The sequence below is a fragment of the Notolepis coatsorum genome, assembly GCF_963971535.1.
Source record: "Notolepis coatsorum genome assembly, chromosome: 1".
Classification (NCBI taxonomy): domain Eukaryota; kingdom Metazoa; phylum Chordata; class Actinopteri; order Aulopiformes; family Paralepididae; genus Notolepis; species Notolepis coatsorum.
The window spans coordinates 289,610,404-289,754,582 of record NC_140165.1 but is presented as its reverse complement, the minus strand read 5'-3'; the positions used below and the strand labels follow the sequence as shown (position 1 = coordinate 289,754,582).

Genomic DNA, 144,179 nt, shown 5'->3' with positions numbered 1-144,179 from the left:
GGCACAAACCGAACTCTGACACCCCCCTTGTGATTCCTCCCATTTGCGCCTCATAATAATCCATAACCAATGAACATCATCGTTGCGCTCTAAGCTCCTCCAATGAACACTCGTTTTCTAGAAGATGCCGCCCATCTAGGGGAAGTGGATAGACCACTGCGTGCGGCCCTACAGACTCCTGTCACCGGCTTGACAACATAGACAAACTTAGACAAAAACACATCAGTGGATGAAAATAATTGCATGTAGAGTCGTCGCGTGGTCTGACATGGGGGCGAACAACAGCACGCAACGCGTCTCCTTCGAGTCGGATGAGAATGACAAGTGGACCTGAGGCTAACGATTCACCTCACTCAAGTCAACCAGCATTAGCCGGCTAGCTACCTAGCATGTAACAAGCTACCATAACGCGTGTTCAACATAGTGGACTATACTGAGCGGCTTTGCTTAAATGCAGCCGAGTGACATTTTATTATTACCGAATTATTACCGGGTTTCCCCCATATCACCACTCGCCCATATGCCCTTCACAACGGTGATGTTGTCATACTTGTCATTCAGAATACACCTGCTGAACCCCTAGCGTTGACATGAGATTAGATTCCAATGTATTGTCATCATACAGCACAAGTACAGTACAACCAGAATACGTTTGGCATCCAACCAGAGTGCAAATGTAACAAGTCAAGTTCAAGTTTTATTTCATGTAGCTATTACATTACAGTGAAATGCTTGGTTCTTTCACTGCCCAGCCCAGTCCAGCCCAACCCAGTCCAACCTAGACCAGCCCAACTTTCCCTGCCCAACCCAGTCCAGCCCAGCATCTTTCACAGCCCAGTTCAGCCCAACCCAGTCCAGAATAGTTCCCTCTTTCATGTTAATATGTGATATCCTCATATTTTGAAGAGTAGAGATGGTGTGATTAATATATGTTTTATGCTAATATTGTGAAGAGTAGAGACACTTATTACTGTTTTATGGTAATACATATTTTAAAGAGTAGAGACACGGTGTGATTATTACTATGATTGAAAATCAATTTAGACGAAGACATACAAAGAAGTATTTATCACAATTAGCGATTTATTTATGGCTGGTAAAAAATCTGTTTGGCTGGTAAAAAAAATAAACACACGTTTGAACGTTTTATTATAATAGTATTTACCGTCTTTCAAGTTTCAATGCATAATCCAGACATAGCTACAGTAGCATTTCATTCAAATTTAAGATTACGAAAAACGATGGCCACAAAACAGCTGCCAACAGGCCCGGACTGGCCATCGGGACATTCGGGACAAATCCCGATAGCCGGTACCAAAGTGGGCTGGTCCAAACAAAAAAGATGAATTTTTTAATTTTAGATTTTTTTATTTTGTGGATGGGGGGGTTTGACTGGCCCATTTAGTCCACTCCGATCGGCCCACTTTGGTAGGGTAGGGCTGAAAAAGTTAGATGTAAAAATGTACATTGCCACAGAAAGATGCTTAAAAATTATAAAAAAAAATAGCCTACTAGCTCTTTGTGGTGTTCTCCATTAAGCCTGTAGGCGGAGCTCTAACATAGAGTATGTCTTTCACCTGACTGGGTGTGTGCTCCTGCGAGACACACAAAGTAGAGTGCATGACTGAGCAATGCAGCTCTTGGTATGGATGTGAATAAAGTAAGACGCTAGTACTAAAGTGTCCATTCATCGTTCTTACTACGACATAACATATTGGCAACAAGTGAAGTCGATGTTGAACCTAAGCCAACCGGCACCTTTTCTTCAAAACGCCGAAGAGCCAGCCATTCCATTCAAGGCATGGATCTGCACGTTCGAAAATTACCTGCTAGCCATGTCTGAGAAGGAGCTACCTGACAAGCGAAAGCGTGCCCTGCTTGTCCATTGTTTGGGAGTGGAAGGATAGAGACTTTTCTATACAATGACGGTTGCAGATGATAAGTACACCACAGCTTTATCAGTTATTGGAAAGTTCTTGTAGTGGCGGAGCGCTACCGTTTTCGCCAACGTAGCCAACGCAATGGCGAGAGCACGGACCAGTACGTTGCCTCTCTAAAAGAGCTAGCTACAACTTGTGAGTTCGGGGGGATGGAAGAGGAAATGATCCGGGACCAGCTGGTCGAAAAAAACCACTCAGCACACATCAGGGAGCGAGTACTACTGGAAGTTCCACTGACACTGACCAAGGCTGTAATGATCGCTGGTCAGATTGAAACTGCGGTGTTGGAGGCAAAAGTCATGCTTCATGGACAGCCGGAGAGCACGGTAGAGGCGGTCCAGTTCTCCCGCTCGCGACAGTACAGGTCACAGCGGGGTAATTTGAACACATCACCGCAACCCTTGCCTACGCAGTCAATGCAGGGTAAGACATGTTACAGATGTGGCTCTCCTCAACACATCGCCAGCTTTGATGGATGCCCTGCTAGGGATGCACTGTGCAACACATGTAAAAAGAAGGGACATTTTTCAAAAGTTTGTCGGGGTTCTTCTAACAGAGTGAGTGAGATAACTGTCTGAGACTGAGACTGTACCTGAAGTGACTGTATTGTGCAATGTGCATGGTAGACGGGGCATGTTCTGTTGAAAAGATAGTGTGTACAGTTCAGGTTAGCACAAATGAACGAGACGGTCAGGACATTGAGCTCATACTAGATACAGGTTCAGCTGTGTCTATTTTGCCCAGAGCGAGTTACATGCAATTATTCCCTAATGCATCTCTTACAACACCAAAGCTAATTCTTGTCAGCTACGGAGGTAATGCAATCCAAATCCATGGATGCTTAAAGGCTAGCGTAGCTTTTGGTGACCGCTGCACTGACGCAGATATTTACATTGTGCAAAATGGGTCTCCAGTGTTAGGGAGGGACCTGTTTACTGCGTTACAGATGCAGGTACTAGATGGCAAGGCCATGTCAGCTCAGTGCAACCAGACAAATTCAGTTGCGACCAGTGTTGAGGAAAATACACTTGGGTGTGCAAAGGCATTCACACATCGGTTTGTGTGGGCCGGTGTGTGGGCCGGCAGTGGCAGGATTAAATTCCATAGTACGCATGCTCGCTCGCACAGAAACAGTCCGTCCACATGATGTAGCCTATACTGCGCTCTAATACAGATACACTACCCAGAGCGCAACGACACACATAGGTGACAATAGTGTGTGTGCGTGTGTGCACGCTGGCCGGAGCGACTCTGAACGTCTCAGGCTGAATTTGTGTCCCTAGCCTATCCGTGACATAGAACGAGAGAAACTCAATGCCATTTGGAGCATACCATAGCGTAGCCTAATTCTCCTAATTCTCTGACACCGTAGCCTATTCTCTGACAATATACGCCTTCAGAGACGTTTTTTGTTGTCCTTTTAATGAAGAAATACTCTCCAAATCAGATAACACGGACGATTGCTTCTACTGTGCGAGCTGCCTGCCATTGCTGTTTGAATGAAGATTCGCTTCTGTGTCGTCAATTGTTGTGAGGCTGACTGGAGATATAGCTCTAAGGTGGAAGAGCTGATCAGCAGAGCGAAGCAGTAATCTAACAACTGTGAGAATTTCAAACAGTAGGCTATCTTTCCTTCTTTCAGATTTTTGATACACTGTTTCTCCATCAAGAAAGCTTTTTCATAATTCGGATGTCAACCTCAGTGTCAACCAAGAATGATATGCAATTTGAAACTGGCCCCTGTAAATGTCCAAACCCAACCCCCTCCAATGTACAGTCCCCCCCCCCCCCACCTACCCAACCCCACCTACCCAACATGCTGGTGATGTAGAGTAGGACAGTTCAATTGGGGGAGAGACAAAGAGAGTGACAGACAATCAGACAGACAGACAGACAGACAGACAGACAGACAGACAGACAGACAGACAGACAGACAGACAGACAGACAGACAGACACAGACAGACAGAGAGAAGAGAGAGAGAGAGAGAGAGAGAGAGAGAGAGAGAGAGAGAGAGAGAGAGAGAGAGAGAGAGAGAGAGAGAGAGAGAGAGATTTTTTTTTTGATTTTAGAAAAAACATTTATTTACATAATTCTCATTACAATGTGTGTATCAATACAATTAGATAACTAACAACTACACATTATATCGGGCAACATGTGTCCCCATCACACTTAAAACCACATGAGATCTCACAATAAAAAAATGCTAAAAATACAACTGTCCTTCTGCAACACAACAAAAAAACATTGAAGCTCCACCCAAAAAAAAAAAAAGTGTCCATACTTCCATTCAACACATATATCTCAGCAAGAACAACATATGAGCAACCCAAGAAGGGTCCCGTCAGTCCATTTGTGTCCGTTTTTATATTCAGCGCATGAATCCCCTTCATCAGGACCCTCCGTTCCACTGAAATAATCCTGCAACAGGTATTGTCCCCTGATGCTCCGCGCTTCAGTCCAATCATCCAAACAGACTCTGTTGTGACAGGCTGTCCTCAGCCTCAATAAAGAAGCCACTTCCTCTGCGTGGCGAAAATCTGACCCGGCTACATCCACAACATCTTTCAGTTTCATTGTCCCAACTGATTGCAGACACTGTCCAAGCCCAGGTCTACTCCCTTCCTGAATGTCCAGCCAGGCTCCATACATCAGAGGCTCCATGATCTCCAGAAGGAGTGCACAACAGATTATCCATTTTGTTGAGCTTCTGTAAACATTTTCTCAATCTAAAAACTTCCTGGGAAGTGTATCCCCCATTGTTCTTCAACCTCATTTGAGTCCTTGCTGAAAAAATAAACATCTCCATATCTTCAAAAAAATCTCCAACTTTGACATTTAAAAAAAGATTTGTTGTGTGCAGGAACTGCTGTATCTGCCTGACTGCATAAAAACATTTCCGTTGTGAATCAGACACTTGAGAAGCATTTGGAAACTCATCTTCCTCAGAACTTGGAACCTCATCCTCGTCCATGCTGGACTGAGAGGAAACTGTGCCTTCTACATCCTCCTGACTCTCTTTGATCAAACTTGTCACTCCTTCTTTATCCTGAAGACCACTGTTGCCACTTTCTTTTTCCTTTCCAAATAATAAAAGTACATCTTCCCCCACCCCTCCATCACTTCCCACCACGTCATCCACTGTCTGACTGTTTACATTGTCCACCACATTCAGCTTTTTTCCTATTACTTCACTGTCACTTGTCATATTTTTCTTATCCCTTTTCTTTCTCTGACGCGGTGTTGGGCTTTGGGGGACCAAAAAAACTCTGCTCTCCCCTATTACCTCGCCACTTGTTGAAGGGGGGGCAGCATCTCTGACTCCCACCTCTGTACCTGCACTACCACTGGTTGAGGGGGGAACAGCGTCCTTCACAGACCCGGCGCCATGGGCGGGCATTAGGGGGCTGGGCCCGCCCACTGAGTCAGCTGTGCCCACCCTGGTAATTTTTTTTTTTTTTTTAATGATCAAAGTCGACTATCCAAATCCTTAGTCGGGGACAGCCCTAGTGGGCACTGATGTCAACAACAACACTACTGAAGCTAGCACGGCACTCTGTGCGAATTCGTTTTCTACCCTCAAGAACGTCGAACATCGCCTTAGTATGCTTCATCGACACAAGGCCAATTTAATTCAGTTGGCATTTGAGAAGGACTTAACAAAAAAGTTCAGGAATGAGTGGAGAGGGGCAGTGTTTTAAGAAGATTTCACTCTGTCCCCAAACGCCGCTTGCCGCTCTACTAATGATGGTGAGTAGCCTGTGGAGGAATTTTGTTTGCTTTTTTATGCACCTTATTTTTGTCAGTTCAGTTTGTCAGTGAATTCAGAAGTGTTGAATAAATGGAGACTTTTCAAAGATATAGAATAGAATAAAATAGAAATGTATTATCCTGAGGGAAATTTGACACTGCAAATCACTCAACATTAAACATTTAGACAGAACAAGTCACGAATAAGAATAACAAAACAAATGGCCTAAGAATAGAATAAAATGAAATAGAATAAAAATAGAATAAAAGATACAGTAAATAAATACAGTAAAAATATACTGAAGTCTACAGTAGGTGTAATATTGCACAGTGCTGTTTAAAAAGTAAGAGTCCAGGAAGATGGTAACTGCCACTCTGTGCTCAGTGATGCAGTGAGGCACAGTGATGCATTGTATAGTCTGATGGCTGTCGGAATGAAGGACTTCCTGTGCCGTTCAGTGCTGCATTTAGGTAGTGTGAGCCTATAACATGCTCCTCCTGTCAGCCAAGTCTGTGTATAGTGGGTGGGAGGGGTTTTCCCTGATGGCCTGGAGCTTAGCAAGGTTCCTCCTCTCCGCCACCCTCACTAGAGTCCAGCTCCACCCCAACCACCCTACTGGCCTTCCTGACCATCTTATCCAGCCTGTTTGTGTCCCCTGCTCTCAGTCCGCTGCCCCAGCAGGTCTGTTATATATATCCGTTCTGTCTGTTTTTGTATAAGTGAATGTTCTTAAGATAGAGAGAAATTTGATTTTTCAATTGCCTCTCTGCTGTTTAGTTCAGCACCGTGGGCAGCGCCAAGCAAGCCACAGTGCCGTTGTCCCAGCTGAAACGTATAAAAGGGAACCTGTGTTGAAAAACCATTGTGCCCCCCCGAGAAAATTGTATGCCCCCCCACTAATTTGTTTCTGCAGCCTGGTCTGGTCCCTCACCCCTCCCTCCTCTGTACCTGCACTACCCACAGCCTTGCGCTGCCGAGGCCTGTCTCTCACTCCCTCCTCTGTACCTGCACTACCACTGGTTGAGGGGGGAACAGCGGGTTCTGTGGTCCTGCAGCTGGATACTATTGGAACAGCGTCTCTCACCCCTCCTTTCTCTATACCTGCTGCACTGCGCGCAGCTCTGTGTCCCTCCCGGGGCTGAGATTGTGCGTCTCTCCCCTCTTCCCTCACACAATCGCGGACTAAATGTCCCTCTTCTCCGCACTTGAAACACTTTGAGTTTCCAGAGTTCACAAAAACGACGTAGTCAAAATCATCAACTCTTAATTTTAAAACCAAATCGAGCCCTTCTCCGTTCTCGAGAATCATTAAAACCTGTCGTCTATGTGAGACAACATGTTTTAACAGCGGAGATTTGCATCCAGACGACAGTTTCCTTATCGGGCAAATTATCCTCCCATATCGTGCAAGTTGACTTATCAGTACTTCGTCACTTATGAACGGCGGGATGTTATTTATATTAATCCTTCTGCCTGGTGTGGAGAGAGGCGCCACGGCAATAAAAACATCATCAATACTGACTCCGGATTCTACCACAGAGTGCACCTTCTCAAGACAGTCTAGGAAAATGACAACTCCACCGTTCATCCTCGCGGCTGATTTCACACTTTTATGCCCAACGACCTCATCTATTGCCAAGCTGCAGTCCTCTACGGACACATTAGAAGCATTCATCTTTACACCATGCTTCCTGCCGAGTTTGGCAAACTCCATACTGGCGTCTGACGTCAGCCAGCAGCACAACCTGGCCGACTGCCAAACAAACAAACTCTCCACTTAACCCTATACACGCCAAACACAGAGCAAACTAACACTACACTATAATTACAATATAGCATAAATAAATGTAAAGGATAAATAATGAAAACCGAAAAACTCACTCTACTTTCACGCAGCTCCACTCTCCAATCTCACTCCCAGCATGCACTGAGAGAGAGAGAGAGAGAGAGAGAGAGAGAGAGAGAGAGAGAGAGAGAGAGAGAGAGAGAGAGAGAGAGAGAGAGAGAGAGAGAGAGAGCGAGCAGGAGAGACACATAGTGAGAGAGAGGAGAGAGAGAGTGAGACACACGGAGAGAGAGATAGTGAGAGAGAGACACAAAGAGAGAGAGAGAGAGAGAGAGGAGCGAGAGAGAGAGCAGGAGAGACACAGAGAGATTATTATACACACGCGTCTAACCTGACTTGTTTGTTATTTTCTTTGAGTTTTCCCTATTGAATGAATTTACTTTCTTATGGCATTAGGTTGCAATAAATCCACGCGAACGAAATTCGAGAGAGAGAGACCTGGAAAGCGAACAGGCTATTGGAATGGGTGTGTGGGGGGTCTTTCGATGTTGATTAAACGGCAAGCAACTAATGTCATGAGTGCAAAATTAAAAGACAATAAATCGAATATAACTGAAATTGTGTAGCACAGACCTTTCTATGGATCAAAACCTCAATATTATTATGGTGTAGTTAATACTTCATGTATCCTTAATCCCTAGGCTAATGAGGCACTAAGATGTTAGTACAAAAAAGAAAACGTATGCCAATGACAGGAAGTAACGGTATATATGTGTGCGTGTGTGTGTGTGTGCACTGTGCACTAGTGTACATCTAGGGGTGGGTGTAGATTTGGTCTGCCTGATGTTGACTCCTTAGCCACAGCCTTGGGTTGTTTAATACTGGACGAGTGTTTCATAACGGCCGCTGTGTGGGCCGGTTTCGGGGCCGGTGCGTGGGCTGGTGCGTCTGAATGTCCCGGGCTAAATTTGTGTCCCAGTCCGCCCCTGGCTGCCAACAAATGTATTTTGATTTAACATAATAATAACTAGATATCACACACAAATACTGTAATTGTTGTGTCCTCTATCGACTCGGCCCACCATCTACAATGACTGGAGCCACTGTCTGTCTGCTTTGGTCCAATCACATTCCCCCACCCACCCACAGTCTGCGAATCAGAGGCAGAATAGGGCGGGTCTTCACAGCAAGCATGTTATCTCAACGTAAAAAGAATAAATAAAACTACATGATCAGCTGATCCATAAAAAACGCACGTTAATAAAAAATACCACACCATTACTGTACCAATAACAGTAAAATAATCAACAGAAACTCATTACATTACAAAATAATATAATAATAATATCATTGTAACGGAGAGATTAAAACGCGTGATGCCGTAATCAAATGGCTGAACGCGAAGTGGTTGAGCTATAACATCTGACGAGAAACATTGACGCTTGTACTGTATTTATCTGTCCATGTCTGTAGTGTACAATATATAACAGACAAATGAATTCAATGAAGTCAATCGCGAGACTATAATCACCAGCGTTATACTGTATGTGAAGCTATTAGGCCATTGATGATGCGACACACACACACACACACAGTGGTGCTCTCCATTCAAATATACTGTTCAGACAAATTTATTCAATGAAGTAAACCACAGCCGTATAGAATGTAGTATTTTTTATTTTCCATTTAAAATGTATTATGATATAGAACAATAGTTCACCTCATATCGAGCGGTGTAGTTCTCCCTATCTCCACCCGTGTAACTTGACTCTCCCTACTGGTTGAACCAGGCAGTGCTGCGTCAACCCGCGTCACATAAGCCTCACATAAGCCTCAACCAGCGTCACCCCAGCTGGGTCCCAGTGGCAGTGGTTTGATTTTTAACACATTGGCGACCACGGTTTGCAGTGTAATATGGTTCTGGACGACCAGGGTTTGTCAACAAACCGATGTACTTTCTAACAGCTATATATATACTTTATAGTATTGCTATCTGTCCATTATCATTGTCACTTGAGTGCATAAACCGTGCCTTCATAATGGCTTAAAGAAAATAAAAATCCATCGGTTGGTTGTCATTTTATAGCGTCGTGAATATAAGCTTTATCGCAGTTTTCGTCTCGTCTTTTTTCTGGGAAGCTAGATATGAGGCTAAAGGCTAGTCACGTTATATCAAACGCCATTTCTGTTGTATATATACGAATGAAATAAAACAAACTGCTTAGCATCCGGACTATTTCAGAGCATCTATGGATGAAATGGGGGCGGCGGGGGACGCCGATTAATATAATTGATTAGCAATACAGTGTGCGTTCAAGTAGCCACATTCAACTGATCGATCGCTTGCGTGTTACAACAATGTCCAATCCGGCTGTAATTTGGGTGAATAGTATCCTACCGTCAGCCCATGTGATCGCCGGCAGCATTTCGTCATTGATCATCGGAATCTGGTAGATCGATATGTCCATTGGCTGATCATAAATCCCATTATTCCAGGCTGAAATCTGCGTTCGGTAACGTGATCAAAGATGGAGGATGTTCGGCTGGGATCCAGGCTCCTATGAAACGCCCCCAGACAATACAAAAAATAATTTTCCCATTCGGCCTCAATGATACTGCAGTGGAGCGATGGCGCCCCTAAGAGGATCTGGCCGGTATTGCATGTTTCGGAAATCAAATATGCGGGTAGATCCTGCAAGTCGATCGGGGACGTTAATACCGTTATTAATATGGAATAAAACAATAACAACTTGCCACGAGTTAACTCTGGTCCTCAACGGGTGGAATCGAAACATGAGTTAACTCGTGGTTGGGCGGCAAAGTGTTAAGAGCTGGATCTGTACGCTCGGATCGCAATGAAAACATTCTTGGATCAACGCAAGATTGATACCATATAGCCCTTACCTCGACTAGGATGTACCCCGAAAAGAATATTCCAATTATCTGATCACCATTCCAAGTATTGATGTCCATCGTTTCGCCAACATAATCCACCACAGAACACGGATCAGGAGTAATTGTTTCTCCTCAATCCGAGCGTTATAACCGCTACACTTGTCCGACAAAGAAAAGTCCGCCCGGACCTATATAATCGACGCACAGCCCAAGACACAGCGTTTCAAATGGTGCTCGATACCGCCGCCTGGTAGGATGCGGCCGGTACTGCACCTTTGGAGTCCCATTATGCCTTTTCCATGCAAAATACAGCTCCCTGACATTAAATAGGGTATTAAAATCGACCCAGAAACAAGAATTCTCGTTTTTTGGCACTGAACGACTTAGGCCCAGAAACGAGAATCAAGGTGGTGAATAAAACTAACTAAACTAATTAAACAGATTGTGCAGGTGATATTAAAAACTCCTAGATATTTATAATGGTATCTCACCTAAATGAAACATTTTATTAGAATCATTATTATTATAGTCTTCATTTATCTGCAAAAATCAATACAATTGAACCAGTTACACACTGCTGTGCTTAACCTAAAGCACTTTTAGCAATTATACTTCTCAGTGATTAGAGTACTGTAAGTGAAGTACACAGATAATGTGCAAATAATCAATACATAAACCAAACATTACACAAGACCAATGCTGCAGACTGAAAATAAAATACCCGGAGCACTGCGGACTAGACAAGCGCCTAAGGGGTCTACTGTGAAAAGCACCCCGGCGGAAGGGGCGTTTGGTATGCTGTGCACCATGTCGCAGCCTCCACAAAACCCGACCCCCTAGAGAGGCCGAGGTAGAGAAGGCTGACACAATTGGCAGACATCATGAAAAGTGCGGGGGCACACTCGCAGGCAGACGGGGTTAAGCCCGGCCTAAACCCGAGAGTCGACTCCGCTACCAACACACCGGGGAATCAACCACCCCCCTATGTTTAGTTTAACAGGAGGCGGTTGTTCCCTTAACCCCCCCAAGAAAAACTCAGAAACACAACTGCGCGTATACACCGGCTATACAGGCAGTACAAGTGTTTCAGTTTTCAAGAAGGGGTTAACCCAGGCCAACAGGTCGACGAGAACGAGTCCGGACCTGGGCCCGGCGGACCGGGACGTACACAGGGATGCCAGAGGGGTACAATAGAACCACCTCGAGAGCCCCCTCCCAGCCCCGCCAAGCAGGGGAAGGGAGGAGCGAAAAAGAATGGAGAAGGACCAGGCCCCTTAGCACAGCGCAAGGTACAACACAATATGGACCAAGCAACTGCGAACGATAACTCGTAGTGACGTAATCACGACACACACCTCCATAACATCAAACCCCGCGACACCCGGGCCAACCCTGCATTTCCCCCCCCGAAATAGCACAAAGTCCTTCAGGGTACCAGAACAGCACAGGGTTAACTGACCTGGTCCGGCGCGACCAGAACCAGTCCTGTGTCCTAATCACGCCACCATCCTTAGTCCTAAGAGGGGGGTAGGTATGCGTGTCGATCTAAAACATTACAGAGGGCGCCACCACGACGGTCAGAACATGAAGGCACCGTGCCCGGTGGCCCACCCCATGGGCGTGAGACCCCTCCGCCAATGTTTGGATCTACTCCGTCATCTCCCCCCAGAGATGAGCAAGAATTTGTCAAGACTAACCTAGTGCACTGGCGCTCGGAAGAGATAAAATCTCCATCCCAGTTGCTCTACAAAAAACACTGTTTCTATAATGAGCAACCAAGGCGCGCCAGCCCATGCGTGGTTCCACACTGAAACACCCAGGGCCAGCGCTATGTACACGTCGAGACCCAAAAACACATCAATGGTAATTCTTACAAGAACCCAGATAACGTTCCATCCATGCCGCCTGGGACGAGCGGTAGGAAGCTGGCCAAAAGACACAGATATGGGCCCCATATGACGCGTCTGAGGGAAAGAAACCCTGCCAACACTGCTCCTTATAAAGAGAGGAGACAGGGAACCCCCAGAGAGACCTCCCACGTGAGTAATAATTGAAAAGATATATGTAAACATTGAGCCACGTGACCAAAGCTCAACACATATGCAATAGAGAGCAGAGCAGAGCAGAAAACATAGTTTTCTGCCCAAATATAGCGTGTCCCCACCCTGTGACGCGCTGACCCAACAGCGTGACAGGAAGACCGAAGAACAGGAGGTCCAACCCCCTGGCCAATCAGAAAAAGGGGGGAGGGGTTTTGAAAACAAACAAGCAGCGCATGATACCAGTTATCTAGCATGCTATGTGAAAAGCGTATATCCACTAGGATAAGCTCAACCATTTGCACGCCAGCCACAGACGATAACTCGTTTGTGAAAACTGGTTTTTATACAAGGCTTTAGGCTCATGTGCGAACACGTCACCCGTGTTTATATACTTCACCAAGTAAAGAGAAAACACAGACGTTTAAAGAGAGGGTCAAAAGACCTCGGTACAAGCTACATATGTGATTACTTCTGTAGGCTAACACTCTAACCTCGTTGTGGACTCGATGCCATGTTTCCCAAACGTAACAGAATACACACAACCCCCTCAGATAAAAAAGGTAAAGTTCACTCTTACTACTGCAAGAAGAACACAGTTTTCTTCATGATGAGGGAGACAAGTCTCTCGACCGAGTGCTAGCCACAGGCCTTGCTAAGCACATATATAGCGACCAGAATTTTCTTTTCAAGAAAACTGTCCTACTCCCTAAGCAAACACACAACCCCACAGCTAGGTGAGGGTTTATACATCGTATCCCCCATATATAGTGAATAAACACACATTTTGTAACAAAAAAACAGTCCCTCACCAGGAGTTAAGTTAAGTTACGAGTTAAGGCCAGGTCTTGCTCGAAAAAGAGATCTTTGATCTCAAGTGACTACCTGGTAAAATAAAGGTAAAATTTAATAACAAAATCATATGTTGGGGTTGGGGGGGGGGGGGGGGGGGGCAGGGTTAAACAGGGGAGTCACTAGCGGCGCCTGCCGCGTGCAGAGCGCTGCTTGCCCCCACGGGGAGCCGGCCCGGAGGAACGGTTCTGGGGAGCTTTGTCACGACGATCCCTACCCTGACCTCCGGGCGTGGGGCGGCTGGCTGCAGCGGACGAGGCACTCCCTCCACTCCTGGCCGAAGGTCCAGTAGCGGCGGCGGTGGTGGTGGAGGCAACGGTCGCGGTCCTCTGCCGGCGTTGCTTCTTCCGGACATCACCGGTGGCATCAGGTCGGGGGAAATGGGGTTGGAGCACAGAGCGCTCCTCCTCCATCTCTCTGCAGGCTGCCGTCATCTGCTGCATGGCCGACCCGAATAGCCCAGCATCGGAGAGGGGGGCCGTGAGCAGCGGAATCCTCTTCTGCTCCGGCACCCGCGCCTGCTCCAGCCAAAGGTGGCGCTGGGATAGAGTGGCCAGGGCGCGCTCCTTCCCCGCGGCTATCGCCTGCAGCTGGGTTAGATGCAGGATGGCTCCAGCCGCCTGGGAGTGAAGATATTGTTGATGGTCATCCAATACCGACCCGCCCGTCATCATCGCCGACATGTAGCGCGCTAGCTGCGCAATGTTGGAGGTCGCAGCTAGGCTCTGAGTCGTGGCGATGTACACCTGGTCACTCCAATTAGCCAACTGCCTAGCCGATTTTCCTTGGGGAACTGGCTTTCGCAACGGCTCCCACACCATTTCGGGACAAAGTATGGATGCCATCGGGTTATCAAGCCGAGGCACCCCGTCCTTTAGCCCCTGGACCAAACCCGCCACCCGCGTGACTGGCACGTAGGCGGGGGTAAGGCCAACAATGCGGGATATTACCTGTCCCAGTTTCACGTAGGCCTCCATCGATGGGAAGAATGGGCAGACAACGCCTGTCTCTCTCACAGGACGACGTTGCCAGAGATGACCTATCATGTCATCAGGAACAGGTGCTGGCAGTGGCTGCGGCAACGCCACGCCATTAGTGGCTGCGGCGGCCGCCATGAGCTCGGGGAACAAGGCAAGCAACTCCCCTTGCGTACCTCCCTCCACTTCACTCGCGTCCCTCACGTACGGGAGGCTGCCACGGGCGCCACCATCCGACGCGGCAGATAGCTGGGCATCTTGTCTCAGGGTCGGAGGTTGTAACCCAACCCTGGAGTATAAGGGACCCCAAGGAGACGCAACACTCCCTACCACTCCCCGAGGGGGAGAGTGATACGTCTCTACTGGGGCTTCAAACAAGAGAGCTCTCGCCCCCTCCATATAATCCTCAGTCTCCATCGGAAATGGAGACGAGGCAAGAGAACTCTCATCTGGCTCCAGCACAACATCAAAGCCTGGCCGTTTGGCCCTGCTGCTCGCCAACTTACGATGAGAGCGAGCAGAGGCGAAGAGTCTCCGTCGCAAATCCCCTGCCACCAGAGGAGCTGTCGGCCTGTCGGCCGACTGTCCACTGGCGGGGCAACCAGGGCCGGAACCAGGCCATCTCACGGGAGATGGAGGCTCAACGGCCCCTCGGAGAGGCAAATTCAACACCGGGCACCGCTTATTTACAGCTTATACAAATTTTTTGGGATATAAATTCTTTGGATATTGCAACTACTACAGAAAAACGTGAGTACACAAGTACATGATCTTCAAAAGTTTGCTACAGCGCCATTCCATTCATTCCATTGTTGTCACGTTGCTCTTGTGGAGCTAGTTATTTTGGGATTTCATAGCCTTCCTATACATATAATCAATATGTGGTTCCCAACAAGAGTTGATTATCATCTTGAACTCCCAAAAATTCGACAGTAGAAACTTGTTTAACCTGATTTTCATCTATATTTAAGGATGCATTTTCTACAGTGTTATATTTTCTCTTACCACTAAAGGTCCTGCCTATTATGCAGGTATTAGCGCTGACCCGGCTCGCTTAGACTCTGACAACCTCGACTCTCTTTCCCAGGGGCTTGCATGCAGTTCACCCGACACGGTTGTCATGCAGACCACGCCCACCGTTTCTGTCTTTCGCCACACAGCCAGTAGGCCTCAATCAGGTCCTCACTCCTGATAGTGGTGATAGCGTATAGCGATAGTGATAGTGATAGTGTTGAGCCTCGGCACCTCTGGTGACGTCATGAAAAGAAAGCCGACATGGCACAGTCTGGTTGTGAGCTCACACCGTCTGAGTGCTGGCAGAGCTGCTCTCTTTCCGTGGGGCTCTCATGCAGACCACGCTCACGGTTCCTGTCTCTCTCCACATGCAGCCAGCGGGTCTCAATCAGGTCCTCACCCTCGTTAATAGCAATAGAGCATTGACTATCACAACTCTGTCCACATTGACTGTCACTGTCCGCATTTACACTCGCTAGGAAGGGGTGCACTACTCCCATGTCTCATTCTTCTTCGGTGAAGATGCCTAGACAAATATGGCGCCTCCAACACAGCTCTGGGCCGTGAGAGGCCATAGTGATTACCTGAGGCAGCCGGAATTACCCCTGTGCTTCCTCAAAGTTATGTCACATCCAAACGCTGGCCACAATTGGTTGTGTCCTTTTCACAGGCGTCACGCCATCCCAGTGCAGGCAGAACTGCCCATAACACCAGTCACAGCATAAATCCTCTACCACAAGTGTACTTCCTGGCCGTCAAGTCCTAAACGCTTGTACAGTTCAAAGCACCGCTGCTGCTGGTTTTAAACTGCTTTCCCCACTGTTACCACAGTGGGGTCATAGCCTAGTAGCCATGTGCTCGCTGTGCAGAGACCTGCATTAAATTCCTGCTTGTGACATCTATATTGAACTATTACTACCACTCTCATCAGCTCAGGCTACTTCACACTCACACAAATGTACAATATATATATATATATATATATATATGGTATAAAGCCACTGCCGGCGGACATTGTCATTGGCGGACATTGTCATTGGCTGTTGGCCCATACATACATTTGGCTTCCTGCTGTGCAGGAAGCTCCTGCAACTAAGCTCCCGACCCCTCCTACCTACATAGGTGGATCAAATCAAATCAAATCAAATTTATTTGTAAGGCCTGACAACACACGTTAATGTCCCCATTGGCCGGACACGCCTTCTTTAAACAAGTCAAGAAGAAACATCACAATAAGTCAAGAACAAAACAAAAACACCATAAAGTCCAAACAATTTAAAATAAATGCAAAATAAATGCAACACTCCCAGACATAGCCTACCCCACACGAAGGTAAGGAAAAACTCACTAAAATCTAGCAATAGGAAAAAATGCACCACAGGCAAGGTGGAGGAGAGAAACCTTAGAAGGGCCATTCAAGGGGGGATCTCCCTTCTTAGATGTCGGTGATTGTAGTGTTGCAGTAAAACAGTCGAACAGTTGGTAAGTATGCACTCATATGTGTGGTGAAACACTGATAAGTGCATGCGATAGCAACTTACATTTTTTTTTGTTTTTATCTACTTTTTCTCCTCTTTTAAAAATGTTCTCCCATCCCAATTCCATTGTGCCAATTCTTCCCTTCCCTGTCTTGAATGTTGCTCGCATATGCCCCCCACTGGCCAGTTGTAGGGAGGATAGAAGCCTTGCATCACATGTCCCCTCCGGTACACGAGGAGGCAGCCTGTCACATATTTTCACCTGCCAGCGCGGACTCTCATTGGCGAGGTGTAACGTGTGGGAGGCTCACACTACCCCCGCCATTTCCTGTCTCTGCTGTGCAGGCGTCCCCAACTGACCTGTAGGAGTCGCTGTCCACAATGTACAGATTAACACCCATCGACTTCCACCCGCTAATTCTGCCAATTGAATTAGTATGACGGCCGGCCCAAGCCGGAGGCAGCGCCGACAGCCGGAGTCGAACCCGGTGTCTCTTGCATTGGTGACGAGCGCAATGTCCGCTGCGCCACCCAGCCGCCGCAACTGAACATTTTGAAAGATTAAAGATAGAGCTGATAGCGGATCTATTTAAGGCAAAGGGGCGGCACAGAGAGGGTCGCATCCTCCCGGTCATCATCACGGGACGTCCAGGTGGAGGTGCGTGTTGACTGTTGAGCACCAGAAATCAGGCATCCCTCGTTTTGACAGCACTGAGAGGCTAAAAGTGTCTACCTGAGCTGGGTTAACCCCGCACTACCACAAAGTTATGTTTCACTGTTCATGTTAGTCTTGGCAACTCAGGTGACATCACGGTATGCACCTACACTTCCAAGGAAGCGTCACTTTCCAAGGAAGCGGTGCGCTAGCCCCCATGTCTTGCTCTTCTGCCCTGATGCCATTTGGTACATGGAGAAGTAGCCTAGACCAATAGTAAGCTGCCGTGAGAGGCCATAGTTGAGGAAAACGCATCAGCGAGTACTGCTGATGTGCATTAAATAAGCCTTCATAAACAGACAGGACAGAGTTCGCTCCACCCTTTGGATTTGGGCCTCGGTCCAGTGTTTGGATGTCAAACAGATATGGAACCGGTTTGGGGAAGCTGTAGTGTAGATGATCTCTTTGCAAGCAACGAGAACAGTCACTGTCTCGTGTGGTTCCCCAACAAGCCGAGGAATGGGAATGGAATGGATGCATTCTCCCTGTTCCTGTGGCCGGACAGACTTCTTTTTGCGTTTCTCTCCATGCACCTGATGGATCAGTTGCTTGAGAGGGTGATACTAGAGCACCAGACTGGACTTCTAATAGCGCTGGACTGGGGGTCAGCACGCTGGTTCCCCTACCTGATGCAGATTCTGCCAGCTTCTCAATGGCCCATCCTATGGTCTCAGGAAGCCTATGTCCCAGGTTCACGGCAGCGTGTACCATCCGCACATCCTCGAACAGCATCTGATGGCCTGGTTTCTGAAAGGCTGAACCTCGAGAACACTGTCATCAAAAGCATTCAAAAAGCACATGCTTCTTCCACTACCTCTGTTTTTGCAGGGAAGATGCTTTTATTTGAATCTTGGTGTGAGGCCAGGTCTCTGGACCCGATTTCCTGTCCTCAGGATCCGGTCCTCTTTTTCCTTCCGTCTCTGTTGTTTATATCGCCTGTGAAGGTCTATGCGTCGGCTATCTCTGCCTGTCACCAAGGTTTTGATGATAAGATGCTTTTCAGCCATCATCTGGTTGAGATCTTTTTGCAAGGAGCAAGGCACCTTAAGCCAGTGAAACATAATCTGACCCCTCTCATTAGTACTCTAGTAGTCTAAGGAGACCCCCTTTTGAAGCCCTGGAACAGGCCTCAAAACTCTCTTGGCTATCACGTCGGCAAAGCGTGTCAGCAAGCTGTGTGCTCTGTTGGTCCCTCTGGAATGCCTGACTGTCAATGGAGCTGGCAGCAGTGGTATTCTGAGACCTAACCCTGCTTTTGTCCCTAAGAACATTAAGGGCTCTTTTTGTTCCAGGGACAGCACGGGACCCCCTCTTCATCTTCTAGTTCTAACTAGGTGTGGGGTTTTACAGGCTTCTTGCCCTTGGTACTGTAGGAGTTCTTCATTCTTAATTACTAGGCCTAAATAATTTTATTGCAATGAATCGTATGATTGTCCATAGTTAACTGTGACAAGTTCACTCTAAAGGCTCCAGAGTCAGTGCCTGGTCACATATTAACTGATATGGCTGAATATACCTGTACATCTTTACAATTAATTAAAAAACGTTTTTTTTAATTAAATGTGTGTTACGCGTCAAAAGAATTACTGGCGTTAATAAGCATTTGCGTTAATCACTTTTAACTTTGACAGCCCTAATAATTACGTACTGGAATGCCTGTTGCCTCCGTTCAGGTTACAATCTGTGACTCCTTCACTGAGCCTCCAGGCACTCTATTAATTTCCCTGTGTAATAGAGAACATTTCATTCAGGGTCAGTGCTGCATGTGTAAAGCGAGTCCCCTTTTGCACCCATTACAATTCGCAACCGGTCCTTTAGAATCAAGAATCAAGAGGTTTATTTGTCACCAGGGCATACAGTGAAATGCGGGTGGTCATGCCCGCATCGATTGTGCAATAATACAATAATAAAATAGACAGAAAAAAAATAGGTAAGACACAAGATGTGCATGATAAAAAAAGACATGCTAAGTTCCTGAGAAACTGGTTCCTATGTACACTATTATAAAATATACAGTTTACAATTTGTAAACTTAATGTCACTTAATGTATCTAAACTATACTATACAATACCTCCTTCCTTTAAACTTTGACCCGGCTTTCCTACCTACCACTTGGCTAGTCAGTGTTGGATGTTTGGCTGGTGCATTTTTACACACATCTGTTAATACAATTTGCATTCAATCAATCAATCTGCACAGTGATTGATTGAATGCAAACTTTATTAACAGATTGCAGAATTGGTACAAATGAATACAGTACGGCTCCATACACACAATTGTTAAGGGGATGCAGACCAGAGAAAGACTTTCGTCTTGTTTACATCAGGGTCCCCCATTTTCAATTCATAATGAATTGTAAGTAAGGGTGCAACTTGCTCCATGCAATCCATTCTTTGTGGATCTAGCTTCATCCCTCTGATTGTTTTTTTCAGCCAACAGGGTGTACTGATCAGGGCTAAACGCTGCCTTCACCCTAATGTCCAATAGGCAAAGCAAGACATGCATATAAATATAATGAAGGCTATGAAGTATAACCCTATAGTTATATGTATATGAATACTGCCGTAGCATCTTGCTTTCACTCCCTTCTTTTGTGTGAGAGGAACTATGGAAGGGTGAATACCGTTCATATAACTAGGGTTGTAATTCCTAACCTTCGTTATCTATTGTTTAGTCTACAAGCTGAATATATTTCCTACCTCATTATAACCTTTGCAAAGTCCATTTTCTGAGCTTTTTTTGCTGTCGCAATGTTTATATCCCATCTGTGTTAGGTTTCCATTTAGTTTTTTCGGCAAAGTTGTATTGAGTCTGACCTCCTAGGACTGATAGTTAGTTAATTAGTTAGTTTGTTAGATGTTGAGGAAGATTGTGTAAACAAATCAATTTGAAGAACGTGCCTCCAGTGCACTTGTGCTTGTGCGTCCTAATACACATGTGTGATACTGTGTGCTATAAGGCCACGTTTAGTCAGAAACTCCATTGAATACCTTTAATTTCCAGAAAACTCATTTGTTTGATCATGTGGCCAAAACCACCATTAGAATTATATTATCTTTATCCATATTTAATTAATAACGTAGCCTAATCATTTACCGCCTGTAGTGACAACCAGAATCAATGTAACTGTGTCGCTTGCTCTAGTGTCAGCGACCCACGGAGCTACAGAGAAGAGCCCGGAAAACCAGATAGCAGTCTGTGCTACAGTACCAGGGTTCGCACAGGCTTTCCTTTTGGATATTGAGCACATGGTGCCTTTGAGCCAATATTAAGTAAGAGATCAGATTATTTATTTTGTTAATGATTATTTTCTTTATTCTGTAAATGTGTATTTATATACATACATACATTGTATATAATATATAATATACGTAACTTTTCAATACAGATTATTTTTATATTTAAAGTTAACCTCTTAAGAGTGTCTGGTTGATCATTCATACGTGAAATGTATTGAGTTAACCATATAACCCAAACTGATATTATTATTATTAGATTGTATTAACCCCTGTGCGCTGCGTATTTATTTATCTTATTTTGGTGTTAACAAAAACTCTGGGTCCAAACTGAGTACTGAGTAACTGAGTACCTGAGTAACTGTGTACCAACCACCCCAAAAAATAAGGATTATTATCTAGTTTTGTACTTCATTACTAACTTATTACTGCAGCTCATCATAACCAGTCCCCATATCAAACATTATATACACATTATATACCTATTGTTTTACTCATGCTGTTCTTCCTCTCCACCTCCCTATCACTCTGTTCCTCCTCTCCCTCTCCATGTCCCTATCGCTCTGTTCCTCCTCTCCCTCTCCACGTCCCTATCGCTCTGTTCCACCTCTCCCTCTCCACCTCCCTATCACTCTGTTCCTCCTCTCTCTCTCCACCTCCCTATCACTCTGTTCCTCCTCTCCCTCTCCACATCCCTATTGCTCTCTTCCTCCTCTCCCTCTCCACCTCCCTGTCACTCTATTCCTCCTATTCCTCTCCACCTCCCTATCGCTCTGTTCCTCCTCCCCCTCTCCACCTCCCTATCGCTCTCTTCCTCCTCTCCCTCTCCACCTCCATATCGCTCTGTTCCTCCTCTCCACCTCCATATCGCTCTGTTCCTCCTCTCCACCTCCCAATCACTCTGTTCCTCCTCATGGGCGGAGTTTATGGGGGTGCAGGGGGTGCATTGCACCCCCTGGTGGCCGGGGGTGAAATAGCTTTAAAAAAAAAATTAAATAAAATAAAAATCAAGATTATTTTTATTTTAATAAAATTATAATAATTGTGAGAAACAAATCTGAATTCTATTATGTTTTGTTTTACAATACATTCATTTTATAGTAGTAATCATGTCACATTATAAGGCGAACCTTCTGTAGTGTGGCAGTGAAAGGGTTAACGCGCGGCCAAGCACCACCATTCGCAGCAGCAGCAGCAGAATGCCGTGCGATAGTACATTGTAACTCTTGTACAAAGCCACTTATTCTGAGATGATAATTAATGTATCTGGATAACCAATGCACGGATTTTGTCGAGGCAGGTAGCGTTATTTCGGGAAAATTGATATCTATAGTCTGGTATATTTTTCGTCCACGAAAAATGGAGGCTGTAATAATTATTATTGCTCGAGAGTCTCTATGAATAATAATAATTAGAGCCTCCATTTTTCATGGACGAAAAATATACCAGACTATAGATATCAATTTCCCCGAAATAACGCTACCTGCCCCGACAGAATCCGTTCATTGGTTATCCAGATACAGATGAATTAGCATCTTAGAATAACAAATAACAGTAAAAGACAAACGCAACATCTTTTTCTTTTCTTTTCTCCAGCGTGTAAGATTCTGATCAAACTGGCCAGTATCACGTCTTCGTCTGTTTGGCTCTCCATCCAATTCCTCTGCGTTGTGTACTTTTAATGGTCCTGACGTCTCCGATACTGGTAGATAAGATCCTTATCTCCCCCCCGTTAGTGCAATCCGTAAACCATAATACTTCCCCACCTCCGTAAGAATTCGACACTTCGACAACGTGAAATACCTTACAAGGAAAAGCATGGTTTTATTTCTCTAAACAGAAACCTCAGCTCAGATGTTAACAGATTGTATTGTCCTTGAAGAGTATATTTCTAATGATCTTTCGGTGTGTTCATATTATCGTCCTTTTGCTGTTCAGTCCAATAGTGTTCAGGCCTGTTCGTTAGCCTAAAACCATCCTCGTGGTAGCCGAAGCTACTGGTGATGTGCCATTCTCCCCCCCCCCCCCCCCTCTCTCTCGTCGAGAGGAGAGAGTCTCTTCTGGTTTCTTCCCTCTTAGTCTCAGTCAGATTTTAGTCTGAGTCAGATTCTAGTCTGAGTCAGATTCTAGTCTGCTCAACACCCGGAAACACCGTTCGACTTATAGATGTTCGTCGTCGCAACGACGGCCCCGCCTTCTGGTTGTCATGCGACGTGTTGTCATGACAACTGCATAACCTTTAACACTAATAAACTCACGTTTCATTAAGATGAACCTCTCTCCCTCCTGTCCTGGGAGACAGTACACTCTAATCTCAGATGTTCTTCTAAGGAATTCATAACAAAACCCTCGCTGACGCGGCCTGTGCCTGTGAAACCACTGGTTCCACCACCGTTCTATCACCGTCTCCTGCTTCCATGCACATTTCGATCTACCATTTTAGCTGTGGTCATCTCTCCCCAATCTATACATCACATACATTGAAAAAGCACCGTTTTCTCTCAATCCCCCCTTGATTCTTATCACCCCTCAGAATCATAAGACTACTTGGTTTTTCAATTAATTATACACAAAAATAGACTCATAACAATTAGGGCCCCGCCGTCTGCTGTTTTCCTTTTGTTTTCCATTACCCGCATCACACCCAAACCAGAAAGGATAAACAACGGTCATGGAGGAGAGAGAGAGAGAGAGACAGAGAAAAACACAGATTGCAACTTTTCAGACGACACACCTAAACCCTTCGGCCCCCCTATTCGGTACCCCACGTCCAAATCAGAGCGTTCCCTTCCCTCTCTTACAGTACACCTCCCATCTCGGGCCGGTCCCGTCTTCTAGGCAAGGGCCCCTTTCAGTGACGGCTCCTTTCCTGAGCTGGTCCCCCCTCCAGGGCGCGGTCCCCTAGGCAAAAATGTCCCCCCTGGTCTGCTACTGCTCAGTGTCTCTGGCTGTCCTCTCCACATCTGCTCCTCCACCGCCGCCGTCTCCTCCCTCTCGTCGTGGATCATCTGTGTACCAGGCTGCGGTGCCTGGCCCCTGCGGCTTCCTCCTCCTCCAGTCTGTCTCCTGGTCATCTCCATCGCTGTCGGTGTCATTCCCCCCTTGAAAGCAGAAACACAACACCGGCAGTCGTCTGTACATCGATTTCCCTTGTTTTGCTATTAGTCTACCGTGGCTTTGGGCCTGCAGCTCGTTCTCTATATATTTTTTTCCTCTGCAAGCCCCTATTTGTTCTCTATTAGTCCCCCACCTTCTCAACACCCATATCTAATCCTACAGGGCTGTTCCCTGTTTTGTTGTCTTCCGGCGTGACACCAGCAGCTAAACGATACCCACTCGGCGCTCTACGTTTGTCCCACGGTTGACCCCCAGCGCGCGCCAGTTCTTTCTGGTGACGTGTCCCCTCAAGACTCTGCCTATTTATTAGGTGTGAGAAGGCCCCACTGGAATTCAAACTCCCTCTTTATTCAATTATTAACCCATTCAAATAACTGCACCATCTTTCTGTGCAATTCTTATTTAATCTCATTAGATTCACTATTGAATCACTCCCCCACTCCGCCACTAGATGGTAGTACAGGCCTCTATCTAAATATTCCCCTATGGGTAATGAAAACTCCCCAGCACTACCCCCCCTCCGCCACTAGGTGGCGACCTACTCCTCCTCCATGGTGTTTTAGTTGACGTGTCACTTCCTGGTTCTTTATCTGTTGTTATCTCCTCGTGGTGCTCACGGCCATTTTGACTCGCTCATAATGGCTACTCTCTCAAACAAACAAACGCTGCCCTTCCTTCCACGGCCTAAAAACACAGCTGTTTTTCCTCTCTTTCCTATCCATTATCAGGGGACGCTTTCTCAGACTAATACTCTTGCCTGATCGGACATAATACACACTGGTACAATCTCCTTTCGACTTTCCTTCTGTTATGAAAACAGTCCCGCCATAACAATTTTTCGATCTGATTCAAGCGCCCCCCCCCCCCTTTCCTCATCTCGCATTTACCCTCCTTAAACCAAAACTGTGCAGCCTGCCTCGTTTGCTTTTCATTCTCTGTAGATAACACCCTCGATTTTCACCATGGCTCTCTGCTCATATTATTACAGTTGGCATTCTCTCTCTGTGTCAAACTAGAAATGTTTACGTTTACGGATTCACTATCTGTTCGTTTTTATTTGGCTTAAAATCAAAACAACCGTGTGCACAGTGAACTCACATTTTTGATCGGAGCGCTGTTTCCCCTACAGCGCTGGTTCGCCTCCTGACCGCTCGACTCGCCGCTCTCTCCCAGGGCTGACCGGCCTTGCTTCGATCATGATTCTCCCACACATTGATGACTGTTGTCCACTGTCGCCCCATTATTGAAAAAGTCTTTATCCGTTGTTCTTATCTCTTGCAAATCCGGCTGTCATCAACAACCAACTGTTCCCGTTGTTTTAATCTCTTGCAAATCCGGGTCACGGCACCAACTGTAAGATTCTGATCAAACTGGCCAGTATCACGTCTTCGTCTGTTTGGCTCTCCATCCAATTCCTCTGCGTTGTGTACTTTTAATGGTCCTGACGTCTCCGATACTGGTAGATAAGATCCTTATCTCCCCCCCGTTAGTGCAATCCGTAAACCATAATACTTCCCCACCTCCGTAAGAATTCGACACTTCGACAACGTGAAATACCTTACAAGGAAAAGCATGGTTTTATTTCTCTAAACAGAAACCTCAGCTCAGATGTTAACAGATTGTATTGTCCTTGAAGAGTATATTTCTAATGATCTTTCGGTGTGTTCATATTATCGTCCTTTTGCTGTTCAGTCCAATAGTGTTCAGGCCTGTTCGTTAGCCTAAAACCATCCTCGTGGTAGCCGAAGCTACTGGTGATGTGCCATTCTCCCCCCCCCCCCCCCCCTCTCTCTCGTCGAGAGGAGAGAGTCTCTTCTGGTTTCTTCCCTCTTAGTCTCAGTCAGATTTTAGTCTGAGTCAGATTCTAGTCTGAGTCAGATTCTAGTCTGCTCAACACCCGGAAACACCGTTCGACTTATAGATGTTCGTCGTCGCAACGACGGCCCCGCCTTCTGGTTGTCATGCGACGTGTTGTCATGACAACTGCATAACCTTTAACACTAATAAACTCACGTTTCATTAAGATGAACCTCTCTCCCTCCTGTCCTGGGAGACAGTACACTCTAATCTCAGATGTTCTTCTAAGGAATTCATAACAAAACCCTCGCTGACGCGGCCTGTGCCTGTGAAACCACTGGTTCCACCACCGTTCTATCACCGTCTCCTGCTTCCATGCACATTTCGATCTACCATTTTAGCTGTGGTCATCTCTCCCCAATCTATACATCACATACATTGAAAAAGCACCGTTTTCTCTCAAGCGCGACCAGCACATCTTTCGTTGGATTGGCATGTCTAATAATGCTGTTATTAGAAAATGTGAACTTTTGTTTGTACAGCCTTTGACAACCTACTGTATGCATACGTGTGCGCGGCTGTGCGCTTGGCAGAGTGTTGCACAGTATTTTGTTATTTTTGTATGTCATGTTTGATACAGTAAAGTGGTCTAGTGGAGCAGCAATATACTTGTTGTGGTCTTTTTATTTTAGTATTTCCTTCTTTATCTTTGTCACTTTGTCAATGATTAAGAGTAAGTCAGTTAAAAATGATCCCCCGTAGTGCTGTGTGTGTGAGTGTGTGTGTGTGCTGCTGTACTACCGAAATAAAATAAAAAGTTAGGGGTTAGGGCATTGTAAAAACGCTAAAATAATAAAATAAAGGTCAAAAAAATCGTGCGTGCGGGTATCGGTCGCCTAGCAGTCGCACCCCCTGGCGTCAAGTTCAAACTCCGCCTATGTTCCTCCTCTCCCTCTCCACCTCCCAATTACTCTGTTCCTCCTCTCCCTCTCCACCTACCTATCGCTCTGTTCCTCCTCTCCCTCTCCACCTCCCTATCACTCTGTTACTCCCAGTAGGTGGTGGTGAGGAATACTTGTGACGTCTGAAGCCGCTCTGCAGATCCTCCCAGCTTTCACTCCAGGTGGAAACGGAGAGAGAGAGAGAAATCCGAGTTAGCCCAGCGCACAACAGAAACAGAGAGGTGACTGATCCAAATAAATATCCAAGTGACTTGATCTTCGGTGTGATACACACAGTTAGCAGAGTCCAGAGAAAAAAACAATACGGTAATCCAAAGTGTAAATCCAACACAAAAAATAGGTGAGAACAGTATAACAAAAACGGGATCTCTTCGGTGTTTCACAAACACACAAAAAACTGGTGATCCAAAAAGAACTGTTTCCAAAAACTCACCAGAGCGCAACGCGTAAAGCGGGCAGATAAACGAGGCGCAGCTTCGTACGGGGAATCAGGTTCTCCACAGGGATTACTTCACGAAAGTCCTGGGGAGCAACAGACAGGGAACAGCGACGGGAAAGACAGGCAAATGCAGGAGTATATTCAAAACGATCCAACATCGATATTAGGGGGATCAGGGTATATAAAGCCACAGGGCGCTGATGACAAGCTGTGACAGCTGCGGGATGAAATTGATCATTGCTCCAGAAGCGTGTGGTGGGGAGAGCACCAATCAACACGGCACCTTACAGGAACGGAGCGTGTGGCGGGGAATGCAATTAATCAACAAAATACCTTAAAGGAACGGAGCGTGTGGGTGGGGAGCGGACCAAACCTTACAGCAATAAACAAAAACGGATACATTCACTGTGTTCTGCCTCATTTGTTGATGATTTGTTGATAATACAAAACTAACATCAACACAATTGACCACCAAGAGCGGAGTTTAGTCTCACAAAAATATAGCTGATTTTGTTAGCTTACGTGCTAACGTGATTGGGATATGCCATTATAAAAGTATAGCATTGCGGCTAGCAGCGTAGTACGTTAATGTTAGCAGAATGAATGGATGTAAACGTTTTTTAACAGATTGCAGAATGGATACAATACAATACGGCTCAATACACACAATTGTTAAGGGAATGCAGACTGTTGTAGTTTGGAGTACTGGGTTCCTTATAACAATAACTTGACAACACATGATCTTAGTTTAGCCGCAGCTACAGGCAATCTGAGGAGGACGCAGCTGATATCCTGTATAGTTCCAGCCAGGGGAGAATTTGGCGTCAGTGTTTACTACTGCGCATGGGCGTTCGGCAAGAAACGGCTCCGTATCCGGCTTGCGCAAATTACATGGCACCATTGTCGGCGAGTTTCTGCGAGTTTCCAAACGAAAACACCCTTTCAGCATTGCCACTAGGAAAACGCGTTTTCCTGCCAAAACGGCGTATCTTTTTAACTTGGACATGCAAACGTAATCATTCGAAAATACAACGCTGCTGTTTTACCCCAGTGTAACCATGGTCTAAAAGCTCAGGCATCTGTTTTCACTCGATTCAACTCGTGGTCAGTGCAGGGGCGGATTTAGGATTGTAGGAGATCCGGGGCTTAGCCCAGATGGCCCCCCCCCCCCATTTTTTTTTTGATTTTTTTTTTGATTTTTTTTTTTTTTTTTTTTTTTTTTTGGGGGGGCAGGCAATTTTTTTTTATTATTTAATGAACCTGTACGTGCAATTTCCTGCAATATAGAGCCTTCAATCTTGACCAATAAAGCTGCTCTTTTCACTATAAAACTCAGTTAACCATAACGTAGTTATGGTTGATTTATATATTGGGGGGGGGATATATCATATTTTTCATATAATCAAAAAGTGGTGGAGCAAGATCATACCTTTGCTCCCCCAAGTTCAATAGTGGGAGAGCAGAGCTGCTCCGAATGCTCTTATGGCCAGGCGTCTATGATTCACTGATACAAAGTAAAATAGTGCAGTGCAATAAAATAGTTAGTAAAATAGAATAAAATAATGCAATAGTGCATTGCAATAAAATAGTTATCATCGTATTTTTTTGGGAGGCCGGTAAGGAGTGCATTACAGTAGTCGAGTTGGCTTGAGATAAATGCATGGATCTGGTTTTCAGCGTCCTTTTGATTTATAAATGGCCGTACTTTAGCTATGTTTCTAAGGTGGAAGAATTAAGTTTTTGTCAACTTGTTGATTGTGATTTAAAGCTTGGGTCTGAGTCTACCATAACACCAAGACTTAACTCACTCAAATACAGTTAGCAGCTGGATAGACCACAGATGGAAATTAGCTTCTGCTAAATCTGGTGCAAACATATTTTCATGTAAAAAAAAAAAAAAAAAAAAAAAAAATTTTTTTTAAATAGATTCGGGGCTTTTCAGAATACATCCGGGGCTTGAGCCCAGGTAGCCACCCCCTAGCTCCGCCCCTGGGTCAGTGATGGGAATAACGGCACTATAAGTAACTTCGTTACTAACGGCGTTCGTTTTTTCAGTAACAAGTAATCATTACTCTTCCAATCTTAATAACGTCGTTACCGTTACTACAAAAAAATGCGGCGCGTTACTATGAATGAACCTGTTTCTTTCATCAGACATATCTCTGCGCCGAGAGGCAATAATATGTTCTTCCTTGTTTAGTGGACAGTGCGCGAGCCCAGCATACATGCTGACGATTGGCTGAGGTTGAATACAATGTCATGGTAAGCCAATCAGAGGTGGAGGTGGGCGGGTGTCTAAAGCATCCAGAGTCTGACACACAGCGCGACAAGACAAGCGATCACTGATCAGTCAGCATGAGACCGCGGTCCGTGTAGTGTACGTTTTGAGCTCAAAAACGAATCTAACGAACAACACAAGCGACTCAGTCAACATGAGACCGCGGGTCCATGAGCGTTTTGTGTTCACTCTTTGCAGCGCAGGGCACTGAGTGGCTCTACTGCAGTGCTGACAGCCTTATCAACAGTACTGCACTTCCTGGTTTAATAGCACAGGCTTCAGGTGCTCAGATATATATATATCTCTGTATGTCATGCATGTCTTAAATGTAATGATTAGATTCGTTTAGATGATTCGATTAGATTCTTATATCTGTATGTTGTGTATGTCATTGATTGATTGATTGAAACGTTTATTAACAGATTGCAGAATGGGTACAGTACAGTACAGCTCAATACATACAATTGTTAAGGGGATGCAGACCAGAGAAAGACTTTCGTCATAAATGTCATGAATTGAAAATGGGGGACCCTGATGTAAACAAGACGAAACTCTTTCTCTGGTCTGCATCCCCTTAACAATTGTGTGTATTGAGCCGTACTGTATTGTACCCATTCTGAAATCTGTTAATTAAAATGTTCAATCAATCAGTATATATTTGTTATTTATTTTTGGTATAGTGCTTAACAAGCATAATTTAATGTTGCCCAGTTGTGGCCTGTGGAGGGGCAATACATATCAAAAGTTCCAAAACATCTATTCTGTTTGTATTTGTATGATCCACTATATAAACATAGTAATTAAAATATCTACATTGCCTACATGGCATTTGATTGGAGGCTAGTCTCACTTTGTCCCACAGCAACATTAAAATAGTTTAGATTTGTGTATGTTGTTTATGTAAAAAAAAATCTTGAAAGTAACGCAATAGTTACTTTCTGAAGTAACTAGTTACTTTTATAATTTGTAACTGAGTAAGTAATTTAGTTACTTTTTGGAAGAAGTAACTAGTAACTGTAACTGGTTACTTTTTTAAAGTAACTTGCCCAACACTGCTCGTGGTATTATTCGGTTGAATCCAATTATTTATATTTATAATAATTTATCAAGTTATTTATCAAATATGTGGGAATTATTGGTTTTGTGAAAGCTACGGTAGAAAGGGATGCTGAGGTGAGATGCTGAGGTTATTAGCTTGCAAATTCATAATTATTTGAATGCATTTCACATACCTACTCTCTGTGGAAACAATTGTTTTGCGTGAGACCAGTGAAAGCGAGATGAGAGATGTTTTTTTTGCATGTAAGTGTTCAACAATCCAGGACCAGTTAGCCTAGAATTGCTAATCGTATAAACGCTTGTTGGTGAATAATTACCATAATTGAATCCTAATACAGTATATAATTTCAATCTGTTAAAAAAATCTATAATAAGCCAATTAACCATACATGATGCCTTTTAAACAGCTATCCTTGTATTCATTGAGGCACCTAATAAACATAAGTGCATATACAACATATTGAGCTGGTATGTACAAATAGATAAACAACATGACCAATTAAGCTAGTGACCTCAAATGAAATGGAAAATGCATTATGTGTCCGGCCCACAAAATCATCTGTATTTTTAATTTCGGCCTCCTTGGTAATTGAGTTTGACACCCCGGCCTAGAAGCTACTTACTGCCTCTTTTCATGGGCATATCTGGCACTCTTGATCTGTAAATCACATGAGCTTTAGTCCCACCAGGTTTTCAGTTATTTTGTGATTATTGAGACCCACAATGCTTGACATTTTCTCAAAGATTGCAATGCAATCTGGGATGTTTTCTACACAGTGAATCTTGCAGTGTCAAATTAACACTAGTGTATTTGTTCCCAACTACAATTAAGTTAAATTGACTCTTGCTCTCAATTAGAGTTAAATTAACTCTAAATATAGTAAAAACGTAAGGCTCGCTATAAACAAGTGTTAAGTTTTTACTCTATTTAGAGTTAATTTAACTCTTACACAAGAGCAAGAGTCAATTTAAAGGCAGGCCTGCTTGTGTCTAGCGGCAGCCTATGATTCTTGATATGAAGTATTGTAAAACTAAATAAAAGCCTAACAAATTTATTTGCAATTTTCACAGCAATACAACATACACAGTAAATCTTGCAGTGTCAAATTAACACTATTCCTGAGTGTATTTGTTCCCAACTACAATTAGTGTTAACCTTAACTCCCTCTGTCTCCACAGACACAGACATCTACCTCACACACACATGCAGGCCTTCCGCCTGCCCTGTGTCTCTCTTTCTCTCTCTGTCCCTCTCGCATTCACAAACTCTTTTCCATGACACATTTAAGCCAATGACTCACTTTGGTTGCTGCCACAAACTTCAAAGCAGTTCCCTCTTTGCAGTGATTTATTCTGTTGTAGTTTGGTAATTCCAGACTCCCGGTTGAAAAGTCACTGTCAAATGAAGATAGTTGCTGGGTATATTTAATCATGTTAGATATTAACAATAAGTTACTTTAAGTCATTTAGATTATGTCTTGTTGCTTGGAGACCTCGCTCCTGCGATATTGAAAGGTGACAAATTCCCACAGAAAGCATCAAGGTGTGAGTTTCCCACAGAAGGAAACTCAAGGTATCAACAGTATGTTCACATTAAAATCTTGCAGGTCCCAGCATAAGTCGTCTTTTGTCTTCCAGCAGATGGTCAGGAGCCAAAATGTGAAATCTATTGTTGATATTGTAAATGATTATCCTTTGAAGCTCTGGGAAAGAAATAAGTTAATGTAATTTCAAATGTAAACCACTAGAGAGCAATAAAGAGCATCACAGTGGAGAGGGGAGGGGCTAGTCTTAAATTTGAATTAATTGGCTTAAATGTGTGAATGGCCACTCCCTTTTCTTATGACATGACAAATTATAGGACCGTATGGGAGGGGTTATATTGGGGTATAAAGGATACAACTTTGAAGCTAAGAGTAGTATATTTCTTGGAGACCTGTTATAGTTTGTACAAACTAAACTGAATGAACCTCAGAAGACCCAGATCTCCTCTTTTTACATCGAATTATTTTGTCTTGTTTTTAATTTATTCACATTTCTTCAATAGTAACCTCAGTCACTACAATGTTGCATTGTCCACAAACCAGAACCAGCTAACTGCAAGCAGCTTGACCTTTTAATGCGGAAAATGGTCGCGAAAAGTGTGGAGGAGCGAGAAATTGTGAACTGTCATGGCAAATATTATCATGTCATTATAGATCTGTGTTGAAATATATATTCTATCATACATATTCGACTAGTTTAATATGGGTCAACTAAACAGCCCAGACACTAGGCTACAGAGTGACACTGTCTCTTTAACAACGACTGAGGTTAGGAGCATTTGGCCTCTGGTTTGAAAGACGTAACAATAACCTAGCCAAGGCTTGTTTATAAAATTCTCCCCTTTTGGGCATATTTTGGTTATCCTTTCTGTCATATCTGGATGTCTAATGTACCTCATTTCAATAATGTATTTAATCGTACGTCTGACCATGTCATAGTCACAGCACGAGCGTACTTCACTCCCCCTCCTTTTCCCCTCACGTTCACCACACACTCCTCTTCATCCCCCTCTCCTTCCACCACACACTCTTCCTCATCCTCTCTTTCTCCATTCACCCCTCCATTCACCCCTCCATTCATCCTTATACGGCCAGCATCACTTCACTTCCCGTCACCTAGCCCAGCTGCACCTCATCCCTCTGATTCACACGCTGTCAGGCACCTCACTCCTCACAGCTGTATCCTATCCTCCGTTGATGAGGATCCTACTTCTACCCCACAACGCTGACCAGAAGTCGTCATGGTGTTAAACACCACAACCCAGGTACGACGTCTCTGCCTAAAGCTCTGCTGAAACCTGCTGTTGTATTCCCTTGCTCTAACCTGTTTCTCCTGTGCCCCAGGATCCCCGTTCCAGTGCGCCGTTATGCCTGGACGTTCCATACAGACTAAGAGGACCACTTGCTCTCTCGCTGCCCGCAGCCGCAGCCCCAAGAACACTAACCCCGTTCTATTCCCCCAATTCCTGTTGAACTGCTGTGTGCAATTAAAACCCCTTGAAACGCTCCATTCTCCTCTCCTATGTGTTCAGCAATTAGGTTGTGTTCTAGACCAACTTCTCACAGACCAGGCCCTCATTTATCAAGTTTTCTTAGAAAACCTTCTATTTCCACACGTAAGCACAGATTTAGAATGTGTGCACGCACAAAAAAAACTGGATTTATCACACGTGCGTACACAGGTCCTACGCACAGTTGTCTTGATAAATATCACCTTGCTCCTAAGCTGGAGCTTGTGCACTGTTTTAAGTATTTGCATACCAGAACCGCCCCGATTAACCATATACGGTAATGGAACACCCCCATGAAATGTGGAAAAGTGGACTAAGCCGAGGGAAGCGTGTTGTACACGGTGATGTCGGATATTATATCTATTAACTTCCTAAAAGACCATTGCTGCCTGGACACCGCAAACACTAATAAAGACCATTAACCACTGTTTTGCCGTTGCCCGTTGGTGTCATTAATGCATGCTGGAATAAGAACGCCTTTCTTCATTTATTTTTAATATTAATAATTATTATAATACAATAAAAGACAGCTCCGTCTTTTAATACACATATATTGTACAGTAACGTCAAATAAATACTACAGTCCCCGCTGAAATAAAGGTTCTGCACGCACATACCAGCAGTGATATACAGCATAAAAGATAGCCACTTTATAATACTATTCTGAGTAGATAATTCATCTGTATCGCAACAGAGTCACGGATCTGGTCGGGGCAGGTAGCATTATGTCGGGAAAATCTTTATGAAATAAACAAATGTGAATTAAAGAATTTAAAAACAAAGTTTAGCATATTAAATCGTTTTATAAGCTTTCTGAGTAGATAATTCATCTGTATCGCAACAGAGTCACGGATCTGGTCGGGGCAGGTAGCATTATGTCGGGAAAATCTTTATAAAATAAACAAATGTGAATTAAAGAATTTAAAACAAAGTTTAGCATATTAAATCGTTTTATAAGCTTATAGCGTTTTTCGTGCTGACTTGAGAAGGGTCCAGCTGCAGAGCCGGAGAGCAACTCACAGGGCCAAGATAGCACTTATACTATTTTGAGAGAGACAGCAGAGAGACAGACAGCAGAGAGACAGACAGACAGACAGACAGACAGACAGACAGACAGACAGACAGACACTGTTCCACAGTGTGTGTGTGTGTATGTGTGTGTGTGTGTGTGTGTGTGTGCGTGCGTGCGTGCGTGCGTGCGTGTGTGTGACTACTAGTCTAATAGTAGAGACTCAGCCCCCCCCCCCCCCCCCCTCTGGACCACCTCCTAGTAGAGACTTCTCTAGGAAGAAGACGAAGATGAGGATTAAGGCGAGACACTGCAGGTGAATAGGCAAATATACTTTTTTTGTTGATTTTGAGATTTTGTTATATTTTGCTTCCTAAACATGTCTTCTATGAAACTAGTGACGATAAAACGTCAATAACACACATTTAGTTGTTTATTTTACTTCATTTTGCCTTATTGCATCCATAAATGTCCACATATTTAATGGGGAAGTGCCTCATTTGCATATATAAACATACATTTCAGAAAACTTGTCTCTACTAGGAGGTGGTCCAGAGGGGGGGGGGGGGTCTCTACTGGGAGGTGGTCCAGAGGGGGGGGGGATTCTACTAGGAGACTAGTGGTCACACACACACACACACACACACACACACACACACACACACACACACACACACACACACACACACACACACACACACACACACACACACACACACTGTGGAACAGTGTCTATCTGTCTGTCTGTCTGTCTCTCTGCTGTCTGTCTCTCCGGCTCTGCAGCTGGACCTTCTCAAATAAGCACGGAAAAGCTTTTAAGCTTATAGCTCCAATTTGGGTCCCAAATTGCGGTACAAATGAAGGAGGTGTCTCGGGTAGTGGACTCTAGTTAATATTATGTTCTCTCTGCAATTAGACTGCCCCTCATTCATTCATTCATCCCTATCTGATGCTATCTCTGAAAACAGTTCCTGCGAGCGCAGTCAGTGCACCCGATAGCGCTATATATATAAACCTGCATTCATTCGGAGAGAAAGACCTATTCCACATGCTATTTAGGGTTTGACAATAATTACACTAATATCGCTATTTCACAATGAACTATAATGAATTACGGGGGTCATACAGAACACGTCAGTCAAGCTTATTTCCGCGTTGAAACTAATGCATGCAACTGATCTATGCCGTCCGTCTGCAGTCCCCATATTCTACCACAGGGCGTCAGCTAAGCATGCTCTGGGCTGTGTGCAGACATACGCACAAAGTCAAGTTCATGTTCAAATTGATAAATCCCACACATTGCTTAGAAATGGTCGTACGCACGGGTTAAGCACATATCCGTGCGTACGTCACGTTGATAAATGAGGGCCCTGGGGTTCTGTCTCACTTCCTGGTCAGACACTTGTGTACACTCTGGTCTCTGATTAGTAACTGAGCACTTTCACTGTGATCACAATGAATAAATCTATGTTAATTTTTTAATTAACTCGACTCAGTCAGATTTACTCGGCTCATCCTTTGTTCTCTTAGTAATTTCCACGACAGAACATACAATTGTTTAAGTGAAAATATTGCAGGGATTGGTCAAATTTGCAAGCTGTTGTCATTCATTCGTTGTCATGTAATTCATGACAAGCGCGCTCTTAACAAGCGAGCAGTATAGTTCAATATTGATGTAATTTTGAAATGTAATGTGAGATGCTCAGTGTTTCTCAGGTAAAACTGTTCATTTACTCTATTGTTCATTTTGAGAGGAGGATGTTCTTTTATAATATTCATTGTTTATTCCAGCAGTGTAAGGGTAGTACCAGTATATTACCAGCAAGCAGTGTTCATTTTGTCAACGAAAATAATGATTAAATATGGTCGTCAACAAAGCTTTTCCCCCCGACGACAACGAGATGTGACGTCACGTTAATGTAGATCATGTGACACTAACGTGACAAATTATTTATGCATAATCGTTGACTACAGTACGCAAAAATTTACTTTACAAAAACCATGACGAATTCTCTCTTAATTTATGTTGACTAAAACAAAATGAGACAAAATAATTATAACTTTTAGAATAATTCACGTTATTATTTCAGCATTTCCCATCTCCGTTTCCGGCTAATCGATATGGCCCACTAAAAGCAAAGCCAAGCTACACAAGGCTAAAAAACCGCGTCCCAGGTCTCTCTTGACTACAGCTTATACCAATAACCATGAACGGAATCTGCTACTCTCTCAACACTCCTGCAGCAGCCGAAGAGTTCTACCACAAGAACATAGCATTTAATACGACGGAGGCTAAAGACGATGGCTAGGCTGCAATAAGAGCTAATAGCCTGGAACCTATATCCCAGACACAGACTTGCTTTCTTTCATCTGTGTACACCCACTACTATCAACATTACACATGGATACAAGACCACGTTCACTTAAAAAGGTAATGTTGGTATGAAAAGAAAAGAAACAGACGAGTACTAACACTGAGATTGACCCTGCTATAAGTTGTTGAATGAATGAATGAATGAATGAATGAATGAAAACTTTATTTAACAGATTGCAGAATGGGTACAATACAGTACGGCACAATACACACAATTGTTAACACTTTCAGTGCCACTCACGAGATTTCTCTGGTTTTTTTATAGGTGGTTGCATGCCACTCACGAGATTTCTCGGAATTATTATTATTATTTTTTTTTTGCGATCTGAAAAATTATTGCATCACCCGAGCCTACCCGAGTATAGCCGAGGGGCGCCGGCGATCACTGTGGAAAAAAACGCCCCCTGTCGTCTCCCAGATGACATAAGTGATTTTGGAATGGACTCAATGAAAATGAATGGGGAAAAAAATCCGGTACTCCACATTTTCCAGTTCACTGATCCAGCCGGGGTTACTAGAGTTCATTCTGGAGCCTCAGATCCCCGCGGATCATGGAGTTCTACTGTATCGCGTTGGATCCATACACGTATCGATTTTTTCGAATGGTGATCAGGAATTGGAATATACCAGTTGGATACCATCTATGTTATCAGTGGTAGGATAATCAGAGTAAGTTTGATGAAGTTATAAGCTGTTTTGTGAAATGTCTTCTTTCGGTTTCACTGTAAAAGTCTGTGAGGAAATCAACGGAGCGATTATCAGTGCGCGGCCGTAATGTGCGTGCGTGCACGTATAATATTGATCATCTAGCGTTTATTTGAAAACGATTAATAAAAAGGCAGACGAATATCAACGTTGTGGAATATTCCACTAAAAGACGATTTTCATAGAATGCTCCAGAATGAGCTGTTTTTTATATCAAAACGGGGGCTTTTCTAACTGCTCTGAAACGGCAACGACGCGATAAAAAAACAATCTGCCTTCACAGCACTGACTGGAAAATAGTCTTTGATAATGCGATGGGCAGATTAGACACATAGCCATAATTTAAAACATAGATTAGGCGATATTAACGTTAACATTGGCGCTGATGGTGGCATTCAAGCGGTAAAACGGAAAACCAGGCGTGGCGCTGAAAGTGTTAAGGGGATGCAGACCAGGGAAAGACTTTCGTCTTGTTTACATCAGGGTCCATAGCCGCTTTAGATATGTACAGTCTTTTACCAATGTGTGCACATGGGCAGTGTTTGTTTACTTTCTCAAAGCAAAGAGTGACACACTCCAGGCCACGGAGAAATTCCTGGCATTGATTGATTGATTGAAAACTTTATTAACAGATTGCAGAATGGGTACAGTACAGTACAGCTCAATACATACAATTGTTAAGGGGATGCAGACCAGAGAAAGACTTTCGTCTTGTTTACATCAGGGTCCCCCATTTTCAATTCATCGTAACATATATGACATACAGATAGACAGTACTGCTACATCTATACATTTATGACATACCAGATTTGCAAATACAGTACTGTTTGTGATACGAAAAGAGTCCAGAAAAGAAGTATATACATTTGACGTAGAAACTGTACATTGGAGGAGGTTGGTAGTAGTGGGGGGGGGGGGGGGGGGTGGGTAGGAGGGGTGGGTGGGGGACACTGTACAACTGTACAAGCAACACTGTACATTGGAAGACGTAGCCCCTTATGGTAACGTAAGATTCTTGAGGTCCGACAACGGAACTGAGTTCACAAACAGAGAGTTCCAATTACTGTTGAGAAGGTACAAGATAAGACACGAGACGTCACATCCATATCCCCCACACCAGAACGGAGTGGCATAGAGGGAATGGCGCACCCTTTTCGAAATGGCTAGGTGTAAGCTAGTAGATAGTAACTTACCTAAGAGCCTATGGCATTATGCGGTGCAAGAAGCCGCTTACACCAGAAACAGGTGCTTTAATAAGCACTAGGGCACCACCCCGTATACAGCACTGACAGGAAAGAAGTGTAATCTAGCCAGAATGCACCGATTTGGATCAGTGTGTTATGCGTACCTGCAGGACAGGGGAAAGCCCGAGTCCAGATTTGTAAAAGGACTTTTTGTAGGACACGACAAGGGAAGCCCTGCTTTCCTAGTTTATCATCCCGGTAAAGGGAGAGTGCAGAAACACATGCTAGTCAAGTTTGTCACAAAGGAAACATGTGAGAGCGAGACACAGACAGAGGAGCCAGAGCTGGACTCCAGAGTAAGGTGTGTAGAAACAGAGACACATCAGCCCAGTGTACTTAGTACGGTCGTGCAGGCAGACAGTCAGCCAATCCCAGAGGGCGATGACGAGGAGCACCCGAGGGTGACGTCAAATGCCCCAAGCAGTGGGAGGTATCCCTCAAGGGAACACAAACCCCCAAAGTATCTGACAGACTATGCCTGGAAAGGGAGTGACGAGGAGGACAGTACACCTACCCCCGTTGATTACTGCTACAGGGTAGTCAGTGGGGTAACCCCGACCTTTAAAGAGGTCACATTGTCCCCCGAATCAAGTAAATGGGGGAAAGCAAGGGATGAGGAGATGAGGTCCCTAGAGGACAACCACACCTTTGCTCCGGCCAAGTTACCAGAGGGCAGACAGACAGTGGGAGGGAAATGGGTGTATTCAACCAAGTTACCAGAGGGCAGACAGACAGTGGGAGGGAAATGGGTGTGTTCCGAAGGTCCAGATTAATACTGAAAGTCTGCGTTTATTATTTTGTATAACTTGTATATATATATAAGCTATATACCTTTAAGCTATCCGTTTGCACCATAGTATTATTTGCTCGCCTCATTGGGTCCCGCCCTTGACATTGGAGGCGCCACGAGACGAGCCCCCCAGACAGAGTTCAAAGACATGTCCGGGCAAGTTCAGACTTGCCCATAGCAGGCGCATTGATTCTGGACAGGTAAATCGGCTGCGCCCTAGAAATCAGTCTGAGTATATATATTGTAGATGGCGCAAGCAGCCGCAGAGTGTGGAGAGAGTGAACAGTGGAGCAGTAACCTAACAGCAGTGGAAGTAACGAGTCGGCAGTATCGGAACAGGAGAAGCAGCAAAGCGAGATCGTAATACGTTCGGTACAGTTGTACACAGACCTACCAGCGGTGTATCGTTACAGATAGCTAGTAGCTACTTAGATACGACCATAATATTGTAGAGCCATTATTGGCTCAGTATAGTGACTTGTGTAAGCGAAGTAACGTGGAGAAATGTATAGTTAAAACCATCAGCGTTTGGATCTAACTACTCCCTGAAGACCATCCTCGGGCTAGCTTCCAGTACAAACGAAGCTAGCTAGCTACCATCTATGCCATCGGGCTTTTGGATTAAGAGCTATTAACCCGGGCACTAGGATTACAAGGACCGGTTCCGTACGAGACCCCTTTTCTTCAGTGACCACAGGATTATCCGACCATTCTTCAATTCCTCCGGAGCTTACAACTCCAGAGAGGAAATCATCGTCTCCAGCTACCCCCTTGCTTTGCCCCGTATCACCCCTTCTCACTCCCTGCAGAGCTCCGGTCGAGTATTCTTAACCTAGGAAATATTCATTCCCCCTGACTTTGATACTCTGACATTCTACTATTAAAAGAGCAACGTTATAATTCAGTTGTATATTGATATGACGATTAAAATACTGTAAACCTGGTATCATTGTCCCCGTGCCGTCAATTGAGTGTCTGCCATATTTATCTAACTGTACTGTCTGGCAAGTAATAATCTTTAGTAGTGGTTTAATCTAAACAATCTTTTAATACAGTCCGGGTTGTGTAGCCCCTCAGCTACAATTGGTCCTTCGAGCCGGATGGTATCAGTAATAATAATCATATTAATAATAATATGGCCAGCGGCGGACACTCTCCAAACGGCTCTCCCCCATTAGAGCACCCTAGGCGCCAGCGTCAGCCCCCTCCCCACTTGGAGAACTACGCTGTAGATCTACCTCCTAGCTTATCTAAAAGGACGTTAAGCAAGGATAAAATTAGTAGCTTAAGTATGCCCAACCTTATCGACCTGTCAACCCCACCGGTAGAGACCCAAGCTAGTTTAAGTGAAACTGACTTAGCTCACGGGGGGGGGACAAGCGGGACATGACTTGACTATGCCCATAGAACACCGCGCCCCCGAGGTGGACCTCGGGGCGCATGAACCCATAGAAGATAAAGACCGCGCCTCCGAGATGGACCTCGGAGCGCAAGAAGGTAAAGAACGCGCCCCCGAGATGGACCTCGGAGCGCAAGAGGATAAAGAATGCGCCCCCGAGATGGACCTCGGAGCGCACCAAAGTAAAGAGCACCGCGCCCCCGAGATGGACCTCGGAGCGCGGGAGAAGACAAAGTACAGCGCCCCTGTGATGGACCTCGGAGCGCGTAAGGTGACCAGGTCACCGCCAAGCCCTGCCAACTCCAAATCACCATCATCAGCGTCATACCCAAGCGAGGCCGACCAGAGGCTAGCGCAAGTCCTGCGATACATCTCAGACTGGAAGAGAGGCGCCTCCAGGCTCAAGAAACCATGGAGCGAGACCGCGCCAATGCGCAGCGCGAGATGCAGCGCGACGCAGCCAATGCGCAGCGCGAGGCGGAGCGAGACCGCCTACAAGCACAAATGATGGAACAAGCGCTCCAGAGGGTGACGCCCCACTCTTCCACCCGGAGCTCCCGGAGATCATCACGACACGGGTCGAGGGCACCCTCCCCGACAAAGCTACACGGGACCCAGCCTACGGGAAGAACCTGCTTACGTTGCAGAGCAGCTAACCGAGCGACTACAAAGCCTAGCGGAGGACGAGGGAGGACAGAAAGCCCACCCGCATGCATCCATCTCAGACCAGGAGGAACAGTGCAGCCCCGGTCTCAGTCCCGACGCGAGGCGTTATGAACCCCCAACCCGTCCCAGTGGGGAGTTCGAGCAACAGACAGCACCGATGAATAGTGCCTGGGGGCCCAGTCTCTGGTTCCCGCCCAGCACGAACCAACGACCCCACATACGGGGAGACTCGCCAAGGAGGCCTCTCCCCCTACGTGTGTCAGTGTCGCAGCCATCCATGGCATCCTACATTGGGACACCCACATTCCCAGACTTCACAAGAGAAGACCGAGCGCAGTATACCGAGCTGCGTATGTGCCTAGAGACAATTATGTCTGGAGTACAGGACGAGTCATACAAGTATGCCATTCTCCTTAAGCACCTCAAGGTAACTAGAGCGCACAACATAGCGCTGGCATACTCCAATTCACAAACTCCCTATTCTGACGCCCTGGTTGCCCTCGACGCACGTTACGGACGTACATGGGACTATGTCATTCAGGAGATACGTGAGATTGAACGTCTCCCCCCGGCTAGGGACAACCGAGCCCTGGACGACCTATCCGTCAAAGTACAATCCCTGGTAGGGATGCTTGGGTCCCAACGAGAGAAGGGGATGTACGAGTTGTACGCCAACTCCAACGTGGAGCGTATATTGGAGAAGCTCCCCCCATTCCGCCAAGATCGTTTTCGGCGGCAAAGAAACTACCGTGACCCTAACGGCCCAGAACAGTCACTCCTGGACCTCGCTGACTTCCTAGCCAGGGAGGTTAGCAGCCTAAGAATAGACACCTTCGCATGGGGTGGCTCGAACATTAAAGAGGGACCGAGAAGGTTTAAAGACCAAAGCAGGCCCATCACCGTGATGCACCAAGCCGAGGCGGGGTCACGGCAGACGAGTCACAACCCCCACGCCAAGGAGAAATGGAAGATTGTCTGTCAATACTGCGACAGTGAACACTGGCTGTCACAGTGCGACGCATTCAAGAAACTGACTACAGCCGAAGTAAGTCAGTGGATTAAAGATAACCGCCGCTGCTTCCGCTGCGCGTGCGGCCACATGGCAGTAGAATGCCGCCTTAAGAAGAAGTGTGGCAAGTGTGACGGCGCCCACCTCGAAGCACTGCACGAGAGCAATAAGCGCCCACCAGAAGACCAAAGTAGGCCCATCACAGTGATGTACCAGGCCGAGTCGGTGTCACAACAGAAGAGTCACCACCCCCCCGCCAAAGAGGAATGGATGATGGAGGTTCCAGAATTCAAGATCACATGTGCATACTGCGACAGTGGACACTGGCTGTCACAGTGCGACGTATACAAGAAACTGACCTCCGCCGAAAGGGAACAGTGGGGTGAGGCTCACAAGCAGGCCCACTACGCTCACTGCAAATCACTGCGCGAGGCCCACAAGAGAAGATTAGCTCTACAAAGCAACTCGGGAACAGAAGTGCTCCACATCGACCCCGCGAATAGTGGGAGCTCCAGAGTGCTCCTCAAGGTAGTACGAGTACTCCTCAGCCACGGGGACAAGGTACTCGACACCTACGCCGTCCTCGACGACGGTCGGAGAAGACACTCCTCCTCGCCTCCGCCGCGACCCAGTTGGACCTGCGGGGCCCAGAGGAGACGATGACCCTCCGTACCATTAGTCGAGACTTAAAGACAATCAAAGGTGAAAACGTCTCGTTCACCATTGCAGCGATCGACCACCCTGAGAAGCGGTACAGCATCAACAAGGCGCTCATGAGCTACGACATAGGTTTGTCACGCTACGATTACCCCATCCCACAGCTGATGGAGAAGTACGACCACCTACGCCAACTGCCCATACCGCTCATCAGCGGAGCTACACTGACCCTACTCATTGGCTCCGACCACGCGGACCTCATTGTCCCAATCAAGGCGGCCCACATCGGACCCAAAGGATGCCCAGCCGCGGTTAAGACCCGACTGGGGTGGACGCTCCAGGGCCCCCTCTACGGACCTGCCAGCCAACCAACGTCCACACGCTGCCTTTACACCAAGGTGAGCGACACAGACAACACTCTCTTACAGCCCGTTGAGAGGCTATGGACACTAGATGCGCTGCCATTCAAGACCGAACGCAAGATGGTTCGGCCCAAAGAGGACAAGTATGCCATCGCTCTACTAGATCAGAAGACTAGACGGAGTGTTCAGATACGCAACCCCACTCTTGAGGCGGGCGAAGATGCCGGAGAGAGAACTGTGGGCCAAGGAGCAGGGCTGGGAAGACTCCATACCCGAGCACCTAGCTACCACATGGAGAGAGTGGGAGGATGAACTTGTCTTACTCCGCGAGGTGGCCATCCCGCGGAGTCACTTCCCCCCTACCGTGCGACTGGAGAAGTGTCAGACAGACCTGCACGTCTTCAGCGACGCCTCAGAAGTGGTGTACGGATCAGTGGCCTACCTGAGGGCTCAAGAAGAGGGAGTTCTGAACTCCAAGCCCCTCAGCTACGCTCCAAGCGACGTAGCTGACATCGAACCCATCACCCCAAACCGCCTCTTGATGGTGCGGCTGCACCCGGCCCTTTCTCAGACGGTGTGCGGACAGGACGGACGGAGGATGTGGAGACACAGCCAAGTACTGGCCGACCAGTCTTGGGCCCGCTTCCTCCTACGCTACCTACTCTCCCTTCCAGCCCGTCAGAAGTGGGTTAAAGACAGGGACAACCTGACCGTGGGTACCGTCGTGAGGACAATAGACCAGTCACTGCCCCGAGCTACGTGGCCAGCCGGCCGTGTAAGCAGAGTGATTACTGGTTCCGATGGGAAGGTCAGAGCGGCAGAAGTCATCGTCCAAGGGCGGACCTACACCAGACCAGTAGCCAAGTTGATAGAGCTGCCGGAGATCCCTGACCCCCCTGACGACGACGATAACCCACTGACTTTGTAGATTATTTCTAACTCCCCATAGCACAGTATGGAGAAGTTGACTTGACCTTAATATTAATCTGTGCCCCACATTTACTGGGCAGCTGACACCACATGTAGAAGGAGTACCACAGGATATTGTGTGAGTTTGAACACAGACAGCTCACTGGTTTCGTGGAAAACAAAGAAGCAGCCCACAATGGCACTATCAACTTGTGAAGCCGAATATAGGGCTTGAGCTATGACCATACAGGAGTGTATTTATCCAGAACAACGGCTTGCAGTGATGGAGATAAGATTATGAGTATATTGCTTAATATGTAATAGGTAATTGGAATGTATCCTCTATACCGAATATGGTGGTTTTGAAGATGAGGGGCGTTTTGTCAACATCATTTAAAAATGATGGACACTGTGTATATATGAAGACTGCTGTTTATGAGGGCAACCAGGGAACCATTGTGATTGCTAGGAACCCAGTGTGTCGACATAGAGGTAAACATGTCATTATAGAAAATATCATCTCATCAGATCTGTCATCAGAGAAGAAAGAATGACACTGGTTTACTGTCCAATGGACGACAGGGTAGCAGACACTATGATGAAACCTGTTCCAAATTAAAATTGAAGGGATTTGCAAGGGTCATGTTTAATGTGTAAATATTGACTGCCATACTCTGTTGATGTTTTGGATTATATTGTTTCCTTTGTTAAATGTTTTTCGGATAAATGATCCAGTATGATAATACAACCCTAAGTGGGAGTGTTGAAGTCAGAGGTTCTATGTAGGATTGTTAGTAACTGTCTAACTGCATATATAACTGTTTCCACTAGAGGGCGCTCTAGGCGGAGCCACTCAAGAACACCACCAGGTGGTGAGTATAAAAAGAGATGTCTCCTCCTACTCTACCTCTTTCCCCCCAGCCTCTCAGTGAGAGGAGAACTCTAGAACTGCTGCTCATACCATGTGAATAAATAAACCACTCCATTTAAAGGCTAAAGATAGAAACCATGCCTCTTGACCACATTATTGTCGCCCTATAGCCGGATTCTGTCAACACATGCATTCCAGAAGTAGCTATTACTATGCAACTAAGTGATATATTTCAATATCTTACAGATATAAATAAATGTGTAGCACCAAATTTTGCCAGTGTGAGCCTTACTGATTATCCTGTGACCCATTACACGTGCATGTGTGCGAGTTGGTTGAGAGGGGAGTTGAAAGAGAGATGAAGAGAGAGAGAATCAGACGTCTTCCATTGGTAATCAATACTGCAGCAGTGACCTGAGCATTTGCTCTCTGTTTCAGCCCATTTGGAATGACAGAGTTGGCTGTCTGGCAGAGTGTAAACCCCATGATTTCCCTCTGGATTTAGTCATAGCTATGCATATGGTATTTCTGGGCCACTGTGTACCTCTGAAGTTTGTTGTATCGTTATATACTGTACAAGGTAGCAAAGCACTCGTGTATGAAACAAAGCTAAATGAAACGCTTTCCCAGATCCCTTCATGAAGAAGGGATGAAGAAATACGTTTGTGTTTTCTTGCTCTACCTCAGGTAGTGGTATATCTAAAAAAGAAAGAACTACAGCTCTTTTTGAAGATCTGTCCCTGTGTGCCTATCTTTGCATGCTGCACTGTGATCATCCACTCTGTGTCTCTGATCTAGCTACAGGTGTGCGACGAACCGTGAGGTCAACCACAGTAGAGAGAGGACTCAGCAGCAGGACAAATGGTTGCTATTCAGATGTCTGCGGTACTGTGTCGCGGCAGCCCAGCAGTGGGTACATTTTTCTTCATCCACTGGGGACATGCGGCTAATGGGGCATGAGAGTGGCAGTTCGCCTGGAGGCGTGTTGGGTAGCTGAGCCACGCCCCAGGCAGCCGCTCTGTGAGACCAAGACCAGTAAGGCGTGCTGTGCAAGACATGTCCAGTCCGCGGGTAAATGTTGCCTGCAGTAATTGGAGTAATTGGGCATTTCAGACATTTGCATCCCTGGAGCTCTATGGAATAAGCTGAATCTGTGATTTGTTTGGGGGGGGGGGGTTAAATGGGGGGGAGGGGGGTTTAAAGGCAGGGCCAATTAGGCTGCTGCAGGTCTTGGAAAGGTTGTTTCTCTTGTGTATGTATTTACTAAGGTGCTTCTGTGTCACTTGCACATACAAGATTTCTTGAACTCGAGAATTGCTGTTCCAACTACATTTTCAATATCAATGTGCTCTGAGTCGCTGAGGAAAGGCTTTGGGTGGCATTTTACCTGAGGTATTTTGTTGTAAGACTTCAGGAATACATTATACCATTATACTTGCATTATGAGAAGCGACTGTTTTGAGTCATTTATGTATCACTAGCAGGGTTCGAGTTAACACCTGATACCGTGTGCCGCCAGCATTTTTTTGAAAAAAAAATCCTGAAATTGTGGCCGTTTAGTCATATTTAGAGGAATATCTCATTAGGATTAGAGTCTAATACTAATGAGTAATGACATCACACAACAGTCTAATCATTAGACTATTGTGTGATGTCATTATTCAGTCTCATTCTTAACCATCAATATTTGCACATTTTCTTACTCACCTCTGATATATAATGCCATATTTACTTATTTGCATTTTGCATCTGATAAAATACAACAATTTAATTTGACAAATGAGACAAAATTAACATTTATTGTCTATATGCACGTATAAAAAACTAACAAAAAAACACGAATGGAAAATAAATTGTTGTATGGCACAGCATTTATCAGGATACAGTAACATTATCATCTGATAGAACATAAAATCATAAATACTTCAAAATAAATAAATAATGTTATAAACAAATGTGCACAGGTAATCAATAACTGAATGAAACAATAAATTGCACTGAACAGAAGCATAATTTCAGTAGCAGCATCTTCTTAGAACAACAACAAAAAGTAACTACTGCAGCATGTCACCAAATAAGCAGCAACATTACGAGTAAACAACAGTAATAAAATGCATTCTTCAGTTTTCTCAGCTCTATTCAGTCTTAGTTCAGCTCTCTTGTCTTCCTCAGTTTCAATTAATATTTTTGGGTGCAATTATTCCTATAAGCCAGGTATGCCTACATATCTTTCACCATGCCATACCCATATAATCTAAGCATGTCTTCAATCCCATGTCAATGATGATTGGATTCTTTTTTTAATATAAATTCTTGAAGAATTTGGCAAGAACACATGATGCTCAGCTTGATTAGAATCTAGTGTTTCTTAAGTAGCTGTTCGCATGTGTCCCAGGCTCCCAGCTACAACTCACCTTCTTCACCAAATGGGTTGGAGTAGCCTTAGTAGACACGCTCATGAGCGACGCATAGCTTGGAGGTGAAACGCAGCCTATTCCACAACATTAATTAATCGGTTATTTTAAAAACTGAAAAGAAAAATATTATCTATTAACAATTTATTTAGGTAACATAAATAATACAAATTCGTACATTGAAAAAAATATATATACATTTCTTTTTGTTTTTTTGAGAGAGACACCCACAGGTGTTGTTGACTATGGGGGCCCAGACTCTATCTATGGGGGCCAAGCCCCCATTGGCCCCCCCATAACTCGAACCCTGATCACTAGAGCCTGTTTTTCTTTGTTAACAATGTAGTCCCATGGCAAATTTGAACAAGGATGGTCTACGTGGACCAGAGTTGTCCTAACGTAGTAGTATCTGGTTATGCAACAAGTGAGGACAACGGACCTAGCTAATCAAATGAGCCTAGCGTGATCATCATCAAGTTCCATGATGGAGGTGTGCCAGATGCCAACTAACTGACTATCCTTTGAAAGATCACAAAAAATGTACCATGTCTAAGCTATAATAATCATAATAATAATAATAAAATAATAATAATAATAATAATAATAATAATAATAATAATAATAATAGCTTGGATTTATATAGCACCTTTCATGAAACGCTTGAATGCATGAAATTATTAACACTTTGACTGCCACACTGTTTGGTTAAAGTTACCCTTAGAATGCCAGCCTTCTAGTCGTTTCCTTGGTCGCTGCACTATGTTTGCGAAGCTGTGTTTGTGTTCTGTATTATAGCTGTAGAGACATGGTGTGGCCAATTTAGACAAACATTACTTGTAGTCCAGCATGAGAATAATAGTTTGTTTCCACATGCTGTAGTTTGTAGTTTTTTACACGCTAAACATCGCACATTTCCAAGATAATACAGTCTTTTTTCATAGATTGCAAGATAAAACACGCTATGTGCAATACGCCCAAACCGTTCTGGCTGATCCCCTGAAGCCCTGAATACTCCCATATCAAAGGTATATGATATGTATATATGTATCATCACAAAATCATCAAGGGAGGGGGGGGGGGGGGGCATTTTAACTCAAAACTATAATCACGTTTGCCAAGCATGCTTTTCGTCCGTTGAAACACAGAACTGTGATTGTTAGAAAAACACGTTTCAGATTAGGTCAAATAGACATAGAATGTAGTTTACCTTAGCCAGAAGGTATTCCAAAAGTGTAATTCCAAATAATTCCAAGTGATCGCATTGCCATCGCGATTACCAGTGTATGTCTCTATACACGCTTCGATGGTCAAATACGCTCATGAAACGCAATCCAGGGGCGAGGACTGTGAATTTCTGTCTGGGGAGAAGGAGTGGCCACTCGCAAGGAGAAACTGAAAGTGATCTGGCTTTTTTTTCCCATTTTTGACGGTGAATAACATTGACCAGACATGACATTTTTTTTGATTGATTGATTGAAAACTTTATTAACAGATTGCAGAATGGGTACAGTACAGTACAGCTCAATACATACAATTGTTAAGGGGATGCAGACCAGAGAAAGACTTTCGTCTTGTTTACATCAGGGTCCCCCATTTTCAATTCATCATAACATATATGACACACACGACATACAGATAGACAGTACTGCTACATCTATACATTTATGACATACCAGATTTGCAAATACAGTACTGTTTGTGATACAAAAAGAGTCCAGAAAAGAGAGTATATACATTTGACGTAGAAACTGTACATTGGAGGAGGTTGATAGGTGGGGTGGGGTTGGGTGGGGGGTGGGGGGGAACTGTACATTGGAGGTGGGGGGGGGGGCGGGGGGGGGACACTGTACACTGTACATTTGAATATTGACAAAGCCATACTTGGCTTTACACTGTACATTGGAGGGGGTTGGGTTAGGACATTTGCAGTGGCCAGTTTCGAATTGCAGTCTCCCGTAGGTGTTCTTTGAGAGTGTTTTTGAAAGTGGGTAGTGATTCACATTCCTTTACAGCTTTGGGTAGGGTGTTACACATTGATGTGGCATAATTGCGAAACGTGTTTAGTCCCTTGTTTGAGCCGAATCTGGGTTTAACATGATTTGTGGAGCTCCCTCTGGTGTTGTGATCGTGGTATTCACTGACCTTTGGGAAGTATTTTGACATGTACATGGGTACCTTGGTCGTGTAGTGTATCTTGTAGACCAGGCCCATTGCAAGTTGCTGTACTCTGTCGTCTACTCTAAGCCATCCTAGGTTGTCAAAGTGGGCAGGGGTGAGGTGGGTTCTAGGAGTCAGGTCAAGCAGTAGTCTGACCAGTTTGTTTTGAGATGTTTGTAATTTTGTTTTTAGTGCCTTTGAGGTGCTTTGGTACCATGAGGTGCAAGCATAGTCGTAGTACCCTTGAATGAGTGCTCCTGCCAGAGTCTTCAGGGTATTCTTGTTTACCAGAGTGGAGATCCGGTACAAGAATCGAGTTTGTTGGTTTACTTTTTGTATTACATTGGATGCCATTTTGTCACAGGAAAGATTAGCCTCTAGGATGGAACCCAGGTAGGTAATTTCGTCTTTCCTTGTGACAATATTGTCACCCACTGTAACTGATAATCCGTCGGTCTTGCTGAGTTTGTTACTTGAACCGAAGAGAATGGACTCTGTTTTGCCCATGTCTAATGATAGTTTGTTATCAGCGAGCCATATGCAGATTTTGCCTAGTTCCGAGCTGAGGGTTTTTTCAACCTGTAACTTGTTCTTGTCAGAGACCAGCAGGGCTGAGTCGTCCGCAAACAGGAACAAGTTGCAGTCACAAGCTGACGACATGTCATTTGCATAAATTAGGAACAGTAGCGGTCCTAGTATGCTTCCTTGTGTAACACCACAGCTCACTGGGAGGGGGGGGGGGGGATAGGGTACCGTTTACCTCCACCATCTGTTCTCTCCCCTCCAGGTAGGATTGTATCCAGCTCACTGATAGACTATCAAAACCAATTGCTTTTAGCTTGTCAATCAGAATGGTGTGATTGACAGTGTCGAAGGCCTTTTGTAGGTCCAGCATGACCATGCCGCAGTATTTGCCCGCGTCCACCTCTTGTTTGATGTGGTCGTTCAAATAGAGGAGGCATGTGTCAGTGGAGTGGGACGTTCTGAAGCCAGATTGGAATCCGTAGATTAGATTTTTTTCCGCCAGGTACTTTTCTACCTGTTCGTAGACTATTTTCTCCATGACTTTCGAGATGGAGGTAAGAATAGAAACAGGGCGGTAGTTGCCTGGGTCTAATTTGCTGCCCTTTTTGTGTAGAGGGGTCACTCTCGCAATTTTGAAGTCCTTGGGGACGTGCCCCTGTTTTATAGAGAGGTTTATTATGTGTGTGATGACTGGGGTGATGGCGGCTGCTGCGTCTCTGAGGAATTTGGAGGGGATGTTGTCATGGCCAGTGGCCTTGTTAGGTTGGAGGGCGCTCAATTTTTTGAGTACCTCATCGGTTGTTACCATTTCAAGTTTGAAGTCGTCTTTGTGGACCCCTAGGTTTTTGTAGTATGCTACTATGTGTTCTACCCCATAATGCCCTGAGTGGGAGGGTAGTTTGTTTACCAGTGTTGTGGCTATGTTTGTGAAGAAGATGTTTAAGTAATTGGCTACATCCAGCTTGTCTGTGATGAGCGTGTTGTCCGTCTTTATGTTTATGTTTGAGAATCTGGTTTTAAGTTTTTTACTGCAGCCTAGTTGATTATTGAGTAATTTCCAAAGTTCGCGGGGTTTGTTTTTGTTTTCCTCAGTTTTGTCGTTGATGAAATTTCTTTTTGCGGTTCTGATCATGGTGTTTACGTCATTTCTTAGTCTGTTTCTTTGGATTTTTAGTTCAACCACGTGGGCTTGGAGTTCACTGTTTGAGCTTTTGGAAAGCTTTGTCTGACTTTTATGAAGTTCAGAGCATTTTTTGTCTCTGGTTTTCATAGCGGCCAGTATTTCAGTGTGCATCCATGCCTCAGCGCGATTTTTAACCCTGGTGGTTCTTATCGGTGCCATGTTGTTGAGTATTGCTGTGAATTTGGTTTTGAATCCAAGCCATGTTTCTTCAACCTGTGTACCACTGAGTTCATCTGACCAGTCCAAGCTCCCCAGTTCTAGGTTAAAGGCCTCTCTAGAGTAAGTTTTGAGGTCTCTAGATGTGACTGTTTTGTGACAGCCGGCCTTCTGTTTTAGCTTTTTGCGGGTACAGAAAATCATATAATGATCACTTAACCCGCATGCTATCACCCCTTTATTGGAGATCATTGACTTGTCAGAGGTCAAAATGAGGTCAATGGTGGTTTGTGTCGAATCGCATACCCTTGTGGGTTGGGTGATTAGCTGGCTGAAACCATGCAGATCAGAAAATCTACTGAAGGCCTTGAAGACGGGTGCTGATTTACGCAGCATATCCGTGTTCCAGTCCCCAATAAGAATTTTTTCTACCCCCTCCACCCCAGCTAAACACCCATCAAGTGTGTCATAAAAGCCACTCTGTTCTGGTGGTCTATAGATTGTGCCTACTAGTACTGGTTTCGCCCTGTCTAATAAGATTTCAATCCAAACAGTTTCAATTTCATCATGGTTAAGGTCAGTACGGTTGATGTATTTGGTATCCTTGTGTATATACACACAGACGCCACCTCCATACTGGTTCCTATCCCTCCTGACTATTGAGTAGTTTTCAATTTCAATCTCTGGATCCTGTACAGATGAGTCTAATTTTGTTTCTGTGAAACACAATATGTTAGCCTTACCGTTTAAAAACAACTGTTTGATTTCAGCCAGTTTAGGTCTCAGGCTATTTGTATTAAGATGAAATATGTGAAGTCCATTTTTGCTGGTAATCAGATTGACGTCATCACACTTGAGGTAACTCTGTTCATTTTTGTCCTGTCCTGTGGTGGGGGGAGGGGGGGCGTTGTTGCTGTTTGTGCCGTGGGTGGGGAGGGGGGGAGGGGGTGATGCTTTGTCCTTTGCTGGAGTCTGTATTCCTTTGTGTGAAAGCCCGCGATGTGGGGGGGGGGGGGGGGGCTGGTTGTTTACAGATATGTCTGATTGTACTCCATTGTGGGGGAGGGGGGTGCCTTTTGTCCTGGCCTCGGCCCGGGTAGTCTAGCTGGCATGGCGGGGCCAGCCAAGCTAACCGTCGGGTTCTTGGTGACCTTGATGTCCCGCGCCGCTCTCCCTTTAGCCTCTCGCCAAGTCTGCTGGGGCTTCGGTGAGGGTGTGTCGCCGCTTGCTGGTCGGCTGGTGCAGCTGCTGGCTGAAGCGTCAGTTGCGGCCGGCGCCGGTGTGAGGAGCCATGCCTCGCTGTTTTGTCCCCGCGACATGCTGGGCGCCTCGGTTGTGAACCCCGGTTCCTTCCCTCTCGCTGTGGCCTCTCGTGGGTTCTTTTGCAGAGGTGGCAGAGGAGGAATGTTGCCGTTGATCATGTCGTTAGCCGCCGTCTGTGTGGGTGTAGCCGTTGATCTGTTGTGCTGGCTGCTGCTTCTTGGGTCAGCAGATTTGACTGTAGTCTCTGGTTCCGTGTCATTACGGGACCAGGGTTCTGATGTATGTCACCCGACATGAGCAGATATAATAAAAACATTGATCTCTTATTACACTTGCCTGCCGGGGGTAATTTCTTTCGTTCCGGATTTGCAGTAAGTACTGTGTGGATGGTCGTGGCTCCGAAGGCTGGATGTTTCCTCTCCATGCCCGTTAACAAGTAGAAGTCGCAATGGGACTGCTGATTTGCGTTTTCGCTACCCTCCACTTCTGCCTGGTGTTGCTGCTTGAGTTGTGAATTCAGGTACAAATCCATAATCCACAGGAGGGAAAGTAGAAAATGCGCAAAGTACTTTTTTGTTGTTGATCTGTTGCGTTGGTTACGGGAGCTACGTAAAATGCGACCGTCCATGTTGAAGCCGGATCTATCTATCAATCGCTAGCAAACTGCATTTGATGATGTAAATTACAATATATGCATAAATGGCTATATCGCACGTTCTAGGAATTACTGCAGAAAACGATAAAAAACATATTTATACTCTAGACAGTATTTTTATATGAATGTGTGAATGAAAAAGTAAAACGTTCCTACACCCTGAACAATAGCTAATCGATGTTGAATGGGCGATAGTAATGTCAATTTAGCAATACAATTAAAAAAGTTATAGCCCTGCAAAGTAGGTGAACATCTCCATAGACAAATAGAGCTGGCAGTGATCAAACATTGATGGATATAAGCGTGGCAGAGAAAGGGTTAAGAACATTCACTTCACAAAAACAGACTGAACGGATATATATCTTTGGAGGGTCTCCATTTATTCAACACTTTTGAATTCACTGACAAACTGAACTGAACTGACACAAATAAGGTGCATAAAAAGCAAACAAAATTCCTCCACAGCCTACTCACCCATTATTAGTAGAGCCGAGCGGCAGTTAAAACACTGTCCCTCCACTCATTCCTGAACTTTTTTGTTAAGTCCTTCTCAAACTAAACACCTACTGTATGTGCTGCTGAAACTAAACACCTACTGTATGTGCTGCTGAGACTAAACACCTACTGTATGTGCTGCTGAGACTAAACACCTACTGTATGTGCTGCTGAAACTAAACACCTACTGTATGTGCTGCTGAAACTAAACACCTACTGTATGTGCTGCTGAAACTAAACACCTACTGTATGTGCTGAAACATCCTGATTGATTGATTGATTGAAAACTTTATTAAGAGCTTGCAGAATGGGTATGAATGAATGAATGAAAACTTTATTAACAGATTGCAGAATGGGTACAATACAGTACAGCTCAATCCACACAATTGTTAAGGGGATGCAGACCCTGGGCCCTGTTTCTCGTACCTGGTTCAACTAAGTCGATCAAGATGTCATTATCCAGATTCAGTTAACCCAATGTTTGAAGCCGGGATTTTCCTGTTCCTCGAAGGTGGATTCAGTCTCGTTAACTCGATTCAGACTTGAGACCCAGGCTAAGTGCGCGCGGCCGCTTCAGGTGAAAAGCCAGCACGTATCGATGGCAGAGATCCTGATTCTCTAACGGCATTGATTGATTAATTGATTTAAAACTTTATTGACAGATTGCAATACGGCTCAATCGCCTCGCCGACAAGTTAAATGCGTTATCTATAGGCTAATTTTAAGTCCCTCATTACCTCAATCAATCAGATTATATTTCTTTAAACTTGCCTGCTGGATTGAATAATCAAATGAGATCTTGCTAGCGAAAATAATTAGTTAAACTGTTATACAGAATTACGATACGGCTCTCTTACCCATTGATTGATGTATAGTCGATCTTTAACTTATCTCCACTGTGGTCTAACGGGTTGTTCTTTTGACTTTCACGCAGACGACCGGGGTTCGAAACCCTAGTCTTTTCCTTCTTTTTGCAATATAGGAATAATTCAATTTGGTGCACGTTGAGAGCTATATAAAGAATGACATCCTCAATGCATGTAGATTTATAATATTTTAACTTAAAACCAGGCTACTTTGGCGTATAATCATTAATATTATATTCAAAAAAATTATATTGGAAACACGGGGTTTCGAACACCGGTCACTGGGTTGGCAGGCTTGAGCACTACCGCTGCGCCACTGTGCCAGATGGGATAAAATCATTGTTTATACATTAATGAACGAGAGACCCGTGTTTAGAATATTCTTTATTTTGAATGAAGTTTTATTTCTTTATCCTCATTCATTAATGTGACGTCAACGGCTCATTCAATTTCTCAAATCCGTCAAACAGCGCATCTCATCAGACATCTTAATCCCAGTTACAATTAAAATAACCACGTCATAATGTGTACATCGCACCGAGCGAGCGCCACGGTATATATAACGTGCATTATTTAGGACAAAGTGAATTTAGTATCAGCATTTTGGGTCTATTTTACATTTCAAAAGCCCCCTCTGGAAGAATGGAGCACAAAAACGTAATTCAGAATGGTATAATGCAGATCGTAGACTGTGGGAATAATTTCAGGAAACGGGCTGTCACTTTTTTGCGGGGGCGTGGCGATGGTTCAGGCTAACTTGAACTTAAACTCTGCTTTCGACCAGGCTCAAACTTTTGGATCTGTTGTCATGGTGATTTGGAAAATCCAGGTACGGGGAGCCGGAAGGTCCGGCTTAAGTCAGAATTAACCGAAAGTTATCCGGCTAACTCAGTTATCCAGGTACGGGGAACAGGGCCCTGAGAAAGACTTTCGTCTTGTTTACATTTATGACATACTCAACATACAGATATACAGTACTGTACCTGCATGGTAAGCTAAATGCAGCATCTGCCTGAATTGAGTATTCCAGCCAGTCAAATCTTCCATACCAGGAGCTGCAGAGTGCAGAATGATCTTTTTTTCCCCAGAGAAAAGGCGTGTAGGAAATGTCTTGCTTTATTCTGTTGTTGGGCTTCTCAGTACCTCAGTCGTGTTATTATTCAGATCAGTGACAGTGCTGCTGTGGCCCGAACTGGCACATCCTCCCACACTGCCCGTTTTCTCACGATTCTCCGACCCAGCTGTCGTACTTTAAAAAAAACTTCTGATGTCCATAATTATCCATTATATTTAGTTACGCTAACGTTTCAAAGATGGCAACGCCGGTATGAGTACACTACACACTCATTGGTTGGATTGGCTAGGTAGTAGGAAACTAGGAATATGTGTAAGCCAATCAGAGGCAGAGAAGGACGGGTCATTTAAGTAGGGTATATCTGCAGTGCCGCAACCCCATACCTCGGGTCATTTCGTCGTCATCCTAGTAACAGCGTTATCTCACGGATGAGATAAAACTGGGAACGAGGTTAGGAACAGCGCCAGGGTGGGCACAGCTGACTCAGTGGACGGGCCCGGACCCCTAAAGCCTGCCCACAGCGCCGGGTCTGCTTCCCCCCATGGGCAGCCGGGAGCAGATAGGGCGTCGACGTGAGCCGCGCCCCGGGGACCAATCCAAGTGCTCCTGCCCATCTTTGTCAAGGACGCCACAACGTTAGCGATCTGTTGTTGTGCATGTTTTTCCATTGGGTTTATCTTATCGGGGGGAAACCCTTGCGAGCACGGGGAGAACATGCAAACTCCACACAGAAAGGCCTGGGAAATACCCCACCTGGGTAACTGGCATCATGGCAACCTGGTCCCCAAGCGGGAATCGAACCCTGGACCTTCTTGCTGTGAGGCGACAGTGTTAACCACTACACCACCACCACCAAGCGCAGCGGACTAAGCGTCTGCCTACCACCGCAGAGACAGTGGGATCGAATCCAGCTGCCGCGGTACCTCCGGCTTGGTCGGTCGTCCATACTGACAAAATTGGCAGTGTCAGCGGGTGGGAAGCCGGTGGGGTGGGTCCTGGTCGTTGCAAACAGCGACTCCTACAGGTCGGTCGGGGCGCCTGCTCAGCGAGGAAGGGATCTGGGTGAGGTAGTGTGATCCTCCCACGCATTACACTCACCCAATGAGAGTCCTCGCTGTCATGTGAAAAAAAGCAGCTGGCTGACTCCGCATGTATCGGAGGAGACATGTGATAGTCTTCAACCCTCCCTAGACCGGCAAGTGGGGGGCAAATGCGCGCAATGACCAGGAAGGGAGGGAAGGGAATTGGCATAACAACAAAAAATTGGGATAGGAGAAAAATACAGAAAAAGGGGGAGAAAAACTAGATAAAAAAAATAGAAAGGAACTGTAAGTTTACAGTATATTTCATTCACGGTTCTTGCTCCACGCCTGGTGATACTAAATCCAAATTGAACTCTGCCATTGGAAAGAGTAGATTTGGCCCAATCCATAGATGTACACCGTACATGTGATCTCAAGAAGATGCTGAACGAGCTCAGTGGCAGGTTTTCTGGTCTGGTCATTTTTAGCATGATGTTATTCACCATCAAAGTCATAATAATTTATATTCTCCTTTGTTTCATCACAATTTACTCAAGCCTAGTAACAGACACAATATTTCTGACACTGGGAATACATTCCCTGAGATCCATATATGTCACTAGATACAGAGAATATGCAAATGGACCTTGTAGAAGTGGAGCAATCTTCCATTTACCTAGGTATGTATTTTTAGGCGGATTTTCAGGAAAATAAGATAAGATAAGATATGCCTTTATTTATCCCCTTGCGGGAATTCAGGCATCATAGCAGAATGGGGGAGGGGAGGTACAGGTAGTAAAATGCAGTGTAAACATTATAACAAATCAATATGCTTAACATAACATTAACTCTGGACATGTGCATAATGGTCAACAAGGTGTGAGATGAGGGTATGTATGCCCTCTCAGTTATATTTGCCCTACACTAATAGTTACAATATATAATCTAATCCAATAATCTAAATCTAATCTAATATATAGTCTTAAAAAAATGAAATGCTAAATATATGCAGTATATAATCCAATAATCTAAATCGAATCTAATAATCTAAAAATGCTAAATGCTTAAATGCTAAATATATGATCTGATGAAGTATACAGTATTCACATATGGTGTGGTATGCATAAGGTAGTATATTGTCCTTTTAGGTTCCTATAGTTTTTTTTTCGTCTTTTCTATATATATATTTTTTTTAAATTGTGTCATCCTTTACTGAACAATCTTGCCTAATTCACCCGACACCAAGAGGTCAAGGGTATGGATTAGAGCAGCCAACTCCTCCCTGCTGACACTGGCATCCTCACAAATATACAGTGAAAAAGAAAACACTTCAACAAAATTGAGACTCTAAAGCTGCCAAACATCACTCACTGCAACTCACAATGAAGTTGCGGTAAAACTGGGGTAACAACATCTCCTTAAAACGACTTATATAAATGTTATACCTTAGTGGTAACCTTGATGTAATTACATTATAATAACAGAATCAATACTCACCGTCAATGCCAAGTGTTTATCAATGCTTCATTTGCAAGTGCCTCTTCAGCTTGTTGGCTTTAGAACTTTTCTCTGTAGATGCACTTTGTTTATTAAGGGCAACTATTTCTCTGACATTAACCTACTATGTAAACACAGAGCATACCTATTACTTTCACCTGAGGTCTATTTATCTCACTGAATACAGGAGCAGTATTGAAAATGTCTTCCTAATTCACCAAAATAATTTAAATAATAGTGAAATATGTCAATATTCCAACCACTCCTGTTGCTCAGAACGCCCCCCCCCCCCCCCCCCCCCCCCACACCCTTATTGTCAATAGGCTAAACCTAGGAATGCCATACATGGCAGGGGAGGTAGGCTGGGGCAGGGGAAGAGTCAGAGGAGGAAGGCTGGACAAGGGATGTAGGCTGGGCAGGGGTGGAGTCAGAGGAGGTAGACTGGACAGGGGTGGAGTCAGGGGAGGTAGGCTGGCCAGGGGAGGAGTCAGAGGAGGTAAGCTGGACAGGGGAGGAGTCAGAGAAGGAAGGCTGGACAGGGGAGGAGTCAGAGAAGGAAGGCTGGACAGGGGAGTAGTCAGGGGAGGTAGGCTGGCCAAGGGAGGAGTCAGAGGAGGTAAGCTGGACAGGGGAGGAGTCAGAGAAGGAAGGCTGGACAGGGGAGGAGTCAGTGGAGGAAGGCTGGGCAGGGAAGGAGTCAAATGAGGTAGGCTGGGCAGGGGAGGAGTCAGGGCAGGTAGACTGGGCAGGGGAAGAGTCAGGGCAGGTAGGCTGGGCAGGGGAGGAGTCAGGGGAGGTAGGCTGGGAAGGGGAGGAGGAGTACATCTTTATCCTGGCATGGAACCATTTTGCATTGGAATAGGCCTAGTTGTATCAACTTGTGTTGTAGGCCAATACATTTTTGAAATACCCTGCATTGAAAGGGTTTGTCTTGGAATGGTAACTGCTACAAGACATGATCTTCATAATAAAATAAATAATAAATACTGTTTTGTTTTTTTTGCAAGTGTCAACTGACCTGACCAAATTAAACTCGAAATGAACCAGGCTCAAAGTAAATTTTTTGCTGGACCCTGTGAATGTCCCTCACTCATGCTTTAAGGATTCTCTGAAAATACTTGTGATCTTTAGCCACAGTGATCCCTCTGGTGGACAAGAACTAGGGACATGTCTGTAAATAATCATGTTTCTTTACTTCAAGTACAAAAATTCATGAAAATAAATGTTTCTGGCATGCAATGGTGACCCTGAACGGGCCCCCCCAAAAAATCTGACCCGCACACCCAACTCCTGTCACATCTCACTTCCAAGGTTTTCTGAAAAGTAAAGATGGCAGCCCTGAGCCCTGTGATCAATACTTTTGCACCGGTTACACAGCAGAAATGCACATTTAACCTCATGAGACCAACTGACCGCTGGCAAAACAAGTCCACATTACCATCTTTCAGAGATTGTAGTGGGTTCAACTTTCAAATTAGAGTGAAGATACTGGAAAAATCTGAAGATGTGTTATGACCACTGTCTAAAAAGGGTTGTAATGTATGTTTGGTTGAAGGGGATGGAAGGCCAGGTTTGAGGCAAAAGTATAATTTATTCACATAGGAGGAAGCACAGCTCAATGGTGAGCCAAGGCCAAAATAACAAACAAACAAGACTGTCTCAAAGCAAACTAACCTGTGTGCTTCCTGAAAACAAAAACACCAGGCCAAAACCAAAGCACGGGCCTCAACTGTGGATCAGTTAGGGTTTTAAAATGGAGAGTTACCTGTAGCTTAGATGATACTGGAGAATGGAGACACAATGGCAAACACCGGAAAGACATAAGCTGTGAGGTTTTGCCCGCTGCTCACTACCTTTTCTCTGTCTTCTTTAAGCCTACTGTTAGGAATTCCCTATTCTCTGTCTTCTTTAAGCCTACTGTTAGGAATTCCCTACTCACTCTCTCTAGCCCCCACCCTCTCGTTCTTTACCCTTAGTGGCCACACCTGTTTGATATTCTATTATCTCTCGCACCTGTGGTGGCAGGCTAATTAGTCCCCCTGTGGGCTTTAAATACCAGGGCGCTTCCCCTCGTTTTGGCGTGGGGTCGTGTTGTATACTTGCCGAGTCATATTCTCTAAACATCTAGACTCTTTCGGGAGATCCTCCGTCTGCCTATGCTGTTCCATTCTCCTGCGTCGAGATGTTTTGCTCCAGCCTTCGCCTGCTGTCGCCGTTGCCTGAGAGTGGGACTGGTCTGCGCTCCCTAGACTTCCACGGGAGGCATCCCAGTCATCCACTTCAGACCCCCCGCGCAGCTGTCGTCCTGACGCACATCCAGACCAGCGCAGACGCTCTCCAGTCCTCAGCGCGCTACGCGCATCTTCCAAGGACGCTCGAGCTTGGCACGCTCTCCAGACCAGCGCGCAACGCGCATCTTCCAAGAACCCTCGAGCTTGGACGCTCTCCAGTCCTCAGCGCGCAACGCGCATCTTCCAAGGACGCTCGAGCTTGGCACGCTCTCCAGACCAGCGCGCAACGCGCATCTTCCAAGAACCCTCGAGCTTGGCACGCTCTCCAGACCGGCGCGCAACGCGCATCTCCTAGACCTTCGAGCTTGGCACGCTCCCCAGACCAGCGCGCTGGAGCGCATCTTCCAGACCTTCGTGCTTGGCGCACTCCTCCTCGCAGACGCACCCCGAGGCGTCTCTCTGTTCCGACGCGCACACCAAGGTGTGGCGCGCACTCTGTTCCTCGGCTCCGACAGCGGCTACCCGGTGGACGACATCCTCGCCACCGCCACTGTTCCGACGCGCACACCAAGGTGTGGCGCGCACTCTGTTCCTCGGCTCCGACAGTGGCTACCCGGTGGACGACATCCTCGCCACCGCCACTGTTCCAGCTCCCTGTTCCGACGCGCACACCAAGGTGTGGCGCGCACTCTGTTCCTCGGCTCCGACAGTGGCTACCCGGTGGACGATATCCTCGCCACCGCCACTGTTCCAGCTCCCTGTTCCGACGCGCACACCAAGGTGTGGCGCGCACTCTGTTCCTCGGCTCCGACAGCGGCTACCCGGTGGACGATGCCCTCGTCACCGCCACTGTTCCAGCACTCTGTTCCTCGGCTCCGACAGCGGCTACCCGGTGGACGATGCCCTCGTCACCGCCACTGTTCCAGCACTCTCTCCCTCGGCTCGGACAGCCAGCCGCCCCGGTGGCGATGCCTTCGTTCCCGTTGCTGTCCCTGTACCATTACGCATGCGCCTGGGTGAGTTTTGATTGTGATGTCACTCACCCAGCGTAGTGCCCTTGCCCCCGTTCCCGCTGCTGTCCCCGTACCTTTACGCATACGTCCTGGGTGAGTTTTGATTGTGATGTCACTCACCCAGCGTAGTGCCCTTGCCCCCGTTCCCGCTGCTGTCCCCGTACCTTTACGCATACGTCCTGGGTGAGTTTTGATTGTGATGTCACTCACTCAGCGTAGTGCCCTTGCCCCCCGTTCCCGCAGCTGCCCCTTTACCTTTACGCATACGTCCTGGGTGAGTTTTGATTGTGATGTCACTCACTCAGCGTAGTGCCCTTGCCCCCCGTTCCCGCAGCTGCCCCTTTACCTTTACGCATACGCCAGGGTGAGTTTTGATTGTGATGTCACTCACTCAGCGTAATGCCTCTTGCCCCCGTTCCCGCTGCTGTTCCTGTACCTTTACGCATACGCCTGGGTGAGTTTTGATTGTGATGTCACTCTCCCAGCGTATTGCCTCTGTTAGTTAGTTTGGACATTTCATCTCCCAGCGTATTGCCTCTGTTAGTTAGTTTGGACATTTCATCTCCCAGCGTATTGCCTCTGTTAGTTAGTTTGGACATTTCATCTCCCAGCGTAATGCCTCTGTTTTTGGTTCTCACTTAGAATAGTATTTTTGGACTTTACATCTCCCCCTGTGTGTTTGTCACACGAAGATATTATTACTTTGTTCACTTTGTTATTTGGACTGTTCTGCACCTGCTCTGTTTTTTCCCTTTTGTGCATTAACTATCTCCTCTGTCCTGCAGAGCGGCCCAGATGATTTCCACCAGTCCTCCCAGTTCCTCCCTGTTTCCCAGCCCGCCTCCGCGGGCCTCTGTCCCCTCTGTTCCCAAGTTCTCCCCTTCTAGTTCCACCTAGTTCCTGTTCCCTAGTTCTCCCCTTCTAGTTCCACCTAGTTCCTGTTCCCTAGTTCTCCCCTTTCTAGTTCCACCTAGTTCCTGGTCCCAAGTTCTCCCCTTCTAGTTCCACCTAGTTCCTGTTCCCTAGTTCTCCCCTTTCTAGTTCCACCTAGTTCCTGGTCCCAAGTTCTCCCCTTCTAGTTCCACCTAGTTCCTGTTCCCTAGTTCTCCCCTTTCTAGTTCCACCTAGTTCCTGGTCCCAAGTTCTCCCCTTCTAGTTCCACCTAGTTCCTTGTCCCTAGTTCCCCTAGTCCCCGTTTCTCCTGTTCCCTAGCTCTCCTAGTCCCTTGTCCTCTCTCCCTAGTTCTCCTTGTCCCTGGTTTACCTAGTCTCTTGTTCCCTTAACCTTCCCTTAGGCGTTCCCTTACTTTCCCTTAGTGTTCCCTTTTCCTGCCCGCCTCTTAAAGGCACCTTCCTTCCCCTCATATTATATTCCTGTATTTGTGATTCTCCCTTAAAGGGACAGTGCCCTTTTCCCTGTATTTCCCTGTTGTTCAATAAATATCTGTTTCTTGGCAAACCATCATACCTGTCTTGTGTTGTGCGATTGGGGTCGGTTACAAACCATAACAGTACGACCCCACCAAGTCTACGACCCCAGCCAGCACAGACTGTGTATGTTGAGTTTGCCTTTTTTTTTCTTGTTCCCTCTAGCTCCCCTGTTAGCCCTGTTAGCTTCCCTGTTAGCCCAGTTTAGCTTCCTTGTTAGTCCTGTTTAGCTCCCTTGTTAGCCTGTTACTCCCCTGTTTAGCTTGTTAGTCTCCCCGGTTAGCTCCCCTGTTTGCTTCCCGTTTTGCCCTGTTTGACCCCCCTGTAGCTAGCCATGCCCTGGCAGCTAACCCAGTCCCTCAGCAGAGCCCCTGTCTGCTAGCTTAGCCCCGGCTGCTAGCACAGCCTCTATGTTTATGCAGCCCTTGCTGCTGGCATAGGCCCTGTAGCTAGCCATGCCCTGGCGGCTAACCCAGTTTCCCTCTGCATGGCCCCGGCCTGCTAGCTTGGCCCCGGCTGTTAGCACAGCCTCTATGTTAATGCAGCCTTGCAGCTGGCATAGGCCCTGTAGCTAGCCAGGCCCAAGCAGCTAACCTGGTCCCTCTGCATGGCCTCCACTTTTTTGTGTAGTTTATCTCACACAGCTAGGACTGTCCTTCCAGCTAGCTTGTTCTCTCATGCTGGTCCAGCCCTGTCTGCCAGCCTAGCTCCGGCAGCTAGCGCAGCCTCTATGTTGATGTAGCAGTACAGCTAGCATAGGCCCTGTGGCTATCAGTGCCCTGGCAGCTACCCTTTCCCTCTGCTAGCCTAGCTCCGGCAGCTTGCGCAGCCTCTATGTTGATGTAGCAGTACAGCTAGCATAGGCCCTGTAGCTGTCAGTGCCCTGGCAGCTAACCTTCCCTCTGCTAGCCCTTTTCCCGGTGCTACCATGGTTACCCCTTTTGCTACCCTGCTTGCCCCTCAGTTCTCTAGACCCAGTTCCTCTAGACCAGTTCTCTAGACCAGTTCTCTAAACCAGTTCTCTAGACCAGTTCTCTAGCCCGGTTCTCTAGCCCAGTTCTCTAGACCAGTTCTCTAGACCAGTTCTCTAGACCCAGTTCCTCTAGACCAGTTCCCCCAGTTGCCCCTCTGCTACCCTAGTTACCCCTCGGCGACCCTGTTTCTTTTGCTAGCCCCACTCTTGTGGTGGCTTCCCCTGCTGGCTTGGCCAGTACCGTCTTGTTTTGCCCCTGCCACTCTGTCTGTATTTGTTTTGGGTCGCCGGGTGGCTCCCGTTGGAGGGGGGGATACTGTGAGGTTTTGCCCGCTGCTCACTACCTTTTCTCTGTCTTCTTTAAGCCTACTGTTAGGAATTCCCTATTCTCTGTCTTCTTTAAGCCTACTGTTAGGAATTCCCTACTCACTCTCTCTAGCCCCCACCCTCTCGTTCTTTACCCTTAGTGGCCACACCTGTTTGATATTCTATTATCTCTCGCACCTGTGGTGGCAGGCTAATTAGTCCCCCTGTGGGCTTTAAATACCAGGGCGCTTCCCCTCGTTTTGGCGTGGGGTCGTGTTGTATACTTGCCGAGTCATATTCTCTAAACATCTAGACTCTTTCGGGAGATCCTCCGTCTGCCTATGCTGTTCCATTCTCCTGCGTCGAGATGTTTTGCTCCAGCCTTCGCCTGCTGTCGCCGTTGCCTGAGAGTGGGACTGGTCTGCGCTCCCTAGACTTCCACGGGAGGCATCCCAGTCATCCACTTCAGACCCCCCGCGCAGCTGTCGTCCTGACGCACATCCAGACCAGCGCAGACGCTCTCCAGTCCTCAGCGCGCTACGCGCATCTTCCAAGGACGCTCGAGCTTGGCACGCTCTCCAGACCAGCGCGCAACGCGCATCTTCCAAGAACCCTCGAGCTTGGACGCTCTCCAGTACTCAGCGCGCAACGCGCATCTTCCAAGGACGCTCGAGCTTGGCACGCTCTCCAGACCAGCGCGCAACGCGCATCTTCCAAGAACCCTCGAGCTTGGCACGCTCTCCAGACCGGCGCGCAACGCGCATCTCCTAGACCTTCGAGCTTGGCACGCTCCCCAGACCAGCGCGCTGGAGCGCATCTTCCAGACCTTCGTGCTTGGCGCACTCCTCCTCGCAGACGCACCCCGAGGCGTCTCTCTGTTCCGACGCGCACACCAAGGTGTGGCGCGCACTCTGTTCCTCGGCTCCGACAGCGGCTACCCGGTGGACGACATCCTCGCCACCGCCACTGTTCCGACGCGCACACCAAGGTGTGGCGCGCACTCTGTTCCTCGGCTCCGACAGTGGCTACCCGGTGGACGACATCCTCGCCACCGCCACTGTTCCAGCTCCCTGTTCCGACGCGCACACCAAGGTGTGGCGCGCACTCTGTTCCTCGGCTCCGACAGTGGCTACCCGGTGGACGACATCCTCGCCACCGCCACTGTTCCAGCTCCCTGTTCCGACGCGCACACCAAGGTGTGGCGCGCACTCTGTTCCTCGGCTCCGACAGCGGCTACCCGGTGGACGATGCCCTCGTCACCGCCACTGTTCCAGCACTCTGTTCCTCGGCTCCGACAGCGGCTACCCGGTGGACGATGCCCTCGTCACCGCCACTGTTCCAGCACTCTCTCCCTCGGCTCGGACAGCCAGCCGCCCCGGTGGCGATGCCTTCGTTCCCGTTGCTGTCCCTGTACCATTACGCATGCGCCTGGGTGAGTTTTGATTGTGATGTCACTCACCCAGCGTAGTGCCCTTGCCCCCGTTCCCGCTGCTGTCCCCGTACCTTTACGCATACGTCCTGGGTGAGTTTTGATTGTGATGTCACTCACCCAGCGTAGTGCCCTTGCCCCCGTTCCCGCTGCTGTCCCCGTACCTTTACGCATACGTCCTGGGTGAGTTTTGATTGTGATGTCACTCACTCAGCGTAGTGCCCTTGCCCCCCGTTCCCGCAGCTGCCCCTTTACCTTTACGCATACGTCCTGGGTGAGTTTTGATTGTGATGTCACTCACTCAGCGTAGTGCCCTTGCCCCCCGTTCCCGCAGCTGCCCCTTTACCTTTACGCATACGCCAGGGTGAGTTTTGATTGTGATGTCACTCACTCAGCGTAATGCCTCTTGCCCCCGTTCCCGCTGCTGTTCCTGTACCTTTACGCATACGCCTGGGTGAGTTTTGATTGTGATGTCACTCTCCCAGCGTATTGCCTCTGTTAGTTAGTTTGGACATTTCATCTCCCAGCGTATTGCCTCTGTTAGTTAGTTTGGACATTTCATCTCCCAGCGTATTGCCTCTGTTAGTTAGTTTGGACATTTCATCTCCCAGCGTAATGCCTCTGTTTTTGGTTCTCACTTAGAATAGTATTTTTGGACTTTACATCTCCCCCTGTGTGTTTGTCACACGAAGATATTATTACTTTGTTCACTTTGTTATTTGGACTGTTCTGCACCTGCTCTGTTTTTTCCCTTTTGTGCATTAACTATCTCCTCTGTCCTGCAGAGCGGCCCAGATGATTTCCACCAGTCCTCCCAGTTCCTCCCTGTTTCCCAGCCCGCCTCCGCGGGCCTCTGTCCCCTCTGTTCCCAAGTTCTCCCCTTCTAGTTCCACCTAGTTCCTGTTCCCTAGTTCTCCCCTTCTAGTTCCACCTAGTTCCTGTTCCCTAGTTCTCCCCTTTCTAGTTCCACCTAGTTCCTGGTCCCAAGTTCTCCCCTTCTAGTTCCACCTAGTTCCTGTTCCCTAGTTCTCCCCTTTCTAGTTCCACCTAGTTCCTGGTCCCAAGTTCTCCCCTTCTAGTTCCACCTAGTTCCTGTTCCCTAGTTCTCCCCTTTCTAGTTCCACCTAGTTCCTGGTCCCAAGTTCTCCCCTTCTAGTTCCACCTAGTTCCTTGTCCCTAGTTCCCCTAGTCCCCGTTTCTCCTGTTCCCTAGCTCTCCTAGTCCCTTGTCCTCTCTCCCTAGTTCTCCTTGTCCCTGGTTTACCTAGTCTCTTGTTCCCTTAACCTTCCCTTAGGCGTTCCCTTACTTTCCCTTAGTGTTCCCTTTTCCTGCCCGCCTCTTAAAGGCACCTTCCTTCCCCTCATATTATATTCCTGTATTTGTGATTCTCCCTTAAAGGGACAGTGCCCTTTTCCCTGTATTTCCCTGTTGTTCAATAAATATCTGTTTCTTGGCAAACCATCATACCTGTCATGTGTTGTGCGATTGGGGTCGGTTACAAACCATAACATAAGCCACAGTCACTGGGAGGTAACAGCAAAGAGGCTGGATATATAAAGAGGGAAGACAGGCGGGAAAATGAATGTCCTCACTGAAAACTCAACAGACGTCATTCACGTCATTAGCGAAACTGACTATTGTGCTGAATAGCAATCAACTGCTTAAATATGGACTGTAAAATATCAGGAATGTCAATAAAAAATTGTTGGGCAAATTGGTAGCCTAACTTACCCTTGTTGTTTGGTGAAAAGGTGAAATACCTCATCAATGTCCGGCGAATGAGATTCTGAGTTTAAAACGTCAATATGTTTCTAAGACTCTAAACATGGCAAATATGTTACTCAATCAAATAAGCCTCCTCTACTTTTACTGGTATAAGCAATTTTAGGTCTCACTCCATTCATTTTGTAGAGTCTCTTGTCTGCTTATTTTCCGAGAGCTGGTGATGGAAGTAGCTAGGGAGTTATAGTATCGTGTAGCTCCGCTCTGCGTCATACTGCAATACTCTTCCACATCAGTATTAGCACTGAATAAATTCTCACATGCACCTTTACATACCTCATCTGTCTGGCCACACCCCCATCCGCTCCTCTACATAAGCAGGGGTGTGGCCATACCATCAGCTCCTTCTTCAGTTTTCACCATGTCAAGTGCCTGCATGTACACACTTTGAAGATTGCTGGAATATTGAAGAAGTTGGAGCTGCGTTGACATTATTTCTTGTTTTTTTCTCTCTCTCACAATTTAAGAGAAAAAGGCTAAGTTATAATGTCTTCTTCGGGGGGTTCGAGCGCTAGCAACGCCACCTTTCACCAGAGGTTCACCATTGCCGCCGCGCGTCGTGGGGCTGCGCTGACTCCGCGGTCGTGGCAGTCAGCCGTACCCGATCGGCGTCCGGTGGATAGTTTGCCTCTCAGAGGAGCTGGTGAACCAAGGCCGTCTCCTGTGAGATGGCCTAGTTCCTGCTCTGGTTCCCCCGCCGCCGGGGGACGGTCGGCCGATAGGCTGACGGCTCCTCTGGTAGTGGAGGATCTGAGACGCAAGCTCTTCGCCTCTGCTCGTTCCCGTCGTAGGAGGGTGGCCTGCAGGGGCGAACAGCCTGGTTTTGGTGAGCTGCTGGAGCCAGATGAGGGTGCTTTTGCTTCTCCGTGTCCGATGGAAATGGAGGATTTCATGGTGGAAGCGGAGGCGCTCTTGTTTGACAACCCGGTGGGGACGCATCACTCTCCCCCTCAGGGTGTGGCAGGGGGTGGTATGTCTCCTTGGGGTCCCTCGTACTCCGGTGTTGGGTTAGAACCTCCGACTCGGCGACGGGATGCCCTGCTATCAGCCACATCGGATGGTGGCACAATGAGTGGTAGCCTCCCGTAAGTGACGGACGCGAGCTGCGTGGAGGACGGTGCGCATTTGGAATTACGTGCCTTGTTCCCGTAGCTCATGGTGGCAGCCACAGCCGCTAATGGCGTGCCGCAGCCACGGCCTGCCCCTGTCCCTGATGACTTTTTTTATAATAATAATGCAGGACCTGTTGCAGAGGTCTTTATTCGGCATGCAACGACACTCAATGTTTTTTAGCGGTACACACAGCGGTTAGTTTAGCACACACACCGGAACACACATGCATGCATTGTCCCTTTAGGATCGCCGATGCGATTCGTCTCTGCGATTAACCCATCCCGTCGTCCTTCCCCCCCAAGGGCAGCCGGGAGCAGACAGGCGTCAACGTGAGCCGTGCCAGGGGACCAATCCAAGTGCTCCTGTCCGTCTTCGTCAAGGATGCCACAGCGTTAGCGATCTGTTGTTGTGCATGTTTTTCCATTTGGTTTATCTTATCGGGGGGGGAACCCTTGCGAGCACGGGGAGAACATGCAAACTCCACACAGAAAGGCCTGGGAGATACCCCACCTGGGTACCTGGCATCATGGAAACCTGGTCCCCAAGCGGGAATCGAACCCTGGACCTTCTTGCTGTGAGGCGACAGTGTTAACCACTACACCACCGTGCCGCCCGACTTGATAGGTCATCTATGGCAACGTCGTCCTGTGAGGGAGACGGGCGTTGTCTGCCCATTCTTCCCCTCAATGGAGGCCTATGTGCGTCAAGGACAGGTGATCTCCTGCATCATTTACATTACCCCCGCCTACGTGCAAGTCACGCGGGTGGTGGGTTTGGTCGAGGGACTGAAGGAAGGGGTGCCTCGGCTTGATAGCCCGATGGCGTCTCTCCTTTGTCCTGAGGTGCAGTGGGAGCCGTTGCGGAAGCCGGTTCCCCAAGGGAAATCGGCTAGGCAGTTGGCCAACTGGAGTGACCAGTCATTCATCGCCTCGACTCAGAGCCTAGCTGCGACGTCCAACATTGCGCAGCTAGCACGCTTCATGTCAGGGATGATGGCGGGCGGTACGGTGCCGGACGAACAACATCAGTGCCTGCACGCCCAGGCGGCTAGAGCCATCCTGCACCTAATACAGCTGCAGGCAATTGCCGCCGGGAAGAGACCCGTGACCGTCGCCACCACCACCACCACCGCCACTGCTGGACCTTTGGCCAAGAAGGCCAGGAGGAGAGAGGGTGCCTTGACCGCCGCAGCCAGCCAGCCAGCCCACGCCCGGAGGTGACGGTAGGGATCGTCGTGGCCAGGCACCCCAGTACCGTCCCTCTGGGCCTGCTCCCTGTGGGGGCAAGCACCAAGCTGTTCGTGGCAGGCGCCGCTAAAGTGACTTTCCCCCCCTGTTTACCCCTGTTCCCTTCCCCGCCCCAAATATGATTTTGTACATTAATAAAAGGTCCCTCCTAGGAGGGACTATTTTTTGTTACAAACTGTGTGTTTATTCACTGCATATGTTGGGGATACGATGTGTAGAACCTTCGCCTAGTTGTGGGGTTGATAGGAGAGCTGGACTTTTAGTCTTTAGCTGGTCGCTACATATACATGTGCTTAGCAAGGCCTGTAGCTAACACTCGGTCGAAAGGCTTTTTTCTTTCCTCGTCCTGAAAAAATATGTTTCTTCCTATAGTGGTAAAGATTTACCGTTGTATGAGAGGGTTGTGTGTTCTGTTACGTTTGAAACAGTGGCATTGAGCCACAACACTGTAGTGTTGGCCTGCAGAAGTACTCGTGTGTGTGTAGTTTGTACCACGGTCTTATAGATCTCTCTCTCGATCTTCTGTGTTTTTTCTTGAAACATAAAACACGGGTGTCGTGTTCACACATAAACCTTGGCCTTGTTATAAACCCTGTTCGCAGACGTGTTGTCGTCTGTGGCTAGAGTGCGTTGGGTTAGCTTATCCTGTTAGGATATACGCTGTTTCATTAGCATGCTGGCTACATAGGTATCATCATGGCTTGTTTACTATCATATACGGGGTATGGGATCATGAGGGGGTAACCGAATAAACCCCTCCTTCCCTCTTTTCTGATTGGTCGGGGGGTTGGGCCCTCTATCATTCGGTCCTACCGCGCTGATTGGTCAGTGCGGCACGGGGTAGAGAGAGGGGGGCGGGTAGGGAATTCCCTGACTCCTCGCCTATCATGGTCGGTTGAGTCATGGGATTCCCCCCGCCATAGATTACGTCACTGGGCGCATTTCTATTGGTCGCCGACTTCCGTGAGTTCTTTTCAGGACCCATGTGTGGTTCTCTGTTATTGCCAAGTTGGTGTTGCGGTGCATAGGAACTCGAGAGTTCTGCTACGCTCGGTATATATGTAGCTTGAGCCTTTGGTCAAGTGGCTCAATGTTACATCAACTTTTCAAATTGTTGCTCACGTGGGAAGTCTCTCTGGGGGTTCCCCGTCCCCTCCTTTATGGAGCAGGTTGACAGGGTGTTGTTTTCCCTCAGCCGCGTCGCATGGGACCAATGTCCGTATTTTTTTCTGTGAAAAAAGCGGCTTCTTGTCGTTGTCTGGGTGGCGCCCTCTATAATGTTTTGGATCAACACGCGTACCTACCCCCCTCCTGGGACTGGGGATGGCGGTGTGATTAGGGCACGGGACTGATTCTGGTCGCGCCGGTCCAGGTCAGTTAACCCGTTGTCCGCCGGGGCGCAGATCTGCTGTTCTGGTACCCTGAGGGACTTGTGCTTTTTTCGGGGGGAAAAATGCCGGGTCGGCCCGGGCGTTGCAGGGTTTGATGTTATGGAGATGTTCGTGGTTGTGTTACTACGTGTTACCCCTCACTGTTGCTTGGTCAATGTTGTGTTGTACCTTGCGCTGCGATAAGGGAGCCTGGTCCTTCTCCATTCTTTTTCGCCCCTCTCTTCTCCTGCTTAGGCAGGGCTGGGAGGGGGCTGTTGAGGTGATTCTTATGGAACTCCTCTGGCATCCCTGTGTACGTCCCGGTCCGCCGGGCCCAGGTTAGAAATTGTTTTCGTCGACCTGTTGGCCTGGGTTAACCCCTTCTTGAAAACTGAAACACTTGTACTGCGATATAGCCAGTGTATATCCGCAGTTGTGTTTTGGAGTTTTTTCTTGGGGGGTTATAGGAACAACCGCCTCATGTTAGAACCAAGGGGGTGGTTGGTTCCCTGGTGTGTTGGTAGCGGAGTCAACTCTCGGGGTAGGCCGGGTTTGGCCCCGTCTACCTGTGAGTGTGCCCCCGCACCTTTCATGACATCAGCCAATCATGTCAGCCTTCTCTGCCTCTGCCCCTCTAGAGAGTCGAGGGGTTTTTATGGAGGCTGTGACATGGTGCACAACAATGCCAGCATACTCCCCTTCCGCCGAGGTGCTGTTTCAGCAGACCCCTTTGGCGCCTGTCTAGTCCGCAGTGCTCCAGGCTCAGGTCGAGTGGCCTGTTGCCTGGATTGAGGGATCGACCTCTTTTGGGGGTCGTCTCCCCGGTGCGCTGCCTGCTCCCGCTGTGGGTGTAGCCTCTTGAGTGCTTTGAGCTTACAGCCATACCAACCTGAACACGCCCGATCTCGTTCGATTTCGGAAGCTGCGTAAGGTTCAGGCCTGGTTTGTACTTGGATGGGAGACTGCCTGGGAATACCAGGTTCAGTAAGCTAGGCGGCGTGCTATAGGGGGGAAGGGCCTGCTCTTGGATGGGCCCTGTCTGAATACGCTGGCAATGTGGGGGGCGGTGTCAATAGTGACCGCCTGGTGAGGTCTCGATGCTGCGGCGTCATTGGCCTCTCCAGGCCCCCTTTTCCAGGGGGGTCCAGTCCCTTCCTGGGTCTGGGTCCTCCTTCGCGCTCCGCTGCTACGGCCTTGCCACGGGGTTGGGCTTTTGCTCTTGACCCCGTTATGGTAGGGGTGGTAACGGGGGTTTGTTCCTTTCCGTTTGTTCCCTAGTGGCATGCGGGTTGCGCGCTTGTGTAGTCATGGGTACGCCCCACTGTCTGCTCACCCTGTGCGTTGAGTTGCTAAAGACTCCTCTTTGCACAGTCGGATCCGATACCCTCCCGTCCTCCGCTAGGGGGGTCCGGGGGCTCGGGTCCTCCCTGGTACTGATGGTCGTGGGGGGCCTCAGCGGGTGCATTTGTCGAGCTCCGCTCTGCTCAGCTCCTGTATTGCAGTATGACACAGAGCGGAGCTACACGATACTATAACGTACGGTTATGTATATATTATAACCATAGTTATATGAGTGTAGTGACGCTCTGCGTCGGATTCACTGAGGACCCCGTGGTCTTGCCTTGTGGTGAAAGACTTGGGAAGGAGCTGATGGTATGGCCACACCCCTGCTTATGTAGAGGAGCGGATGGGGGTGTGGCCAGACAGATGAGGTATGTAAAGGTGCATGTGAGAATTTATTCAATGCTAATACTGATGTGGAAGAGTATTGCAGTGCGTTACTACACTCACTATGGTTATATACATAACCGTAAGTTCTGTGTCTCGTTTTCCTTCCAGTCTCTGGTAACAGTATCAGAATGTTAATGGTCTGAATGGAACCACAAGGGTCTGACCTTCACAGCCATGTACAATTCATGCAGCTCCCATGCTGTTTGGGCCTAACTCATGTAGTTCTCTGAATGCAGTAAGTCCAACTGCATTCATGTGCCATACTCCCAAAAACATTTAAATAATATACTGTAGGTCTGAGCAGGTTAAAATGAAATTCTGCTCAGTAGTTATCATCAGTAGTATTAAGTGCTCAATGTCAAATTGAGCGCCCTCCAACCTAACAAGGCCACTGGCCATGACAACATCCCCTCCAAATTCCTCAGAGATGCAGCAGCCGCCATCACCCCAGTCATCACACACATAATAAACCTCTCTATAAAACAGGGGCACGTCCCCAAGGACTTCAAAATTGCGAGAGTGACCCCTCTGCACAAAAAGGGCAGCAAATTAGACCCAGGCAACTACCGCCCTGTTTCTATTCTTACCTCCATCTCGAAAGTCATGGAGAAAATAGTCTACGAACAGGTCGAAAAGTACCTGGCGGAAAAAAATCTAATCTACGAATTCCAATCTGGCTTCAGAACGTCCCACTCCACTGACACATGCCTCCTCTATTTGAACGACCACATCAAACAAGAGGTGGACGCGGGCAAATACTGCGGCATGGTCATGCTGGACCTACAAAAGGCCTTCGACACTGTCAATCACTCCATTCTAATGGACAAGCTAAAAGCAATTGGTTTTGATAGCTTATCAGTGAGCTGGATGCAATCCTACCTGGAGGGGAGAGAACAGATGGTAGAGGTAAACGGTACTCTATCCCCCCCCCTCACAGTGAGCTGTGGTGTTCCACAAGGAAGCATACTAGGACCGCTACTCTTCCTAATTTATGCAAATGACATGTCGTCAGCCTGTGACTGCAACTTGTTCCTGTTTGCGGACGACTCAGCCCTGCTGGTCTCTGACAAGAACAAGTTGCAGGTTGAAAAAACCCTCAGCACGGAACTAGGCAAAATCTGCATATGGCTCGCTGATAACAAACTATCATTACACATGGGCAAAACAGAGTCCATTCTCTTCGGTTCAAATAACAAACTCAGCAAGACCGACGGCTTCTCAGTTACAGTGGGTGACAATATTGTCACAAGGAAAGACGAAATTACCTACCTGGGTTCCATCCTAGAGGCAAATCTTTCCTGTGACAAAATGGCATCCAATGTAATAAAAAAAAGTCAACCAACAAACTAGATTCTTGTACCGGATCTCCTCTCTGGTAAACAAGAATACCCTGAAGACTCTGGCAGGAGCACTCATTCAAGGGTACTATGACTATGCGTGCACCTCATGGTACCAAAGCACCTCAAAGGCGCTTAAAACAAAATTACAAACATCACAAAACAAACTGGTCAGATTACTACTTGACCTGAACCCCAGAACCCACCTCACCCCTGCCCACTTTGACAACCTAGGATGGCTTAGAGTAGACGACAGAGTACAGCAACTTGCAATGGGCCTGGTCTACAAGATACACTATACGACCGGGGTGTCCATGTACATGTCAAAATACTTCCCAAAGGTCAGTGAATACCACAACCACTACACCAGAGGAAGCTCAACAAATCATGTTAAACCCAGATTCGGCTCAAACAAGGGACTAAACACGTTTCGCAATTATGCCACAACAATGTGGAACGCCCTACCCAAAGCTGTAAAGGAATGTGAATCCCTGCCCACATTCAAAACCGCTCTTAAAGAGCACCTACGGGAGGCTGCAATTCGAAACTGGCCACCGTAAATGCCCAAAACCCCCACCACCTCCTAATAGACAGTCTCCTCCCCACCGCATGTATATATTCCCTCCCCGCCGTATGTATATTTCCCTCCCACCCACCCACCCCCTCCTAATGTACAGTCCCCTCCCCATCATATGTATATACTCTGTCAGGATCTAGGGGTAACAGTACTGTATATTTGAATACCGCTTATGTCACAAATGTATCAGTACTAAATACCTATATGTCCCTATGCCATAAATGTCATGTATGTTGTGTATGTCATAAATGTCTATATAAATTGAAAATGGGGGACCCTGATGGAAACAAGACAAACGTCTTTCTCAGGTCTGCATCCCCTTAACAATTGTATGTATTGAGTCGTACTGTATTGTACCCATTCTGCAATCTGTTAAATAAAGTTTTCATTCATTCATTCATTCAGATCCTATGAGATGTGGACCCCCAGGTACTTAAAGCTGCTCACCCTGTCCACGGTAGCCCCGTTTATCCTCAGTGGTGTGTGTGTCTCCTGCTGTCCTCTCCTATAATCCACGATCAGCTCCTTGGTTTTACCAATGTTCAGGAGCAGGCTGTTGTCCTGGCACCAGCGTTCCAGTACCTCAACCTCCTCCCGGTAGGCCTTCTCGTCGTTGTCCGAGATCAGCCCCACCACCACTGTGTCGTCCGCAAACTTCACTATGGAGTTGGAGTTGAACTTGGCCACACAGTCGTGTGTGTATAGTGAGTACAGCAGGGGGCTCAGAACACAGCCCTGGGGCGACCCGATGCTCAGGGTGATGGTGTTGGAGGTCTGACCCCCCACCCTGACCGCCTGGGGCCTTTCGCTCAGAAAGTCCAGTATCCAGGCGCTCAGAGCGGAGCTCAGACCCAGCTCGATCAGCTTGTCCACCAGTCTGGTGGGGACTAAAACATAGTTATCGTCACCACGCCGTCTCTTATCTACTCATTTCAAGCCTTCTTTCGTATTCACTCTGCTATCTGGGTTCCAATCACCATGCCGAATAAGCACACTCGTAACAGTGGTTATTGATATTGAGTTGGAGCCTGTGTTGATTATGAATTAATTGGCTGTGGGTCCGCTGTGGCCTGGCCTCTGTGTGTGCGTGTGTGTGTGTGTGTGTGTGTGTGTGTGTGTGTGTGTGTGTGTGTGTGTGTGTGTGTGTGTGTGTGTGTGTGTGTGTGTGTGTGTGTGTGTGTGTGTGTGTGTGTGTGTGTGTGCACGCGCATGTGTATGTCGTTCATTTCCTATAGTGCTGAGTGATGTGAATGTAATGTCCTAACCCAACCCCCTCCAATGTACAGTAAATGACCTAACCCAAGAATACACGAGACCCTCTTCTACGAAGTATGGTTTCGTTGATATTCCAATGTACAGTTTTGCTTGTACAGTTGTACAGTTTCCCCCACCCCGCCTACCCATATAATTTCCTTTGTTGTGAGGGACCAGATTGATTGATTGATTGATTGAAAACTTTATTAACAGATTGCAGAATGGGTACAATACAGTACAGCTCAATACACACAATTGTTAAGGGGATGCAGACCAGAGAAAGACTTTCGTCTTGTTTACATCAGGGTCCCCCATTTTCAATTCATCAGGACATTTATGACATACATGACATACAGATAGTCAGTACTGCTACATCTATACATTTATGACATACCAGATTTGCAAGTCAAGAAAAGGGAGTATGTACATTTGACGTAGAAACTGTACATTGGAGGAGGTTGGGTGGGGGGGGTTGGGTACATTGGGATATTGACAACCATACTGGGTAATTTACATTGGAGGTGGGGGGGGGGGGGGGCACACTGTATAAACAAGTAAAACTGTACATTGAGGGGGGGGGGAGGAGACACTGTACAAACAAACAAAATTGTACATTGGACTATTGACAAAACCATACTAGGTAAATTACTGTACATTGGAGGGGGTTGGGTTAGGATATTTACAGGGGCCAGTGTTGAATTGCAGTCTCCCGTAGGTGTCCCTTGAGAGAGGTTTTGAAAGTGGGTAGTGATCCACATTCCTTTACAGCTTTGGGTAGGGCGTTCCACATTGATGTGGCATAATTGCGAAACGTGTTTAGTCCCTTATTTGAGCCGAATTTGGGTTTAACATGATTTGTGGAGCTCCCTCTGGTGTTGTGATTGTGGTATTCACTGACCTTTGGGAAGTATTTTGACATGTACATGGGTACCTTGGTCCTACTCTCTCTTCCCAGGAGCAGTCGCATTTTTATCTCCTCTCCCTCCTCCAGAGAAAACACCTCAAGGCCTCTCTCTTATCCGCTTGGAGACGTCCGTACCAGCCCTTACAGCTCGTTCAACCGGAGCCTAGATCTGCACTCGCTGGAGAACGCTCAGACGTTTTGGCCTTTTTCTTCTTTCTTTTTACAGCAGAATCCTCAACTCAACTCGACTTTTGACCGTAATATGGATCTAATAAGCTGGGCTTTTACAGCGATTGATCGCATATTCTCTACAAGGAAGCAGAATGCGGATGACCCATTATGCCCTCTTGGGAGCTATCAGGCGGGATACACCATAAATTCATACGGGACCTGGCTCGCAATATGCTTTTTCCCACTGGAGATAAACGACGTTGAGGACGTATATCTTCTAATTGTCATGCTGCTCGGCCTGGGCACCGTCAGCTGCTGGATCTGGTACTGTCTGAAGCTAATTCGGAAGAAGTTGATTTCCCTGGCCAGGGATCTGGCCGGGATCAAGGAAAACCTTATGGAACTGTTTAAGAAGATCGCTGATCTAAGTACCCTGCGCGGTGATGAACAATTGAGCTCCAAGACCATGTTGGAAAGAGGCGAACTCTATCATGTAGACGAACAGTCATGCTTGAAGACAATTCTTGAGAGACTTGCTTCTAACCATGCGGAGGAACTTTCGCGGTCACAGGCCATACTGGACATCACGTCGGAAATCAGGGACGTGAAAATAAAAATGCCACCGTACCGTAATAGGGGATACGACGACGGTGACGATGATTAGACAAAATTGACCTGATTTTAACTATATGCGGCATATCTGCCTCGAGCTGCATTTGTTATCACCCCCCCCCCCCTCCCCCTTCCCACACCCTCCTTATCCTTTCTGCTGTGGAACGGACCGAGGCCAGGGTCAACGCGGAGGAGTTGACTCGCCGGCGATGTGTGATTCTGGGAAAGAGGGGACGGTCTGTACTAGCTGGAAGCGATAAGATTGATGAGGCCCCCCCCTACCCCCACCCCCCCACCCACCCCCCCCCCACCCCATCCGCACCTGCTGTTGTGACTCATCTGGCGCCACAGCCATACGTAGGCTGCCTCTGATGCTCGACGGTGGGGGCCCCCCCCCCCCCTTGACTGCTCCACAACCAAATTCCTTAACCCCCCCCCCCCCCCCCCCCCCCACTCCGCCCTCCCTCCAGTTCACCAGGCGCGATCCACTGTGTTCACATGGTGGAATGCAGCCGACTATCGCATACAGTGTCTCAGGCCTCCTGTAATGCTGACATGTGTCAACAAATGTACATGTCTGTTGAATTTATGCTGTGCCATTGTTACTGTAAAAATGTAATGATTGTGTTGTTGTTAATATCATTTATGAGACGTTGAGCTGTATGTGTGTGTCATGAATTTCCCCAAGGGGATTAATAAAGGAATATCTTATCTTATCTTATCTTAGTGTAGCTTGTAGACCAGGCCCATTGCTAGTTGCTGTACTCTGTCGTCTACTCTAAGCCATCCTAGGTTGTCAAAGTGGGCAGGGGTGAGGTGGGTTCTAGGAGTAAGGTCAAGCAGTAGTCTGACCAGTTTGTTTTGAGATGTTTGTAATTTTGTTTTTAGCGCCTTTGAGGTGCTTTGGTACCATGAGGTGCAAGCATAGTCGTAGTACCCCTGAATGAGTGCTCCTGCCAGAGTCTTCAGGGTATTCTTGTTTACCAGAGAGGAGATCCGGTACAAGAATCGAGTTCGTTGGTTGACTTTTTTTATTACATGGGAGACAGGTTTGGGAGACAGTAAGATATTGGTGAAAGAAAAATTGCATGTAGATATGTGTTTGAAACAGTGAGGGTGAGAAATGGTCTGATGATTTGGCTGTAAACAAATAGTTTTTGATTTGCCTTCTTGACTAAGCTATTGATGTGATGTTTGTAAGTGAGGTGTGTGTGTCAAGAGTTACTCCAAGGTATTTTACTAGTGCCTGTTGTCTTTAACTGTAGTGTCTGTCTGCTGTCTTCATAACCACACTGTGTGTCTGTACTTCTTTATTAAATTAGTTTTTATCTCTCCCGTCCTCCCCAATATTTTTAACTCACAGCCACCACTGACACACACATTGGGGGATGTTTTAAAAATATAAATTAACATATAATATAATATAATAATTTGTGCTTCACCGAAAAATTTGGTCAGCAGCCGCCACTGCCTTCCATGTTATCTTCAGCATCTTCCTCAGCGTCCACATTTCAAAAGAGTCTATCATCCTCTTTGCCTCTTCATTCAGCGTCCATGCTTCTGCTCCGTATGAAAAGACTGACATAACATACGTTTCCAAAATCCTGGTCTTCGTTTTCCAACTTATGTTTCGTCTCAATAATTCTTTATAGTTCCAGAATGCGCCCTTTGTAATTGCAGTTCTTCTCTTAATGTCCATGTTAGCTCTTCCAGCTTCCAAGGTAAATTTACTCATTCACTTGTTCAAGTTTTTCTCCATCCACCTGTATTTTACAAACAGTTCCTGGTGTTTTTTCAATGATCATTACTTTAGTTTTCTTTGTGTTTAGCAACATTCCATAGTTTTTGCATTCGACATTCAGCTTATTCATCATGTCCTGTTTTTTGTTGTAGATTTCCTAAGTAGAAATAGCTGTTTCTGATCCATGGGAAGAAAGGTAGGCTTGGACAACAAGGTCAGAGTAAATGTCTCCAGAGTTAGTTGTTAATTTATTTCAGCATAGAAGCAAACAGCAGGTTCATAGCACAGCAGAAAATAGGTCCATCCTGACAACAGCCTCGGCTAGACTGTGTGCCTATCAATGGTCAATCATGTTATAGAGTTTCTGTGTGTGTGTGTGTGTGTGTGTGTGTGTGTGTGTGTGTGTGTGTGTGTGTGTGTGTGTGTGTGTGTGTGTGTGTGTGTGTGTGTGTGTGTGTGTGTGTGTGTGTGTGTGTGTGTGTGTGTGATAGAGACTATGTGTGGGTAATTAAATCAGTTTGGTTTTGTGGGTGTGTGTGTGTATGAGTGATTAAATCAGTCTGGAGGATTGTGTCCTCCTCCACATGGTGTTTGACAATTTAACATATTAGTGTTAGGCTGGAGACAACTGTGTCTCAAATCCACATTATTGTCTGCTCTCAACTGGCCATTATGATTATGCTATAATAATGTCTAATAGACATCAAAAATATACTACAAGATCTTCTTGACAGTTACAGACTATAGCACCTTATGGTGTTCTTGTTCTGTTCTTGACTTATTGTTATGTTTTCTTCTTGACTTGTTTAAAGAAGACCTGTACGGCCCATGGGGACATTAACGTGTGTTGTCGGGCCTTATAAATAAATTTGATTTGATTTTATTTGATTTAGCGGTGTCATCAGCGTATCTTATATTGGTGTTGTTCTCTTGGCCAAGTTTGACTCCTTTCCCTCCACTCAGACCTTTTTTCATCAGTGATTCACTGTACATATTAAAGAGTACAGGGGACAAGATGCATCCTTGTCTTACACCCTTCTCCACCGGGAAGTCTCTTGATTTCTCCTTTCTTATTCTAACATTAGCCTGCTGCCTCCAGTATAAGTTGGCAATTATTCTTTGGTCAGAAACTGGTATTTTGAATTCTTCCATTGTTCTCATCAATGTTGTATGTTCAACTCTGTCGAAGGCCTTTGTGAAATCGATGAAGCAAATATACAGCTTCTTCTCTTGGTCTATCGATTTTTCACCAATGATTCTGAGTTGGCAGATTGCATCTCTTGTTCCTTTTCCTTTGCGAAAACCCATTTAGCTATCCGAGAGCTGATGTTCAATTATGGGTTCTATTCTGTTCTTGATGATTTTCAGGAGTACTTTTGATGCATGAGATATCAAACTGATAGTCCTGTAATTGTTGCATTATGTGGCTCTTCCGGTATTTGGGATCGGAATGAACATTGATTTTAGGAAATCATTTGGAATATTTCCTGAGTTATAGATGTTGTTTACCAGTTTCACAAGGAGCTTGATGCATCTGTCACCAGAGTTCTTAATCAGTTCAGCAGGGATCTCATCCTCGCCGGGCGATCTGTCCGTGGCCAGTAACTTCGCAGCCTCTTCAACTTATTTTTTCATGATCTGAACTTTTTCTATCTCTTCTAGACTAATTCCTGTCTGATGTTCTGTGCTGGTCTTTATATAGTGTTTCCACATACTCTGCCCATGATCTATTGATTATTTCCTTCTCGTCAAGGAGCAGTTTTCCTTCTTTGTCTCTCACACCTTGGGTTGTTTTTTTCCTCTTCCTTGTTAGTTGTTGGATCTTGTTGTACATGAGAGGGTTGTGCTTCTTTAGATCTTCAATTTTCCAACAACCTCTTAAAATCACAGAACAGACTGCCTTACTAAATGCTATTGTTACCAAAAAGCATTACAATAACAGTGTTGTGATCGTATGTGTATGTGTGTGTTTTCAATAAATAAAGAATCACTCACCCCACCCTACTTGTAGAGGAATGACATTCTTCTCTCTTTCATGGTGGCAAAACAGTCAATCACTCTGTCATAAAATACTCTGCAAGCCTTTAGTTCATGCAGTTCATGCAGGTGGTCCAAAGGTTGTTTAGAACACCTGCCTTGTGGAACAGTATGTATGGCCAGCAAAATAGCTTCCCTCGCTTAGCCAATCCAGTTAGCCATTGTGTTCCGTTTGTAGTTTTCAATATTAAAAGAGTGTTGTCCCTTACTCCCTCTCGTCTGAACAATACACAATTGCGGTATTGGCCTTCCATTTTCTTAAATTTTCAATCGTAACTTTATGAAATCGTTCACTATCATAAACTCTCTCCATCACCATCCATTATTATTTAGCTAGCTAGAATGAAGGCTATGATGACGTTTAGCTTTTAATGTGATTTGACTGGTCTGAAGCCAAATTTCATCTGGCTTCCCTTGGTCTGCATTTTGATGTGCAAAGACCATCCACAATTGAGTTAAAGGGGAACTCCAACATTTTGGGAAATTAGCTTATTTAACATCTTCCCTGGAGTTAGACAAGAAGATACATACCTTTTTTGTCTCTGTGCGTGCATTTTAGCTTTGGGAATAGACGCTCCGTTAGCATAGCTTAGCTTCATCACTGGAAGTGAGGCAGGACAGTAGCCTTACAGTGCCTTACAGTGTATTGCAAGGTCTGACATTGACCAAACTTGATATGCATGACCTTGGTGGGCTCTAGGTCAACTCCTGAAAAGGGGGTCAATGTCAGACTTTGCAATCAAAAGTTAGGGGGCTAATAACCCTTGCCATAATTTCAGTGCGCCCCCTAACTTTTGATTGCAAGGTCTGACATTGACCCCCTTTTCAGGAGTTGACCTAGAGCCCACCAAGGTCATGCATATCGAATTTGGTCAATGTCAGACCTTGCAATACACTGTAAGGCACTGTAAGGCTACTGTCCTGCCTCACTTCCAGTGATGAAGCTAAGCTATGCTAACGGAGCGTCTATTCCCAAAGCTAAAATGCACGCACAGAGACAAAAAAGGTATGTATCTTCTTGTCTAACTCCAGGGAAGATGTTAAATAAGCTAATTTCCCAAAATGTTGGAGTTCCCCTTTAAGCTCGAATCTTAACACATTGGGTGTGTGTGCGTAACGTTAGCGCCAGGCACAGCATAGATAATAGATTTTTCAGCCCGCTTCTCTAGCGTGCATATACACATACTATCGATAATCTAGCGTTTATTTGAAAACGATTCATAGATCAGCCGGAAAATGACAACGTGTTGTGTGTATTCCAGTAAATGGCTATTACAGCAGAATCTTTTTTTCTTTCTAGAAATTTCCAAAACGATACTCTTATTCAAAATGGTATAAAACGGAAATGTACTGATGAAAAAACTATTAGTTTCGTACATGTTGACTGCAAGCAAGTCATTGATAAGCGACGGGTGTATTAGAACCATAGCCATTATTTAAGATATAGTTTAAGCGTTCGCAAATGTGCTCGTCCTCTCATTGATTAGAGTGGTGGCAACCAAGCGATAATTCGTCATTCATCGTTGGCAACCAATGTGTTAATGGCAAGTTTTTATTTCTTTTTTGTCAAGGGAAGCCAAAATTGAGTTGGCTTCAATCAATCAAATGCTACCGGGAGAGGTGTACATACCTGCCTGCAATATATAGGGGTCGCAGTTTCGCTCAGTCAGTTAAAAGGGAGATAGATCAGCCAGCCATGCACTCTTATTGGAAAATTATTATAACACAGAGATGAAAAATTATGATTTTCTTATTCTTTAAAAAGAAATTTACTGGTCACATTTTTGGGAAAGCTTGACTTCTGTTGGCTCCCATGAATAATCGCCACTGCTTGTTTGGCACTGCTCTGTAGCATCGCGTATGGGCTTGCATAGTAATGTATCCTTTGCCTTTCCTTGTTCATTCACCTCAACTGCTAAGTATTTTCAAACAGCACTCGGACATGGTTTATCTCACTTAAACGTTTTTCATATCCAAAGTATACATGAAGTGATCTTACAGGGCCAATTAGCCACTAACATATTTGCATCTACATTTCTGGCAACCAACCCAGATTGCTTCAGTTTTCTTTAAATTCAGCTTAGTTACAAATTTGCCAAAAAAGAATAACATTTCTAATGCTCTAATGAATGACTTTTCATCACCAAGCAATAGAGTAGTATCATCTGCTTGTGAGGTTATAACTTGTGTAGAACTTCCATCGGATAGATTGATCTCTCTAATGCTTTAACTTCGATGAATATACAATGCTAACATTTCCATAGTGAAAAGAAATATGATTGCAGCCAAAGGGCAATCCTGTCTGGCTCGACATGGTCATATGGCCTACAGTAATGAAGAAATAAAAATATGAAATTTTCAGGAAAAAAGGAAAGGAAAATAAGTGCGAATTTCTTAACCTCTTAACACTTTGAATGCCAGCCACGACATAACACGTGTTAACAGCCCACCCCCTGAATGCCCAGCACGACAATTAGCTTGAATTTCTTTTTATTAGCGATCTGAATTCATATTTCATCAACCGAGTCTACCGTTGGGAAACCAGCCTTATCAGGAGCTCAGATGTGAAAAAAGCGCCCCCTATTGTCTCCCAGATGGTAATGCACCCTTTTGGAATGAACTCAATAAAAATGGATGAGAAAAAAATACTCCGGAATCCACATTTTACTTCTCACGCATGTAACCGGAGATGATCCCAGTCATTGTGGAGCCTCAGAACAGCGTGGAATATGTCTTTACAGTATGTAGCGATGGATCAATAAAAGGATCGATTTTTGTAATGGCAATCAGGAATTGGAATAATCTTTTTGGATACCATCTGATCTCAGGTAAGGAATCTATTTTACCAGTCTTAGGATAATCAGACCTGTTTTCACGGAGATATAAGCTTTTCCCCTATGTTTGATATGGCTGTTTGGCTGTGCGAGCGATCAGGAAATATATCAGAGCAGATATCAGATCGCCTATATAGCGTGCATACGTACACATATACTATCGATAATCTAGCGTTTAATTGAAAACGATTCATAAATAGGCAGAAAAATGTGAACGTTTTTTGTGTATTTTAGAATATTCCGTTTATTATGAAATATTTTGATATTGATAAGCGACGGGCAGATTAGACACATAGCCATAATTTAAAACATAGATTAGGCCAGTGGTTCTCAAACTTTTTACACCAAGTACCACCTGAGAACGTAGCTGGCTCTCCAAGTACCACCATATGACCGGCGTTAAAATACAGTCTATTCAGCTATGCACAGTTCATGCAGGAGGCAAATGTATTCCTGATACCATTATTTATTGTTAACTTTTGTCAGACACAGCCACAATGTACAAAGAGATAGCACTAGAACTACGCTTCCACACAACTCATCCAATGCAAGGGGCATTGAGAACATAATAACTAACATTCTCACATAGCAAGTGAGAAAATTAAGAACAACTGTATTTCAGCAAATGTACTTAATTCTCTCTATCTCTGTCTCTCTCTCTCTCTCTCTCTCTCTCTCTCTCTCTCACTCTCTCTCTCTCTCTCTCTCTCACACAGCAAGCAATTGTCCGTCATTCTCTCACACACACACACACACACACACACACACACACACACACACACACACACACACACACACACACACACACACACACACACACACACACACACACACACACACACACACACATTTTGTTACAAAAACTTAATTTCCTGCATTCTGGTGCAGGCATTTTTACCCTTTAAATGCCAGTGTTTGTGATGGGCATCACAAATTATTGTAAAAAAGAAGAAAACACATATTCAATACATTTTTGAATGTTTACCCTTTAAATGCCAGTTTGTGTGATGGCATCACAAATTATTGTTAAAAAAAACACACAAAAAGTAAAATATTTTCAATATATCAAATGCAACGTAATTTTTTCTGGGGGAGATTATTACAGGCTATGCATGTGTCAATGATTAGCAGCAACACATATTTTGATGGATTTTTTGTAATGTCAGATTTAACACCAACTCTTTTCAGAAAAGTGGGAGTATTTCATTTTTTATCTGACATTACAAGAAATCTAAAAATAAATGGTTATGATCAGGGCTGAAGTTTAATTAAAGATTTATGACTGTTTAGACTGCATTACTCTCTGTCACAGTGATCTCCTGGTTTTCCCCCACTTAGATTATCTAACTATCGCACCGCCACAACCAGAAACACTGGCCTGGCCTGCTTCTAAGTTCAGTGGCCTGACTGCACACAAAAAAAAAAAAAAAAAAATCTTTTTAGCTTTTTTGGAAATGTTTTCAAGTACCACCAGCAGTACCACCAAGTACCACTAGTGGTACGCATACCACAGTTTGAGAACCACTGGATTAGGCGATATTAACGCTAATATTGAAGTGGATGCTGGGCATTCAAGCACTAAATCGTGTGCACTGTGTGGGCACTGAAAGTGTTAAGCCCTCTGCCCTATTTTCTGAAAATCCACCTAAAATACATACCTAAGTAAATTGAAGATTGCTCCACTTCTACAAGGCCATTAGCATGTTCTTGGTATCTAGGGACATCCATGGACCTTAGTGAATGTATTCCCAGTGTCAGAGATATTGTGACTATTACTAGGCTTGCTTAAATTGTGATGAAACAAAGGAGAATATGAATTATGATTTTTCTTTGCATCTTTGACAGTGAATAACACAATGCTAAAAATAACCAGACATGGAAAAACTCGTTCAGTACCTTCTTGAGATCAAGTGTACAAAAAATCTAAGGAAATGAATAAAGGGAAGATGAATAAACAGAAGGTTTTGTAGATACATTACTGAATTCTGCCATCTTGACCCAATTTGAAATATTATTATAGAATATAGAATATGAGGCCTATAAATGACCTTATTATAGCCAACTCGCACATCTATGGATTGGGCCAATTCTTCTCTTTCAAATGACAGAGTTCCATTTGGATTTAGTATCACCAGGCATGCATGAAGAACAGAGAATGAAATCTACTGTATGTACAGTATGTTTCTTATTCTTGTGACAGCTCCGCCATTTTGAAATGGATTTCAACAGGGATGGTTGCTAAATGTTCACAATAGGGGAGACAAACTAACTGCGCTATAATATATTCCAATAACGTTCAGTTTTGTGGTATATAATCCTGAGAAATAAGAGAAATAAAAAAGATGCATGAATGAAAACTTTATTTAACAGATTGCAGAATGGGTACAATACAGTACGGCTCAATACACACAATACACAAGTCATTTGCTTGCAGGAAGCTAGAATCCGTTGGGTAGTGTAGTTTTTTCGAAATGCCAACGCTCATTGAGAGCTCTCGATGTCCTCATAATGACTACAATCGTCATCATTCAGCGATGGTCGCTAATTCAAAATGGCGGATCTCCGCGATAAAAACAACACATTTCAAAAACTAAAATAACTAATAACAACAAACATATTGCTGAAAATATACACTATGACTGTACACTGTACATTGGAATACTGACAAAGCCATACTTGGTCATTAACTGTACAACTGGGTTAGGACATTTGTAGGGGCCAGTTTCGTGTTTTTGAAGGTGGGTAGTGATTCACATTCCTTTACAGCTTTGGGTAGGGCATTCCACATTGATGTGGCATAATTGCGAAACGTGTTTAGTCCCTTGTTTGAGCCGAATCTGGGTTCAACATGATTTGTGGAGCTCCCTCTGGTGTTGTGATTGTGGTATTCACTGACCTTTGGGAAGTATTTTGACATGTACAAACTATCATTACACCTGGGTAAAACAGAGTCCATTCTCTTCGGATCAAATAACAAACTCAGCAAGACCGACGGCTTCTCAGTTACAGTGGGTGACAATATTGTCACAAGGAAAGATGAAATTACATACCTAGGTCCATCAGACAAATCTTTCCTGTGACAAAATGGCATCCAAGGTAATAAAGAAAGTCAACCAACGAACAAGATTCTTGTACCGGATCTCCTCTCTGGTAAACAAGAATACCCTGAAGACTCTGGCAGGAGCACTCATTCAAGGGTACTACAACTATGCTTGCACCTCATGGTACCAAAGCACCTCAAAGGCACTAAAAACAAGATTACAAACATCACAAAACAAACTGGTCAGACTACTACTTGACCTTACTCCTAGAACCCACCTCACCCCTGCCCACTTTGACTACCTAGGATGGCTTTGAGTAGACGACAGAGTACAGCAACTTGCAATGGGCCTGGTCTACAAGATACACTATACGACTATGGTACCCATGTACATGTCAAAATACTTCCCAGAGGGAGCTCCACAAATCATGTTAAACCCAGATTCGGCTCAAACAAGGGACTAAACACGTTTAGCAATTATGCCACATCAATGTGGAACTCCCTACCCAAAGCTGTAAAGGAATGTGAATCACTACCCACTTTCAAAAACACTCTCAAAGAACACCTACGGGAGACTGCAATTCAAAACTGGCCCCTGTAAATGTCCTAACCCAACCCCCTCCAATGTACAGTAAATGACCAAGTAAGGTTTTGTAAATATTCCAATGTACAGTTTTGCTTGTACAGTTGTACAGTGTCCCCCACCCACCCACCCACCCCTCCTACCCACCCCCCCACCCCACCCACCTCCAATGTACAGCCCCCCCCCCACCCCCCCAACCCCACCCCACCTACCCAACCTCCTCCAATGTACAGTTTCTACGTCAAATGTATATACTCTCTTTTCTGGACTCTTTTTGTATCACAAACAGTACTGTATTTGCAAATCTGGTATGTCATAAATGTATAGATGTAGCAGTACTGTCTATCTGTATGTCGTGTATGTCATATATGTTATGATGAATTGAAAATGGGGGACCCTGATGTAAACAAGACGAAAGTCTTTCTCTGGTCTGCATCCCCTTAACAATTGTATGTATTGAGCTGTAATCTGTTAATAAAGTTTTCAATCGATCAATCAATCAATCAATCAATCAATCAATCAATCAATCAATCAATCAATCAATCAATCAATCAATCAATCAATCAATCCCAAAGGTCAGTGAATACCACGACCACAACACCAGAGGAAGCTCAACAAATCATGTTAAACCCAGATTCCGCTCAAACAAGGGACTAAACACGTTTCGCAATTATGCCACATCAATGTGGAACGCCCTACCCAAAGCTGTAAAGGAATATGAATACCTACCCACATTCAAAACCGCTCTAAAAGAGCACCTACGGGAGGCTGCAATTCGAAACTGGCCACGGTAAATGTCCAAACCCCCCCACCCCCTCCTAATAGACAGTCTCCTCCCCACCGTATGTATATATTCTCTCCCCGCCGTATGTATATTTATCTCCCACCCACCCACCCCCTCCTAATGTAGTCTCCTCCCCATCATATGTATATACTCTCTGTCAGGATCTATGGGTAACAGTACTGTATATTTGCATATCATATATGTCACAAATGTAACAGTACTATATACCTGTATGTCATGTACTGTATGTCCCTATGCCATAAATGTCATGATGTCATGTATGTTGTGTATGTCATTGTTACGACCCCTGTGTGTCTAAGGGTAAAGGGCTGTAACATAACAGTTGGTTGACAGAAAAGATGGACCACATTTGTAAACAACAATGATATTTATTGAGAGATGCAAAGGAAGCACATGTAGCTCAGGGGTGAGCCCAGGCCAAAACAACAAACAAACACCACTATACTCCAAATAAACCCAATCTAATCTATGGTAAAAGAAATTACATTACCTAAACTACTCTTACCTAACCAAAACAGGAGAAAACAATATCCAAAGGAAATGGCAGCTCACCCCATCTGTGCTTCCTGAGAAAGAGAGAAAAACACATTAATGATACATACAACAAAATGGAAACATAACAAAACAATCTATAGGTAACAATGCTCTCTCTGCGGCCATACAATCACAAAGGCACTTTCACTATTACAAAGGCCTATAAACAAAAAGGGATATTATCAAAGTACAATGCCACAAAATAACACTAGGCCTCATGCCAGAGAGAGAGAAAGACTGAAGGGAGAAAGCCATGTTTTAACAGGTGTGGGGTGATCCATGATTGGGGGGTGTGGATTGAGTGTTGGAGTCTGGAAAGCCAACCACCAATCACTGCTGTGTTGCAATAATGGAAGGATTGGCCTGGCAGGGACCAATGGGGAAGGGAACAATGGCTGGAGGGAGGAAACAAAATGGAGAACACACACACATGGAGACACACACTGGGGAATATATACATTGGGATGTAACACCCCCATACATAAGACAAAAAACATGCCTACATAAACTACCAACTAAACATGTTTTTTTTTTCTTTTTTAACAACGAGATAACATCCCCGAGATAACATGCACTCCAAAACAAAGAGCTATAAAAAACTAGCAGTTGGTACAACCACACGGGTCAACAATGACAGAACGAGTTGACAGCAACAGACAACGAGTCGACAGCAAAATAGAACAAGTCGACAGCACGAGAGATTTAACACCATCAAATGCATTTTGACAATCAGCTGTCCAAATGAATGGTTTGGACGGGCTACACAGGCTAGTGAGAGAAGTGACGACAGAAGAAAAGTTCCGGCAAAAACCACGGTAATACCCAGCCATCCCAAGGAATCTACGCAATTCCCGCCTAGTAGTAGGCACTGGAAAAGTTGTGATTGCAGATATTTTTGCATCCACCGGACGCACTTGGCCTTGTCCTACCTGCTTACCAAGATAGGTAACCGTAGCCTTGCCGAACTCACACTTGGCAAGGTTAAGGGTCAGGGAGGCTCCAGCTAAGCGGTCAAAGACAGTTTGTAAGGTTGTCATGTGGTCACGCCAGTTGGTCGAATAGACAACCAGGTCATCGAGATAGGCATTACAATTTGGAACACCAGCCAGGACTAGGGTCACCAGTCACTGGAAAGTGGCCGGGGCATTACGCATTCCAAAAGGCATTACAGTATATTGCAAAAAATTGTCAGGAGTAACAAACGCAGAGATTTCCGAGGCACGGGGGGTCAAAGGGACCTGCCAGTAACCCTTTAACAAATCTAGTTTGCTAACATAGGTGGCAGATCCAAGGTTGTCAATACAATCTTCCATGCGGGGCAGTGGGAAGGAATCAGGCACGGTGACAGCATTTACCTTTCGGAAATCAGTACAAAATCTAGGAGTTCCATCCGATTTGGGAGCTAACAAGCAAGGTGAACTCCAGGGACTGCAACTTGGCTTGGCTAAACCATGTTTTAACAAATAGTCAACCTCCTGTTGCATCATGGCCCTCTTGGTGATGTTAACACGGTATGCATGTTGCTTGATAGGCACAGCATTGTTAACTTTAATATCATGGGCCAATACAGAAGTACAGGAGGGAACATCACCAAACAGAGCCAGGTAGGCCTGAATCAAATCTGTGATGTCCTCTCGCTGCTCCTCAGGTAAGTGTGCTAAGTGAGTGGGCAGGTTCAATAACATCTCAGTGTTGGACAATCTAGCACCCTGATGGGCTGCATTGCGCAACTCCAAGCCATCTACATCCTCACCACTAACGTCAGGAGAGTCCGGAACTATTGGAGTTGAGGCAACAGCAGAGACGGCCAGTCCGGCTGTCTGGTCTGAGGTCTTCACCTGCACACTATCTCTGGAAAAATATGGTTTAAGCATATTGATGTGGCAAACACGAGAGTGACGTTTACGATCAGGGGTGCGAACCACATAGTCTGTATCACTTATCTTCTTGTCTATTGCATACGGTCCGGAAAAACGAGCGGAAAGAGCAGAACCAAGGATAGGTAACAGGACTAGAACCTTATCACCTGGCTGGAAAGATCGAGAAACAGCTTTCTCGTCATAGTGCCGTTTCATAGTTCTCTGGGAAGAAGAGAGCGCTTCTTTTGCGAGAGAGCACGCCTGATGCAGTCGCTCTCGAAACTGGCTAACAAAATCTAGAACATTAGTGGGTGTGCTGGCACCCTTTGACATGAACCGTTCTTTAAGAACTTTCAGAGGCCCTCTAACAGTGTGCCCAAAAACGAGCTCAGCAGGACTGAAACCAAGAGACTCCTGTATGGTCTCTCGCGCAGCAAATAGAACAAGGGGGACACCCTCATCCCAATCTTTCTCTGTGTCTAAGCAATATTTACGCAGCATGGACTTTAAGGTCTGATGCCAACGTTCTAGAGCCCCCTGAGTTTCAGGGTGGTATTCACTGGACACTATATGTCGGATACCCAGGGACTGTAACACTTGCTCAAATAACCTAGACAGGAAGTTGGTGCCTTGGTCCGTTTGTACTACCTTAGGCAGTCCAAACGTGGAGAAGAACTTCGTCAAAGCCTTAATTATTACAGGCGCTGTAATTCTGCGAAGAGGGATAGCCTCAGGGAAACGGGTGGCGGTACACATTATTGTCAACAAAAACTGATTGCCGGCTTTGGTCCTTGGAAACGGACCAACACAGTCAACTATGACATGTTCAAATGGTTCACCGACCGCTGGTATAGGACAGAGGGGAGCAGGTGGAATTACCTGGTTTGGCTTTCCGGTGATCTGACAAGTACTACAGGTACGACAGTACTGTGCTACATCGGACTTCAAACCGGGCCAAAAGAAATGTTGAAGTATTCTGTTGTATGTTTTAGTGACTCCCAAGTGTCCAGACCAAGGGTGGTCATGGGCCAAGAACAGTACATGCTGACGATAAACTGCAGGGACAACAATCTGATAAACAGTGCTCCAGTCTGGTACCTGATCTGGTAGCCCTATCTCCGATTGTGCATGCTCTGCCAGTCTAGTACCATGGGACCTCCATGTACGCATCAAAACTCCTTCATCCACAAAATAAGAATGCAACTCTCTCCTCTGTTCTGTTTCAAGAGAAGAGAAACATTTTGCAAGAGAAGGGTCAGCCTTCTGGGCGGTAATTAGCATTTCACGAGTAACAGGTAACTTCAATGCGTCGGAACTAGTTACAGTTGTCTGTGGGGGTACCTTACTATGAGTCGGTGGTTTGTCAGCGGTATCAGAAGTTGGAGCCAGCAACTCCTCCCTGACAAAGGCTGAAGCAAAAACAGAGTCAGACAAATTAATTTCATCACCTCTCTTTTTCAATTGAGCCCGAGTGACAACACTTGCAGAAAAAACTTCAGGGAAGTTCTGTGACAAGTCATCAGGCAGAGAATCTGTGTCTGGGTGATCCAACACTTCCAGCACAGCGTTCACCTGTCCTCCAGCTAAATCATTTCCCATGATAAAGGAAATGCCTTTAACTGGCAAGGAAGGTCTCACCCCTATTTTAAAGAAACCAGTGACCAAATCAGATTGTACATGAATACAGTGTAACGGGGCTGGCACGAAACCCATCTCAATACCTTGAACTAGGACACTAGAACCACAGGAAGATTTCTCAGACAGAGGTAGTACATCAGAGAGGATAAAGGATTGTGAGGCTCCAGTATCTCGTAAGATCTGAACTGTACACTGATCTTTTGGATCCCCTGTCAAGGAAACTAAACCCTTGGAAGTAAATGGCCTGAAACAAGGATCGAGAACATCCTGATCATTGTGCATCTGTTGATCGGAATCAGGTGCCATTTTAATCAGACCAACCCCTTTGGGTTGTCTAAAGTTCTGAGAGGACGGTTGCTGCTTACGTTTCAATGTTAAACAGTCAGAAATAACATGACCAGATTTATGACAGTAGTAACATGTCCGCTCCTCTTTTGAGCGTGGAGGTGACATTCTTGGTCGGGGGTGTGTGAATTCTGAATGGTTGGGGACAGAAGGTCTCTGAGAGAAATCATGGGGGAGAAACGAGTCACGCCTATCTACAAACACAGTTTTATGGGTTAGCGCAAACTCATCAGCTAATACAGCAGCTTGCTGCAGAGTGGACACTTTCTGCTCACTCAGGTAAATTACAATACGCTCTGGTAAACGATTCTTAAACTCTTCTAATAGAATGAGTTCTCTGAGAGAGTTAAGATCTGAGGCCTTGCTTGCTGCACACCATTTATCAAAGAGAGTTCCCTTCTCTCTAGCAAACTCTACAAAGGTCTGGTTGACAGCTCTCTTGTGACTGCGAAACCTCTGCCTATAAGCTTCGGGCACAAGCTCATATGCACGAAGGATGGCAGCCTTCACAGTATCATACAATAGACTATCTTCTAGGGAAAGTGTTGAACAAACCTCTTGGGCTTTACCAGTCAATTTGCATTGAAGCAACAAAGGCCAGACCTCTCTTGGCCAGCGCAATGAAGCAGCAATACGCTCAAACACATTAAAATAAGTATCAACTTCTGTCTCTCGGAACGGAGGCACCAAAGCAATGTGTTTACTTATATCAAAAGTGTGTGATGAATAAGCTGTGGAGGAGGACATACCCGGGCCTTGTGGAGGAGTCGGTGTAGCAGAGTTGGATTCACTCCTTAGGACTTCCAGCTCCAACCTCCGCAGTCTGAGCTCTTTTTCCACTTCATGTTCAAGCTCCAACCTGCGAATGTTAACAGCCCTTTCATTTTCTGCCTCAAGCTCCATTCTACGAAGCCGATACTCCGCCTCACGTGCTTGTGCCTTCTCCTGAGCCTCCATCTGGAGACGTGCTATTCTAACCCTGACCTGGGCCCCTTCTCGAGACCCAGTTGACACAGGAGAGGTCAAGTGAAAATGTGGCAATGTGACGTTCACACCTGCCTTTTCAGCACCATGGGCTTGCTCCTCAGAAGGCTGTGCTTCCGTAGGTTCACCAGGAGGACTTGCATGTTCATCAGAGACCACAGGTAAAACAAGCGTCCCCTGCTCCAACAGCTTATCTACCACAAGACACCTGATATCCTGCTTAAGATGCTTTTGTTGAACCGAGAGTTTAAAATGTGTGGCAATCTCCACTAAGTCTGCCTTGCGACAGCTATCTAGCGCTTCCCAAGTAGGATTGCTCAAGAATTTCCCCAGATCAAAAGTACTAACTGCCATTTTTTTTTTTTACACAAATGCCATTTTTACACACAAATCAATTAATTACTATACAAGTGTAAACAAACACAGTTCACCAAATCCATCAACCAACAATTGAACACGGGTTACAAAATCCCGGACGAGCCCCCATTTATGTTACGACCCCTGTGTGTCTAAGGGTAAAGGGCTGTAACATAACAGTTGGTTGACAGAAAAGATGGACCACATTTGTAAACAACAATGATATTTATTGAGAGATGCAAAGGAAGCACATGTAGCTCAGGGGTGAGCCCAGGCCAAAACAACAAACAAACACCACTATACTCCAAATAAACCCAATCTAATCTATGGTAAAAGAAATTACATTACCTAAACTACTCTTACCTAACCAAAACAGGAGAAAACAATATCCAAAGGAAATGGCAGCTCACCCCATCTGTGCTTCCTGAGAAAGAGAGAAAAACACATTAATGATACATACAACAAAATGGAAACATAACAAAACAATCTATAGGTAACAATGCTCTCTCTGCGGCCATACAATCACAAAGGCACTTTCACTATTACAAAGGCCTATAAACAAAAAGGGATATTATCAAAGTACAATGCCACAAAATAACACTAGGCCTCATGCCAGAGAGAGAGAAAGACTGAAGGGAGAAAGCCATGTTTTAACAGGTGTGGGGTGATCCATGATTGGGGGGTGTGGATTGAGTGTTGGAGTCTGGAAAGCCAACCACCAATCACTGCTGTGTTGCAATAATGGAAGGATTGGCCTGGCAGGGACCAATGGGGAAGGGAACAATGGCTGGAGGGAGGAAACAAAATGGAGAACACACACACATGGAGACACACACTGGGGAATATATACATTGGGATGTAACAGTCATAAATGTCAAATTTCAATATGAATTGAAAATGGGGGACCCTGATGTAAACAAGACAAACGTCTTTCTCTGGTCTGCATCCCCTTAACAATTGTGTGTATTGAGCCGTACTGTATTGTACCCATTCTACAATCTGTTAAATAAAGTTTTCATTCATTCATTCATCATTCATTCATTCATTCATTCATTCATTCATTCATTCATTCATTCATTCATTGATTCATTCGTTCATTCGTTCATTCATTCATTCATTCATTCATTCATTCATTCATTCATTCATTCATTCATTGTTTAACCTGTTTGACTAACTCATCATTTATTTTGACTCCAATCAGTGCTATGATTTCATAAATGGTTGGGTTAGTGTTGCATAAAGTCATTATTAGCATCCTGATGGCCTGGGGATAGAAGCGGGGCTCACAAGTCATCAGACTAAGGCTACCTTAGGCCATGGTTACACTGGGGTTTTTGTTTTTGTTGCTGAATGATTACATTTGCTGTCCTAGTTAAAAAGAAACGCCGTTTTGGCAGGACTACTGGCAACGCTGAAATTGTGTTTCCGTTTTGGATACTCGCCAAAACTCGCCGACAACGTGCCATGTAATCTGCGTGAACCGATTACCTGTATAATTATTTAAGGAAATCGTGCAGCAGAGTGCAGTATCTGCTTTTTTGGGGTTAATTAAAATAATTATGTCATATTTTTGTATGCCTAAAGATTACTTCATTAATACATGTTCAATCTGGGTACTATCATCTATCTACCTATAACACATTTTGGATGGCAAGTCAAAACACTTTAAAGCCATTTTTCACTGTTTGGAAGTTACTGCGGTCTGCCTGGGTTTTGAGTGTGATTTTGTAGTTACTGCAGTTTTTAAAACCCCATATCTCCAAAACTGAGCGACATTAACATCTGAAACTTGGTCACAAGATAAAACATTTATTGACAAGGTCAATTTCACCCATAACTCAATTTTGACTTTTTTTGAGTTACTGCGGTTAGCCTTGACAGGGCAGTATACTGTCAAATGTGTTTTTAAGATCTAAAAAAGAAGCCATTTGTACTTCCTCTGCATAGTCTATAACATCTCTAACAAGACGTACGCCCTGACCAATGAACCTGCCATCACCACAGAACCTAACACAATGGGGACCTGTCATGTCCACTGTGTTCAGAGACGGCAACTTTGAGGCATATTCTGTCAGGTTCTGTCAGGAAAACGCGTTGTTCCAGGATAATTTGCACTAACTTGAGGCCTGACCTAGTGTTATGGTCTGCGAGTCGGTGGATCGTTTATTTTACAGTGAAGTATCATTTTCTTTGTCTGTTATAGAATAAAGGAGTTATCAGTGCATGTCATAAAAGGCCACACCATTGGTTGGAATGTGAAAGACACTGAGAACAGGAACTAACTTCACATGATGGCGTGGTAGGAGGATCATTTACCTTCAGTTGTTTTCTCAGGTCAGTTATAAACAGGCCTGAGGTCAAATAATTTTTTCTTGTCAAGACCAGCTGGTCCAAGTTCAAGTTCAAGTTTCTTTATTATTTGTCATACAGAAATACAGAATACTTTGCATGAAATGTTTCTTTCTGTTTCGCTCCTGAGAGTGTGCTAGATAATAATAAGATAGTATAAATAAGTATAATAAGTAAAAAATAGAAAGTCAAGAAGTCAAGTAAACACAAGTGTAAACAACAATTGTTCAGTATTATACAGTATGTACATCTGGTACAAAAATGGTGAGGTATAGCTTAGCTTGTGGTGCCACCGTTGTGGTGGTGAGGTGCAATAAGGAATACGGAATGAGAGATGTGTGCAGTTCCCTTACCAGTAATATAAATATAAAGTGTATAGTGTAAAGTGTGATAAAGTGCGTGCTACAGTGTGTTGTTTATTTAAAGTGAGTGTGTGTGTGGTGTGGGTGTGTTGCTGGCCTGTTATTGTTCATTCATTGTTCATTGAGCAATCATTGTTCATTGAGCATCCTGATGGCCTGGGGATAGAAGCTCCTTCTGAGTCTCTCTGTGCTTGCCATGAGACTCCGGTATCGCTTGCCTGACCGCAGCAGTTCAAATAGGCAGTTGTTTGGGTGGCTGGAGTCTTTGATTATTCTCTTAGCCTTGCCCATGCACCGCTTGTTGTAAATGCCTTGGAGAGTGGGAAGCCCCCATCCAATTGTGCGTTCGGCTGAACGGGCCACTCTCTGTAGTCTGCTGCGGTCTTGTGCAGTGCTATTCCCAAACCAGGAGGTGATATTGCCAGTCAGGATGCTCTCTATTGTGCATGAGTAGAAGTTCTTGAGGATCTTCTGACTCACATTGAACTTCCTTAAGCGCCTAAGGAAGTAGAGGCGTTGTCGTGCCTTCTTGATAACACTGTCAATGTGTGTGGTCCATGTCAAGTCCTCGGATATGTGGACTCCGAGGTACTTAAAACTGTTCACTCTCTCAACCGGTGCCCCATCGATGCTGAGGGGGCTGTAGTCCTGACCCCCAACCTCCTAAAGTCCACAATCATCTCCTTTGTTTTGCTGACGTTCAGGGAGAGGCAGTTCTCTTGACACCATCCCGCTAGAACCTTAACCTCCTCTAGGTAGGCCCTCTCGTCGTTTGCAGAGATCAGGCCCACCACTACTGTGTGGTCAGCAAATTTGATGGTTGTGTTGTTGTTCCGCTGTGCCACACAGTCATGTGTGTACAGGGAGTAGAGGAGGTAGTTTTCGAACTGAAATAATGTCTTTGAACCAGCTAGAAATCTAGTATTGTACACATGGAAGATTATCAGTATCACAAGAGGGAGATAGAGCATATTCTTCAGAGGAGGGACTTTGACTCCCATTGGCTAATAAGTGTGAAAAGGCACGCCCACAAGAAATTATTTGGCAAATTAGGAGAGAGAATGGGAGTGGCATGTAAGGGGTTAAATTCTGGAACACAGAGTGTGTTGGAGTGTGTGTAAGTTGGAGAACTTCACTGAACTAAACAATTGTGTAATAAATTGAACGAACTGATAAACAGATCCGATCTCCTCTTTCTTCTCTACAAATCTACAGTTTTTGGGTGGTTGAACTATCTATTGTTTGAAACCTCAATAGAATTGACGATGCCCTGCAGGATTCAGTGGGGGAGGCTCATGAAAGGAAAAAGCTTAGATATGCAGATTTGGCAGCAGAAACTGAACAGCGAGGATGGAAAGCTAGGGTTTGTCTGGTAGAAATAGGATGCAAAGGATTTATAGCACGATCGACTATATCATTATTGGGAGAGTTGGGGATTCGTGGGCAGAGTTTGCAAAAGGCGATACATGAGATGTCGGAAGAAGCATAGAAAGGAAGCCGGTGGATTTCGTTGAGGAGAAATTATATCAGCTGAGGGCCAAAGTAAACAAAGGCCCTTTTCTTCTCTGTTGTTTCTGTTTCATTTGTGTGATATCATTATCAGGAATTGTTCTATTTTTTACATAGGATAACACAAGGAAGATCTGTGTGTGGGTATCATGGACAATGAGAGCTAGCATGGATGGGGGGGGGGGGGGGGGTTCTAGGATGCTGTAACTGTTGAGCCTTCCCGAGGTGTTGTGGGCCAAATTTGATGAAACACCAGTGCCCACTTGATAACCCTGGTATCTCAGCCTATCTATACATGTTGGATTGTGGTGTGGTGGCTATTAGTGGCCATATGTGTTAGGATATGTACTGTAGCATCGGCATTGTCAATACCTTGAGCTCATATCAAAGGTATCAAAATCTGTTGAAGTTGGCAATACTGTTTGGGGTCCTTTATGGGCCATGTCATACATTTGTAGTGTATAATTCCATAGTAGTTCCAAGTATTTATAGGCTAAAAGAGGTTGGTTGCTGCCACTTTTATGTCTGTGCTGGACTATGGCGATCATGCATGCATCCTCGAAATGCCTACACTCACTGGATACTGTCTACCATGGAGTGCTGAGATTTATCACACATTTTAAAGTCCTTACTCACCACTGTACTTTGTATTCTCGGGTGGGATGGTCTGCCCTGTCCACCCGCAGACTCAACCATTGGCATATCCTATTTATAAGGCTATCCTTGGACTGCTGGCAACTTACCTACAGATGTACATTCTCCAAAAAAGTATGGGAAGTTATGGTCTTCGTTCCCAGGGCTTATCCCTCTGGTCCGTACTGAACTGGGAAAAAGGGCATTCAGGTATGCAGCTCCCTCCACCTGGAATCAGCTACTAAACTACCTGCATTTGCATGAGCTGGTCTCACTGATTGCTTTTAAAACACTTCTAAGTGATTTGGAATCCAGCAGATCTGGCTGCAGATGTTTTGAATGACTATGAATGGTTCTGTGAATTGTCCTTGTTTTTTGTTTTAATTGCTATGTTTGTTTTTTATATGGTATTTGTCTGTAAACTTGAAATGGTAACTGTGCTGTGCTGCTGCCTATCTTGGCCAGGACGCTCTTGTAAAAGAGATTTTTAATCTCAATGAGACTTTTCTGGTTAAAAATAAATAAATAAATTGAACTCTCAAGCTGCTTATACTATGTTTTTTTATTATTTACTTTCTCTAAGTAAGCAATGATTATTATTGCAACAACACATCATCAGTAGGGTGAATGAATGAATGAATGAAAACTTTATTAACAGATTGCAGAATGGGTACAGTACAGTACAGCTCAATACATACAATTGTTAAGGGGATGCAGACCAGAGAAAGACTTTCGTCTTGTTTACATCAGGGTCCCCCATTTTCAATTCATCGTATGACAAAACAAACCTCCTGAGGTTCCTGGTTTGATTCCCATATTGAGGTGTCCTTGAGCAAGATACTTGAGCAGGTTGGCACTTTGCATGGTTGCCTCCACCGTCGTTGTGTGAATGTGTGAGTAAATGGGTAAAATGTGAGGAACAAATTGTAAAGCGCTTTGCATAAAAGCGCTATATAAATGCAGCCATTTACCATTTACTAAATGAAACTCCCAGAACTCATGTAGGAACTAACACATTCAAGAAGGTAGGCCTATTGCCAGGCTAGTGTGTGTTCATGTAACGTGCCATGAGTGAATGTAGCTCGTAGCTCCTTTTATTTAAAAATGTTTTATACAGGGACCTTACTATGGAATAGCCTCCCACTTAGTGTTAAATTGTCTGAATCCAGGCAGGGTGTTACTGTTGCTCTTGTTTTTATGTCATCATGTCATGTTGATGTATTGTTGTTAATGTTATGCGTTACTGTTGGTCTTTTTTTTATGTCATCTTGTCATGGTGATGTATTATTGTTAATGTTATGTGTTACTGTTAGTCTTGTTTTTATGTCATCATGTCATGTTGATTTAATGTTATGTGTTACTGTTGGTCTTGTTTTTATGTCATCATGTCATGTTGATTTAATGTTATGTGTTACTGTTGGTCTTGTTTTTACGTCATCATGTCATGCTGATGTATTTTTGTTAATGCTATGTGTTACTGTTGGTCTTGTTTTTATGTCATCATGTCATGTTGATTTAATGTTATGTGTTACTGTTGGTCTTGTTTTTATGTCATCAGGGACCATGTTGATGTATTGTTGTTCATGTTATGTGTTACTGTTGGTCTTGTTTTTATGTCATCATGTCATGTTGATGTATTGCTGTTATTTTTACGTGTTACTGTTGTCTTGTTTTTATGTCATCATGTCATGTTTATGTATTGTTATTAATGTTATGTGTAACTGTTGGTCTTGTCTTTACAGTATGCCATCTGGGACCATGTTGAAAATAAGTGTTCTTTGCTTTTACATGGCATCCCTTGGATCCCCTGGTCTGCTACTGTATATCCATTAATAAAATCAATCCCCTATGAGTAGCACAGACAGGCAAGGGCATTGGGTTTCTTCATTGAGCGCTTATCCTTGGCATTAGGGCACAAGTATCTTGTGCTTTATTATAAAATCTATGTCTGTTTGTTACGCAATGTAAATTACTTTTAACTATGGGTATTTTGTATCACGTTTTTATCAAGCATATTTTATGTTTCGCCCTATGTAAGGTGACCTTGAGTGTCCAGAAAGGCGCCATTTTAAATAAAATGTATCATTATTATGATGATGATCTGTTCCTACATCAGCTTTAATTTATACATTAACCACCTTATGTTTCAGTTCTTGATAAATAAAAAAATCCAATGTACAAGCTGTTTCCGGATCTTACACCTCCATGTAAACTGTTTTAACCCTGGATATTTCTCTCTCCATCATAGTTGGACGTTTCAGCAGATATTAGCCATTCAGCTGCTGAATTCCAGTCTCCACCAATAAATGTCAATAGCAGTAAACAGACTAGACAATTCATTAAAACATTCTGTCTGCACACACATTAGGGGCATAAATATTCAGAAATGTATTGACTTTATCTGCAATCTTACAATTGACAAACAAATGTCTCCCGATATCATCCTTTAACTCTTACAGTTCTATGTTATTCAATTTGGGATCAAATAGAATACTTACACCCCTGCTGTGGTTTGTCCCAATATTGTGCAAAGCCTTTCCCTTCCATTCCGTATTCACTTTTTCTATGAGATAATCAGTAACATATGTTTCCTGTAACGTTACGACATGTGCATGCTGTTTTGTTTGGTTTCTTTTGATCTTTTGTTGTCGTTTCGAATTCCCCTATCATTCAGGGAAAGAACACACAGTCTGTCTGTAGCCATGTTTTAAGTGAAGAATGCAATACTCATTATTTGAGTGAGTGTTGTGAGTGTGCTTTCCACCGCAATCAGTTGTATCCTCTTTAATCAGGGGCAGGGTCCCTCGGACTTGACAGGGTGGCCACCCCATCCCTCAGCTTTCTCCTGGCATTTTACCCGTCCCGGTTCTCTTTTCCTCTTGTGTCTTCTTCACCTAGTGGGGCTGCAGGCCATATACCTGGCACTGCACCTGATTCGGTCGGGACCCCGGAGGTTTTGCTGTTGACTAGACTGATGATGAGAGTATCTTTCCAGGTCATCAACGTCTACTATATCCACCCTCTTTTTTTCCGCTGGTGAGCTTGTTCCCGTATTTTGAACTTTGTGATCTCATTTCCCTAGGTCTCTTTGCCTGTAGGGCAATTACAGACGGAAGATAGGATCGAATTTGATGATGTATCCACTTCTGTTGCACTTCCGAGTCAATTGGATTGTCCACGGTTGATCCTTATCCTTGGGACTCCATTTAAAAAAAGAAATTGCTGTGTTTCTTACAGTTGCTTCCTTAGTTTGTTTTTCTTCTTAACCCTGTTGTGTTGGGAACTTGGGACCCGTTTTCAATGTTTACTAAAAAGAGAAACGATATAATGAATACTTAAATTTTTTTTGCTGAGACTCATTGGCCTTGGCTCATTTCCTAAAGGAACACATTTTCATTTAGTGCACACTGTGAACCCCACCCCCCTACACATTTATATTACATACGTGCTGTTCAGGTCCACTGGACCTGAAAGTGTGGAAATTGTAGGTGAAAACAAGCACATCTGGTAAACATTTGGGTAGGAGGGGTGGGTGGGTGGGGGACACTGTACAACTGTACAAGCAAAACTGTACATTGGAATATTGAAAAAACCATACTTGGTCATTTACTGTACATTGGAGGGGGTTGGGTTAGGACATTTACAGGGGCCAGTTTCGAATTGCAGTCTCCCGTAGGTGTTCTTTGAGAGTGTTTTTGAAAGTGGGTAGTGATTCACATTCCTTTACAGCTTTGGGTAGGGTGTTCCACATTGATGTGGCATAATTGCGAAACGTGTTTAGTCCCTTGTTTGAGCTGAATCTGGGTTTAACATGATTTGTGGAGCTCCCTCTGGTGTTGTGATCGTGGTATTTACTGACCTTTGGGAAGTATTTTGACATGTACATGGGTACCTTGGTTGTGTAGTGTATCTTGTAGACCAGGCCCATTGCAAGTTGCTGTACTCTGTCGTCTACTCTAAGCCATCCTAGGTTGTCAAAGTGGGCAGGGGTGAGGTGGGTTCTAGGAGTAAGGTCAAGCAGTAGTCTGACCAGTTTGTTTTGAGATGTTTGTAATAAGATTTTTAGCGCCTTTGAGGTGCTTTGGTACCATGAGGTGCAAGCATAGTCGTAGTATCCTTGAATGAGTGCTCCTGCCAGAGTCTTCAGGGTATTCTTGTTTACCAGTGAGGAGATCCGGTACAAGAATCGAGTTTGTTGGTTGACTTTTTTTATTACATTGGATGCCATTTTGACCCCGCCCACCTGTTGAAGTGCAATGTCTAACAACGTCGGAGGCACGATCGCTGTGGATAACTGGAATGGCGATGAGATTATCGGATTCTTTTTTTTTTCATTACTTCAGAGACCAGGGCCTTCATTCATCAACGTGACTTACGCACAGATATGTGCTTAACCTGTGCGTACGACCATTTCTAAGCAAAGTGTGGGATTCATCAATTTCAACTTGAACTTGACTTCGTGCTTCATTGAGCGCTTATCCTTGGCATTAGGGCACAAGTATCTTGTGCTTTATTATAAAATCTATGTCTGTTTGTTACGCAATGTAAATTACTTTTAACTATGGGTATTTTGTATCACGTTTTTATCAAGCATATTTTATGTTTCGCCCTATGTAAGGTGACCTTGAGTGTCCAGAAAGGCGCCATTTTAAATAAAATGTATCATTATTATGATGATGATCTGTTCCTACATCAGCTTTAATTTATACATTAACCACCTTATGTTTCAGTTCTTGATAAATAAAAAAATCCAATGTACAAGCTGTTTCCGGATCTTACACCTCCATGTAAACTGTTTTAACCCTGGATATTTCTCTCTCCATCATAGTTGGACGTTTCAGCAGATATTAGCCATTCAGCTGCTGAATTCCAGTCTCCACCAATAAATGTCAATAGCAGTAAACAGACTAGACAATTCATTAAAACATTCTGTCTGCACACACATTAGGGGCATAAATATTCAGAAATGTATTGACTTTATCTGCAATCTTACAATTGACAAACAAATGTCTCCCGATATCATCCTTTAACTCTTACAGTTCTATGTTATTCAATTTGGGATCAAATAGAATACTTACACCCCTGCTGTGGTTTGTCCCAATATTGTGCAAAGCCTTTCCCTTCCATTCCGTATTCACTTTTTCTATGAGATAATCAGTAACATATGTTTCCTGTAACGTTACGACATGTGCATGCTGTTTTGTTTGGTTTCTTTTGATCTTTTGTTGTCGTTTCGAATTCCCCTATCATTCAGGGAAAGAACACACAGTCTGTCTGTAGCCATGTTTTAAGTGAAGAATGCAATACTCATTATTTGAGTGAGTGTTGTGAGTGTGCTTTCCACCGCAATCAGTTGTATCCTCTTTAATCAGGGGCAGGGTCCCTCGGACTTGACAGGGTGGCCACCCCATCCCTCAGCTTTCTCCTGGCATTTTACCCGTCCCGGTTCTCTTTTCCTCTTGTGTCTTCTTCACCTAGTGGGGCTGCAGGCCATATACCTGGCACTGCACCTGATTCGGTCGGGACCCCGGAGGTTTTGCTGTTGACTAGACTGATGATGAGAGTATCTTTCCAGGTCATCAACGTCTACTATATCCACCCTCTTTTTTTCCGCTGGTGAGCTTGTTCCCGTATTTTGAACTTTGTGATCTCATTTCCCTAGGTCTCTTTGCCTGTAGGGCAATTACAGACGGAAGATAGGATCGAATTTGATGATGTATCCACTTCTGTTGCACTTCCGAGTCAATTGGATTGTCCACGGTTGATCCTTATCCTTGGGACTCCATTTAAAAAAAGAAATTGCTGTGTTTCTTACAGTTGCTTCCTTAGTTTGTTTTTCTTCTTAACCCTGTTGTGTTGGGAACTTGGGACCCGTTTTCAATGTTTACTAAAAAGAGAAACGATATAATGAATACTTAAATTTTTTTTGCTGAGACTCATTGGCCTTGGCTCATTTCCTAAAGGAACACATTTTCATTTAGTGCACACTGTGAACCCCACCCCCCTACACATTTATATTACATACGTGCTGTTCAGGTCCACTGGACCTGAAAGTGTGGAAATTGTAGGTGAAAACAAGCACATCTGGTAAACATTTGGGTAGGAGGGGTGGGTGGGTAGGGAACACTGTACAACTGTACAAGCAAAACTGTACATTGGAATATTGAAAAAACCATACTTGGTCATTTACTGTACATTGGAGGGGGTTGGGTTAGGACATTTACAGGGGCCAGTTTCGAATTGCAGTCTCCCGTAGGTGTTCTTTGAGAGTGTTTTTGAAAGTGGGTAGTGATTCACATTCCTTTACAGCTTTGGGTAGGGTGTTCCACATTGATGTGGCATAATTGCGAAACGTGTTTAGTCCCTTGTTTGAGCTGAATCTGGGTTTAACATGATTTGTGGAGCTCCCTCTGGTGTTGTGATCGTGGTATTTACTGACCTTTGGGAAGTATTTTGACATGTACATGGGTACCTTGGTTGTGTAGTGTATCTTGTAGACCAGGCCCATTGCAAGTTGCTGTACTCTGTCGTCTACTCTAAGCCATCCTAGGTTGTCAAAGTGGGCAGGGGTGAGGTGGGTTCTAGGAGTAAGGTCAAACAGTAGTCTGACCAGTTTGTTTTGAGATGTTTGTAATAAAATTTTTAGCGCCTTTGAGGTGCTTTGGTACCATGAGGTGCAAGCATAGTCGTAGTATCCTTGAATGAGTGCTCCTGCCAGAGTCTTCAGGGTATTCTTGTTTACCAGTGAGGAGATCCGGTACAAGAATCGAGTTTGTTGGTTGACTTTTTTTATTACATTGGATGCCATTTTGACCCCGCCCACCTGTTGAAGTGCAATGTCTAACAACGTCGGAGGCACGATCGCTGTGGATAACTGGAATGGCGATGAGATTATCGGATTCTTTTTTTTTTCATTACTTCAGAGACCAGGGCCTTCATTCATCAACGTGACTTACGCACAGATATGTGCTTAACCTGTGCGTACAACCATTTCTAAGCAAAGTGTGGGATTCATCAATTTCAACTTGAACTTGACTTCGTGCTTATATTTACGCACAGCTCGGAGCATGCTTAGCTGACGCCCAGTGGTAGAATATCGTTACTACGGCATATGCGCTGCTCAGTTCATGCATTAGTTTCAACGCGGAAATAAGCTTCCATGCATTAGTTTCAACACTGGCGTGTATGACCCGTAATTCATTATAGTTCATTGTAAAATAGCGACAGTAGTGTAATTATAACGGGCTCACACGCGAACAAGAGGTTGGCCTGCTTGTTTGACACGGGGGGGGCAGACGCAGAACACCAACCTCGAAACGCGATTAAATATTGTTTCAAATAAAAAGCGAATTATTTTGTGTGTCATGTTTCCAAATAAGATTGGTCACGAAATGCTTTCTACTTCAATTTGTTGGTTAGAATAGATGACCTCCGTTCAAACTTCACTGAGACTAACAGTCTATTTGTGAGCTAATAATAATAATAATAATAATAATAATAATAATAATAATAATAATAATAATAATAATAATAATAATAATAATAATAATAATGATAATAGCTTCATTTTATATAGCGCCTTTCAAGAGACCCAAGGTCGCTTTACATAGATAGGGGGGGGGAATAACAAAGTAACAAACATAGTGGACAGACACAACATATAAATATGATGATGGAATTCATTCAAGTCCTCTCCACCCTCGGGTCTTTGTCACCGGCACGGTCCATCGTGATATTGGAGATGGATCGAGCAATAGACTGTTACTGTAGCTGTCAAAGCTCCATCACAAATGCAGTTATGTGAATAGAAAGGGATTCCACTCAGTCAATGTTGCGATGCGCATTTGCCTGATACATGTTGTTGCTGCATGCCGGGAGGAAAGGCATGCTGCATGTTTTCAATTCATTAAATAAAACGGATACTTTTTGCAAGGGTTTACTGACTGTCATACAAATAATCAACCAACTACATACTGTAACTTTTCAGTGCACGTTCTTATTTACATTGTGACAACAGCCTTGTGAGTTCCCGCAGTGACCCGCACACAGACATGATGGAATTCAAGTTCAAGTTTGTATTGATCACATATAGGCAGGCTACACATGGCGTATCTGCTACATCATACATGGCAGTGAGATTCATTGTTCTTGTATATGCTCTCGTATTATTGTTTATATAGGCTACCCAATACTGACATCAAAATAGATTGTATGCCTCTAGAAATCATATGCAGCAGGTAGAAAATTGACGGAAAATCCGTCGCGATTTGGAATAAAATTGAGGAGAACTTTAATCCCTGGGTATTAATCAAACAAAACGGGAAAAGGCAGTCATATTCCAGCACGGTCTTTATTAGTGTTTGCGCTGCCCAGGCAGCAATGGTTAATAGATATCATATCCGACATCACCGTACGTGTCTGTCAGCCTGTCACATAACACGCTTCCCTCGGCTTAGTCCATTTTTCCACATTTCATGGGGGTGTCCATTACCGTATATGGTTAATCGGGGCGGTTCTGGTATGCAAATACTTAAAACAGTGCACGAGCTCAAACGTAGGATCAAAGTCATATTTATCAAGACAGGTGTGCGTAGGACCTGTGTACGCACGTGTGATAAATCCCGTTTTTTTTGTGCGTGCACATATTCTAAATTCTGTGCTTAAGTATGGAAATAGAACATTTTCTACGTCACGTTGATGAATGAGGGCCCAGGTAAGGACACTATATATGAAAGCTTGCGTTGATCTGATATGTATTTCTACTGAGATTGAAGCTATCTGTGTTATAGCTGTTTGGCGGTTTTCCGTTGGGTTGCATACATTTCATGTATTCACGAGGAAGGATAATAATGATAATCTAGCGTTGATTTCAGGAAGATCCGATAATCAGGCGAAAAATTACAACGTGTTTAGTGTATTACACAAAAATGCTGTTTTCGTGTCTTTTCCCTGGAATTGCTCAGACCGGACTATGTTCATATTCAAAACGGTATAAAACAGAAATGTATGGATGTAGCTATACTATAAAATATAGGTTTAGGTCTACAAAGTACAACTACGTTTACATGGGGTTAATGGACGGCACGGAAGTGGTCACTTCCCGGAAGGGGCGTGGCACTCAATGTGTTAAAGGTCCCATGCATTATAAATGTTCTTTTCCAGTGTTTAGCATTGTTTCCTAGCAATGGGGGATTATATCAATGTGGTCTGTGTCTCTAATTATCATATTGATTCATCAGTCTAGTCTCGAGTTCACGAGATCTTCCCTCACTCAACTAAGCCATTCTGATTTGACTGTTTTGCTGACGTGAATACTACTGGTTGTAGTCACTGCCCACAATTCGCTCAACAACAGAGCAGTGAAATTACTTCCTCAAACAGAGGGTGCGACACACAGCAGAACATTTTAGCTTTTGAGTACTTGATCAAAAATATAAAACAATGCATTTTTTTGAAATAAACTTTACAGATGTGTTCCATAGACTCACAGGAATTGTGTAAAGTTGCCCAAATAGTGCAAGGAATAGCAATGCATGGGACCTATTTTTTACATGAATTCGTATGGCTTTATTGTTTAAAAATCCCAATAATGCTGTCCACCAGACCATTGGGTGAGTAACACCACACAGGGGTAATGGCTGTGTTGGAGTCCTTTCCCCTACCTACATGGTATGAATACTAGTGATGTCCTCCATCTCAGTATCCCCTTCTTCAAATTCAATTAGCTCTGTTAAGTTTTTGACCCTGCTTATAGGTCTCCTGTATGAACTTAGGACTCTTCGGGAGGCTGGACTGTATTTTGGACAAGGTGCCTGCTTGTCATGTTGTTGTCAATGTACCCGTCAACAGTAGAAAACCATAACCCAGTGTAGACCGACTATATGGGCAGAAACCATCCGGTCTCGATTGGAACAGTTTGTCATGTGCCTCATTACTTTTCCCACAATCATCCACCCTCTTTGACTCCAAAACTCAATCGCAACACTTTAATGAGCAGATTCAGGTTGCTCTGTGATGGTGATCTGAATTGCATTTTGATTAGCCGTACGTGATTTCAGGTTAAAAGAGTTTTCTTCTTCAAAGTCATAATGCTTTCCACAAACTTTCTACAAACTAATTAGAGGAATCCAACTCTTTGCATTTATGAGGCTATGGTAGACCTCTCCTTTTCTCACAGGACTCCTCCTTTGATAGGATCTCTCTCTCCATAATGAAGAGGGGGAAGATTGTTTCCTTTGACTTATTGGAGTTGCCATATTCCAGATATCTATTTCCTCTGGTGGCATCAATTGGCCATCTTGCCTTGTTTTTTGACACTGCAGTGCTATAAGGTCACTTCAGCTAGTTCAATAGTCTAACTATATGCATTCAACGTTGTTTGGACTACTATATAAAATGTATCCTTTTTCATATAAACAATGGATGTGTCATTTAACTCATTTTGCAATGACACATGGGCAGACACATAATGTGAACAGATACAGTATATAGTACAATCAGATACAGAGTAAAGATTGAAAATGTAGCCTTTCCTAAACCCTTCACCCGGCAATAATCATATGCTATCTTGTGCTGTCTATTCCAGTTTCCAGTTCAGTGGCACTCAATTGTCCACTGTGGGACCATTAATCCTGTATTTGCAATTAGATTTAATCAATATCATTAGTCACCCATTATGGGCATTACGGCATGTCCCTTTCAATTATATCTGCACCTACAGTACTGTTAGTGTTCTGGCCTTAGGGCAGTCTGACAGTAGAAGGCCCAACCAGGGTGTGAGATCAATTGAAATGCTGAGACACGTTAAGCAGATAATTCATCGCTATTTAGTTTTCAAACCGATTGCTGTTCATTAGCATAGCGAGGACCACTAAGGCAATGCTACAAAATATCATTGATTATCCCGGGATTGTGTCAAAATAAGCATATCAGCGAGCATGCACACATACACACAGACACACACACATACAGTACCGGTTACATGCTACTGTATACCTCTGAGATGTTTTCCTAAAGTTGTTGGGAATGTAGAACAAGGTTAGCCACGGCAGGAGAGATATCCTGTGGGTCTGTTGACGTTTCTTATCTGTGTCTGGTCCTTATCACCCAGGCACACAACAGCAGAAACACACACCACACTATTTTACCTCTACCACCAGAGTCGAAATTATCTTTATCAATGTCTGTTTTCTGGCATTCTGTTGCCTTTTTGTCATTCCCAGATAAAAGTATGCTTTATTACAGGGGAGAAACAGAAATTGAGAGGGAATAGGTTGAAGCTAACGGAATAAATAACTTGGAGATAAAATAAGGCGATTAGCACACAAATATATACCTATTGTATATTGACACAAGAATGGATGGTAAAACATTTCTAACAACATGTAGATGCCTTAAGGTCCCCCTATAGGGGACTTTTCTTTTCTTTATCATAAATCGATCAATAGAGACCGTATTAGATCCTCAATTATCATATCAAATGATTGACGGACTTAGAGCCCCGGGAGTCAGGGGTGGTAATGCATACTTTTGCATACTTTGGGGCACGCCTCACATATCGGCATGTAACTCGAGAACCGCTGAACGGATTTTGTCACCTGAAAGGGTCGACAGGCAACAAATAGGGCTTTAATGCTATCCATATATTGTATTAAAAGAAATGCACACCCGAGCCACTAGAGGTTGGCAAAAAATCGTCCACATGTGGGCCCTTGGATGTTAAGAGGTCAATGTTTTTAAATATTTTTTTTTGTAGCCAAGAGTAAAGACCATAACCCTATCAAAAACAGTAGTCAAAGTGTATATTTTCATTTTTACCGATGTTTTATACGATTTATCGGAAATACAAATTTATCGGAAAATGCTAATTATCGGAAAAACGGCAAGGAAATGACTAAATCCAGATTCAACCCTGCCATTGGAAAGAGGAGAATTTTCCCTATCCATAGATGTATGATTTGGCCATAATAAGGTCAAGGTCAAGTTCAAGGTCAAATATGAATTTATAATTAAAATCGATTATCATTAATTACTGTATCTACAAATCCTTCTGTTTAATCATCTTCCCGCGGTTCATTTGCTTAGATTTCTTTGTACACATGATCTCAATAAGGTGGTGAGCATTTTCTCCTACCCGTATCAATTATTGATCAAAGATGCAAAAATCATAAATCATAATTTATATTCTCCTTTGTTTCATCACAATTTACTCAAGCCTAGTAACAGACACAATATTTCTGACACTGGAAATACATACCCCCAGGTCCCTAGATGTTCCTAGATACCAAGAACATGCAAATTGACCTTGCAGAAGTGGAGCAATCTTCCATTTACTTAGGCATGTACCTTTAGGCGAAATACGGCTTACAGCTTATCAGGTATGATCAAACAACACAGAAAACAGTTAGAAACGTAATGGTGCGGGGGGGGGGACTTAAATGACCATTGAGCCCCCCCAAAAGCAACAATAATCTATATAATACAGACGATTGCCCACAAATTAATTAATAATGTGCATACTACCAAGTACCAGATGGTCAGAAGGTCCAAATCCAGAGCAGACGAGCCATAAGGATAGAATTGTTATGATCGGCCTGGACTCATGAACTTTGTGAACAATTGTGCCCCTTTATCCTGTATTTTTCCCTGTCAGTGTTCCTGGACTCATAGACTATCATGCGCCACTCATGGACAGTAATTGCTGCCATCTAGCGGGCAACTGCCGATACTGACTCTGCTGAATTCCATCATGCCTAGTATGCAATCATTAACACTTTGATTGCCCAATCCCAGTTTTCTCGGGTTTACCCCCCGCGGGTTGAATGCCCACTCACGAGAATTCTCGTATTTTTTATTTTTTAATTTTAATTTATTAGCGATCTGAAATCATATTGCATCAAGCGAGTCTACCGTTGGAGATCCAGCCACCCCAGGCGCTCAGATGTGAAAAAAACGCCCCCTATCGTCTCCCAGGTGGTAATTCACCCTTTTGGATTGAACTCAATGAAAATGAATGAGAAAAAATAACCCGCACTCCACATTTTACTTCTCACTCATGCAACCGCCGTCGACCAGTTTCACTCTGGAGTTTCAGAACAGCGGACATTATGTGTTTTTACAGTATACACGATGAATCAATAAAAATATCGATTTTTCCGAATGGCGATCAGGAATTGGAATAATCCATTTGGATACCATGTTATCAGTATTAGGATAATCAGACTTGTTACGAAGGATCAGATTAAACCGAATATATATATTTACTAATTGATATATATTGGATAATATTTGTATATCGTCTGATATCCCTTGTGTATTCTTTGTACATATACACGGAATATCCCTTTACCTAGTACAGACCATAATATTTCGTTCTCCTATTGGACAGCGGTCCCTTAGGCGCCACTGCCATACCCCCAAGGTCTAGTTCAAAGTCACCGCCAAAGACATGCCTGGACATGAACGGCTCTGCGCAAGAATACGAGACAGGAATAAGGCTGGTACTAGTTTGTTCACCTAACGTATAAATATGGCGCAGGTGAATACAGAAGTAGTTCGAGTTACCCAAGTGAAGCCTCACCCACGATACAACGTGCGGTGAAGTAGGGCCCGTTTGGCCCCAAATAGAGCATTGAGACCGCGTGCAAATTGATAGCTGAAGTATCAGAGTTTAACACTGTACCGTCGAGTTCGACCTATTCTATTAATTCAGTAATAGTCTATTTATGTATAGTGTATCGTGCGGCTACCGTTCTACAGTGACCAGCATTACCAACGTTTCCTCGTACCAGCTAGTGTGCTTATCCAGGCTGGGCAGCTTAACCTGGCGCCTTCATCCGAGGAGCCCTAGACGAGGACCGTGTGGACATGTACACTGGATAACCTAACCGACGACTACATAGCCCTTTTCGGCTGGATTATATTTGCTTTGGTCCTGTAGCTGATGGAGCGGAGAATCGTCTACACCCACAATTGTGTGGGATTTACCCTGTGAGGAGCAACGTCGAGCCCGCCTCTAAGACACCTGAGGCTGGCTAGCTTTCTTCCATGCGGAGCTGCATGCCGGAGAATAGCTGTTATTCGTCTGCGGATCAAGAGATTATTGCACTGTCTCCTGTACCTGGAGTCTCCCTATTCTTCGTTGACCCAGACTTTGCTACCGACAAATCCTCTCCCCTTGCTGGCCTACAACCGGAGGGACCCTACTAGTATCTCCCGCTGCCCTACTAGTGTACCATAGATATAATTCCTAAGATACAGGTGGTATTCATTATCTCCTGCGTAATATTATAATGGACTTATGCTCTTGACTTACTCACGCACATTCTTCGCCTTACAAGCGCGACTCTAAGTAAAGTAATGTAATCTACTATTGTTACGAAGGATCAGATTAAACCGAATATATATATTTATTTATTGATATATATTGCATAGTATTTGTATATCGTTTGATATCCCTTGTATATTCCTTGTACATATACACGGAATATCCCTTTAGTCCAGCCCATAATAGTTCATTCTCCTATTGGACAGCGGTCCACCGGCGCCAGGGACCGGCCCCCGGAGCCAAGTTCAAAGTCACCGACACGACATGTCTGTACTTGCCCGGCCCTGCCCAGGGATACGGCGACAGAAATGAGAGTGGCACTATTTGTGCACTGTGCGTATAAATACGGCGCAGGTGAATGTAGAAGACCCTTAGCCCCTTACCTCCGTACCCTTCGTGCACTTAGCATGTTACGATAAGTTGAAGCCTCACCCACGATACAACGTGCGGTGAAGTATGGCCTGTTTGGCCTCAGAGTAGAGCATCGAGACCGCGTGCGAATTAATAACTGAATTGTCAGAGTTTGGCGCTATACCGTCGAGTGCGACATATTTCTATTGAGTCTTTAATAGTCTATTTGTGTATAGTGTATCGTGCGGTTGGAATTCTGTAGTGACCAGCATCTCCAACGCTTTCTCGTATTAGCTAGAGTTCTTATCCAGGCTGGGCCGACCGCATGGCGCCTTCACCCGAGGAGACCTAGGCGAGAACCGTATGGACATGTACACTGGATTAATCTACCCGATGACTACATAGCCTTTGCGGCTGGAATATATTTGCTTTGGTCCTATGATTTATGGAGCGGATAATCGCCGACGCCTGCACGTGTTGGATTTACCCCGAGAGGAGTCAAGTCGAGTCGGCGCTCAGAGAGCCTGAGGCCGCCTAGCTTTCTTCACTGTAGAGCTACAGTCTACAAGAGAACCAAGCTGTATTCGTCTGTGGATCAAGAGACTACTGCACCGGCTTCTGTACCTGAAGTCTCCCTAGTCATCGTTGACCAGACGTCCTACTACCGACAGATCTTCTACCCCCCTGCTGGCTTACAACCAGTGGGAACCCTTTCCAGTATCTCCGCTATTACTAGTGTACCATAGATATAATTCCCTAAGATTCAGGTTGTATAATTACCTCCTGCGTAACCAGAGAATGGACATTCGTTATTGATTTGCCTACGCATACTCCTTTGCCTTACAAGTGCATTCAAAGAATAATGTAAAGTATCCTATGTACCTTTTGCTCCATTAAATACTTGATTAATACCTTTGACTGGAACCGATTTCATTGTGGGAAGTGTTCATCATATTCATATATCGTGTACTGTATGGCCAGTAATTAAAGTACATAAAGCGGTAGTGGTTTAATGATACCATACTTATCAATACAGTCAGGGAATTGTACCCCTCAGTTACAACTATTATTGCTGCTAATAAATATTATTCTAACCAAGATTTGTGTGGAACCGTGTCATTGTGGAAGTGTTCATCGCATATACCTGTGTACTGTATGGCCAGTAGTAATGTACATAAGACAGTAGTGGTTTAATGATACCATACTTATTTAATACAGTCAGGGAATTGTACCCCTCAGTTACAAGACTTGTTTTCACAGAGATATAAGCTTTTATGTGATTATGTGATATTGCTGTTTGGCTGTGCGCGCCGTCAGGAAATAAGAGAATCGATTTTCAACTCGCGGCACGAGCGTGCATGCGCACACATATACTATCGATAATCTAGCGTTTATTTGAAAACGATTCATAAATAGGCCGAACAATGACAACGTTCTAGAATATTCCAGTAAAAGGCGATTATCATGGAATGTGTTGTTTTTTTCGTGAAAACGAGTGATTTTCAAAATGCTAGAAAACGAAAATGAGGCGATAAAAAAACAATCTGCTACGACAATGTTGACTGGAAAATGAGTCTTTGATAAGCGACGGGCAGATTAGACACATAGCCATAATTTAAAACATAGATTAGGTGATATTAACGTTAACATTGGAGTGGATGTGGGCATTCAAGGGGGTAAAAAGGAAAACACAGCTGGCTCTCAAAGTGTTTTTAATGTACTCCCTGGGTTCATGCTGCCTGTAATGTTCCCCTGCCTAGTCTAATGTCCTTCCTGTCTGGGGTTGTATGTATTATGATCTAGTCCCTTGTTATCTAATCCAGTGTTCCCAGTGTGTGTATTGGTGTTCATGTGTCTGTCCGTGTTCCCTAGCTGTTGCTTGTTTGTAATCAGCGTTTGTATATCTGCCCTGCCTCCCCCATGTTTCCAGTGCGGCGTCATTGGGTCTCATTCTCCAACGGATTTACGACAAGACATTTGGTCTCAGGCTGATTTGAGACATATTAGGGCCGGTAGAGAGATTCCCCAAACGTCCCTAAGATTGGATTCGGCTGTGGCTGAGAGCAGGATTTACGAGTGCTGAGGAGCACACTTAACTTGACAGACTGTGTGCTCCGTGTTCTTAATGGCTTTATTTGGGAGGAATCATAGTGATTCCTTCATGTCAACCCTACAGACCTCCTTGTAATTAATTAATTAATCATAATTAAAATAAATATGACAATATTTGTACGATAAGAAATTACGCATTTGATGTCGGAAAAATAAATAATATGGATTAATCTGATCACAGGGCAGCTGCTTAACCATATCTGAACCAGCTATTTTGGACAAATGTATAATTACTTTAATTACTCAGATATTCAAACACAATTATGCAATTATTGTGAAATGATTGAAAATAATAATTATTTAATGCCTTCTGTGGAATTTTTATTTCTTATTTGTTACACATCTGTTTTAATGATTAATTATATACATTTGAAAGAATGCAGGTCAACATGCAATGTATCCCATTGATTGGTATACTGGGACAGACCTTTGTTTGATTGATTGATTGATTGATTGATTGAAAACTTTATTAACAGATTGCAGAATGGGTACAGTACAGTACAGCTCAATTACATAAGGGGATGCAGACCAGAGAAAGAATTTCGTCTTGTTTACATCAGGGTCCCCCATTTTCAATTCATCATAACATATATGACACACACGACACAGATAGACAGTACTGCTACATCTATACATTTATGACATACCAGATTTGCAAATACAGTACTGTTTGTGATACAAAAATAGTCCAGAAAAGAGAGTACATTTGACGTAGAAACTGTTGGAGGAGGTGGGTGGGGGATAGACTTACACTGTACAAGCAAAACTGTACATTGGAATATTGACAAAACCATACTTGGTCATTTACTGTACATTGGAGGGGGTTGATATAGCTATAAACCTGCATTCCTTCGAATATATCATTAATCAATTAAACTTATATTGAAATACACTATATAGCCTATACACCAACACTGAAATGACAGTGGATAAATAAATAAGAACTAAAGCTAATCGGTGGAAATAGACTGCATTAATATTCCATAACAAGTCTTGTGTGCGCCTACGAATGAACAGTAGCCTATAGGCTTAATTATGGAATCATAAGCCATACTGCGTTCATTCATTACGCCCGCCGTAGGCTATATATATTATATTTCATTCATTCATTCATATACAGTACTGCGCGCGCGTGTGTGTGCGTGCGCGCTGCGGCAGGTGTACCGCGAGCTGTATATGATGCCAATACATTAATCTAATCTAGTTTTGATGGCGCGCAAGCGTGATTACGAAACCTAGCCGCATTTATTGGAGACGCTCTCTGATTGGCACTGACTGATGCTAGGTTTCATAATCACGCGGCTCGCAAGACTCGCAAAGCACTTCCGCCATTCCATTTTCACACAGCTGCGTCACTAGTTGCCTTATAAGGAGCTCTGGAGGCGTTGTTTTGTATGCAAATGACCTGAACGGGAACGCGCTTTCGAGTTTAAGACAGAATGCCATTCTCCAAGCAGATATCAGATCGTATAATTTATGCGACCGTTTCAGCCACTTAAGACATATTACCAGCACGTTTAGGACTCAGAGTGAACTTGTCATTGATTATGTCTCAGTGGTTCCAAGATAAGTCTTCCAGAATAACTATTTGAAAATTTTTCGGGAATGAGACCCATTATTCCAATTCCTGATCGCCATTCCAAATATCGATCACGCTTATTGATTGATTATTGGCTGCTGTAAATATATATTCCAGGCTGATTTCCGTCCCGCGATCAGATCCCTCTTGAGCAGACTGCTCGCCAGCACAAGGAGCCAGTTGGCTCCACCTCTACAGATCTACAGAGTCTAAGCGACTGACCTGCAGTTATACAGGGATAGACGATAGGGGGCGTTTTTTTCTAATCTGAGCTCCTGTAGGGGCTGGTGTACCAACGGGAGACTCGGTTGATGAAATATGAATTCAGATTGCTAATAAAAAACTAAAACGATATTTGTCGTCGTGGGCACTCAATGGGGGGGCTGATAAAACGAGAAATGTCGTCCGTGGCACTGAAAGTGTTAAGGCCGCCAGAGTCGGGCGTACCATGAGTGGACTGCATGGTGGACTGTACGGGGCAGCACAGTATCTGTGCTGCTCTCCTAATAAAACAAGTAATTCGAATAATATAAGCCTATACTGCGTTCATTCATTACGCACGTAGGCTATACAGTACTGCGAGCGTGTGTGTGCGTGCGCGCTGCGGCAGGTGCACCACAAGCTGTATTATATATGATGACAATTAGGGGTGTAACGATGCGACCTCACGATTCGATTTGATTCGATTAGATACATTTTTGATACATTTTCGATAAATATTCGATCAGTTAATTCCCCCCAAAAAAAATTATACACAAATGTGGATGGGGGAACTGATTCACTCAGCATGAATGGACTATAGGTCAATAAAAACAATACACACAAAATAAAACATTAACAAATATATATTTAATTTTTTATTTAGATTAATTTAGATTATAATCGATTCTAACATATTCAAATCGATGCAGTTGAATCGTCACATTAGAATCGATGCATTTCGATTAATCGATGCATCGTTACAACCCTAATGACAATACATTAATCTAATCTCATTTGCATCTGTCACAAATCGGCCATCATTTTCACACGGCTGCATCATCAGTTGCATTCTAATGAGCTGGACAGGTGTGTCTAACTATTGACTTTTTGCGATTTCACACACTGCCCTATTGGCTGCCTTATAAGGAGCTTCGGAGTCGTGGTTTGTATGCAAATTACCTGGACGCGCGTTCACGTTTCAGAATGCCGGTGTTCTGCTGAATTCTGCTGCTTTCTTGAAAAATGCTGCCGTAGCGCAAATCGATAGCCGCGTCTGCCGAATTCTGCTGCTTACTCGAAAAATGCTACCATAGCACGAATCGATAGGGTAGCGTATACAACGCGCGGCGGTAAGACCCCATTCTACATTATTAAAACACACACACATAGTTACCTGCTTCCCAACACATTTTTGTAAACACACACTTCATATTCCAGGCCTCCGACCTGCCCGTGGAGCTCCCCGTTATCCCGTATGCTCTGTGCCCTGTTCCCGTTTGCCCTGTCGTGTTCTGATTCCTGCCGCTCGCGGAATAGTCCTGAGTTCCTTCTGTAATAGTAAGTCTAGTCTAGTATTCCTTGTTTTTGGTGCTCTCCTTATTTTCGTGTCTCCAGTTCGTTTTCTGGTTAGGTTTTGTTTTGTAGTCAGTGTTGCTCTTTTTCCCGTGCCAGCTTGGCGGAGCCTTTTATGTTCCGTGTTTTTCGTGTATCACCTTTTGTTCACTGCTGCAAGTAAACGCCTTTACATTTTCACCGTTCGCCTCCTGCCTCGTTCCTCACTCACTGTCCTGCGCAATTGGGTTCTACCTCCACCACCACCACCATGCCCATCCGTAACAAGAATCAGTAGTAGAATCAAACAGACAGTGTCAATATCAATGGTTAGTGAATAGTTTGCATGAAAATGCTTTTGGATAGAGATATGCATGTGAGGATCCTACATTGCATGGCGCTTCTTTATTTCAATTGTTATGTCTCTTTTTTTGTCCTAGGTGACTTGATGCTGGAAACCTTTGTTCTGTTAAGTAGCCTATTCCATGCTACAGTTATTACTCCCATTAGGAAAACAACAACAACAACAGTCAAATGCCTCATTTACACATTTGGATAATCTGTTGTGCTCGAATGTGTTCCCTATTAATACAGCAAAATGAGACAAAGTTCCCTGTCCTGGAGGGAGCCTATAAGACATCATTACAAGGTGGTTTTAATTACTCTTTGCAATTACATTTTAAATGTCTGGTTGAGGAAGGTTGGAAGCTGTAAACCCTCAGGGGCCGCTTTCCTCAATCATGTCCAAGAGGTTTTAAGAGTCAACATATTGTTTTAAGTCATTCAAAATGTGTATTGTATGTTTATGTGAACATTAATATTCTGATCATATTTGAGATACATACGTATTTTGTCCATGCATTGGCACTCGCTAAAACTCTATATTCTACAGTATATTTATTTATTTATATTCTATTTACTAGTGATGTGACGTTCACAAATGATTAAATTATTTTGTATGTCTCTTTGGTACAAACGAAGGGAACAGAGTCATACTTGGTGGGAGCCATAACAATTTTATACAGAGGGTGGAATTATCAAAACTGCAACGTTGTATCATTCACTTCACTAACTCTCTCAATTCAGGCACAAAATACTGAGTTTCTTCTATTGCAACCATTGGAACAAGCATGATTCATGTACAATCTAATTTCCCCTTCTGCCTTATATAACACAAATTATTTGAATGTGAACAAATAAGAACAAATTGGGGATGTTTCTGTTTTTTTTATAGTCGAGGACAGATGACTTAAATAAGCGACTGTCCCTGAAAATGTCACCTATTAATTGTCACCTTAATATAGACCTATATTTTTTCATTAAAACTTTGGTGGACACTTAATAATATAGTTAATATCACACTCGTGTTGGATATCTTACATACATTTTAATGATTTGAGGCTTTTGTTTCCAGGGGCTTTAACTATCTAAGTTTGAATCTGATCCAAATGTTATCCTACCATTATTCTTGTGATTATTCCGCAGATAAACCAAAGATTTTGATTTAAAGCTGATAAACCAAGTAACCCCCGCCCCCTAAAAACAACAACAACGATGAGCCGTTATTTTGAACGGCTCTTGGAAAGGAATGGAGTAAAAATATCTGGCTCCCTTAAACAAGCCATAATTCCCTTACTATTTACAATTAGTTGAGATAAGCTCATATCTACAGTATATCTAAACCTGAGAAACCTGACAATGACTGCAACAATATGTCAATATTTGGATGTCGAAACTGCAGTACAAATTAATGGGAATCAATGAGTCAAGTAAAAACTGTACTAGTTGTTTCCAAAACACAACACCCTTAGCTAATGCTTAGCAAGAAAAAAAAAAGTGACAACAACTGAATGAAATACTGGTCAGGTCACTGAATATTGTAGGCTAATGTGATGCTTTACTGCCACCTAGAGGAATTGCACCGGAACAAATTAATGTAATTAAAGATGTTTAGAACAGATGTGTAAATCTAGAAACTTGCTTGTTTCTACAAAATGCCTTTGTAGAGCATAATTAAGATTGTTCAGCTATCTAATAGTTGATCTAATAGTCCGCCCTATAAGCACACTATGGAAGTTGCTTCCACATGCTGTGCAAGGGCCCCAACTCCACCTCCCCCACCTGTCAAAGTGGCATTTTAATGTCGACAAGGTGTAGCAAGGATGCCCCTAATTTAGCTTAGAGCCTCAGGGAGGACTGGCAACTATTGATGTAGTTATTTGATGTTTTAGGCCAGACAGCTTACTTTCTCCCTTGGTTTTAGCAAGGTTGAATCTTTTACTATTCTTTATGTTGGTCTAAACATATATATATATATTTCCTGTCACCCACCCAATTATTTTCAGTCAACAGACACCTGCAAGAGTGGGAACAAGGAGCCAACACTGGGATAATACCATCTGGATAATGTATAAGATTGAATTGCCTTCAAAGGTAGAACTTTGGTGTTTTGCTAAATGTTTAACCCAGGCTCTGGGTTAAACATCATTGTCTAGCATGATGTTGACTAAATAGTACAGGCTATACTTCCACTTATTGCTTGTATTACACCAGGCTCACACCCCCCTCCACTGACATGCTACAATATCTCGCCCCGCAACTGCATAAACTGAACAACTGCACAATTCCAACATGCATCTCTGTCATCAAACAACTAGGACTTCTACACCGACCCCGCTATATTCACAGAAGCTGCTGAAGAAAGTTTGTTTGTTCTCAACTTTGAAAGTTTGAGATAAAAACATTTAAAGGAGACAAATGCCATAGAAATAGATGAGAACATAGCATAAATAGAATGATTGTACAACTTCATCATTCGGAGCAACATACTGTCAAGGAGGCCTTTTGCCACAGGGTGGGGGGCTTTTAACCCCAGCAGTGGGGCTAAAGGCCCCCCTTCAATAATTTTTAGTTTTCAAGACAAGAATGATTTCAAACCCACATGTCAAAAAGACTGGTATGGTCAGTGGCGGCTCGCCACTAGGGGCGCTCGGGCGCCGCCCCCCCTCAGGCCCTACCCTGGTTATATGAGAGAACAAGAAAAATAAGTTTTTAGTTTTTAGTTTTATAGCCCTATAAATAATATAAACATGTTTAAAATTAATAATATTTACTCATTTTAAGTATGTTTGTGTTTCCAATGCACAATATAACGTTATTATCGCAATTAAAAAACACTCATTTTCCAGAGCAGGAAGTGACATCACGTTTTTTTTTTTTTTTTTTTTTTTTTTTTTTTTTTGGCCCGGGCTATACGCGATAGCGCTCTGAGTGCGCGTCACAGTTTGATCGCTGTATCCGTCACAGCCAATCAGTGCATAACGCGTTGTGCGTTGAAATATGACTATTATGTTGGAATCCGGGCGCGATTTGAAGCGGTCTAGCCAGTAGCGTCAAGAATATCTGTAGCCGCATTTCGCGGAGACGCTCTCTGATTGGCCGACGCCAGTATTTTTTTCCGTAGCAGAATTTCACAGAGACGATCTCTGATTGGCCGAATCCAATTTCTAATGTTATCTAGGTTATTCCTAGGTTGGTCGGTGGAGATAGTTGTGTTGTTGTGAGAATGATGCAGGCAGCTGTTTGTCTTAGACGAGCGTGCCGTGACTGCAAGTTCTTTAGACTGTTAAGCTTAGGCACTCTTTCAAAGTTGGTTAAGGTTAGAGTTTGTCTTAGAGCATGGCGATAGAACGCCAGGTAGTTTGCAGGCTGTTCGAGGCGGAAATGGACAAAGACACAGCTCTTCACTCACACAGCTTGTTGGCTAACAACAAGCTATATGGATGCGGAGGGACAACAATGGATGGACATCAACACAGGCTGGATGGACAATGCCATGGAGTGGATATACTTTATCAACAAGCCAACAACAAGGTAGATTAGCGATCTTAACTCTAGTTTAATACATGATGCGTTGTCTACTGATGCCGCATAACGTTGTAACATTACAGCTTTCAGCTAACGTTAGCTACTGCTAGCTGTTAGCTCCGTTATCTTAGCTGGCCACTTTTATAATTACTTCATGGAAACGGAGTAACGTTAACGTTTAAACGTTATGTCGAGGTCATACAATACTACAGTCGACATAAGGTTAACGTTACCCCGTTTCCATGAAGTGTTTAAATAGCAGCAATCTTGTTGAAAATGTAACTTTACTAAAATGCTCTCTCTCTCTCTCTCTCTCTCTCTCTCTCTCTCTCTCTCTCTCTCGCTCTCTCTCTCTCTCTCTCTCTCTAATTTCGCCGCATGTGGGGCATAACCACTCAGACAATGAATGGTAACTTGTTTAAAATAACGAGCTTTACAAATGTGTTTATTATTGAATGGATCTGACATCATCTGAGAGAGAGAGAGAGAGAGAGAGAGAGAGAGAGAGAGAGAGAGCGAGAGAGAGAGAGAGAGAGAGAGCGAGAGAGAGAGAGAGAGAGAGCTGTGCGTGTTTGTGTTGGGCTATTGGAAACGTCGTTGCATTTGACTGACTGATCATATATTGATCGATGGCAATGGTGATAATATTCGCCAATGCGTGCCTTGTACATGTTTGCAAAATGTTTGGTATAGCGCCCCTAGTGGCGAAGTACCCACCGGCCGCCACTGGGTATGGTCCTCTTATCTAAAAGCAATGTTACACTAAAATGTCCACATATAATAATCAAGAGACCTGTTATTAGCATGTTGCGAGGTGATAACATAAGGAAAATCATAGAAATAATTTATCTAGATTTGCGTTACTACTGGTACATTGTGTTGGATATGTCATGTGAGGACTTCAAATTGGTCTTCCTGCGTGCTCAAGGCTTTTCAAGGGCTTTGGCTGGTAATTATATTTAATTTTTTTTCCTTTTCTACTTATTAAAGTTGGCCAGTCACATTGGAATAGATAATACTGTACAGCAATATACTGGAACTTGTGAATCATATAGTTTCAGAATTTCTCAAGTCCCTACCATGGAGAATGGATAAGCAATAATTAGCATTTCGAGCTGCACAGTCGGATAGGAGCTCAGACTGAGGATGACATGTTCTCTTTGAAATGTGCTATTCATGAGAAAACTCAATTTAACATAACGGACACAATGACCGTTCCATATTAGTGTAACACAATGTATATATTAATGCAATATGCAGCAACAGTGGTATCAAAGAAAAAAAATTCTAAAACCAAACTTTTAATTAGTACACCTGGAAATCACTGACTAACCTCCAAATATGGAATTAACCGCTCTCAGGTGTGCTGCTGTTGTATGGTAATGAGACAAATCATTGTGTCAGATAGATTCTGATTAAGTGCCTATAGAAAATCCCAAGCAGCTGTCTCTGGCATGCTGTTTATTTTAATCTGCACCTGGTGAAAACAAGATTTGCATGAAGACTAATACTGGAAGATATTGAGGTATGGTGGTTTGTGCACATCCCAGTGCAAATGTTCCTACCTGAAGTGGTTACATAAAAGGACATCTAGGAAATCTAGCACACAAACACAATGATTGGCTTATTGTAGAGTTTGGATTCATTCTTTAAAATATATATATACACATGTCTTCACCTTGAGCTGACATTTTCACTTAGTAGGAGCTGATGGATCAACGCTTTGAACATTCCTTAGCTATAGAGACATCTGCTGGAGACATACTCATTTATTTTATTTATTTATAAAGGCACTTAAAATCTGCTACTGACATCTAGTGGAAAATATGACTCAACACAATTTTAAACAATCCAAAGCTATTTATTTGGGGGGGGGGGGGGGGGGGGGATAATGAAACATAATATACAGTATAGTAAGCATTATGTATATACTATATTTTATAATAAATAAATAATAAATCCAAATACGTTACTATAAGAATAGATATACTACTACATTTTATAGTAGCATGAATATGTAATATGAGCATACAGTAGGTTGTCATGTGACATCACCATGCAGTTGAGTGTAAACGGAGTCTGTAACTTGACCTTGCCTCTCAAATGCCACCCTTGTCACATTGGCCTGTCTGCCCCTCTATTGCGTCTATTTATAATATCTAGACACAGTGCAGAGGTTATTTCAGAGGTGGATGCAAACACAAGCTGACAGGCACAGAGGAACAAAGGGTGAGAAATAATTGTCTTGTTCCGAGTGTTGAATTTTCTGTTTTCTAAATAAATTATAATTATTATGTTTTCAGAATTGCTTATGTTTTTCCATTGGGGTAATGCAATTTATCTTTGCATATTGACACAGAGAAAACAAAGGGCTCATTTATGGGTACTTGATAATTTACGTCAAAACATACTTTTTTCATTTAACATTTTTGGTGTCATCCTGTATTTGAAATACATTTGTAATGTTGCAATGATTAATATTATTTATAAAATTGCTTCATGCCTTATTAAAAATAATTCACTTGTATAAGTAACAGTAATTATGGCATGAATATTTCAGATGGTCGTTATCCCCTGTGCATAAGTCAGTATGGTGAGTGTTTTTCTCTTAGCATTTTGAATCCAAAGTCACTCAGATGATTAACAAAAAATTATAATAATGATAAAAAGAAGAATTGTGATCCCCCCCGCTGGTTATGTATCAAAACGCTGGGTTTTCTTTGTGAAGGTGAAGAGCGGAGAGATCTCAGTTGGACAGCATCAGCACTGTGACAGCTGTTACAGCGTCCGCTGTCAGGTCCCCGTGGAGATCTCATGTGTGGTGGCCGAGTGCCGCAGAAAATGCGGAGCAACCCTGCATGTGTGCAAAGAGGAGGACCACCGGGAGGTCTGTCTCAATGAGGAGGTGCCCTGCCTCAATGCTGGCTATGGATGTCCCCTCGCCATGCTCCGCCGCAGGCTTGCCAAGCACCTGGAAGTCTGTCCCGCCAGCACTGTCAGCTGTAGTCAGGAGTGGAACCGCTGGCCTGTGTCAGAAACAGACACGGCCTTCTACAGAAATGTGTTCCGAGACGCTCGCTGCGAAGGACAGCTGGATATCGCTATGGCTTTAAGAGACCAGGAGCTTCTATTCAGATCCATCAAAATGAAGAATATCTTTCCCGAGTGGATGGAGGTGTTTGAGGAACCTACTATCCTTCAAGATATGGCCGTGGGAGGAGATCCAAGTTATTTTGACTCTAGTGAATGTGAAGCAAATGCTTGTGTGAGGATGGAGGATAAAGAACTGAGTCAGGAGGAAAGGGAGGCTCTGGCCAAGAAACCGGACTTGGCGAGTATTCAAAACTATAGTTCCTGGGAGGGGATGTTTAGGAAGGAGATGCAGGGATGCGAGGAAACGGTCAAAAACCTGGATAAAAAAGCAGATTCCGGTGGTGCAAAGGAAGAGAAAGATTCATCCAATGGTCAAAAGGAGACGAGAGACGCGCCTGAGAGTCAGGAGGACGGCGCCGAGGTGGACGTGAGCGGTCCATCTGGCTTCGCCCCTTGGCAGGATGGGGTCCTGGAAAGGTTACGTAAGGAGGTCAACGCTACTGAATATAACATGTATCTGGTGCACAATGGGGCAATGCTGATCAACTTCGGCCAGCTTGCTGCTTGTACCCCGAGAGAAAAGGATTTTGTTTATGGAAAACTGGAGCCCATCGAGGTTCAAACTGTCGTCCAGTCGTTCAACGTCCCTACTAGCTACCGGGCCAAACGCAGTCATTTGATGGACCCCTCGCGTAAGAAAAAGACCGCACACCAGAGTGTTGACACCACAGATTTAGGAGTGCCAATAGAGGAGCTTCCGAAGAGCGATGAAGTCAACGCGACGTTGCTGTGCTCCTTGGAAAAGGAGCTGAGGGGACATTTGATCTCAGAGAGCGTGGGAACAGACGGCCTCCTGGTTGACATCGGGACACAGACGTATGACTTCTCTTCCGCTCCGTTCAGGACCGACGCGTCGCTAGCCGACGTCATAGCGGACAAACCCAAGTGTCTATATGTGCACGTTCAACCGGAGTCTGTTACCAGAAGGCATAACAAAACAAGTACAGCTTTCAACTACATCTGCAGCCAATCCCTCCGCCGCGACGAATACTGCTCTCATTTCAGGAACGTCCACTCGGACATACAAGCGGGCCTGAATGGCTGGTTTGAACAGCGGTGTCCTCTGGCCTACCTGGGGTGCACTTTTAGCCAGACGAGATTCCGTCCCGCAGGCCACCGAGTCACGGTCAGATATTGTCAACAACTAAACACCATTGCCCTTCAGCCAGTAGTCTCTACATCACTCCTCGAAGGCGGGGAGGCTCTCAGTCCTGAGCGGAAGCGTGCACGGAACCTGGACCCCCTGAGCACACTGCCCTTTGAGATCCTTCGGCATGTTGCCGGTTACCTTGACAGCGTCAGCTTGACCCAGCTGTCCCAGGTGTCCAGGCTGATGAGAGAGGTCTGTGCCACCCTGTTACAGGAGAGGGGGATGGTCTCCCTCAAATGGGAGAAAAAGATCAATTCCCAGGGCGGAGCCTCCTGGAAATGTCAAAAGAAAGCAAGTACTTTTTCTTTCTATTCTATTGTTGTTTGTTTTAAGCATGCAGCTGCCATAAATATAAGTATAAATATGTATTTGATTATAAATATGAAACTGATTAAACTCTTGTCTTGTCTCCTGATCTCGAAAGTAATGCAGGCTGGGGTTGGGAAGTTATATATAAAATACAATCTGTAGACAAGTAAGTGTGTGTGTGTGTAAATATATATTGTTTACACTTTTAAACATGTTTCTGAGTAATCCGATGTTGTAATCACTCTGTATCTCTTTTATTTTTTTTACAACAAATTGTCCACAATATCATTAAATGCCATTACTCCCCACCTTGGTGTAGGTGGAGCACAGAGGGGGCACAGTTACCACCAGGTTGACCTGCTATATCGGTTCCCTCTGGTATCCACCTGCATTCTGAGAAAATGTCATTGGAAAAAGTTGTGCGCTGTTTACACGACAGCTGTTGGCATTGTAAACCGCCTCCTCACTGTCAACAGTCTCACACAAAGGCTACGCGTTTGAATCACTGGCATCAACAATGTGTACCTATTCAGTCACGAGACGATTGCTCATGCCCAATGAGTTCACCGCTCGGGAATGCCACCAAGGCCTGGCTTTACTAACACTACTACACACGTTAATAATACTCCAGACAGAGTGTTTACAATACTGGCGACAACCATTAGTCATCCCACAGGTTCCCAATGAAATGATGAGCCAGTGGAACCTGTTTGTCTTAGAGGTTTTAGCAGGGGCTTTCCCCAGGATTTGCAATTAGGGAGTGGAGGCAAAATAGATGTGCAATAAAGAAAGCCATTTGCTGTTCTTTCCTGCATAAGTGTATATGGTTGCACAATAGTTAAACATTAAACATGAAAACACAGGCACACACACACACACACACGCACACACACACACACACACACACACACACACACACACACACACACACACACACACACACACACACACACACACACACACACACACACACACACACACACACACACACACACACACACACACACACACACACACACACACACACACAGAGGACAGAGCAATCACAGACAATGATGTGTCTGTTTCTAAACTGGCCCCAAGCTTTCAGGGCCAAAAACGAAAGAAAATGGCGAGTTGTCATAGTGGCGCTGCGCCCCCTATACCATTGTTTAGGGAAAGGGCCCTGGTTTTGTAATGCATAGATAAAGGAAGTTATATTATGATAGTAAATCGAAGGTATTGTGTGATCTATCTTCGGGGCAAAAAGCTGCCAGGACAGCCGGCGTCCGACCGTGATTTAACCACCTACTGTATGCTCTTTTGTCCTGTAGGTGTGGATGTTCAGCTGTCTGTTTTCTAGGGTGGACAGATGGTGCTTCAACGACGTCCCCTCCGTGTCTGAGCACCTCAGAGTCTGCTCTTTCTATCAGAGAGAGGAGCGCAGCGAGCCGGTGGCATTAATCAGCATGAGGGAGGTCACAGAGAGAGCGGGGAGGGACAAGGACTCGCCAACGGGTCCCAAGTGGCAAAGTAAACACATATAGCAATGGAAAAGGGGGCCGTCCGTAGGAGAATGCCTGTTACGGATGAAAGAATGACCTTCCAGGTTACGGTTATGATGTTAACTATCCACTTTGGAATAGTAATTTCTTATTTAACCTGGAAGGTCACTCAAGAGCAAACTCTATATTTACAATGCAACAATACCAATTAGGTAATACAGTATGTCCCTTGACGGTGAAATGTTACGGTTCAGGGTTAGGGTAATGTGTGCATTATGAATTGTGTTATGTGGATGAATGAATTGGCATGCAATGCTATACTGATAAAAAAAAGTACTTGTTATCAAGTCATTAGTCAAAATATGTTTTCCTTAAAGACATATTATGGAAAATGGGTTTTGGATATAACTTAGTCTTTGTATGGATTTGTCTGAATTGTTATTTATAGTAGCTGCTGGGGGGAAATTACATATGCCTTGCCGTTTGACGTCTCAGATTAACAAGCCTAAACAAGCTGTTCAGAATCATTGTCCTTGAAGCAATGAATTAGCTTTAATTAATCAATTAGCTGTGCTTTTTGTAGCCAGGAACACTTGCTTACCTAATGTACTGCCCAGTCTGTGAATGTTTTTTATTTTATTTTTTTATTTTTACTCTTGGGTGTCAATACAAGGAAGAGGTGCTATACATAATTCAAATTAGATGTAGAGTTTCCCTTAAAAAAACATCTTCCATAGATTCAAGGAAGTCATATAAAATTGTTGAAAAGGTATATAATATGTCCCCTTTAATATACATTATAAAGAATAGGTCTGTTATTCAGTTTTTCCTGCTTTTTTTTCTTTTACATGACAATATGCTTGTTTGTTTTGGTGAATACAAATACAATAGGTGCAGGATGCTGAAATATGGGTACTCCTTTTCCAATGGAAGGAACCTTTTCAAACACCAATACTGACATCTACTGGAGAAGTGTTGAAGTACATGAAATCTCAGGATCATCAACCGTTGATGATCAACCATACTGCACAGTTAAAGTGGAAGTGTCAAAGCATGTGCTATTGTATTCCAAAATAGCTCGTATTCCGTTGTAGAGATGTATAAAGATTGTCTACTTATGTACTTGACTTTACATGTGATTTAGAATAGTATCACTGGACAATAACAAAACTGTATGTGTTTGATATGATTCATTGTTGTCACACTTAATCACTGGAACAAACAAACCAAAAAAATTACACCTCCTTCACTGACCAAAAACTTTATTAATCAAGTTCATTAAATATAAAACCGCAATGTGGAGAGTTAGGAGGTAGACACTACAGCTTCCGGGCGTTTGGGTTGCATTCGATTTTCTCTTGCGGACTATTGCATCTCTGCCACCTCAGGGTTACGCAGTTTGTTGATCACCTCCGACAGCATTCGGTTGCACAGGGCGGCGTATGGATTTAGGCCCACCGCCTGTTGTCTGGCGAATTCACTCCCCAGTGCAGCTGCCTTCTCAAAGTCTGCCCTGGCTTCGTCATCCCGGCATGTTAGCCTCAGTAGGAGGCCTCTCTGCACCAGAGCCTGGCATGCTGTGCGCCCGGTGCCACCGCTCAGAGAGATGGCGCATTGCAGGTCCTCTAGAGCATCTGAGGAGACAAAGAGAAGTTTGGTGAATAACATTGATTGATTGATTGATTGATTGATTGATTGATTGATTGATTGATTGATTGATTGATTGATTGATTGATTAATTGATTGGAAACTGTATTAACAGATTGCAGAATGGGTACAATACAGTACGGCTCAATACAAACAAAACAGACAAACAGGGCCCTGGATAGCCCATATTCCACTTTTTATCACTCTGCCCTCAGATGTATCACTGGGGACAGATATGATACTCACCATTGTGTCATTTGTGATCATTGGTATTTGTTTATTTTTAATTAGCTATTAGCTCTTATTGGTAATCTACCTCCGTAGGCCTATATCTCAATGTTCTAGAATGGAATCTTTTAACTTATTTGACTTATCTAGTGACTGGCTGGTTCTTAGGATCCCTCGAGCATGGGCTCAGAACTTGGAAGAGGTTCATCCAACATTTACAGAGTATGATTTCTGATTGCTGTGTGTCAACTTGTAACTGATGTTTGATCTTTCATTTTTATTGTGTAATGTGACTTTGTTTTGTTTATTTGTCTTTTATGTTGATTGTAAACTCGTCACTGTTGTAAATGAGGGAAACTTCAGCTTCCTACGAGTTGAAATAAAGGTTTGAAATTAAATTAAAATGAAATTTTCTGACACTGTGTCCTTGTTATATAGTTGTCCCTCCCATATATATGTGTGTTATCTTTTTTATCTGTCATCTTGCAATGCTTCTCTGACAGTCTAATTTCCCTGAGGGATTAATATTTATCCTTAATTTCTACCTCCCCATCCATCTAGATCCATTGAAATATCTTGTTGTTGGGCGTAAAACCTTGTATGTCGAATTCTTTACATATTCAATTCAATTGAGAGTTTGCATGTTTCTCTCTATGTAGTGACCAATTGTTGTTGTGATCTATCTATCTATCTATCTATCTATCTATCTATCTATCTATCTATCTATCTATCTATCTATCTATCTATCTATCTATCTATCTATCTATCTATCTATCTATCTATCTATCTATCTATCTATCTATCTATCTATCTATCTATCTATCTATCTATCTATTGTAATATAACTATGAAACAGCGTCTACAATGTACCATATCTACTGTAGCTGTTGAGGTTCCATGGTAACCGGCATTCCATTTGCAGAACAACCTTGAGAGTACTCTCTCTCTGTGAAGGGAGGGCCACGGACTCCTACGTTTGGCTATTTGACAGACTCACTGGACAGACGGGAGCTTGCTAGGCGAACTGCTGGACAGCTATTCAAAACCCATTCAAAACCTTAATGTATAACCTCCGAAACACACATGTGTTATTATAGGTTACTTTTAAAGTGTAATATAAGTCCATTTAAAGTTTTCAGATGAACAAAGATGCTGCTCATTTGGAGTGTTGTCGTGTGTTGTGAGCTAAAGACAATAGAGGCTGAGTGTCTTTCAGGTGACATGTCACATTCACACTGAGTGATTCAGAATGACTTTATAACTGCGAACACACAGGCTGTAGGGAAAAATGTCTAAACACACTATGGTTCTTTGTCTCAAGGGTTCCCACGTAATCAGAGAAATAATCATGGATAGTGTGTAATTCCATAGTTCCAAAAGTATTTATACTGTAGGCATGTTGAACTTTTCTTTTGCCAATGGGTGTGGGGGTTCCTTCATTGAGCGTGTATCATTATTTGTTATCATTGTGTTTTATTATGAAAAACTCTAGACTACACCATCGGCTCAGTAACGTAATGTGATTGCTAGGGCTGGCAACTAATCGGCCACCAAGAATGTATTCGTCGAATAGTGTTTTCTTTTATTAGTTTTTCATGCTGTATGACTTATGTTCAGGAAAAGTCTGGTGCTAAACGTTCAGTATCGGCTGATACCAAGTATGGATCAGATCCATCACTTTTATTGAACAGTAGAGAAGATAATCAGTTTTTCATTTGACAAAAATGATTGAGATACAGTATAAAAAAAATGCCCCATTAGAGAAAGCTAAGTAAAAAATGCAGCAAATGAAGTCACTTCACTTTTATTTCTAGCATGTTACACATTTCCTGGTATTGTATTTTAGTGTTGGAGAAATTATCCAATACTGTCTGATAATTCCATTTTATCCTGATATCGGACTGATATCTGACACCAGTAATGGTACATCCCTACTGTTGACAGAATCTGGCTATGGGGCGACAATAATGTGGTCAAGAGGCATGGTTTCTATCTTTAGCCTTTGGTGTGGTTTATTCATTCACATGGTAAACAGCAGCAGTTCTAGAGTTCTCTCTCTGAGAGGCAGGTGGGAAAGAGCCGGTAGAGGGGGAGGAGACAGCTCTTTATATACTCGCCACCTGGTGGTATCATGAATGGCTCCGCCTAGAGCGCCCTCTAGTGGAAACAGTTATATATGCAGTTAGACAGTTACTTGCAATCCTACATAGAACCTCTAATTTCAACACCTACTAATTACCTCCAATGTATGTTAGATTACTTTGCCTCCTAAATCTGTATGGATTATGAACCAAAGATGTTGCTTTTATGTTGTATCTGGTCCGATTTCTGGCGCCTGTGATCATACAGATGTTTTACGTTGCATCGTGTTATTTTGATGATCGTTATAGAGCATGTGATGCAAGACAAATCTTTGTGAGAATGGACAATAACGTTTTATCTTGAACAGACTATTTGTTCTAATCAGATTGATTGAAATTTACAGAAATTCCAATAATGTTCTCATCATCTATAGCTAACCATAATGACTATTGTTTAAAATCACAGTAGGCCTATATGGAAAGATGTTGGCATCCATGATCTAAAAATAAAAGCATCTTCATCCTTTTCTTCTTTTTTCATTTTGTAAATTAAATCTGTAATCTGATTTGTGTGTTTTTTACAGTAACCGTTACAGATGACACACACCACTTTCTCTTGCAATCAGATTACTGTAATCCAGTCACGTTTAATCCCCAACCTTGTGGTCTCAGACTCAGACACCAGATATACAATGCTGGAGGCTGCCGATTCTATCCAAACCCAGGTAAACATGATGGTGATTGCAAAGTGTGGGGGGGGGGTTCTTATGGGGTTACTATGGCAGGCGTGTACCTGCTGTGTTCCCCTGGAGGCGGAGTGCCTGCGCTCGGTTGTTATAGGCTGAGGCTCGCTTAGGCAGTATCTGGACCGCTTGGCTGAAGTGTTTGAGCGCAGCTTGCAAGTCGCCAGCCTCTGCGGCCGAGACGCCCCGCATCTCCAGTCCTTTCACATGCTCCAGCAGCTCTGTGTCAAAGCCACTATCTGGCGGAGGGAGATAAACACCATTGAGAAGCACTCAAAGTAAAAAAAAAAAATTAATAAAAAAAACACAGAAATGTCACTGGAACTCAACTCTGTCAACTGGATTGAGAAAAACAGGAATGGAATGTCTTCCAAAAAAAGAGTTCAATATGTTATGAAATGGCAAACTTAAAAGCTCAAATATAATATGAGGCTCTCTCTCACCATCATCAGTTAATTCCTGCTCTCGGTTCAATCCGGGAACGTCTCCGATGGGGGTTGTGGGGTTGAAAATGGCCTGGAGCACAGCTCTGTCATGTGCCGAGGCCATCTCACTGCTGTGAACCGAGCAAGGCCGAGAAAGAAGAAGGCATGAAAGAGAAATCCTGACAACTAAGCTGTGGTGGTGCTGGTGCTGGTGCTGGTGGAGGAGGGGTCTCCCTTCTTCCTCCACATGTCCCCCTGACCAATCAGGGTAGGGGGTGGGTACAGGCGGACTTTGAGATTGTTCTTGTGTCACGGAACCACATCTGTATTTGGTTAGCTAAAAAATGCAGGCCAGAAGGATTGGAGATGTTGCATGGAGAGAACAAGAGAGAGAGAGAGAGAGAGAGAGAGAGAGAGAGAGAGAGAGAGAGAGAGAGAGAGAGAGAGAGAAGAGAGAGAGAGAGAGAGAGAGAGAGAGAGAGATGGTGAGAGAGAGAGAGAGATGGTGAGAGAGAGGTTAGATGGTGAGAGAAAGAGAGAGAGAGAGGTTCGATGGTGAGAGAGAAAGACAAAAATTAAGATGAAGCCCATACAGAGATTGACGGGGAGAGCATGTGAGAGAGAGAGAGAGAGAGAGAGAGAGAGAGAGAGAGAGAGAGAGAGAGAGAGATACAGAGAGAGCGAGAGAGTGAGAGAGAGAGAGAGAGAGAGAGAGAGAGAGAGGGCCTCTTCTGTGAGATATACAGTACTGATGTAAATAGCTGATTAAGACAAATGAACGGGTCTTACACTCCACGTTCATTTCCATTGCCCTTCAGGAGGCAGATCTTCCTAACATCTGAATTTTAAGCAGAACTGCATTTCCATATCTCCATTTTCATGGTCACACTTATTCAGCCAGATGCATTATTCAAGAAGGCAGCTGTGTAGTAAAGTACCTCAGTCAGTATAGCATATAGGCGCTAGTATACTTTAATGATGCATTTTCTGTCTCAAAATAGACTTTATTGTCTGTAGGTATGTACTTTATAAATAGGCAGGTCAATTAAGATTAAATTATTATTTACAAGCATGGCCTGGTGGCAAAAGGCTGTTTGAAGGGGCATACTGTATGTGGTAAGGGTTAAAAATAAAGATGTTGCACAGAGACAGAGAAAACAGGATACCATGAACAGAACACAGAAACAGATTCCACAGGATGGAATACTGTAGGCTTTGGAAACTAACAGCATGCAGGCAACGGACCAATCTGACATTATAGTTAGTGTTGTAGTTAGTAACTGAGGTGTATATTAAGTCTCAGTAAGATGTGGTGTTGTAAAGAAATGATAAAGGATTTAAAATATGGGCAGAAAGAGGCTTAAACCCTATATATGGAGGGAGAATTGATGATTTTCAAACAGATAGTAAATAAATTTGATATACCAATAACCCATAGATTTAAATACTTTCTAGGAGCTACATAGTCCCACAAACCAAAAACACAAGTGAAACACTCACATCCACAATAGAACAACTTACAAAAGATAATATGGAAGGAAGAGGACTATTATCCAAGTTTCATGATGTGTTGTTATCAGGATCGGAAGAGAGCTCTTTGAGCAGTTTGCAGGCATGGGAGAGAGACATGCAGGTGGACATAACAGAAGAGGATTGGGAACAAATATGTGAAATGTCACAGACCCTTTCAATTAATACCAGATGTAAACTTTTACAATACAAGTGGGTCCACACAGTAAATATGTAGAATATACATGACACCAGAGAAATTACACAGGTTTTATCCCATGATACCAGATGAATGCACTAGGTGTGGAGTAGAGGTAGGGACCCTGTACCACTGTATGTGCATGGGAATGTGACAGGATGCAGGAATTTGGCAATGGAAAAGCTAACCTAAAGTAAAAGGGAAAAACAGAACAATTTGAAAGGACGCCGGTGACATTTATAAGGTTCTTGAAAGGTGTAAGAGTTTAAAGGAAAGAGATACTGTAGGAGAAATGTGAGTTTAGGGATAGGAAAGGAAAACAGATGAAGGTAGAGAGTCCGAAGAGGGTTTTCTATTTTTATGATTTCTTATAATTCATTTTACTGTATTTTTTTGTTGAAGGTCAATTTAAATTATAATTAGGGAATGGCAGGGGTTGATTGTATTGTTTGTCCTGTATTTATGTCTTATATATATGAAAAAATAAAATGCAATAAAAATATTGTTTAAAAGAAATGGGTAGCACTTTATAATAACACCCTGTTATAATACATTTATAAGGTATTTGTAGATAATGAACTACTCATGAACAAATCATTTATATACATTCGTAAATTATTATTAAATCATTTATAACTATATTTGTATAACATTTACAAATTAGTTCTACATTATTTATAACTCATTATCAACATTGTTTGTACTTGCTTTGTTCATCATTAAATAATGTTGTTTAATGTGTAGTAACACATTTGTAGACGCTTTGAAAATGGATATGAAAAAACGACTATACTGTACCTCCATTTATTTGTTCATGTTCAACAAATGATTTGTTAAGACATTCATAAAACATCTATAAATCATTTGCAGATGCTATTGTGTGCCCTAATCTGAAGTGAAGCCTATTCATCATTAACAAATGTCTAATACAGTTAATTATTTGTTTACTTTTACATCACCTGTTACAAATGTTGTAGCTTTCGGATACACCCTTCTTTGTGACATCAAACAGTGACAGAATTAGGACTATAGATAAATGCAATTTTATTAACATATAAAATACATGTGCATGACATATACTGTAGTGTAACCTGGGGGGCACTAGGACCCAGGAGTACCCTGGCCAGGTAGAGTATCTAGAGAGGAAGTCTCACACAAGTGAGACTTGGCGTCACATGTGTTGCCGTCTGTTTGAATGGAAGCACGATACATGCAGAACCAAGTTATCCGTGCTGCTCCTGCCCCACGCTTTTAATAAAGGTATGAGCAGGTTAAAAACCTTTTTTGTTGGTAAATCTATTCCATAATTTCCGACCTACAAACAACTTTTATATGTTGTGTAGACGTATTTGATGTGGTGGGCGCTAACGTTACATTTGTTCCTAATGTGTGCTCAGTGCTCAGTATATTGCGGTATGTGATGATGACACGACACACAAGAGTAATAATTATTTGTATTTTCAGGCTGTATCGGCGCCTATACAGTCTGAAAATACAAATAATTATTACTCTCATGTTCATCACATACCGCAATATACTGAGCACTGACCACACATTAGGAACAAATGTAACGTTAGCGCCCACCACATCAAATACGTCTACACAACATATAAGAGTTGTTTGTAGGTCGGAAATGATGGAATAGATTTACCAACAAAAAAGGTGCTCATACCTTTATTAAAAGTGTGGGGCAGGAGCAGCACGGATAACTTGGTTCTGCATGTATCGTGCTTCCATTCAAACAGACGGCAACACACGTGACGTCAAGTCTCACTCGCGTGAGACTTCCTCTCTAGATACTCTACCTGGCCAGAGTACTCCTGGGTCCTAGTGCCCCCCCACGTTACACTATAGTCATGCACATGTATTTTATATGTTAATAAAATTGCATTTATCTTTAGTCCTAATTCTGTCACTGTTTGATGTCACAAAGAAGGGTGTATCCGAAAGCTGTCTACAACATTTGTAACATGTGATGAAAAAGTAAACAAATAATTAACTGTATTAGACATTTGTTAATGATGAATAGGCTTCACTTCAGATTAGGGCACACAATAGCATCTGCAAATGATTTATAGATGTTTTATGAATGTCTTAACAAATCATTTGTTGAACATGAAAAATAAAGAGATACAGTATAGTCGTTTTTTCATATCCATTTTTCAAAGCATCTACAAATGTGTTACTACACATTAAACAACATTATTTAAAGGGGAACTATCTTATACATGGCCTTTTTGAGTGTTTAGCATTGTTTCCTAGCTATGTGAACTTATATTAATATGATCTATTTCTCTAATTCTCATATTGCCGCATTCTTCCAATTCTCCTCTCACAATATTCACCCTCACTGAACTGAGTCATCTGAAAATGTGCTGATTTGTGATGTCAGAGAGACTCAGCTGCATGATAATGTGGCTGTGTGGCATCAGGCTCATGATGAGCTGCACACAGTGGTTGGAGCCCAGGCTCAAAACGGCTTAAGATCTTGAGGTAGAAAAATGCTGTTTTTGAGGACTTGATTAGAAATACAAAACAATGAATAAAAATAAATACAAATTACAGAGGTGTTCCATAGACTCAAAGGAATTGTGTAAAAGTGCCCAAATAGTGAAAGAAATAGTAAAATAGTTCCCCTTTAATGATGAACAAATCAAGTACAAACAATGTTGATAATGAGTTACTTATAAATAATGTATAACTAATCTGTAAATGTTATACAAATATAGTTATAAATGATTTAATAATAATTTATGAATGTATATAAATGGTTTGTTCATGATTAGTTCATCATCTACAAATACCTTATAAATGTATTATAACAGGGTGTTATTATAAAGTGCTACCAAGAAAGGTATATATGTGGTGTTGTAAATAGTGGCGGATACTCATATTAAGATGTGATGGGGTAGTTAGTGGCTGAGACTCATTAAAATATGTTGTAGTTAGTGGCTGAGTCTCAGTAAGATGTCTTGTAGTTAGTGGCTGAGACGCATAGTAAGATGTGTTTTAGTTAGTGGCTAAGACTCATACTAAGATGTGTTGTAGTTAGTGGCTGAGTCTCATAGTAAGATGTGTTTTAGTTAGTGGCTAAGACTCATACTAAGATGTGTTGTAGTTAGTGGCTGAGACTCATAGTAAGATCTTAGTGTAGTTAGTGGCTGAGTCTCATGGTACAATGTGTTGTAGTTAGTGGCTGAGTCTCATAGTAAGATGTGTTGTAGTTAGTGGCTGAGTCTCATAGTAAGATGTATTGATTGATTGATTGATTGATTGATTGATTGATTGATTGATTGATTGATTGAAAAGTGTATTAACAGATTGCAGAATGGGTACAGTACAGTACAGCTCAATACATACAATTGTTAAGGGGATGCAGACCAGAGAAATACTTTCGTCTTGTTTACAGTACATCAGGGTCCCCCATTTTTTATTCATCATAACATATATGACATACATGACATATAGATAGACAGTACTGCTACATCTACACATTTATGACATATCAGATTTGCAAATACAGTACTGTTTGTGATACAAAAAGTGTCCAGAAAAAGAGTGTATATACATTTGACGTAGAAACTGTACATTGGAGGAGGTTGGGTGGGTGGGGTTGGGTGGGTGGGGGCTGTACATTGGAGGTGGGGGGGGGGGGGGTATGGGGGGGGGACACTGTACATTGGAATACTGACAAAGCCATACTGGTCATTTACTGTACAACTGGGTTAGGACATTTGTAGGGGCCAGTTTCGAATTGCAGTCTCCTGTAGGTGTTCTTTGAGAGTGTTTTTGAAAGTGGGTAGTGATTCACATTCAGCTTTGGGTAGGGCGTTCCACATTGATGTGGAATTGTAGTTAGTGGCTGAGTCTCATAGTAAGATGTGTTGTAGTTAGTGGCTGAGTCTCATAGTAAGATGTGTTGTAGTTAGTGGCTGAGTCTCATAGTAAGATGTGTTGTAGTTAGTGGCTGAGTCTCATAGTAATATGTATTGTAGTTAGTGGCTGAGTCTCATAGTAAGATGTATTGTAGTTAGTGGCTGAGTCTCAGTAAGATGTGTTATAGTTAGTGGCTGAGTCTCATAGTAAGATGTATTGTAGTTAGTGGCTGAGACTCATAGTAAGATGTGTTGTAGGTATTGGCTGAGTCTCATAGTAAGACTTGGGTGTTTGTAACGACCCCAGGTCCTGGGGGGCCTGGGTTAAGAATGGGAACAACACTGGACATTCTCTATCTCCTTCCGGTGGTATAATGCTGCCACCTAGTGGACATCATCAGATGATGCAGGCGACCATTTTGCCTATTTTGATAAATATAATTAATGTAATTAATAGTTTGAGCAATGTAATTCTATGTGTGTTGTCGTTGTTGACGTTCCCTTCCCTGATGTGATGTTTCCCCATGTCTGGTGTTGTTGTAGTTATGCTTATGTGTCTAGTTGATAATTTGCTTGTGTTTAGACTGGCCTGGCCAGCTGTTGCCAATCTTAATTAGTCGGGTATATAAGTGTGTGTCTCCCTCTCCTCGTTGCGGCGTCATTACCTCCAGTTTCCCCGTTTCCTGTCCACGTCGTTGCTCTCCCTTGTTTCATTCTAGTAAGTGTTCGTGTTTTGATGTTGCCTGTTTGTTTTACGTTTTCTCCAGTTCGTAGTTCTAGTGCCAGCACGGCTGTGTTGTTGTTGTCCTATCTTTGTGTAGTGCTTTGTGAACTAAAGTAAAGTCATAGTCATAGTAAGATGTATTATAGTTAGTGGCTGAGTCTCAATAAGATGTGTTGTAACGTCCTCTGTTTCACAGAAACTTGGCTGAGTCCAGATGTCCCGAATCACGCAATATAACCGGCAGACCACTTCTTCGTCCTCCGCAAGGACCGGACGGCAGAAGAGTCACTAAAGAAGAAAGGAGGCAGCATTGCCTTCATGATAAACAAGGAGTGGTGCGATGTAGGCAACGCAAAGGAACTGTCTAACCACTGCTCCCCAGACCTGGAGTTTATCACGATAAAATGTCGACCCTTCTTCCTCCCAAGAGAGTTAACGTCCATCATCCTCATCGGAGTGTACATTCCACCACACGCGAACACTGGGGTCGCACTTTCAAAACTTCACGACGAGGTAAACAAACTCCAGACAGCTAATGTTGACGCTGCCATTTTGGTTCTGGGTGATTTCAACAGCGCGCGTCTTAAAAAGGTGTTGCCGAATTTCTATCAGCATGTGACCTGTCCCACCAGAGGCGAGAACATATTAGACCATGTATACTCGCAATTTAAGAATGGGTACAAGTCACAGGCTCTTAGTCCATTCGGTAAAATCGATCACGCCGCCATCTTTCTTTTGCCAAAGTACAAACAAAGTCTCAAGCGAACGCCGGTGGTCTCGCGAGAGGTTAAGCGTTGGGCCGTGACGTCAGAGGAGTCACTCCAAGCTGCACTTGAATGCACAGACTGGAGTGTATTCCGTGATAACACAGCCAATATTAACGAATACACCGAAACGGTAATTGACTATGTCTGTACTCTGGTAGAAGAAACAATCCCCTCCACCAAAATTAAAATCTACCCAAATCAAAAGCCCTGGGTAGACAAATCCGTCCGTGAGGCTCTGAAAGTGCGCACATCAGCATACAACACCGGGCTGGTGACAGGCAACATGGAAGAACACAAGATGGCAACTAGGCTGACTCTAGAGGCATGTGGCAGGGCCTCAGAACAATGACAGACTACAAAGGCACCCCCCTCAAACTGAACAGTGACATCTCCTTAGCAAATGATCTCAATTCCTTCTATGCGAGGTTTGAGGCTGTGAATAACAACACCAGCCTACAAACCACGGCAATGGGGGGGGGGGGGGTCTGCTGATGGAGACTCAGTGTTCAGGGTAACAGAGCATGAGGTGAGACGGATCTTTAAAAAAGTGAATATCAGGAAGGCAGCAGGACCGGACGGCATCCCCGGCCGCGTCCTAAAAGTCTGTGCCGACCAACTGGCCCCGGTATTCACTGACATCTTCAACCTGTCCTTGGAACAGGCTGTCATCCCCACCTGTCTGAAGAAGTCCACCATCATCCCTGTACCCAAAAAATCTACGCCCGCTTGCCTCAACGACTACCGCCCTGTAGCCCTCACCTCCATAGCCATGAAGTGCTTTGAGAAGCTAGTGAAGGGCTACATCTGTTCCTCCCTCCCCATTAACCTGGACCCTCTGCAATTTGCATATCGCCCCAACAGATCCACGGAGGACGCCATAGCCCATGTGCTGCACATAGCAGCATCACACCTGGACAAGAGGCAGGGGAACTATGTAAGAATGCTGTTCATCGACTACAGCTCAGCATTCAATACCATAGTCCCCTCCAAACTCATAGTCAAGCTCAGGGACCTGGGCTTGAACTATGACCTCTGCCAGTGGGTCTTGGACTTCCTGACGGGCAGACCCCAGGTGGTAAGAGCCGGCAACTGCACCTCCTCATCCATCACGCTCAACATAGGGGCCCCCCAGGGCTGTGTTCTGAGCCCCCTCCTCTACTCCCTGTACACACATGACTGCGTAGCACAGCGGAACAACAACACCATCATCAAATTTGCTGATGACACAGTAGTGGTGGGCCTGATCTCTGCCAACGACGAAAGGGCCTACCTGGAAGAGGTAGAGAACCTGTCACAGTGGTGTCAGGAGAACTGCCTCTCCCTGAACGTCAGCAAAACAAAAGAGATGATTGTGGACTTCAGGAGGTCGGGGGTCAAGGACTACAGCCCCCTCAGCATCGACGGGGCACCGGTTGAGAGAGTGAACAGTTTCAAGTACCTCGGAGCCCACATATCTGAGGACTTGACATGGACCACACACATTGACAGTGTTGTGAAGAAGGCACGACAACGCCTCTACTTCCTCAGGCGCCTAAGGAAGTTCCAAGTCAGTCAGAAGATCCTTAGGAACTTCTACTCATGTACAATAGAGAGCATCCTGACTGGCAACATCACCTCCTGGTTTGGGAATAGCACTGCACAAGACCGTAGCAGACTACAAAGAGTGACACGTTCAGCCGAACGCACAATTGGAGGGGGGCTTCCCACCCTCCAGAACATTTACAACAAGCGGTGCAAGGGGAAGGCTAAGAGAATTATTAAGGACTCGAGCCACCCGAACAACTGCCTCTTTGAACTGCTGCGGTCAGGCAAGCGATACCGGAGTCTTAAGGCGAGCACAGAAAGACTCAGAAGAAGCTTCTATCCCCAGGCCATCAGGCTGCTAAACGAACAATAAACACTATGCAACAACCATCAAATGCACACAGCACACACACCCACACGCACACACTCACTCAAACAAACAACACACTGCAGCACCCACTCTCCACACTCTAGATCACACAAACACACTTTACACTTTATATTTATTGATAAAGGATTTGCACTACAACTCGTACACCTACTGTGAATTGTACCTAAATTGCACCTCGTCCCATTTCTGCCTTGCACTATATAGTATTGTATATTAGTACACTGCACAGTATTGTATATTGTATGGTAACTACGTCTATTCTGCATCGAACATTGTACATATGTCTAAACTGAACACTGTGACCTCATTTTTTTACTTCTAATTTTACTATGTTATTTTATTTCATACTTATCTTGTCTTGCACAGTCTCTGGAGCGTAACAGTAAGAAGCATTTTGTATAAAAGTATTCTGTACTTCT

The 144,179-nt window shown here is 44.2% G+C and overlaps 2 protein-coding genes across 2 annotated transcripts; one reads left to right on the top strand and one right to left on the bottom strand.

Moving 5' to 3' along the window:
- Positions 1-69,962: 69,962 nt before the first annotated feature.
- On the top strand, positions 69,963-129,689 carry LOC311225131 (F-box only protein 40; the record flags this gene model as incomplete). Its single annotated transcript, XM_084310335.1, has 3 exons — positions 69,963-70,073; positions 126,280-128,145; positions 129,477-129,689. The coding sequence occupies 3 exons, from the start codon at positions 69,963-69,965 to the stop codon at positions 129,687-129,689; spliced, it is 2,190 nt and encodes a 729-aa protein (XP_084166461.1).
- A 1,203-nt stretch (positions 129,690-130,892) lies between these two features.
- Positions 130,893-134,947, bottom strand: ttc36 (tetratricopeptide repeat domain 36). The gene is made up of 3 exons (XM_084315233.1): positions 134,790-134,947; positions 134,397-134,585; positions 130,893-131,281 (listed from the first exon to the last, which is right to left on the bottom strand). The coding sequence occupies exons 1-3, from the start codon at positions 134,893-134,895 to the stop codon at positions 131,013-131,015; spliced, it is 564 nt and encodes a 187-aa protein (XP_084171359.1). The 5' UTR covers positions 134,896-134,947; the 3' UTR covers positions 130,893-131,012.
- Positions 134,948-144,179: the final 9,232 nt, after the last annotated feature.

Coding starts and splice junctions, on each gene's coding strand:
- ttc36 (XM_084315233.1), bottom strand. CDS start 134,895: ATGGCCTCGGCACATGACAGAGCTGTGCTCCAGGCCATTTTCAACCCC. Junction 134,586..134,789: donor GCAGGAATTAACTGATGATG/GTGAGAGAGAGC, acceptor TCCCTCCGCCAG/ATAGTGGCTTTGACACAGAG. Junction 131,282..134,396: donor CCTCCAGGGGAACACAGCAG/GTACACGCCTGC, acceptor TTGTCTCCTCAG/ATGCTCTAGAGGACCTGCAA.